A 144,179-nucleotide genomic window follows, 5' to 3' on the forward strand; every position below is an offset into this window, starting at 1 on the left:
CTTAGAACAAAGGAAAGTTCTGGCACTCGGACACACTGGCCGTTCCGTGGTTGTCCGGGCTGAGTCTCAGGATGGTCAGGAGGCGCGCTGCGAGAATGTCCTGCCCTTGGGAGCCTTCTGCTCCTGGGCCGTCCTGCCCTGGAATTCTCCTTTGAATTCCCTTTAGAAAAGTCCACAGAATTCTCCTGAATCTTACTGAATCTCTTCTGAATCTCTCAGGCTCTCTGTGTTGCCTGTTTTTACCTGGAGGAACTTCAGCTCGTTGATTGGCTGAAAGTTCCATGGGCATCAGAGTCCCACGTGGGTTACTCGGCCCTACCAGTCCCTGATTGATTGATCAAGGTGAGATATGAGTCACTTACTCCTGACACTTTGGAATGCACTCCAGATGTCCATCTGGCACTCCCTAGACAGATAGGCACCAATGGATGACCATTGATCATGATAGCCAGGCTTAGCTAAGTGCATCCCCCTTTGGGAGCTGTCCTTTATCAAAGGAACCTTAAATCAGCCTGCATGAATAGTTTCTCTGTGGCTGCAAACAGAGTGATGAGGCCTAATTTGGGAAAGCTCAGAAACACTTAATTCTTTCTTATTAATAAGCCTCGCCGCTACAGGATACCGGAGCACTACTGTCATGCTTGTTTCACTACTCTGTTCAACAGTGTGCTATAGAGTAATGTACATGGGGAGATGGCAGGAGGCCACAGGAGTAATGAGGCAGCAAGTTTTACTTGCTGTGTACCAGATTTTAACATTCACGTGCACTTATCACTCGAATTTGGGTGGTTTATCCCAGATCTATTGGGTTGGAATATTATGCATTACAAGGAATGACTATCCAGAACAGGGTATTACGTGGCTTCAACTGACTGTGATCACTCAGTATGTTGAGTATATTCTGAGTGCTTCCCCTGTCGAGGAAACCCACAAGTGTGAGTTGCTTCAGGTTTAGAGTGTCTAATAGTAAGCAGTTATGATAAGGCCCTTTTGTGTCTAGCATTGTGTAATTTTAACAGGGCCTGGGTGCAATGTTTTTATGGGATGAGCACAACTCTTAACAGATCTGCTTTAGAGGGGAGTGCAGTACAAGAACAAGATTGCCTTGGTTCCAGCAGCAAAAGCCGCCTGTAATAATTTGAAACAAGCTCTGTTACAGGTGCTGAGATTGGGGTTTCCGCAGATGGATCAACCATTTCTTTGTATGTAAGTGTGGAAAAAGGGTCCTGGGCAGCTGTGCTTACGCAGGAGCATGGAGGTAGGCACTATTATACCATTAGATGCTGTAGCCAAAAGGTGGGGGACTGTAAATGTAATACTGTTTACTGATGGGTCCTCTCTGATGCATGAGGGAGAACAGAGAACAGGCTGAGCTGTTACAACAGAATTCAAGGTGCTAACGATCGGAAAAATGCCCCTCCACTGCCTCAGCGCAGCAAGCCAGTTTAGAGCCCTGATGGAAGATTGTAAAAAGAAAGATGTTAAAGGGTTACTATATATGTATATAATGTATGTATTTGTTGCATGTAGGCCACAATTCTGGATGGCTACGGAGAAATAGGATTCTCTAACAACGGCAGGAACTCCAGTTAAGAATACTGGATTTGCCTCTGAACTGATTTGTAATTCTACAGCTGCCGACTGAAGCAGCTGAAGTAAGGTGTAAATAACACAATAAATAAATAATTCCGGTAACTCAAGGTAACAACTGAGCAGATGCAGATGTCAGATGAGCGGCACTGGGAACGCAGGAGTTTGAGACCTCTGTGAAACCTCTATTGGGGAAAAGGGAGAATTCAGGTTCAGGCCTTTAATAGATGTGGTTAGAAAATGTGAAAAGAATGTGGGGTTGTATGATGATGGGGTGTGGGGCCGTCAGCACACCAGATGCCCTGCATACTCTCACAGCCCAATGCCATTTTGTAGCCAGAAATTCATGCTGGCCGATACCCAGGTGTATGACAAAGATGATCCCGTGGTGGGAACTGCCCTGCCCCTTGGATACTGATCTAGGGGCATACTACACTGGGAAGGTGTGACAGGCTGTAATCGCCTTACTAGGGGTAAGGTGGAAGACACATTGCTCCCATCACCCACAGTCTAAAAGAGCAACAAAGGAAATATCAACTGAAGGAACACCGTGGGTAGATGCTCTACCTGCGGTCCTGTGCAGTTTGCGGGCTGGAGCAAACGGAACTGTGAGATTGAGCCCGTTTGAGATCATCACGGGCAGCCAAAGAAACTCCCTGGAGGCCAAGTTTGGCTAACGGACTGTTTAATTTACTAACTCTCTATTACAGTATTGTAGGTTTGTTAACTGAAGCAGTGCACAGTGCTCGTGAACAGGTGCTGGACGATTGGGGACCTCCAGTAGAGGGGAGACACGACCGGATACCTGGCGAGTGGGTGTAGGTGAAGAAGAGATATGCTGCCAGACGTTGCAATCCTGCTGGGAGGGAATATCAAGTGCCACTAACTACTGACTGTGCCATCTGAGTGACAGGATGAGATCGCTGGACCCACGCATTGCACTTTCACCGAGCCACGGCACCAGAGACTGAGTGAACAGAAAGAAGGATGTTACCGTTTCTGTGTCTGATGCTTCCTAAGGTGGACCAACAGTGTGCTTGTTAAGCCTGAGGAGCATTACTGGGGATATGGTATCAATACATTCCGGGTGTTGGCATATGTATCAGCCAAAAAATGATAATCAGAGTTGGGTCAATATTGCTATTCCAAGATCCTGACAATAGATCTCCACATGGCTGAGGTCTCCGTTTGGGTCCTGGGGTAAGAATTTATTTATTTGTAGGATTAGGATTGTTTCATATGTATGATTGTAACCATCACGTGCACAAAAACATGTATCACATCTTGCTATAACCGTGGAACGCACAATGTCATGACAATGCATGCCTATTCACCTAGAAAGGAAAGATCTGCCCTGACATTGTTTGTGTAAAAAATAGGCTGCACTGACGTATGCCATATTTTATAAGGGGTGAATGAAGAAAGATGTGAAGACTGGTTTAAATTAAATCCTTTTCTGTATAAGGTTTAGACTTCTAAACAACAAGCTGGAGTTTATGGCAGGAAAGGGGGTTAACTGATAAGAATTCCAGATGCGAGCTAGGAACCCCCTGGGTGCGTAATCTTAAACTGACCATTTGGCCAGGGTCTCTTAACTGGCCAAATACCATGACCCCCCTCTTTACCATAAGAACGAATGACGTCAGAGCAGCAAGGAAGGACTATATAAAGTTAAAGTTTGTACCGGCACTTTGAAGAATACTTCGGTTTTGTTGTTTCTTGCATGCAATAAACTCATCTGTTTAACTTCATCTCGGGATCCAGAACCTTATTCTTTCTGTTACAACACATGCAAATAACAATCCCAGGATCACATCACTGGAAACTGGGGCGGTGCGGTGGCTCTGTGGCTGAAAGGTTGCTGGTTCAAATCCTGAGGCTGGCAGAGAAATCCTACTCCATTGGGCTCTGGATTCTCAGAGAGCCTGCAGTGAGCTCACTGTGAGGCTCTGTCAGAGATCTTATTGATTCCTAACCTGAACTTCACTGGCTCTTTTACACACACTGGTAGCAGACTGCTGGCCTTGAACACTCGAGTATAAACAATTCACAATTAAATCAGAACAATATGCATCAATCTATAGGGTGTAAAGTAGATTTTTATAATAAAGATCAGGGTGACAATATCCATAATCAAAAAATTCTTTATACTGATGTGGCACCCTAGTGGGACGCCTTAGCAGCTGCTCATCGCAGTGCAGGTTGGGAATCGCCACCGGGAATGGCCACCCTAACCTTGTGTGCCTTTTCCCATTGCTGCTCTCGTGTATTCAACCCTTTGTTCAATAATTTTTATGGTCTGTGTTGCTCTTGCTGGTGGATGGAGGTCCGAAATAAAGTGGTACCTGTGCATCCAAATAGGAACGTAGTCCTTTATTTCCCGGAGTCACTACATTATTATTTTTATTACTATTTTTCTCTCACTAACAGCAGGTATAACAGGACTAAACATCATGCACACATGGACAGTGGGTAATGGAGAAGCTCAGTGAGATTTCTTCCTGGACTGGTTGTATGTCCCACCACAAACATACAAAAAGGTCAAGGTTGTATTTAGCCCTTACGTTCATAAGGAGCCAGCAAGTAAAAACATGAAACAACAATGCATGTCAGTGTGGAGTTTTTGAGTAAATTACTGCCTGCTGAGCTCCACTGAGTGTATGTTAATACAATGCCTGTAATGCACACTGACAGTATGTTGTGCTCCTGTGCCTTTCCTCCCCCTAGTGGTGTGTTGTTAACATAACAGGTACAATCTCCTGCAGGGGGAAATCTGTCCCTATTACAAATTTAGTACAGAGGAGTAAAGGCATCTAGATAAAATTTCAAGCATGAAGGAGTGAATGTCTCCTCCTCACATTTACTCCCTGACTGTCATTAAGGAGGAGTAAGGAGGATGGAGCTGTGCTGCTGTAATTCATATGAGGAGAAATCTTGGGAGGCTGGGTTGCATCACACTGGTTATAATAATAATAATAAAAACAATAATAATAATAATAATAATAATAACAATAATAATAATAATAATAATAATAATAATAATAATAATAATTGCTTACACTTATAAAGCGCTTTTCTGGACACTCCACTCAAAGCACTTTACAGGTAATGGGGACTCCCCTCCACCACCACCAATGTGCAGCATCCACCTGGATGATGCGACGGCAGCCATAGTGCGCCAGAACGCTCTCCTCACATCAGCTATTAGTGAGGAGGAGAGCAGAGTAATGAAGCCAATTCATAGATGGGGATTATTAGGAGGCCATGATTGGTAAGAGCCAATGGGAAATTTGGGCAGGACGCAGGGGTTACACCCCTACTCTTTTCAAGAAACACCCTGGGATTTTTAATGACCACAGAGAGTCAGGACCTCGGTTTTTACATTTCATCCGAAGGATGGCGCCTGTTTACAGTATAGTGTCTGTCACGATTATAGTCCCCCCTCCTTAAGGGTGCTCCAGCCCTTTCACTTTAGACTTATTCTGTGCACCTGATCCGTTTTCCCAGCCCACCTTAAAAGCCAGGCGCTGATGCTCATCCTGGCTCTGCATCTGGTTTCCGTACCGTGCGAGTCCGGGACCTCGAAGCGCCTGGTCCCGTTAATGTTTTAACCTCTGTTCCTGTTCCTAGTCCGCCGGTTCGTGTTTTTAATTCCCTTGTCTGGATGGATCTCCTGGCTATGGACTTACTCTTGTGTTTTTGGATTCCCTCTATGGATTACTCTTTTGGATTGTTTGCCTCAGCCACACCTCCCCCGTGCACCAGCGCACCTTGGACACGCCCCCCTGTTTTCAGCCCCGTATCCCTGCATGACGTTTTCCTAGTGTTTCCCCACTTGTTCGGATTGTGTCGTCCGCATAGGGTCTGGAAAGAACTGTTCGTTATAGTGTCCCCGTCACTATACTGGGGCATTAGGACCCACATGGACCGCAGGGTGAGCGCCCCCTGCTGGCCCCACTAACACCTCTTCCAGCAGCAACTTTAGTTTTTCCAAGGAGGTCTCCCATCCAGGTAGTGACCAGGCTCACACCTGCGTAGTTTCAGTGGGTGGCCACTTGTTGTGAGTTGCAGGGTGATATGGCTGCTGATAATTAGGTTCATAATGTTATGTTATGTTTTAAATCAACATCACCATGCTTATAAATGCACATTTCATCTGTACTTTTAACTCTTACCAGATCAAACCATTCAAACAAAGGATTAATGGGGTTTTTAAGGAACAAAGTCTGAAACAAAAAACATTCTGAATAAATGCTGGAATTTTGAATTAAGAGGTTTTCCACTATGGGAGCAGGTTCTCTCAATATGGCAGATTGACAAACTCTGAGCTTCTCTCCAGACATCCTCTGTTTGCTTCTAGCTATTCTTGTGCTTCTGACTCCCAGTGAAAGGATTGTTTTCTAAATTATTTACATTCTCCAGTCATAGATTTTTCCAAAAAACAAGACACTATTTTATTGAGTAAATCATGTTATTAAAGTTATATACACTATACTACAGTATATACTGTAGCTTTGCACAGACATTGGATCATTGTTTGGAAATGTTAATGTTTGGAAACATTAACAGATTCTTCACAGGCTTCACACAGACAGAGTCACTGTTACTCTTCTGTTGGAATATCACTGAGAAGGAAGAGCTGCACCAGATTTATTTGCATAAAAAAGCCACTTTGCATTGGCAGCAAATGCTTCAGTGCTCTGGGGGTGTTTATAGCCCTGTGAGTTTAGCACTTCTTGACTGAGAGCTGCGCTTCATGGTAACAGAATGCACAGCAACAATGACCTTCATCACCATCTTCATCTGGGCACTGACTTCACTCTGACCATCACAGGAGTCCTGGCTGAAGATGCAGCAGATTATTACTGTCAGAGTTACCACAGTGGTCCTGTGTCCACACAGTGTTACACACTCATACAAAAACCTCCCTCAGCAGGACTACACAGCGACTGCACTGCTGCAGCTGGGACCTACTGCAGGTGCACCTACAAATTGTTTTGGTGTTAGAAATGATCATTTAGGACAGTCACAGTATTCAAAGAACTTACTTCTCATTTCAATCAGTTTAAGTGTGAGAGTCACATCTGATACTGTATCTGATATTCAGTGGTTTCTCAAAGCACTTTACAGAATGACAACAACAAGAAATTACACAAGATATGAACACAATGAGAGGAAACAACGATAGGGATACTGAATACAGTAAATAACAGAACCAGTTAAGACTCTTCTAAAGAAGAAGGTTTTTAGTCTGAATTTGAAAGAGTTTAGGGAAGGTGACTCTCTGATATCCTTACAGATAGAGTTTCAGAGCTTGGGAGCATAACAGGAGATGGCCCTGTCACCCAAAGAGTGTAGAAGGACTTGGGAGACAAATAGGAGAACAGAATTATAAGACTGAACGTTGCGAGGTAGGGAGTAGCATGATAGTAACTCAAGTACTGAGCTGCCAAGCCATACAGAGCCTTTTTAGTGAGCGTGAGGATTTTGATTTTGTCACAGGGAGGGCAGGAGGGGTGCCCTAGCAAGTTCATTCAAAATAGTATGAGAACTTAAGTGTAAAAGTGGTGGTTTATTTGGACAGTGCTTCCCCCAAGCCAACAAAACAATTATACAGTATGTAGTGCAAAAAAACAACAAAATAGAACAGAAATACACAAAAAATACACAAATACTTCCCCTGAGAGCCAGGAGCCTCACCACACTCAGACCCTATCAGCTAACCCTCTCTTGGCCTATCGAAGGAGCATCCTAAATAGGTACAGTATAGCACCTGCCCCCTCGGATCCTACCATTGTCACATTAAAATTATTGAACTGCATTTCTCACAATAAACTTATAATTTCTTCTACATAAAAATCCATGCATAATCTTTTAACAATAGAATATACAGAATGTACCAAAAAAAACAAAGAAACACGAACAAAACATTTTACTCCTTTTAACTTTATCTGTAAAAATGGTACATCCTATACAGGAAGATGTGCTCATGCACCACTCAGAGTAAACACCACAAAGCCAAGCTGAGAACAGGATTTGAGTTTGGACCCATGAGGCCACCATACCCGGAAGTCAGGCTGCCCAGTATGCACAGGAACCACAACAGGGAAAAAATAAGACAGATAAACAGACAGAGCACTCTCTCCCACAGATAGGTACAAATAAACAAAAAAACTTAATGTTATCCTTGAGTGAGTGTGTGTCTGATTCTCTACAAATAACAGGAACTGATTTCGAAGTAAAATGTGGTTATGTTCTTGGATGTATGGAATGGGACACTGCTAGCAAAGCCCCGAGTGTGCACCCTTACAAGCTAGCTAACTGACAGGAAAATGGATGCATGAATGTGTGAAACTTAAGTGGGATAACGTGTTGTATACTGTACTGACCGTGGACCTCTCTGTCACAGATGTCAACACGAAACCTGACAGGAAGCCAGTGCAAGGAGTAATGTGATCCTTTGTACTAGACCTGGTCTGGATTCTGGCTGCCAAATTTTGAACATACTGGAGTTTGTTCAATGTGGATTTAGAAACCCCAGTGAGTAGAGCATTACAGTAGTCAATTAGGGAGAAGACAAATGTGTGGATCAGCTTTTCAGCAACAGTTAGCAATAACATAGGACACAGTCTAGCAATAAATATTTAAGTGAAAAAATGCTGTTTTGACATGTTTTCCACGTGTGGGCAAATGTTAAGCCTGAATCGAATATCACCCCAAGATTTTTCAATTTAGACTGAAGCTCAAGTACAGTACCATCCACAGACAGGGTTACAGGATTGACTTTACAAAGTTGATGGGAGGTGCCGATAAGCATGACTTCAGTCTTGTCACAGTTAAGATCACTGTGTCAAACTCACGGCCCGTGAGCCGCATTCGGCCTGCAATCTGTTTTAATCCAGCCCTTGTAAGACATTTCCCGTGTAGCGGCGAGGCTCTGAATCGCAGGAGATCTGAATCCCCAGAATTTGGATGAGTATTCAACTTCACTGCATTACAGCTCGAGAATTAAATTGTTATCCGAACCAGTTGATATCAATTGAATTCCTAAGAGTTATGTACTTGTTTTGAGTATCTAATGTAGAAGTTATAACCAAGTTCATTTATGAAACGGTCTTAATGAATGATATACTGAACGTATGTCCTCTTGATATGTGTAACTCTTTGTAACTGACCGAATATATCTTTTGTATTCTGATAACCCTCACGATAAGATCAGTTAGGTTTATATGCATATTCTATGTATTAATAAATGTATCCTCGTGTATTAGTACCTGTGTGTGTGCGTTGTTTGAGTTATGTCGCATGGTTGGATTCTAAAGCCATCAAAAGAATCAACTTTGTGATTTACTGCTACAATTAATAATTGTCTCAGTAAATGCCCAACCCTACAGAACTGGTGCCTTCAGAGAGCCACTATGATTACATATTTGGCGTCCCTGAGCCGGTTTTTCTTACACCCGGTATATTGTATGAATCCCGCTACAGCAGGAACTCCAATTCCCATGAGCCCTTGGCTCCAATCACATCATGCAACAACTGAGTATTAACATTCTCCCCTCCCCTCAGAAGTAAAAATAATTAGATTGGCTACGTTTACACAGATATCACCGATAATCTAGTAGTAGAAAAAATGTTATCATCTTGCTAGTAACACGTAACAGTGGTGAAGGCAAGTTTTATTGTGGCTGAAGAAATAGCTACAGTACATCAGGGAGACCATTCTTTGAGGGTGATTTTCTAAAGCGGTGCCTGTTAAAAGTCAATGAAGTAGTGTGTCCGGAGACAGGGTATGCTTTTGCAAACATCAGTCTCACTAGAAATATGATGGCTACTCGATTGCTAACGATCTACAAGAGCAGCTTTCAGAGAAAGTTACAGAATTTATTGCATATTTATTGGAAATGTATTCACTTGCTGTTCATTGCCGTTCAGGATTTTACGGCCAGATTAGATTTTCTTGCATCAAAGAAAAGAGCTCAGGTTTCCGGCTTGTCAAAGCAACAGTAGGCTAACAGCTTGTGATATAGACCTGTCCTTATTTGTTTTTATTTATTTCAATTCATTTTGTGCAATAAAGTTACAGTGCCAAAAATTACCTAAAATATTTTATCTTATTTTAATCTTGAATACATTTTCTTTTATGAAATGTTCCACCACATTCTTAAACAGAGGAATACTGAAGCAATATTTTGTTTGTATAGGCTACATTCACTTGCATATATGGAAAAATTTATAATAAAACTCTAACGAATATTTATCTGCATGTGTCCCGCGACATGATTAAATGTTTTTAGTTTGGCCCCCCTTAAAAATTAGTTTGACACCCCTGATTTAGATGAAGGAAATTTTGAGTCATCTTAGTTTCTATGTCGGAATTAGATAGATTAGAGACAGCCACATCAGTGTCAGGTTTGGTATGGATGTAGATTTGAGTATCGTCAGCACAGAAGTGATAGATTGAGGTCATGTGATCTTAAAAGCTGACCAAGTGGAAACATGTACTGTAAATGCTGAAAAGTAGGGAGCCAAGTATGGTGCCCTGAGGAACACTTGACTTAACGAGTTGAATTCGAGACCTAAATCTGCCAAGAGATACAAAGAGACAGTGATCAGTGAGGTAAGAAATTAACTATTTAAGAGCGGTGTCAGAAACTCCGAACAGTCTCAAGACAAGAAAAATAAAATAGAATTAGGATAGAAAGAGAACCAGAATCAGAAGCTATTAGAAGATCGTTAGTGACTTTGACCAGGGCAGTATCTGTGCTCGTTCGGAAGCCAGACGAGGGGTTTGAAAAAGTTATTTGGTTATGTAACTGAAATGTGACAGCATGTTCTAGATTTTTTGCAAGAAAGGGTAAGTTGGCGATGGGACGAAAAATGTTTAGACTGTCCAGAGCCATGTTTGCCTTTTTTTTTGACGGGTGTAATTGCAACAGTTTTGAGGATTGTTGGTACAACACCAGTGCTCAAGGATTCATTTATTATATAATATATAAATTAGGACAAAAGGGCAGAGAGAAGTGAAACAGGACTGAAATAAAGTGGAGGGGATGGGATCTAATATACAGATGGTGGATTTCATATGCGAAACCAGTTTACTGATGGATGCAGAGTCAAGAAGAGAGAAGTTGGAGAGAAGGGAACCGCGGTACGGTAAACTACCCACAAGCCACCGCGGGGCACCGCAGGGCACTGCGGTAAGTGATTGGCTGGGCAAAATGACCGACAGGGGCACTTGTGGTGCATTGGTTGGTAGTGAAAAGATTTAATCATTTAATGTCTTTACTGTGCACATTTTAATCCGCTTAGTTTTGAATATTTATATGGAATTTTACCACTAAAGGCAAATTTTAGTAGCTGAGCATAAAAAGAAGAGGAGCATAACGCTTCTGAAGGTCATAAACGATATTAATTTAGGAACATAAACATTACTGTATGTACGTAAACTGTACTGTGTATGGCTGGTCTTGGTAGTTTAAAGAAAAAATACACATCAGTCTTCCATTTCTCCCTAAACATTCAAAGCATGAAAGTTTTATGAAACGGTACCCAAATATGCGATTGCTGTATAGAATGAATTTTAATTTAAAAAAATTATTTAACACGAAAATTAAGCTGTTTGCATTTTCCGCCTGAGAACAGTCACCCGTTGCTACCCAACGCAGAAACACAGCCACTAACTAGCAAAGAGAGGACATTAGCTAGCCAATATGATAAAGAAATAAATGATTATTTTGTTTATTTCTTTTGCACATTTATTTGAACATTTCCATCGATTGTACAAGCACTTGGAAACTGTCCAATCCCTAGTTCATCAGGCATTTTCTTTTACGCTGCGGGCATTCTCCCGGTCTGGTGCCGGTCTGTGTCTTCTAGGATATAATGCCAGCGAACTCTTGTTTTTATGTCCACTATAACAGGCAATCTACTTTGCTTTTAACCGAGCATTTAATAATTTCCTAAAATGAAAATGATTTACTTTATTTCCCTCATGGGATCAATAAAAGTATCTATCATCTATCTAAACTATGGAACAGAATTCTGGGGTCTCCCCATACCAGAGATTATGGTAGGGCTTCAGAATGGTGATTAGCTGACACCATCTGACACCCCTCTGATTAGAGAAAAAAGACGTGCTGGTTTGCTATACATACAGTACTGTACCAGGAAGAGGATTTCTTTCTATTCGAAACGTGTATTTTAAAAGTTTAAGAAGTAAAAACCTTACAGCGTACACAGATTTCTAAACGGATCAGGATCGTTATCTATGTCTTATGCATAATAATGTTCACCGCTCTGTCCAGCAAATTAATAATAAACTTTATTTTATATAGCGTTTTAAACGAATAAGTAATTAGATTTCTCATAAACCTAATCACTTATTCTACATAAACACAGCGTAATTGCTCTCTGAAAATGCTTTTTCTTTTTATTTAGGCTCAGATTTCAACTATAGATCGTATTATTATAAACTTTCTTGGAAAAATGTCTTTTATGTAAACCATGTTTGCTATTAATTCATTTAGGGCTAGAATATGTTCATTGTCTTCCAATCGAGTCGAGTTGACATTAGAAGCTTGCCACGCCCGGACTGTTACACCAACGCATTAGCATGTTAGCATGTTTCATTGAGGAGCCTAGCTTTCTTAACTAGTAAGTACTGTATTTCCTTGGTTTTGGAGGGGGGAGGTGTCTTTCGCTGGAAATCTCGCCCCCTTACACTATTGTTGTTATTGTTTTTATCCTGTAAAGCGCTTTGAGGAGCACAGCTTTCTCACCACTTAGATTACTTTTTGATACCATCCTTACACAAAGCAGAAACTTTTTGTATTTTCCGATGACATACAAGTGGAAAGATTACAGATTTTAATCGTCTTTTTTCTGAACCAGGAAAAATCTGATCATGTTTCTCTATAACAATAATAAAAAACTTTATTTTACATATCACCTTTAAAAGTGGCATCTCAAAGCAATACAGTTGATGTAAACCACAGATTACAAAGTAAATACCCAGACAAACGCAAATGCGTTTTTTATAAAATGCTTTTATTCATTCAGCAGAGAGAGCGTAAAACCTGGGCGTAACAGCTGTTCCTTTTTCTGATCACTTGCTCTCTGGATAAACATCTCCTGTCCTGTTCTTTGTTTTCCTAATTTGCTGATTATGCCTTCTGTGATCCACTCCTGCCCTCACACCTAAAGAAGGCTATTTTAAATTTCTTTGCGCGGTCCATTGTGCAATTAACCCTTGTATGTGTGATATCACATAAAGGTGATATGTAAAATAATGTTTTTTATTATTGTTATAGAGAAACATGATCAGATTTTCCCCGGTTCAGAAAAAAAGATCTAAAGTATACTAGTTTGTCACTAGTATACTTTTAATACAGTCTTTGCTGTGCTCTTGAGGATCCTTGTGATATTTCGAGCTCTGGTTGAATGATAAGTGTCACAGTTTAAATAATTTTCGTAGTTGGAAATTATGAAACGCTCTGTTAAAAGCAAGGGAGTTTTTGTGTCCGTTAGTAGGGCTTGGAAAGATTCCAAGTGCATTTTTGCAATTTACGTTGCATTTTGCATTGTGCTGCTGTAATACAGTTTAAAATAATTCAAACTCTAAACAGTATCAGCTTTATTTATGGGTTGCAATTTAAAAAAAGTCAAAAACCGCACTCAAAATGCAATTTAGAGCTTTCTGGCAAGAGGAGACACCCAAATTAATAATGTAACATGCCACTGTTTGTGCATGAACAAGGTTATACTGCTATTTCCTTAGATACGCGATAAAAAAAAAAAATTTTTTTGGAATCCCCGGCGGAACACATTCCATAAGAATCAGCGCTTTTATATATCGCCTTTAAAGGTGGCTTCTCAAAACGCTTTACAGGATAAAAACAACAATAACAGCAACAACAACAATATTGTATTTCATTGCACTTTGACAGATTGTCCTTAAATCAATTGTTGACTTTTCTCTCTTTACTACTGTACTTGTTTGGATTGACTGAGCTCCGCTCTGTACCACACAATGATCCCCCCAGAGTCTCTGCCCCGGGTGATTTGTTTTTTTTTGACAGAGGGTAAAAAACTCTCTTTCTCGCTTAACCTCCCCCCCTCCCCCCGTGTATTGTCTGTTTTTTTTGTGCTGTCCTTTGACAAAACAAGGCTCGCCAGATAATGTGAATCGAAACCTGTTTTTCTAGCTTTTAAAGTCGTGCGATGTGTAAGCGGGAACACATCATTATATCTTACATATGAAAAATACATAATATAGCTCCCAAACAAACGCAAACGTGTTTTTAAGAAGATGCTTTTATTCACTCATAATCCGACAATTTCAGGAAGACTAAGGAAGTACTAAGGGAATTGTCATCTGTTGTTGAAGCTCTGTGAGCTCGATGACTTTGAGACCACTTGTTATCCCAGGTTGTTTGAATCGCCACAATTCAAATACAGAAAAAAGAGCTGACTGACAAGATTCAAGATGTGGCTGTCAATGTTGGATTAAAAAAAAAACACATTGCCCGACGTTTGTTGCATTGCTTGAAAAATAACTTTATTTCGAGAGACTGGATAAGTAATTCAAGTGTTTTTTTAACTTCCTGAAAAACAACTAATAATTTAACTATATGTGCAAACGTTTTATGATATGTCCCTGTTGTGAATGTCTGTGGACATGTGCTGGCTTGACAGGAGGCTCTACTGTACACAGAGAGGGGCGGGAGGGGTGGAAAAGTCAATACATACTCTTAGAGTTTGATTAATAGGAAATATTATATAAAAATATAGTACTAAAAATAAGATACACTCTACAGACATTCACAACAGCAACTGTCAGAAGATAGGACACAGCGGCTCAGACACCCGATGAATGGAAATGGGCACTTTAATGTTCTGTATGGCTAATACTAAAGCCAATACTTTAATATTCTTTTCTGTATGTTTAACAATAGTGGGTACTGGCCTAATTCGGCCCTGCTCCCATTGTTAGGTGTTAATGTGTTGTTGTTAAGTGTGAATTTGTACCTGTTTCCCTGAGGTCTGGCTTTTTTTCTGGAAAACCATAACTCTAGTCTTGTCCAGATTGACTGTCAGTGCCCAGGTCTGACAGTGTTGCTCCAGCAGTGCCAGGTTCTGCCGCAGCCTCTGTTCTGTGGGCGACAGCAGGACCAGGTCTTCTGCAAAGAGCAGGAACTCGATTTCTGTAATTAATGCAGATCAGTAAATCAAGGGACAAAACAATTATTGCGCCTGGCTCCTCAATGGGGTTTGACGTGCTAATGCGTTGGTTTAACAGTCCGGGTGTGGCAAGCCTCTAATGTCTCCCAACTTCGGCAAAAGGAACCTGCCTTTCATTGGACGGGAAAGCAAGAGCCGACCGCTACGCCGCCCCCGTGTTTCGAAATCTTGTGACTTTTGAAATTTACTGGGGGTGGACCACGTCTGTAAATTTCAATGGGTCCAGAGGCAAAAGTGCCTTGCCTTGCAATCTCCGGGAAACCATTAGCAGCATGATGAATCAGAGATTCTCAACCCTTACTTCGTGCGACTGGAAAAGAATTTGTGATCAGATCAACGAAATGCTTCGTAGAAGGAGGCTCTCTTTTCCTCTAGTCTAACAGTCTGTCCACAAACAAAACATTCCTGTTAGAAAAGAGGAATGTAAAAAACAATTACTTTTTGTCAATGAAAACTGGTGTGTGTGTCTCTCTCTGCTGGATGTCCCTCTCACTTTCTGCTGAATGAATAAAAGCATTTTATTAAAAACGCGTTTGCGTTTGTCTGGTATTTACTTTGGTCCTTTTAACTGTTTTTCCATCTACTGTATTGCTTTGAGATGCCACTTTTAAAGGTGATACGTAAATTAATGTTTTTTATTATTGTTATAGAGAAACATGATCAGATTTTCCCCAGTTAAGAAAAAAAAGATCTAAAGTATACTAGTTTGTCACTCTTCTCATCCCCTCTTTGCTAAATGGCTTTTGAATAGAGTCACATGAAGAGAGAGGTGAAACAGCCCTACACAGCCCTGTCGCAGAATATAATTATATCTTATTAATTTCTTTAGATACGCGATTCTTTTAATACAGTCTTTGCTGTGCTCTAGAGGATCCTTGTGATATTTCGAGCTCTGATTGAATGATAAGTGTCGCAGTTTAAATAATTTTCGTAGTTAGAAATTATGAAACACTCTGTTAAAAGCAAGGGAGTTTTTATGTCCGTTGCAGTAAAAGAAAATGCCTGACAAAGTAGGGCTTGGACAGATTCCAAGTGCATCTTTGCAATTTACGTTGCAACAGACAATGTACAGCGTGTACTATTCTTGTGTTGCGGTACATGAATATAATTATATCGTTATTAATTTCTTTAGATACGCGATTCCATATTATATTCCCTTTTAATCAAATTCTAAAAGTATGCTTGTTGACTCCGGTATCACGTTAGTTAAAGACTTCGATGCTTAAAATGTTTAGGGGGAAATGGAATACTGGTGTGTATGTTTTCTTTAAAGTACCGAGACCAGCCATATACTGTATGTTTAAGTTCCAAAATTAATATCATTTATGGCCTTCATTACAGTATGCTCCTATTCTTTTTATGCTCAGGTACTAAAATTTCCCTTCAGTGGTAAAATTCCATATAAATATTCAATACTTAAACGGGCACAGTTAAGACATTAAATATATATACACATACTGTATACAGTACAGTTTGCATACGGTAATATGTTTATGTTCCTAAATCAATCTCTTTTATGAGCATGTGAAAGGCATGGTGAATCGATTCTCAAAAATTACTGTACTTTGCATGATTGGAAACAAATGCGTGATTGCTAAATGCTGTGGTGTTACTTTTACAAAGACGGTCAATGAAAAAAAGAATGTGGACCAGGGCAAAACTTTGAGTTTACAGCTTGTCCAAGGTTATTCATTATTAATACTATTAGTAATAACTTCGTTAAAGACTTTGATGGTGACAGCTCAAACATGAGAGGTTGAGCTTTATTAGCTCCACCTTGCAGAAATTCCGGATACTATTATTTTAATTACGGTATTATAGGAGAATTTACGGTAACTCGCGGTATACTACGTAAAGCGCACCGCAAAAGAATGCGGTATCACCAGCGCATTTTGAATGGCTGCATCTGTATGTGTTGTGATGAGAATGTGATGCCGGATGTTGTCGATCTTGGAGCAAAATAAATCTAAAATATTGTAACGCTTACGGCCGACAGGCACTGTGTAAGAGCCGGCGTACCAAGCAGGTGACGTCACCGCCCTTCCCTGTGATAGCGGACTACAGCTACTGGGCTGTAGAGAGATCTCTCTTTAGCTCACGGGGCTGGGTCGCTGCAGAGAGACGCGGGAGTCCCGGGTTCGAGCCTCCAGTCAGGATGGGGCCGATCTGATGCGGCAAGGGCGCCCGCCTGAGCCCCCGTTGCGTTACAATATGTTGCAAAATTGCGATGAGGCAAGTAATGTGGTGGAGCAGTTTGGTTTCAGCAGTCTGTTGATGGTGGAGAAAAGGTGTCTGGGGTTGTTATGGTTATTTTCAATGATGTGAAAGTAGTAGCTGGATCTAGCAGACTCTTACGTATCCTTATGTTCAGGTAAGTAATCTTTTCAAGCCTGATAATGTATGTTTAGGCCAGAAAGACACTACCTACTGTATGTTCAAGTATCCAGGAGACTGCCTTCATCTATCGCAGATGCTCTGTGTACCAGGGGGCAGAGCGAGAAAAAAAACGTTTTTAGAAGAATGAAGGTGTCCAGGGTAGATAGGAGAGCACTATTAAGCAAATGTATTTTGTCCTAGAGGATCAGAGGTAGAGAAACAAGATAAGGAGGATAGAACAGGATTTGTGATTAACTGACCGCCAGTGGCAAAAAACGCCAGGAGTGTGAGGGGGAAATGTAAGAAACAGGTAATTCCAGTTTGAAAAGAACAGTTAGATAGGCCTAGTTTAAGGGAAGAGAAGTAAGAAATTTGAAATGATTAAATTAAGGGTGTGTCCTTTTTTCTGTGTTGGGCTAAGAACAAAGTGGGGTAGATCAAAGCATCCCAACAGAGCTAGAAAATCCTTAACTAATTTTGAAGACCATGAGTCAATGCATATATTAAATCACCAAGAATAAGTATCGTCTTAAATCTGAGATGTACAAATGTAAATCAGCAAAGTCACTTAAAAAAGCCTTCATTAGGTATGGGTGGCCTATAGATTGTGGCAATGATAGTAGAGTGGGGAACAGAGACATTTAGAACAGGACACTCAAAAGAAGAATGCAAAGTTACAGTAGCAGGCCTTACAGATCCACACAATCAGAATGTATGCCGGATATCAATTTGCAGTGCACATGCCTCAGCGCATCATAACTCACCCCGATATTTTTTAAATCTGTTTTTGAAATGTACTTCTTTGTAAAACTACCAGGTGGAGCAGTGAAAGCTTAATGTGGCATATACAGTAGAAGCATTTGGGCTGTTGTCAGAAAATGCCTGGTTTTGAGTCCCCGTTAATGCTGAGGAATAATCTTTTTCCATTTATAGAAGTTGTATAATGTTTAGACTTTTATGAATTTTAAACTGTGTATTTACATTATGCTAAATATTAAATTAATATTGTTTTTATTTAAAAAAACAAAATTACTCTTTTTGATATATGTATATAAAGTTTATTATTATACTGTGGCTTGTTGTGATTTTCCCCGGTTGTGTTTCTTTCAGGTTTACTACTGCATTTAGATAATTTATATTTTGCCTTAATGCAAATGCCTTAATAAATTTCAGCAACACGTAAATTTTGATTATAAAAATATGTGGCATAATTTATTTTCTGTAATAAAGTCATATATGAGAAGAGCCTTATTGCTCACAGTGCAGGTGTTTTGTTGTGCTGATCTGGCCAGTCTCGGGGAGCCAGGGGGCAGCTGAGTGGGGGGTTGCAGGCAGGGTAGTTGGCGCCGATGCGGGATGGTCATATAGCCTTGCACCAAGAAGCAGGGATAGAGACTCCGCAGGTAGACGAAGGAAAGAAACAGCGTCCTGTGCTGCGATGAAATTTAACGGATTGGTTGCAGGATCCCAATATTATGGCAGCAATCAAATGCATATTTTTCAAGGAAAAAATTCATTTGCAGTAGTTGCAGTGAGCAGAATTACAATGCGACAATGCGACAAAAACCAGAAAGGAAATCCTGAATCATCAGGCAGCAGCAAGTGGTAAAAGTCCTCAGTTGAACAATTCCAGTGATGTGTAGTCAGCTGTAGAAGCAGTGTATTTGTAGAGCGATTGAAGTTGAAGCGACTTAAATAAATAGAAACGAAAAAAGATAAAAGGTTAAAAAAAAGTAGATTGATAAAAAATGAAAACTGGTGAGAGAAGCAGCAACCAGAACACGCAAGTGTACCCTCTCAACGGGAACTGAAAGTCATGTTTAGCAACATGAAGAGTTACCTGGATTTACATTTTGAATAACGATATAGAGTAGCGCATCTTCCTAGTGTAGTTCAAGCCAGAGGGCAGGGTCACAGCCAGGAGCTGTGATTTCCCTGTTTCTGACAGCAACAGACTGACAGACACATACATAACTAAAAGACATCACTGTACCCTGACGGCTTATTTTTGGTTGATGATTTCTTCCATAGAAAAACAGTTTGCATTAGTGGCACGTGCTACAGTGCTCTGAGACTGTTTATACTCCTGTGAGTTTAAAACTTGATGAGTGAGAGCTGCCCTTCATGGCAACAGAACCCACAGCAACAATGACGTTTATCACCATCTTCCTCTGGACACTTCTCATCTCTGGTCAGGGTTCTAATGGGTTTGAATCAGATTTTATAGTAGTTCAGGTGGGTAGCTGCGTCAGCTTATGTAGGCTGCAAAGGAATAAGTAATAGGTTTATTCCATGCTGAAAAGAGAAGAAAGAAAACACAACATTTCGGCTGTGGAGCCTTCTTCAGGTGGCACCCGAATAAACGTAATGTTTCTGAAGTGCAGAAAAGAAGAGCAGGGTAAACAATCTAAAAATAGAGGTACACCAAATGAAATCACTGCAATAATACTCTTATATTTAATTTGGTATTGAGTCTGTCAGATCCATGTAACTAGCAAATGCTAGATACGCCACATTTTCAAGCTTGGACACATAGACACATAGATTACTTAAGGTGTTTCACTAGAAGTTAACAGATTCACGTTTCCAGCAGTTGTACACAGGCTGTGTTGGTCTCCTAGCTAAAAATCACACTGCCCAGGTTAAACAAAAGCATGAAAGCAAATGTACAGTACAAATAATTATTCAGTGATTATAAGTAATCAACATTAAAACACATTGTTTTCCTTGAGGTTTCACCTGTATTTAATTGAATGTGGGTATTGTAAACCCAACCTGTGTTTCTCTGGATTGCAGTCTCTCTCCCAGTGTTGGCAGCAGGAGCAGAGAGGGGCTTTTCAGAGCTCAAGTTTATTAAAACACACCTGAGGTCAGCCCTGGCACAAGAGTATCTCAGTGGACTGTCCATCATGTGCATCAATCACGCCGTGGGTCGACTACTCTGGAGAGAAGATGTAATTGATGATTTTGCCTCTCAAAATCTGGGCACATGTATTTTTAGACTTTCCTATCTCCTCAGCCTTACAGATCTCACCTCCCTTGTGTCACGATATTAGTTCCCCCTCCTTAAGGGTGCTCCAGCCCTATCACTCAAGACTTTATTCCATGCACCTGCTCCCTATTCCCTGCCCACCTTAAAAGCCAGGCGCTGACGCTCTTCTGGGCTCTGCATCTGATTTCCATATCGTGCGAGTCCGGGACCAGGAAGCGCCTGGTCCCGTTAAGGTTTTAACCCCTGTTCCTTGTCCCTGTCCGCCGGTTCTGACCCGGTCTTCGTGGTTTTTAATTCTTGTTCTGATGGATCTCCTAGTTTTGGACTTACTCGTGTGTTTTGGATTTTCCCTAAGGATTACTCTTGGATTGTTCGCCTCGGCCACACCTCCCCCGTGCACCAGCGCACCTTGGACACGCCCCCCTGTCTTCAGCCCCGTTTTCCTGCATGACGTTTCCCCAGTGTTCCCCCACTTCGTCGGATTGTGTCGTCCGCATAGGGTCCGGAAAGAACTGTTCGTTACACCTTGTTACTGAGAGTCCTTATTTCTTCCTTAAACATTTTTTTCTACAGAGGTTTCAATGCAGTAATTTGTCATTTCTGATTTGCTCAAATTTTGAAGATCATTATTTATTGTTTTTAATAACATACTTTATTACTTTCAATGTTGAAATACGGTATGTTAGGTTTGTAAAATATGTGCTCTTGTTTGTAACTTTTTTATCTTGCTTTCTTTAAAGCTGGTGAATAAAAGTTATATCTTATTTATTTAATTGTTGTAAATAGTAAAATATGTTTGGAATGGGAGCTGTGTATGTGCAAATGTGATCTGGAAGAACCCCTTTCAAAGATCCTGCCTAGGGCCTCCAAAAGCTAAGACCAGCCCTCCTTGACTCCTCTGCAATCCTGTAGTGGATAAAAAGGTTACAGAATGCATGGATGGATGTTAATACCCAGAGAGCTGTGTCTGTGTCTCATTGTTTCAAATGTAAACCCAGAGAGAAGTGTGTGTTTCGAATGTAGACCCTGTGGCTTCTAATGTAGCCAGCAGCCATACAACTCACAACTGGCAGCCCAGTGAAGCTAAGCAGGTGTTAGTTTGGTCAGTACCTGGAGAGGAGACCACCTGGGAAAAACTAAGGTTACTGCTGGAAGAGGTGTTAGTGGAGCCAGCAGGGGGCACTCACCCTGCAGTCCATGTGGGTCTTAATGCCCCAGTATAGTGACAGGGACACTATACTGTAAACAGGCACCATCCTTCGGATGAAATGTAAAACCGAGGTCCTGACTGTGGTCATTAAAAATCCAAGGGCGCCTATCTACGCCTATCCTGACTTCACACCTCGTGATTGGCCTCTGTCTGTCCCCTGCTCCTGCCTCTGGCTCCTCCTCTCTCCCAGCTTTTGTTCTCCCGCTACATTACCTTTGCTTACTGCCTTGTCTTTCTTACACCTGAAGAAACCTCCATGGCCAAAACATTGTGTTTTCTTTCTTCTCTTTTCAGCATGGAATAAACCTATTACTTGTATCTATGCAAACTACGCATGCTGATGCAGCTACCCACCTGAAGTTCTAGATATTATACATATCTTTATCCACTAGGGGGCAGTGCCCAACACAGTATTGTCTGACAGTGTCCTGTAAACTCTGTCTGCAAGCTCTTTTAACTTCCTGTTACTCAAGTGTCTCTCTCTGTGGGCTGGATTGCAGAAATGGAACAGTATGCTTATTCACCTTGCTGGCCTGGGCAGCTGCATTTATTGCTGTGTCTCCGCAGCTTTTAGTTAAGAAGCTCTTCTGACAGTCAGAGAGCAGAGAAGCTCGTCTACAGGTGTATCAGAACACCAGACTGCTTGATGCTAAGAGCCCCCACAGCTCTTCCACATGATCCCAGCTCAGGCCTGCTGCTTCTCCTACAGTAACTACAGTAACTCTACTCACACACACTCCTCTCCTACAGTAACTCTGCTCACTCACACACTCTCTCAAGTCCTTGTCTCTTCAGTGATTTAACACAAACCAGGACTATTTCCTATATAGGATTTATGTATTTTCACTTCTATCCACATACTTTACTTAGAACAGAGTTACACGGGAGCTGGAGTCTATATCAGCAAGCTCGGGGTGGTTTAACCTCTTCATTAGACCATGATAACCAGTAATATAGCAATCATGTAAATAATAATAAACTTCAGCCTTCAGGAATTAATAATATATTTGTACACTGAGGAGAACCTGTGTTGTGTCCATTTTCTCTGGGTGCACCACTAATCAGATTAATCTTCAAAACCGAACTGCACACTTTTTCAAACTGTCAAGCCAGCAGTACAATTGAAACTTATTTTGAGCAGAGTTCACTTCAACACTGAAACAAGTCCCTAAAACTAACAAAAGAACAAAAGACACAAAGTGGTCTTTTAGAGCTCTATTTCACATGTTCACAGTAGGAATGGGGTCTGTCTCTGAAAACTATAAAACTATATATAAACTGTTTAAATTATATGATTAACTTACGGTTAATAATCTGAGGAGCAGTCTAATTCAAGAGAACCCGAATAAGGAGGAACCTGCTTTACTGCAACATACCTGTGTGAGACTGGATTTGCGTGTTGAACTGTAATAAAACCAAATATAAACAATAAACACAAAACAAACATGCTATAACAATGCAGCTCTACAGCATAATTCCTATTATTAAGTTTTATTATTTTTTTAAAAAAAACATCACATTTTATTTATTTTTTCTTCAATCCCACAAAAGTAATCTTTTTTTTTTTAGAGACAGACCCGTGTTTTACTTGCTGCACATGTCACAGAGTGAAAAGGGTGGGTTTTGGGCATCAAGAGTTGCAGGCTGTATTACATTAAGATAATTTGATGGGTCTGTGACACCCCTGTGTTGGTTCAGTTTCATGCCTTATCCTGTGTGTTTCCTGCTGTGATCAAAGACCCTCTTGAGACAGACACCGGACAATGAGCACACATTCATGGGTAACATGGGTTGTACACAGAAAGACAAACACAGAAATGTAATTAGTACCTAAATCACTGTTATACTGGGGCTATTTGTGAACATTCAGTGCTAATATAGCTACTGTAGCTAACAACTCATAGGAGATGCTTAAAGCACAGAGCTACTAAAGTATCTAGTTAATATTTATAAGCCCTCAGTGACTCTTCGTATAAAGTGTTACTGATGCTCAGTTTAAAACAGTCTGCCAGACCCATTATCTGCTCTCTTGCTTTCCTGCTCTTGAACAGGTGCAGCTCTCTGACACCCCCACAGTGTGACACCTCCCTCCTCCAGCCCATTCTCCCTTTGCTAGGCAAATCAACCCGGCCATGCTCGGCTCAGACTGTCCCCGGGGTATTTTTGGCTACGAAATCGCAAGATGTGGCGAGAAACTGAAGCTGCTGCTGGGAGGATTTGCATAGACAGGATGAGCCCTGCAGCTGGGCCAGGGCAGGACAGCCCAGATGGAGAAGAGTCTCCAGGGGCTGCTCTCCCTCTAACACTGCTGTCTACATCATAACACAAGGGCTGGGTTTAACTCTCTTCTACCTGCCCTGAGTGTCTGTCTCTGTCTCTCTGGCACCCAGATCAGCTTACAGGTCCCTTTTAAAGACTCTAGACAATTATTGATATTCATGTGCACTAATTACTCTACTGCAGATTAACTAAACAAAGTCACATTTAGATGGAGACTGAAAGAAACACTGAATCTGTTCACTTGTTAGAAGCTACTGTTCAGGGTTTGACTGCTGACTCGCCAGCTCAGTATGTATACTCTGCAGCTGATAGTTTGTGCTCTGTCCTGTCATCTTCGAGAACATTGATAAGACTGATTGGACGGATGATCTATATTCCAGATCTTGCTCAGGCAAAACAAATACTGGGCTCTGCTGTCCATTACAATGGACAGAGTGAGTGCTTGGATTCAGATATATTTCCCAACAAATATCAATTAATCTAGTATTATTGTTATTGATAATAACCATTTTTATCATATTTCACATACAGTAGCACCTCAACTGTTTGGCATTACAAAAACATTTAAACTATACCAAGCAGGAATTAATTTTCTAAAAGGCCCCAGATTGATCTCTAGTTCTTAGTAGGAGCTTTTCTCAGGGACTGAAACGCATGTCTGCGTTTTGGAAAAGCAGGTGAAGGCAAAATAGCCATCCAGTTTTGTCCAATTCAGTGTCACAGGGGACAAAGCCAGCCTGGCACAAGGCAGGGTATACTCTGGACCAGAAGCCAGTCCATCACAAGCACACACTTATACCAGGGTAAAATCTCCTGAGAGAGAGGATTACCTGTTGATTCTGAACTTGTGGATCAGAGTCTGTCTGTTATATACTGGCATGATAAGTTTATTTTGCAATAGTGGTTATCTTGAATATTGCCAGATTCTGTCAACAGATTAGCCTGCTGCAAGATGATTTACAATTTTAATCAGCTGAAAAATGTAAAGATAGCTTGAAGAGCAATGTGCTGAAACAAGCATATCAGGAAATTCCCTTAAATATACAAAACATGAGAGTAAACTGAAGGGGACATTTATTTCAAGGTGTTTCATGAAACTGAACCCAGATGCTTGATTGTCACCCTTGTGTCCCAGGACAGGCCTGTTCCCTGTGCAGTGCACCCCTGTACCACAGCACAGGATAGACAGTGAACACACATGATCATGTAGCTCGGTAGCATCTCAGCTGAAGGCAAGAGAATCTAGGTGGAGGGTTCGGAGTGAGCAGGGAGGTGTGACACTGATAGACTAATAATAATAATAATAATAATTGCTTACACTTATATAGTGCTTTTCTGGACACTCCACTCAAAGCGCTTTACAGGTAATGGGGACTTCCCTCCACCACCACCAATGTGCAGCATCCACCTGGATGATGCGACAGCAGCCATAGTGCACCAGACCGCTCACCACACATCAGCTATCAGTGGGGAAGAGAGCAGAGTAATGTAGCCAATTCATAGATGGGGATTATTAGGAGGCCATGATTGGTAAAGGCCAATGGGGAAATTTGGCCAGGACACCGGGGTTACACCCCTACTCTTTTCGAGAAACACCCTGGGATTTTTAACGACCACGGAGAGTCAGGACCTCGGTTTTACATCTCATCCGAAGGACGGCGCCTCTTTACAGTATAGTGTCCCCGTCACTATACTGGGGCATTAGGACCCACATGGACTGCAGGGTGAGCGCCCCCTGCCGGCCCCACTAACACCTCTTCCAGCAGCAACCTTAGTTTTTCCCAGGAGGTCTCTCATCCAGGTACTGAACAGGCTCACACCTGCTTAGCTTCAGTGGGTTGCCAGTTGTGAGTTGTAGGGTGATATGGCTGCTTAATCAGCTTTAAGTCCCTGAGTCTGCAGTCTCTGCACCTGAGAAACAACCTCCATGATTCTTCCAAGGATGGATCTCCAACTCTCTTCCTGGAAGATCTGGGGTTTTCTGGGTTTGTTCCAACCTGGATTGTCAATTAAGATAATTATTTTCTGAGTTAGGCTTTTTGGGGGGGATTTTTCTTTGTGTAACACCCCTGCACTATTCTGACAAAGCAGTGGTATCAGGCAGGGAAGTGAACTCGCATGCAGGCAGACAGACAAGGAGAATGAAGAAACAGCCACAGAAGCAAAGACCACCAAAAATGAAGTCATAACAAGCATCGATATGCATCTACGGTACATGGTGTAAAAGAGTTTTATAATAAAAATCAAGACATTGATATCCATGATTCAAAAATTCTTTATTACTATTATTTTTCTTTCACTAACAGCACGTACAACAGGACTAAACAACACACACAGATGGACAGCGGCTGATGGAGAAGCTCAGTGCGTCTAAAACGTTGCTAACAAACATGTCTGAGTACTGAGTGGAGCAATATGGTCACAGTCACAGAGATAAAGCTAAAACAAAACACAGCCATCAGCAATGCGGCGCTGCCCTCTGTGTGGGCTACTCTGGGCAGTCAGATTTGTTCAGGGTCTTCTGGACAGTAGCCTGGGACCCCTGGCTGGCCTCGCAGGTCACGGAGTGCAGCGATTTCCAGTCGGCCTCGGACAGCGTCAGGGTACTGCTCCAGCTGTAGGTGCCGTCGCTCTCCAGGATGCCGGGGGTCTTGGTGACGCTGCTGCTCTTGGAGCTGCCGTCGATCTTCCACTGCAGGCTCCAGTCGGATGGGAAGCCCTTGTTGGCCAGACACAGCAGCGTGGCGCTTCTTTTGGCACTCAGCTCCACAGTGGAGGGCGGCAGGAGGGACAGAGACGGCAGCGCGTTACCTGGAGACAGAAACCGGTTGGAATGAGACTCACAGCCGCCTGTGAGAGACTCGCACAGACCCACAGGGAATAAAAGCCCGAACTGTCGCAAAATAGAGGATTAAACACTACTGACAGAGAGCTGAAAAAGGAAAAGAAAGTTTAACGTTCTACACGTTGGTACAGGGTTTGAATAGCTGTTTCAGAACATTCAGGACTAAAGTTCTTCAGTTGGAAATACATGTATATAAAATTCATTAAATACAACTCATTTTGGTAAATGTGTTTTAATCATATCTTGCTTATTGAGAACTACAAACTAAAGCTGTATCCCTGCTGCCTCCTGTACTAAAAGCCCAACGTGACACCTCTCGCCTCCCGGTGAATAAAACTGACCCGTAACGTCTGCAGGACCCATTCGCACTGAGACTTTATAAGTACAAGACGCTACAAATAACTGTGAAATTCACGAGTGTATTCACCTGGAGAAGAAAAATGTATGCCTGTTATGAAATATAAAGTACAAATAAAACACTTTTTTAATTAAGTGTTTAATAAAACACTTCTTGTTGGATTAAGCATTTTTGGAGCTTAATATGATGACTGTACAGTTACTACAAAAAGTATATTTTCTTGTCTTAATTTCCGCTGTCCCTACAGTTTATTCAAAATCTTACAAAGTGCAAATCCAAAAGCAATTATGAAGCCAAGAGCAGAGATCTTTTAGCGAGACATAAAACAATCGAAAACAATATTATTCAATTTTTAAGCCGTCAAAGCTTCGTGTAGCCCCTGAATTGTAAAATAATTATTAACGTTAACGGGAACATTGAAACGACACTAATCTACTTCAACACGTAGTGTGTGTACACATTGAATTATGCTTTTTCTGTTCTTCAAAAAAAGATTTAAAAAGATGCTTTACGTTAATATGTTGTAATTGAACATCAATAACTCGAGTGCATACTGTATATACGAATTCATATTCCTCATATTTGAGTTCGGATTCTGTCAGCCCCCAGAGTGCAGCGGTAGCGGAGAAGCGGCTCTGTCTCCACACAGCCCGCGCCTGTCAGCTCTTCTCCGCCTGAAATGGACCCGAGTCAGCGGCTACACTGCGGTATCACTGGTCTCACTTGGACTGGCAGGGTCTGAACACAACAGTCTCAATCGGGTTTCAGACCATGGGATGTGGAAACATTCCGCTGTGCGCTTTTGACACCGACTCTGTATCTCCAGTATCAGCAGGATAAATGCACATTTAACGTTGAAGCCTACTCAAAATAGAAGCATTCATACTATAAAGCAAATATAATAAATGGACACTCAGGATTTACACGAGATGAAGCCTGTAAAGTATCAAGCACTGTAGAGGAGCGCTGCAGCAGCTTAGCCGAGCTGAGGCTAACCGAGCTGACACCCCGCTACCGAATCGCTCTTCTCAACTCAACACTCTTCAACTTTATAAAGTAAGAACTCCTAACATGAGCTTCAAAGTTGAAATTTCTCTGACAAAAAATAATTTCAGAAAAACACACAGAAACAGCTCTGAAAAGACGAAGAGATCACTTACTTCCAACACTCAGTCTGGTGCCGCCGCCGAAAGTGTACCACAGTGATTGAACCTGATTCAGCGCTCGTACTAAAACCTGCTCCCGGACCAGAGGAGCATCTGCAGCGTTTCTACAGGTTTATATCTTCGTTTATCTCGCCTGGAAACCCGAGGATCCTGACGTTTAAACTATTTTATATCCAGATCGTGGAAGGTGTTAAGTACAGGACATTAATAATCTCAACATTAAATATGATCATAAAAGCGCCCGTGTTTCTCTAAGAGCCGCGCAGTCCTGCAGGGTTTGTCTGCGCGGAGAGCCCGGGAGGAAGACGGCGAGGCTGCGCTGTACTTACTGCCCACACTCAGTCTGGTCCCGCCGCCGAAAGTCCACCACAGTGACTGACTCTGATAGAGCGCCTGTACAAAAACTGCCGGCGCGCCTGGAGGTACCCGCGGCGCTCACACTGGACAAGCTACCTCCCCGAGCTCTCTGCCCGGTAAAACTGCCTTGTTGCGATTCTGGTTTTAGTGAACCGAATTATTGATACGTTTTTAAAATCTCTCACCTGTCCGTTTTTAGTGCTATTCAGTTTATCCTTAGTGAGTCGCGACGAACCCGGCAATCACAAGTCGCAAACCGAGATGTATCCCTGGACTGGACGCAGGAGTATTTTATCGCAAACATACAAAAAGGACGAGGCTGCATTTTTCCCCATGAGATTCATAAACTGTGAACAAGAAAACATAAAACAAGAATGCAAGTCGGCGTAGAGTTTTTGAGTAAATCACTGCCTGCTGAGCTCCACTGAGTGTATGCTAATACAATGCCGCGCATTGACAGTATGTTGTGCTCCTGTGTCTTTCTTCCCCCTAGTGCTATGATGTTAACATCACACGTACAATCCCCAGCAGGGGGCAATCTGTTCCTATAACCCAGTGGTTCTCAAAGTTATATGTTCTGCGGACCACTTACACCAAATCACAGATGCGGTGGACCACCTACAGTATGCCTACGTCCACTTCTTCCCCTGTAAAAATCATCACCTATTAATGTACTAAAAATAACTAATATTGAATTAAATTTGATGAAAAGTACTAATATTTTTACAAACAAAGCTGCATATTTTGCAAATATTTTTGATACTTAAAAAGTTAATGTGAAGAATGGAGCTGCTTTTGTTGAGCAATCAGAGAAGCGATATCTGGATCCAAGCTGGACAACTTTAGTCTCATGTCCGGAAGCAAGCACACCCAGTTGGCAAAAGACGTATAATATACGTCTATTAAACGCATACCTTAGACGTCTCAATGTGGTCCGCAATTCGTCTAGATTGAAATTCTAATATACGTCTATTGTTATACGTCAATTATACGTCTATGATTAGACGTTCAATATACATAAATGGTTGGAGTTCTATTATACAGATAAATTTAGAGGACTATTATACATATATGGTTGGAGTTCCGGATAACTTTAGAGATCTATTATTCGGATAACTTTAGAAGACTATTATACGTATATGGTTAGAGGTCTATTATACGGATAACTTTAGAGGTCTATTATACGTATATGGTTAGAGGTCTATTATACGGGTAACTTTAGAGGTCTATTATACGTATATGGTTAGAGGTCTATTATACGGATAACTTTAGAGGACTATTATACATACATGGTTAGAGGTCTATTATACATCAAAGATAGGTTTTATAGGTGTAGAAACAAGTAAACCAAGCCAATGATTTGGTTTAGAAATTTATTCTGAAAATACACATTCACACCTGAAAAATATATAACATACAAATTATACATTGTATACAATCAATCAACAATCAACATATGGGCAATAATCATAAAAAAAACACAACTAGTCTTAAACTTCAGCTACAAATTCTGGTAACATCAATATACAGTATAGTAATGACAAACACAAACTAATTACATTAACACACTATCTAACTCAAAACCACATTTTGATTCAAATATAAATTTTAAAATGTACAACTTCTATATTTCCAAGAAAAAAAAAATATTACAATGGAAGTTAAGACGATTTTTGTCCACCATTTGCAAACACTGTCTAATTGTCCTAACAGGACCAAAAACCTATTATTTTCAGTGTCCAGATCTCCTGGCCCCCTGCCTTGCATATGCATTCTTCAAGTAATGCATTGCGTGCTCCTTTATATCTTTTTCTGTCGATGTAGGGTGGGACTTCAGCACCGCAGCTAGAAGAAAATTATATAATATTACTACTCAAATAAATGATGGTTAATATCTTCTTGAGTATAATCTCAAAAATGAAACACTAAGGTTTACTAAGCTCAAAGCTGAAATAAACGGATAAAATTTGGCTTGCATCACAGCAATTGAGCAATTAAGTCTGTCCTAATTAAAGAGTACCCAAAGTTGGAAATAAAACATAGAATATGAGTACCTTTAATTACTCTATAAAGATCTGTGTCTCCCAGGCCCCTCTTTTGTTGTTTATCTTTTCGGTTTGTTTGAGTTTAGACATTTTTTCAAGTGAGTTTCCACTCAACATTTACTTACTCAAATATTTAGGATCAAATGTTGAACTGTAATCCTTATATTTTAAAAGACAATTTTGCCGTTTTACACCTTGCACATTCAGTGGTTAACACATAGGTATCTGTAAGCTCAATTCTGTGGATATGTTAATTTGATCAAAGTAAAAATGTAATGTCAACAGGATCTGGTAGGGTCCGTCCCACCTGGGCTGGAGAACCTGTGAAGGAAATTTCCTGATCCACACCCATTCTCCTGGGATGAGGTTGTGCCCTCCTTCAGGTGGTGGTCCCCACTCCTCCAGGACCTGCTCGCGGGCTCCTTGGGTGGCCTCTGTCAGCAACTTGCAATAATACAAAGGAATGGTTGATCCATCTGAGGAAACCCCAGTCTCAGCACCTGTAAGAGAGCTTTTTTCAAATTATTACAGGTGGCTTTTGCTGCGGGAACCAAGGCAATCTTGTCCTTGTACTGCACTCTCCCCTTAAGCAGATCTGTTAAGAGTTGTGCTCACCCCGTAAAAACATTGCACCCAGGCCCTGTTAAAATTTCACAATGCTAGACACAAAAGGGCCTTATCATAACTGCTTCTATTAGACACTCTAAAGCTGAAGCAACTCAGACTTGTGGGTTTCCTCGTCAGGGGAAGCACTCAGAATACGATCAACATACTGAGTGATCACAGTCAGTTGAAGCCACATGATACCCTGTTCTGGATAGTCATTCTTTGTAATGCATAATATTCCAACCCAATAGATCTGGGATAAAACCACCCATTAAAATCTGGTACTCGGCAAGTAAAACTTGCTGTCCCAATACTCCTGTGGCCTCCTCCGGTCTTCCCATATACATTAATCTATAGCACACTGTTGAACAGATGAGTGAAACAAGCATGACAGTAGTGCTCCAGTATCCCCTAACAGAGAAACCAACACTCCATTAACAGTACATTTTTAACCACTGGACTGGGACAGACTTAGGGAGGCTACAAGGGATTTACAGGATCTAATCGTTAGGTAAACAGATCTTCTCACAAGACGTTATTCTCCCCAGTCTCGATTCTAAACCTACAGCGTTTCAGCATGTCTGGTTTCGAGACATTCAAATAAAACCAAATTGTTTCCACTATTGCAACTAATTGTATAAAAATACAAAAACTGTTTAACTACTTTTACGTCCACCTGTACTGTACTTATACATTACAGATGCTCTTATATTTTCCAATCTCCTTGAGTTGATTTTCGTCAAGTCTCTTTAGTTACGTCTCTAGCCAGTCCCGCTGGCTAAACACACTCACACCGTCATTTAGTAGACCAAAACTCACAGCTACACACATACATGCCGGCACACAACTTCATAAAACACACATACACATCGAGAATATTTTTCTTTTCGTACTACAATGTGCTGTATTCTTGTTTTACTTCTACATTAATCCTTTTAATTCCTGAAGCGCACTCCAGATTCGCTGCATTTCTAATTTCGGGTGCGGTACTTTAGCCCACCGGTCAATATCTTCCGGTTTTGGATTTGATCGTATGGGGGAATCAGGGAAGGTAGGTGCGAGTGCAGACCCCCTCGACGGGGTGCGAGACAGTTAGAGTGACGCTGTCATCAACAGCGCCAGCCCCCGCTACATCAGGCCCTCTCCCACTTAGGTTGAGAGTACAGGTCTGCGGGCGCCCTCTGTTTAAGAAGGGAGTTCCTGTTCCGTCTCTATCACACTCGTACCAGGTGTCATCCCACTCAGACCCCCCGTCTCCATATGGTCACTGTGGGAATTGATCCCAATTATTTTCATTTCCTGCCTGTCTGTTCCCCTATGGGAGAGCAGGATATAACACATTAACTAGTGCAGTGCGACCAGGAACTAATTCTTCTTTTAGTTTCTGATTCTCCTGCACTGCCTCTTTTCGCTTTTGTTTATACTCTTTCGTAGCGAGTAAAGTATCTTTTTTTCTGGGTTTTTGTTTTCCCGTAAACACACTTTTAAGTCATATCCCAATTTATTTTTTATTTTTTCTCATGTATCTGCCACCACTGGTGCCGGCCGTGCACCAGGGTGGGAGCTACATGCTTGTGCTTTTGCCAATCAATACTCATATGCTTTCTTTACAGGGGTCTTCGCCCCAGACTCCCTCTGACAAACTCAACTTTTCGCATATTTTTCTCCTTTTTTTTCCCGTCAACTTACACTTTTCCGATATATAAACGGACCCTTCCACCACTTTCTCAAACCATCAGTTAGCACATGTTCGGTCTCTAAGATTTACTTTTGTCGTGTGTGAGGTAACAGCTCATTCAGTAGGGGGATGTTTTCACTTGGAAAAACCTGTGCATTACTGCACTCATTCAGCTAAGGGCGTCTGTTACCTCCAGATCTAAATGCCTCTCAGAGACTTTAGAGAGGACTTACACCACACTGTTCACAGGTAAGGAATGAGACCTCGAAAAACCCCTTTCCTGATCAGTAATTCACCATCCCCAGAACGCCAGCATTGCTGCTTTTGCCCCGGGGTGGACTTACGCACTGAGCTCAATCAGGGCGATTCTCGGGTCTCAACGTCCTTTAAATCCTGCTACTTAATGCTTTGCTCTTTTATTATGAAGTGTGTTTATGTTAGTGCCGTGCGTGTGTATATGTATTTCACAAACAAGGAAAACACCAAAAACATACATATATATCTCTTCTACTCCTGTTTCCTTTAAAACAAAAAACCACGCCACGCCAATCCGTGCACGATCAAGGCATAGCTAATCTCAGGACCCCGGGCACAATTAAGGCCCACACCAATCCTGGATTATACGTGCATTTAATGCACCACTCAGCTCCAGAACCCCGGGCGCAATTAAGGCCCACACCAATCCCGAGCCTCAGAACTCTGGGCGCAATTAAGGCCCACACCAGTCCTGAATTACATGCATTTAATGCACCACTTGCTCTAGAACCCCGGGCGCAATTAAGGCCCACACCGATCCTGAGCCTCAGAACTCCGGGTGCAATTAAGGCCCAAACCAGTTCTGACCTTCAGAACTCCGGGCGCAAATAAGGCCCACACCAGTCCTGAACTTCGCGGTAAGGGTCCAAAACCCGTTCAAAAACTCCACGCGCAATTAAGGTATACACCAGCTTCGAACGCCTGTACACAATACCGCGGACCGCCTGCCAGACCAAATTCTGGGCTTACAGCAAACAACCCATTACATACACCGGTGTCTTCCCCGGGCCAGAGGAATTCAGAAACTCACGTTTACTCCGTCATCACGGGCGATTCTCGCAGGGAGCAGAGACTTCCCAATCGGTCAGAGAGAGTCGGGACTTTTAAATAAAAGAGGAGTCCTTACCTCTTAGTAATGTGCGCTCTGACCGTTTCTCCTGATGATGGGAAGTTCTGCGCCTTCTGGAGCATCCGCCGACTACGCCAAATTTGTTGTAACAGAAGAAATAACGTTCTTGATCCGGAGATGAAGTAAAACAGATGAGTTTATTGCATGCAAGGAACAATAAAGCCGAAGTCTTGTTTCCCGCAAGAAACAACAAAAACGAAGAATTGTTCCCCGTACTGGTACAAACTTTTGGCTTATATAGTGTTTTCCTCTCTGTTTCTGACATCACTCGGTCTGATGGTAAAGAGGGGGGTTCATGGTATTTGGCCAGTTTACGATGTTCTGGACAAATGGTCAGTTTAAGATTACACCCAGGGGGGTTCCTAGCTTGCATCTGCAATCCTTATCAGTTAACCCCCTTTCCTGCCATAAACCCCAGCTTGTGATTTAGAAGTCTAAACCCCCTACAGAAAGGATTAAATTCAAACCCCCGTCTTCACATCTTTCTTCAATTCCAATAACCTACCTTTAAGCGTACTTGAACAGCTGAGTGAGGTCTGGGAGACACTCTTCCTAGGAGAAAACCTCAGTTTTGGGGGTGGCACTGGAAGCTTCAGTGGCTTCTTCTTTTCTAAACAGAAAAGATATGGCAGTAAAATATTTCATATCAAATAAAATTATTTAATCAACTTGATCTGTAACTTTTTACAATACATTTATTTCCTTTATTTTGGGAACTTTGAAGGCAGAGAAATGGACTTACTTGGAGTAGCAGCATCAGAATCAAAGTCTGTAATATAATAGAAAATTATCATATTTCAATATAATACTGAAAATTAGTTTAACATAGAATAAGCTAACCAAAATTCTTAGCAATTTCCATTATCAACAAATCTGATAAGATTTTTAACATTTTCATACAGAACACCTTTCAAAATGACTTATTTTAAAAGGTTGTAAAAAAAATCAATAACAAGGTACAAGCTAAATGAGGCATCAGTTGATATTAATAACTGGTTAAAAATATAACTATTGAGATTGTTACTTTTACATACCATCAACGTAATCGGAGAACACCCGCTTCTTACTTTTGCGTTTTGGATTGGGTGTCTCATCCTCGTCTTCAGCATCCGTAACAGAGGTGGTTAAATCAAAGTGATCACGCTCTGATTTCTTGTCTACAAATAATTATATTTACATTACATATGATCAAATATGAAAAAGGTATTGTTGCACTAATACATGTACATAGACAGTTACTGTAAATATTAAATCAGAATTTATAATAATTAACAGGAATTTGCTCTTATTTTCAAAGAAAGCTATACCTGATGTATGTTTAACTTTAATGAGCTTGAAGGTAACCCAAGTATCTTTATTAGGGTTGGCCTTCTCTTGTATAGTTTTGTAGCCTGCTTTGGATCATTCGGCCACCACACATACTCTCTTTGGGCATCCACCCAGTTTGAGGGCAAGACTCCCTCAACCTCCCCCTCCTGCTCTATCCAAACAGTGCGTGTCCACATCACCTGAAATAGACATACACATTTTAATTTTGAGTCTTAATTTAGATTGTGGTGCTGATTACTACACTTGTGTTCGCTTATAATGATTATACTCAATAAAAACACATAATTCAATAATAAACATTCTGCTTTATTTATACATTTGTAGATAGATGGTATTCACTACATGCAATTCCTCACAAACTTTAAAATGTAAACTTAACCATGAGAAAAGAGCAGACAGAACCAGCACCATATGGGAGACACATTACTTTTCTGTGCAACTCTTTTACAGAGAGGAATTTCTCCCTTGCATGCACCTCCAGACTATTAACATATACAATATTAAGCAGTTTTGACTCACATGGTTCAGTGAAGAAGTTACAAGTCTGAGTCTGGCGTACAACATCACATAGAAGACTTCTGTCTGCTCTTTTCTCCTTCACAAATGCAAAGTCCTCATTATCCAACAGGAAACAACAGTCTTTTTGTCTTGACGAAATATACATCCGTGAACCAGATGCTTCACAGTTGCTCTTAACTCTTTCCTTCTCCTTCATTCTCTTTACTACTTGAGCTATAGGGTTATGACTGTTCCGCACTAGTTTCTTCAAGGACTGTTAAAAGTTTTCAAATGGGAATGCAGATACATAATTTAAGGAACAATTAAATTGTACCACATCCTGATGTAGATGTCTCTGACTGTGCACATTATATACAACAAATGTTGGTCCATACAAATGCTGAGCATTGTCAACAAAGGCATCAAGCAGTTTTTGGGCATATTTGAGATAGGCATTTCTCTTTCTTTCGTCCGAGTCCAACATAATGGAAAGAGCAACTGTTAGCATCAGAAAATGGGTGTATAGTTCCTTTGATACAACATTACGAAGCACATGGGGCCTGTATGCAAAAGGAACTGGCAGAACTCTGTAGCCTTTCATCTGTCAAGCTCTGAGAGGGATCTTGGCTGTCTAGCAAATTCCCCAGGCATCTTTCTGCTAAGAATTTCCAATTTATCAGAAATTTCTTTCCTCTGCCTGACAGACAGTCGACATTTAGGTGGTCCTTGCTTTAAGAAAATAAGAATTCTTTTGCCAACACCAAGACAAGCTAGATGCATGTAGTCAAGGGAGAATTGCAGCAGCAGCTAAGGGAGAAAGTCTTTTATTGGTGTTCCTTGTACTCAAAGTTCTTGAATTGTCCATCTGTACAATCATTACATGCCTCTTCCCCTGTGAAAACAACTCTTCCCTCCCAGCTCCCTTTAATTTTGCATCTTTCGCAGCCAAAGTACGAATTGTGTCCTTTGCAGCATTTCAGATATGAGCTTGCAGGGGCATCACATATAAAAGCCTTCACAGTAACATTAAATACTCTATCTTAAAAGTGAATGCCATTATTGGTGAGTAACTTTAACTCCTCTAAAAAGTCACTCACATAATCATCAACTGATTCAGGCTTGGACCCTCCACAAAATAATGCTACAATGAAAGGCTGGAATTGGTGAAAAGAGCACAAAATAGGCCAAAATTGCACAGATGTAGATTTGAAGAGAGGAACTCCATCAACATTGATACACAGGTCTACAGAATGCCTGCCTTCTTGGAATGTTTTAGAAGAAGATATGTTTTTCAGGATTCCTTTCTTTAATCCAAAGTAAATGTACTGACCACCGCATTTATCACTGATTTGCACTTTATTAGGTGTTTGTAGGAGAGTCCTGCAATCCTTTGGAAGCTTGTGCCCCTGACGTCTCAATATCTCCAATAAATCATTGAAACACTGTCTTTTACAACCATGCTTAGCAGACCAAGCTACAAGTTCAGTAGATAGATTTTGCTGGGTCAGTCTGTGCCTCATCTACAAGGTCAGTAGATTCAGGACTGGGGTCAGTTACATCAGATTCATCAGAGTCAGAAATTTCAACCTTGTTCAAGATTTCTTCTTCAGAAGTAATAACTTCTTCAGTGTACCCATAGTCATTTGAATCCTGATGTGTAATGTCATCACTGACACAAGCACCCATATCACCAGACGATTGTTCCACATTCTCGTCCTTGGTGTCATCTATGTGAAAACTGTCATCTTGATCATCACTGCTGGATTCTGCAAGAGCATTTAGCTCTGCACGTCGCTTCCTCCATCGGGATAAATAGTGCTTTGACATAAAGTCTGATTTGGTGTGCCCCCTGCGTGCTGATGTGCACCTACAGATAATTGTAACACATGCAAATAAACAGTAAATAAACAGTAAACAGTAAATAAACAGAGACTGTTGTATGTAAGGTACTATAAGGACGATGGAATATAAAAGGAAATGGTATCAACTTTTCTTAAGAAAATAAAAATAGAAATATTGTCATTCAAAGAAATCAACATATAATTACATTTTTTTTCAGGCAGGTGGCAAGACCCCCTCGAGAAACCCCTGTATGCAAAGCTGTGTAAATAAATTACATACAGCACTGTACGTTTTAGACCGTACCGTACGCTCGGTAATTTCCCGCAATTCCTGTCATCAGTTTTATTTTTGGGATTTTAACAGAGATTTTTGATTAAAAGAACAAAATGACTGCGATAAAAATGTTGTTAACTTTAAAAGGGTGAGTAAGAAAGGTCACACTATGCAGGTATTTCCCGTATATCATTGCCTAGTTAAATTTAGAACAATAACATTATTTCAGAAATCACACAGAAAGGAGTATAACACCGCGATTATTTTTTTCCCATAAAAACATATCGTTATTCCTTAAAGATGTCTTGCTGAGGCAATTCTAATTTCTAAGAATATCCATATATTTTTAGGAGAATCAGAGAAAATTATCATCACATACTTTACAAATCCATGGGGTACTATAACATTAAGGGTTGTTTAGCATTGATGTTGTTAATGGTACATGTTACATACTTATTTTCAATGACCCGTTGAACTTCTGATTCTCAAATTAGAGAAACGGCAAAACGATTATGTGTAATCTTCCCCTTCACACTATTTTTATGTGCCATTTTTTGCTTATTAACATACTATTTTAATCAAAATAATATTAAGTAAGATCTGTATGTATTCAGATAGTATTATTATTATTATTTATACTTACTCGTCAAAAGAGGATTGCTGAGATATTTGCAGATTTCTTCTACGATTGAAAAACGTGGCCAAAATGGCGACCAACGAATACTAGCAATGTATTGTGGTATATAACCGGAAAATATGCTGGGTTAGCTATTTTCTCAACGTATGCGTTTATTAATGTTGTCGATATTATGGTTGAAATTTAACATTGATAATACATCACGGCTATGTGCCCCCTGCTATGTGCTGATGTGCAATTTTAACGCATACAGTTAGGAAGGATCGGTCACTGTTGTATGGTATTATATACCGTATAATGACATTATGGAATAGGATGGGGACAGGCCTGGCGTCACGGGGGGAGGGAGGAGTGTCGCCCCTTCAGTTTTGGGCAAAAAGATTTACTTAACTTAACTTGCGCCCTAAAAAAATAGTTGTAGTTTGTCAATGGTCAGACAACACTGATTGACGCTAACAGTCACTCGGACTGTTTGATGTGCAGGAGGGCTCTCCGTCCAGGAATGGCACATATCAGTGTCTTTATTGAGTGTCAACATTCCGATCCTGTTTGCTCAGGTGGACCGATTCCTTGCAGTAGTTTATCATTATACTTAAAATCGTTATATAACTAGGACTAGTTATAGCAGTCTGTGCTTTCTGTTGGTTTTACAACAATTTTTTCTTAACGATTCAGAACCTCCATCGATGTAGCTGCAGAGTGACGAAAAATGTGAAACTGAACTTCATCGTTAATACCAGATTGCTAGTCGTTATCTTCTATCATGAAGCACTAAACAATGGCATAGCTGCGAGATTTCATTTGGGTAGCTGCACCGTACAGCTCCGTTTGAACTGAAATATCACCCCCCCTCAGAATTTCAGACACCCCCCTACAGACTTTCCCCGGGCACCGCGCACTGATGTGGGACGGGGTGTCCAGGAAATGGTATCAACTTTTCTCAAGAAAATAAAAATAGAAACTCTATAGGCACTCAAACATTTTACTGTTTTTTTCAGGCAGGTAGCAAGACCCCCTCCGCAAAACCCTTGTATGCCAAGCTGTGGGCAGTGATTCGGCGAATATACGTATATTCACGGCAAAAATACGGCTATACGTATATATATGTCGCCGCGACATATAATCAATGTTGAATTGTGAATTATTTTCACAGTAATTTAATTATTATATTTTTTACTATATTTATTATACACGTGTAAATAAATTAATTACTGCAAAAATAATTAACTTCGTACACTGTGCAGAGTGCCGTATACTCCTAGTTGCGGCACACACGATATATACAGTAAAAAATGCCTCAGGCACTGTGTTAGATGTGTTTTTGACGTTATATATGCGTTTATTAATGTCGTCGATTTTACGGTTGCAATTCGGCATTGATTATACGTCGCGGCGACGTATATATACGTATAGCGGTATTTTCACCGTGAATATACGGATATTCGACGAATCACTGCCCACTGGGCACCTTCTGCTTCCTTGCACATCACATTTATTAAGCTGTTGGAATTAGAATTCCAGCACTGCTTGTATGGTTCACAAATTACCTCACTCACATTTTCCCTTCTATTCTGCATCTTACTCGCACTTGTGCTGTCACTATCGTTGCTATATTTGCGCTTCAGAGTCCAAGATTTGAGCCAGTGCTCCATGATAAGCCGTCTGCTTCTTTAAATTACACTCAGAACTTTCAAACTCAAAGTAAGACATTATAAAGGGAGTTTTTAATGAAAGTTCGGGAGGAATGAAGGCAGCTGCGCTCATTCGACACAGCTGCTGCAATTCTCACTAATCCTGACGTAAGCAACCAGTCTCCATATATATCAAATGTCTTCCTCGTTCGTTTTCTGCATGGTTCATTTTCGCCTAGCTTGAATCCGTGCTCCCTTCTCATGGATCTACAAATCTGCCGCTCCGATAAAGACCTTTTCTGCAGCGCAGGAGATTCTCCTACCCCTCTCGTCCAGTCCTCCCCCCACTGCTCCCCTCACCTCCGTCTAATCGCCTCCTTCAGCCGCCGTGCCACATCAGCGCCGCTCATCTCCCAGCCAGTCCTCACAAGATCCAACTCCTCGCCGAAGACTGCGTCCCGCCGTCGTAGTCCCTCTCTCATTACAAACCCAGCCTTCCCGCTCCTCCACTGCAAAGTCTCCAAATAACCCCCGCTTCTCTCGAGGATGTCCCTGCCGCCGCGCTTCACAAACATCGGCTCCCCCTTCTCCTGGATCATCTCTCGTGATTTCCAACTGGACCGTAGCAAGCCTCCAGAGGATACTTCGAAAACATGGCATCCATTTTAAAAGAAACGCTTCCAAAAAAGCTTTTTTCCGTGTACTTAACCGCAGTCTACACAAAGGAAACATCAGCTCCACAGCTTCCCCCGGCGCCCTCCGATGACATCTGCCTGTCGCGTCTTCTGTCTTGTCTTGTCCTGATATATCCGTGTCTGTGTCTCTTCCCCAAGCAATCCATACCTCTGCTGAACAACTGCACCTAGCCTCTTCCACCCAGCCTCCTTCCCTAAACTCCTTGCTGCCAAGTCTAAGGCACCAGGCTCACGCCCCTCCCCCACCCCCTTCTCTGCTTAATCTAACTTCTGCACTCTTCTGTCTCTACCTCCGGCGTCCAACACGGCTCAAGCTCCGCCAGCTTGGTGCCTTCAGCCCCGGTTCCTTCTCTTTTGCTGCTGTCTCCACGGCCCAAAGGCCAGCTAGTAAATGACCCCCAGCTCAGCCAGCAGGCGGCCCTTACCCTCCCCACCCCATGGCGTCCAAGACGACTCGGCAGCCTCCTCAGTCCTTCACGCAGCCTCCACCCCTGCTTCAATTCCTCCTCAACAGTCTTCGGCTTCCATATCCCAAGCCACCGAGCTTCAGGCCCCAGATCCGTCTAACCCCTCCTACCACAATCTGCTTTCTGCTCTTCTTCCCTCCTCATCTTCTCCCTTCCCCGGTGTCCAACACGGCATCCGTCATCCCCTGCCTTCGGCCCTGGATTCCAATCTCCCCTTTCCTAAGGACATTCCTCTCCAAACAGCCGTTCCTCTCTCGGCTCCTCCTAACACACTAAAGTTTAGTCCACCTCCCATTCCCCCTTTTCACTCCGGCAGCAAATTCTATGAGGTGCGGACGTCAATCTAGCTCATCTTCTCTCTTCCTCCACTTACAACTCAGATTCTAGAACAGTCAACTGGGCTCGATTTCCGTTACTCTCGAATCTTCTGACCCTCATTCTGCTTCAGTCCTTCAAATTTCTGACTTCTGCTTGGCTTTCAGCATTTTCCGGGACACCACGTCAGGAACTCGACGATTACATGCACAGCCTCCCTGATCTATCTGTCCTTTTCGAGGGCTCCCTGTTCTACGATTACCATAAGCAGTTCTCGGCCAAGGCCGCTGCCCGTCTACTCCAACAGAACCAGCGCACCTGCTAGGGAGCCCTCGACATCGAGCTTTACTGCCGCACTTTCACTGGCGTCAGAGTTCTTTCCTGCGACTTCTGTTCCTCTAGGACACATTCATCAAATCTTTGCCAGATACCGTCTGCAAGCTCAACCTTGACTCTGCCCCTTCTCCCCCACAGCATCTATTCTTCCCTGTCCAAAGACATTTGCGGTCGCCCCATCGTGATGATCAGAGGCCAACACATTTCCAACATCTCCAATTCCTTAATACATACCTCTCCCCTTCGTCGCTTCCTTCACATTTGCAGCTTCTGCAGCGAAGCTCATGCTCGGTCTGCCTGCCCCCGCCGGCCCTTCCATGCTCGCTCCACCTTCAGCGTTCCCAAAAGACTACTGGCTTTTCCGTCTACCCCAATCGACATCCCCGCTCTTGCTTCCGACCTGTTCTGCCACCCTGACCCCTTTTCCACCCACATCTTACTCGACGGCCTTTCCTTCGGATTCTCACCAGGCCTGTGCACACTTCCTTCTTCCTCCGTCTTTTGCAAAAATTTGCAATCTGCCACCGCTGATCCCCAGTCCATTGATTCCTTGCTAGCATCCGAAGTCGAGAATGGTTTCATGATCAGCCCACTTGACTCTTCCCAATTCCCTGCATACCGCATCAATCCCATTGGTATAGCGGTCTGTAAGTATTCCAGTAAAAAAACACCTTATAATTGACTTGTCAGCCCCTCATGACACGTGGGAGTTAAGTCTCAATAGCCTTATTCCCAGCTCAGACTTCTCCCTCCACTATGCCACAATTGACCACGCCATTTCTCTCATCAAAATTGCAGGTCTGGGTGCCTGGCTCGCTAAGGCCGAAATCTCCAGTGCCTTTAATGTTATGCCTCTTGACCCAGGCTTCTGGCACCTCTTCGGAGTTCATTGGAGGAACAAGTTCTTCGCAGTCTGCCTTACCTTCGGACGTAGGAGTAGCCCAAAAATTTTCGGTACCTTAGCCGAAGCTCTCTGCTGGATCCCCTTGAATAACTATAGGCTTCCTTTTCTCGTCCACCTTCTCGATGATTTCCTTACCATAGACTTTCCTCACACTCCACCTGCAAGAGCCTCCTCATCACTTTTATTTCTGTTTTTAGGAACTAGGGGTACCTCTTGCCACGGACAAAACAACCGGCCCCTGTCATATAATCCAATTCCTCGGGATCACCCTCAATTCCATCAATTTCTGCGACAAGATCGACAAGATCCAGATGTATATCTCTATCTATTCTTCTGCCAAATATTGCACAAAGAGTGAACTTCTCTCTCCGCTCGGCCACCTCAATTACGCCATGCATATCATTCCTCAAGGACGGTCTACCTTCTCGATCTCGCCTCTTCCGTGCCCTCTCTTTACCACCATGTAAGCCTTTCAGCCGACTGCAAATCTGAGCTCAGGCTTTGGCAGATTCTCTTGGCCAACTGGAATCACATATCTCTCTCCTACGATGACCTCCTCTCTGACACCGAGGATATCCAGCTTTTCACAGATGCAGCCCCCTCAGTCGGTTGCAGAGGCTATAACAAAGGCCAATGGTTTGCGGCCCCTTGGCCTCCTGAATTCTCTTCAATCCCTCTCGCCAACCAGTCATCGGCCTTGTCGGAAATATTTCCAATTGGCGTTGCCGTTTCTCTTTGGGGCCACAATTGGAAACAAAAATCCATCCTCATCCATTTGGCCATCTATGCAGTAGTTCATATAATTGACAAAGGAAGGTCTTCATCCCAATCTATCATAAAATTCCTCTGCCGCCTTAAATGGATTTCTCTTACACATCAATTCACCCTCGTAGCTGCTCACATTCCAGGCCACCTTAATGAGATAGCTGTCTCTCTCTCTCTCACTTTCAATGTCAGAAATTCAGGAACTTGGCACCAGATGCAAGACTGAGCCCGTGCACAATACCTCCCTATTTGGAACTCGCATTCCTCTGAATCATCCTTTCCATCACTATCTCCAGCTGGCCCAGCAAACTATCCTCTTAGGGATTGCCCCTCGAACTCTCAATTCTTACTGGACTGCCTGGAAGGGCTTCCAATCCTTCCACCTCTCTGCAAACATAAAATTCCCTTCTTTCGATATTCTCACCGTATCATCCTTCGTTTGCTATTGTAGAAACTCACTCAAGGTACAAGCATCCACCACCAAAGTTTACCTGTGCGGCATCCACTTCTTCCATAAACTCCTTTTCGGCACGATCTGTCCATCCCTTATCCACCCTCAAATTACTCTCCTTCTTAAAGGCTTTCAGCGGCTTGAAAAACCACTTCCGAACCAACGCGCACCACTTACTCCGGACATCCTTGAATCCTGCACCTACGTTCTCAGGTCGGGTTACCACTCACCCTGGGTCGACCGCACTCTTGAATCGTTATTCTTGTTAGCCTTCTTCATCTTCCTAAGGTGCTCCGAAATTACCACTGCTTCCACATCCTTCGATCCTTCTTCTCAACCCTGCTTATCCGACATCTCCATCTTAGCTTCCGATACACTGACCTTCTATCTCAAGAAAAGCAAACCGACCAACTCGGATCCACCACTCTCATCTATTATTTCAAACTCTGTTCCTACGTAAGCCCTTACGAGCCTCTATCCCATTACGCACATCTTCGCACCTCTGCCGGAGCTTTGCCTACTACCCCTCTGTTCGTAAACGAGAAGGGCCGCATCCTCTGCCGCTTGCCAAGACATCCTCGAGTATCTCATCAAGCAACTCGGCCGTTGATCCTCCAAGGCTTACCATGCATACATTAAAACTAACCCCGGTATCCTCAAGCAGGCATTTTCTCTCCTCGGCTCAATTAGTTCAATAATCTTTTGTTTTGTTTTTCTGCACTGGTGACTGGGGGTCCCGCTTGGTTCTTTTGGGGGTCCTATCCTCCCCGTCCAACGGCCGGGAGGTTGGCCCTCAGCCAAGCGGGTTACACCAAATCTCTACATCCCAATAAACCTGTAGGGAAAACCGGTTCAGGGACGCCAAATATGTAATCATAGTGGCTCTCTGAAGGCACCAGTTCTGTAGGGTTTGGGCATTTACTGAGACAATTATTAATTGTAGCAGTAAATCACAAAGTTGATTCTTTTGATGGCTTTAGAATCCAACCATGCGATATAACTCAAACAACGCACACACACAGGTACTAATACACGAGGATACATTTATTAATACATAGAATATGCATGTAAACCTAACAGATCTTATCGAGAGGGTTATCAGAATACAAAAGGTATATTCGGTCAGTTACAAAGAGTTATACATATTAAGAGGACATACGTTCAGTATATCATTCATTAAGACCGTTTCGTAAAGTGAACTTGGTTACAACTTCTACATTAGATACTCAAACAAGTACATAACTCTTAGGAATTAAATTGATATCAACTGGTTGGGATAACAATTGAATTCTCGAGCTGTAATGCATTGAAGTTGAATACTCATCCAATTTCTGGGGATTCAGATCTCCTGCAGGCACAAAGAAACAGTTGCAGGCTTGTTGCTGTCCAATCCGCGCTCTCTGGCTCCGTGCCAGGCTGTGCTGTGCGGCTTGCGACGGTGCGCTGCTGATGCTCATTGTTGGCTTTAACTAGCAAAGTTTGTGCACAGGAGAAAAGATGACTGTGGGTCCCAGCAAGTCAGAAAGAGGACCGGTTCGTTCCTGATGAAGAGCTAGTTCTGAATAGTGATTCAGCTGTCCACAGTTCTGACCTGTTCATGAGGCCTGCTGCTGTTGCTAACCTCGGATGGATCCTCTGGTTACTCTCTGGCAACCTCCGCTCTAGACTCTTAGAACAAAGGAAAGTTCTGGCACTCGGACACACTGGCCGTTCCGTGGTTGTCCGGGCTGAGTCTCAGGATGGTCAGGAGGCGCACTGCGAGAATGTCCTGCCCTTGGGAGCCTTCTGCTCCTGGGCCGTCCTGCCCTGGAATTCTCACAGAATCTTGTTGAATCTGAATCTGAATCTGAATCTGAATCTCTCAGGCTCTCTGTGCTGCCTGTTTTTACCTGGAGGAACTTCAGCTCATTGATTGGCTGAAAGTTCCATGGGCATCAGAGTCCCACGTGGGTTACTCGGCCCTACCAGTCCCTGATTGGTTGATCAAGGTGAGATATGAGTCACTTAGTCCTGACACTTAGTAATGCAGTCCAGATGTCCAACTGGCACTCCCTAAACAGATAGGCGCCAATGGATGACCATTGATCATGATAGCCAGGCTTAGCTAAGTGCATCCCCCTGTGGGAGCTGTCCTTATCAAAAGAAAACATCTTGCATGAATAGTTTCTCTGTGGCTGCACCACAGAGATGAACAGAGAAATGGGGCCTCATTTGGGAAGCTCAGAAACACTTAATTCTGCCTTATTATTAAGCTTCGCCGCTACAAACCATACTAATTTCTCCCAAGCTTTCGGCTGCTGTCATTCCTCGTGAATAATAATTAATAGATTCTTATACTTATATAGTGCTTTTCTTCACACTCCATTCAAAGTGCTTTACAGGTAATGTAATCATCTGCATCCACCTTATAAGAGAAATTCAGGCTCTTAGAGTGGAAAGTGCCCTTTATTCCCAGCACAGCAGCAAAGACACCGGCATGCAAATACAGCGTCATCGGGCTATAACACGCTCGGGACATTTGGGTTACAGATCTATAGGGTGGTTAAGTGGTTACAGGTATAAAGGGGTATAAACCTGGATAACTATTTACATGGCAGCCCAACAGCCCACTTCAATGTGCAACCACACCAGAGGGTCAACCCGCGCTGGCCAGTAGCCCTCAGCCCCAACTTTGTCTCTTCCTCCCATCCTGCACCTCTCCATGCACCTCAGCCGGGTGCTCCTCAGCTGCAACGCCAGATGAAGACGTCACAATATTCAAAAGTAAGAACGAAATGGTACGAACAATAAGAGCAACAGTCGAGCCACACCCGCATATCAAAACGTAAACAGCGTAACCACGCAGTCATGACGACTAGTGATGCGCGGGTTCACTCGGGTTCAAAAAAAAGATTTTCGATCGGGTTGGGCAGGTGACCCGTGCATCACTAACAACAATACACTGGTGCACGGCGCCAGGGACATCACTGCCAAACTGATTCATTTTCAATGTGTGAGATCATTTCATTCGTGGTGCATAAAACTAAAACACTGAAGTGATTGGCGCTGATGGGGAAAATGAAGAGGCGAGGTGGTCCGCAATAACTCAGGCTTCATTAATACACAAAGGCAACAGAAGGGTACAGCCAAGGAGAATGAATGGAAACTTTGCCCTTTCAGCAGACCCTCAAGCCAGCCAAGCCTACGACTAGGCTGGTGCTCACCGCATTACTGACACACAGTCCCCTTAATGGCTAGTGAAACTCCGATACCTAGAATCAACACACAAGTCCCACCTCCCACTTTTTACAGTTTGCAGTTCTTAACAGTGCTCCTAGGGGGAGCCCCTTAGTAGCAAACACTACAATATTCTTTCCTCTGACTTAAACAGCATAGACTTGTTTTAAGAAAGATGGTTAGGTCAGCCCGTGGACCACCTGGCGCACGCTCCTGGATAACTGGTGGTCTGCGGACCACACTTTGAGGACCACTGCTATAACTAATGCAGTAGGAAACTAGCAGGTTGTTAAAGGTGGAACATAAAGATGAATTATCTTTTGTCATCTACTGTCATCTTTTACCCCATTTTAAGAAGTTTAAAAGTCCCCTTTGCAGCAGGGATAAGATTCTGTGATTATGGCTGAGGTAAGGATGCAGCACCGACTGCTCATAGAAAACCTGTAATCCTGTCTCATGGGGATTCAGAGCTACAGGAAAGACATCTGGATGTTTAAGCTGATTCTTCAGGGTTATCAGGACAGTCTGGGGTAAAACACTGACAGACAGTGTCTGTATTCAGCACAAAGAGTGGAATTTAAACACAGAGTAAATCTTCAATGCACTAGTAATACCTGATGCAGAACAGTCCTCTGTTTTACTCAATACACCTCAAAGTGATTTTATCCTTAGAAAGAGCTGAAAGAACAATGATCCTTGGTCTCTATGGATAAACCATCAGTCAGTCGGTTGCTATAGAGACAGGTTAAAGGAACAAAATCTCTTCATTCTGGAACAAGGCAGACGTAAAGAAGGTTTGAACAATCTCAATCCTGACAGGGGCAGCTCAAAGGGCACTTCAGACTCTGAAACTCATTGAGGATGGAATATCACATTCAGAAAATAAAATGCTCCACCCAGGTGGTTCAGGTCCAAGGTCTGGTCTCTCCTTCAAGAAGCTTCTAGATACAATTTGAGATTCACTCATTTGAAATGTCACACGAGCAAGATGGACCAAATGGCCGCCTCTTGTTTACAACATATTTCCTGTTTAATGTTCATAATGTCACTGTTTAGAATGAAATTAAGAAGAGGATGTAAGAGAGAAGATTAATCCATGCCCTGGGCAGAAGAACAGGACGAGACGCTGACGAGAACAGGAGACTTCAGACAGTGCAGATAGACAAGGCCAAGCTGTGGTGAGCACGCACTCATGTGTGGTGCAGTATAGGCTGGGGACACAGGCAGAGACTGGTGCAAGTAAACAGTGCAGATCTGTGACCAGAAGCACGTGTGGCTCAAAGCCAGAGAGACACAGAGAAGGCACCGAGGAGCAAATCAAGAACCACAGTCAAGATAAGCAACCAAGGTTGAAATACACAGGACCAGATCACAAAGGACAAATCCAGGTGACTCAGAGCAAAGCAAGGGTTAAATATCCAAGACACAGCACAAGACAGGGTGCTAGAGAACTAGGAAACTGAAGATCCTGAAACAAGGAATACAAGGAGGCTCCGAACAGTCTTAATCACAGAGCACCATGTATTGTCCCAGCAGTCCTTAAATATTCTGCACCACCTGGTGAGGTTGTGGATGTAAATTGCCTGCAGGTGATACAGGTTTCCAGTCAGAAAGCCTTTCCTTGGTAACAGGCACTGATCAATAGGAGAATGGAGGGTTGGCCAGTTACCATACAAAATCCCAGCTCACTCTACAGAAGTGAGCCTGACACATTATTGACACTTTCAGAGCCAAACCAACTTTCCTTCAGTCTTTTAGTTAGAGAGACATTGGACAATCTAAAGCAGAGATCTGACACTCTACTCCTGAACAGATACACTGATATCTGGATTTCAATCTGACTGTAACTGTTGAGTTCTGACTGACTCAACAGGTACAACCAGTTCACTTCAGGAGTAGTTAAGGTAATTTCCCAAAACTTTTACTTTAAAAAGGACTGACAACCTTCAGGCAGAGTAGCTATCAGAATTAAATCTGTCTTCTGTTCTTCTATCTTCTGTTGCAAACCAATTATCATACCTCCTTACCAACAGAAACTGCTCCCAATTACACCCCAGTCTCCTCCATCACCTATTCCACCAAACATCCATAAAGACCTACTTTTAAACATAAGTAAATATCCTCATTAAACCCCCCAGATATGAAAGTTCACATTTCAAGCCATTATTCTATTACACAAGTAGTGACACCAGGTGACATTACTTCAAAAGTTTTTGAAGTCATTCCTACGGCGACACCTAGTGGCATTTCCATTGTAATTCCCTAGGAAGACAGAAGGCGGCGTCTGTCAGATCAGAACTGATCTTCCTCACATTTACTCTCTGAGTGTCATTGATATGGAGGATGTGGCTGTGCTGCTGTAATTCTTATGAGGACTGATCTTGGGAGGCTGGGTTGCATAACACTGGTTATGTTCTAAATCAACATCACCATGCTTATAAATGTACTTTTCATCTGTACTTCTCTTACCAGAACAAACCATTCAAACAAAGCACAATTAGTAAGGTGTTTTTTAAGGAAAAAAATCTTAAAAACAGAACCACAGATTACTTTTTTTCTTAAAGCACATAAGGAGGATGGAGCTGTGCTGCTGTAATTCTTATGAGGACAGAGCTCAGGAGGCTGGGTTGCATAACTGTTCTAAATAACTGTTCTAAATCAACATCACCATGATTATAAATGTACATTTCACCTCTACTTTTAACTCTTACCAGATCAAATCATTCACACAAAGGATAAATGAATAAGGTGGGTTTAAAGGCACAAAGTCTGTAATGCAAAGACACAGATTACTTATTTTCTAGAAAAACATTCTGAATAAATGCTGGAATTTTGAGTCTGTTTTTCATTATGGGAGCAGGTTCTGTCAATACAGCAGACTGACAAACTGAGCTTTGCTCCAGACCTCCTCTGTTTAATTCTAGTTCTTCTTGTACTTCTTATTCTTGTGCTTACAGACACAGGAATCACAAGAATGTTTTCTTCATTTCCAATGTCCAGACAAAGATTAAAAAAAAACATCACTATTTTTTAAGCCAGTTTATTAAATGTATTTACACTACACTATATGATTTTGTACAATCATTAGTTCACTGCAATTCCATTGAAAATGTGATGTTTGGAAATGTTAACACAGTGGTGATTCCAGAGTCACTGTTACTGTTATGTTGGAATATCACTCAGAAAAAATAATTATAACAGAATTATTTACACAGAAAAGTAATTTACAGCATATGCTTCAGTGTTTTGGGAATGTTTATAGCCCAGTGAGTTTAACACTTCATGACTGAGAGCTGCCCTTCACAGCAATACAACCCACAGCAACAATGGCTTTCATCACCATCTGGACACTCCTCATCTCTGAGGATGAGATCATGGTAGGAATGGGTTTGGAAATGTTATAGGTTTTAAAGATTTAAAGTAATTTATTAAAAGAGATCAACATTACAAAAGTAAAAATAATTTCATATCCTCTCTTTGCATATTTTATCATTAACTTGTTGTTGATTTTCAGAATCCAGTGGACAGATCACTGTGAATCAGACTCCAGGAGTGAAATCTGTTTTCCCTGGACAGACAGTCACTGTGAGCTGTAAGGCTGAATTATCAGCAGATTATTACTGTAAGAGTGAGCGCTGCCTGAGCAGTAGTACTGGGTATTTTGACAGTGTCACACAGCTGTACAAAAAAAACCCTTAGTAGGTCCTGCAGGTATTGAGGATGAAGGCAAAGACAGAGATCACAGCCTGTGGAGAAGCTTAACTGTACAGAAACACATTGAGTGACGTTAGAACATTAACATAAAGAAATCTGTTCATCAAACATGATTTTTGCTACATTGAAGAGGATACATAAGTTACAATCACTTTATTAACCATACAGTGGTGTGAAAAAGTGTGAAAGTTCCTGATTTCTTATTTTGTTGCATGTTTGTCACACTGAAATGTTTCAGATCATGAAACAAATTGAAATATTAGACAAAGATAACACAAGTAAACACAAAATGCAGTTTTTAAATGAAGGTTTTTATTATTAAGGGAAAAAAAAAATCCAAACCTACGTGGCCCTGTGTGAAAAAGTGATTGCCCCCTAAACCTAATAACTGGTTGGGCCACCCTTAGCAGCAACAACAGCAATCAAGCGTTTGCGATAACTGGCAATGAGTCTTTTACAGCGCTGTGGAGGAATTTTGGCCCACTCATCTTTGCAGAATTGTTGTAATTCAGCCACATTGGAGGGTTTTCGAGCCTTAGCCGCTTTTTTAAGGTCATGCCACAACATCTCAATGTAATGGGACACATACCTTCCAAAAAGTTCAACTTTTGTCTCGTCAGTCCACAGAGTATTTTCCCAAAAGTCTTGGGGATCATCAAGATGTTTTCTGGCAAAACTGAGACGAGCCTTTATGTTCTTTTTGCTCAGCAGTGGTTTTCGTCTTGGAACTCTGCCATGCAGGCCATTTTTGCCCAGTCTCTTTATTATGGTGAAGTCATGAACACTGACCTTAACTGAGGCAAGTGAAGCCTGCAGTTCTTTGGATGTTGTTGTGGGGCTTTTTCTGACCTCTTGGATGAGTCGTCGCTGCGCTCTTGGGGTACTTTTGGTCGTCCGGCCACTCCTGGGAAGGTTCACCACTGTTCCATGTTTTCGCCATTTGTGGATAATGGCTCTCACTGTGGTTCGCTGGAGTATCAAAGCTTTAGAAATGGCTTTATAACCTTTTCCAGACTGATAAATCTCAATTACTCTGTTTCTCATTTGTTCCTGAATTTCTTTGGATCCCAGCATGATGTCTAGCTTTTTTATACACCACTGTATACTGTATGCTTTCTTATATTGGGAATTTGTCTTTTTGCATACCCTAGCTTGCTCTCCTTGAGACACAGGCAGGGAGAGAGAAGCTTGGGCCAGAGCACAGGGTCAACCATTTATACAGCACCCCTGGAGCAGTTGGGGTTAAGGGCCTTGCTCAGGGGCCCAATAGAGTAGGATCCCTCTGCCAGCCACATGATTTAAACCGGCAATTTTCTAGCCACAGGTTCAGATCCTTAGCCACAGTGCCACCGCTCCACAGCAAATTGTCATTCAGGTTTGTAATCAACAATATATAAAAATAATTTGGTTATATATGGTTCATACTAAACATTTCTGAATTATACTGTGATACTGAAGAAAAGAGAAAAAGCAAAGACCCAGGACACAGCCTGTCACGATCAGCTGCACACCAATACTCAGAGCTTCAGTAACAAGGCTTGTGATGATCAGATCAAATTACATCTCCTTATTGGCTTTAGAAATGAAGAATCTGAACTGGAGGCATTGTTCTCTACACATTGGAAAATACAGTATTCTAATCTAGATTTAGGTTGCAGGTTTACAAAGATATTTCTATACTTAGGAAAAGAACAGGGAAATAAAATCCTAGTACAAAGTACAAACTGATAAAAACTGAACCAGTTACATTTCTGTCCTGCAAATTAATAAATCTTTACAGCTTAAAATGTGAAGGAAACAGTCCTTAGCTTTCACATCACATCTCTTTCAATAACTACTTATCCAATTCACAGGAAAGCCAGATCCTACCCCAGGAAGAAGTAGGACCAAGGCAGCATACACCCTGGACCAGACACGAGTCCATCACAGTGCACACACAGCACAACATAGACACACATACGCAGTCCTTCCCTTTCCTGGCAGTGGATCTGGGGCTGACTTCACTCTGACCATCACAGGAGTCCAGGCTGAAGACACAGCCGATTATTACTATTACCAGAGTGGTGTGTACTACACACCCGGAAACAAAAACTGCTCTAGGATCTCAATCTGACTGGTCGGAGCTGCTAATTGGAATCCTCCACACAAACGGTCTCGCCCCAAACAAGCACCAGCTGGAGGCGATCCCTTCATCCAATCAGAGCGCCTCACTTGTTAACACACCCTCCATTTCCAAACATACTTGAACCTGCTCTGTTTCACTGAACATTGCTTGATATTGTTAGCTTCCTCAGAACTCCTTGCCTCGCATTTATAACTACAGATGAAGCCATTCAAATGGCGCGTTACAGACACGTACCAGAGGTAATTGGCTACAGCGTCGCGCATTGTGACGCAAGATGACGCGCGGTACCGCGGTACGTGATTGGTTGACCGACACGGGAACTCATGGTCCGTTGGTCTGTCGTAGAAAGACTTACAGTAAACGTCTTTACTGTGCCCGTTGTAGATATTGAATTTTACCACTGAAGGGAAATCTTAGTAGCTGAGCATAAAAGGAATAGGAGCATACTGTAACGCGTGTGAAGGCCATAAACGATATTAATTTTGGAACATAAACATACAGTATATGGCTGGTCTTGGTACTTTAAAGAAAAAATACACACCAGTATTCCATTTCTCGCTAAACATTTTAAGCATCGAAGTCTTTAAATAAAGAGATACCGGAGTCAACAAGCATACTTTTAGAATTTGATTAAAAGGGAATATAATATGGAATCGCGTATCTAACGAAATTAATAACGATATAATTATATTCATGTACCGCAACACAAGAATAGTACACGCTGTACATTGTCTGTCGATAATGTTTCTGTAGTGCTTTTTCAGCACTCTGCATGTGACTGCGCCGGTGGCGCTGTGGGTAAGATTCCTGACTCCCATGTCACATGGTCTGTGATCGAATCCCACTGGAACTATGAGTTTTTTTTTAACAAACATTTCTTTGAAAAAATGAAACGTTTCCCTTGGTCAGAGATTAAATAAAACCTCACTCGCACCAAACAAATTTATATTTCTAAATATCACAACATGATCGGATTTAAGTCTTTTTAATAACAATGAATAGTCACCTATGCGTTACAAAATAAACATTTATATTGATTTGAATCGCGTTTTGATTTAAATCGTAAACGCGTGTTTAAATATATGTGTTTAAAGGCGATATATAAAAGCGCTGATTCTTATGGAATGTGTTCCGCTGGGAATTCAAAAAAAATATTTTTTTTAATCGCGTATCTAAGGAAAATAGCAGTATAACTTTGTTCATGCACATCATTATACAGTATCTCATTTTGTATTTCTATAAAAAAAAATCGTTTGCCCAGCCACTATTGTTGTAATTGTTTTTATCCTGTAAAGCGCTTTGAGGAGCACAGCTTTCTCACCACTTAGATTACTTTTTGACACCATCCTTACACAAAGCAGAAACTGATTGTATTTTCAGATGACATACTGTACAAGTGCAAAGATTACAGATTTTAATCGTCTTTTTTCTGAACCAGGGAAAATCTGATCATGTTTCTCTATAACAATAATAAAAAACTTTATTTTACATATCACCTTTAAAAGTGGCATCTCAAAACAATACAGTAGATGTAAACCACAGATTACAAGGTAAATATCCACACAAACGCAAATGCTTCCATTCATTCAACCTGGGTGTAACAGCTGTTCCTTTTTCTGATCACTCGCTCTCTGAGATACATGGGAATCCAGGCTTTTTTATCAACGCTTTCTTTTCCGTATACCAGATCTTATGGAACCACTTCAAAAGGGTGTCAGCCAGTCAGATTCCAGGAATCGGTACTTTAAAGGAAAAATACACACCGGTATTCCATTTCTCCCTAAACATTTTAAGCATCGAAGTATTTAACTAACATGTGAAATAGCGTGTGAAAAAGTGGTAGTTTTAAGCTTTTCTGCTAATATAATATGGAATCGCGTATCTAAAGAATTTAATAACGATATGATTATATTCGTGTACTGCAACAGGGCTGTGTAGGGCTGTTTCGCCTCTCTCTTCATGCGACTGTACCAGGAAGAGGATTTCTTTCTATTCGAAACGTGTATGTTAAAAGTTTAAGAAGTAAAAACCTTACAGCGTACACAGATTTCTAAACTGATCAGGATCGTTATCTTTGTCTTATGCATAATAATGTTCACCGCTCTGTCCAGCAAATTAATAATAAACTTTATTTTATATAGCGTTTTAAACGAATAAGTAATTAGATTGCTCATAAACCTAATCACTTGCTTTTTCTTTTTAGTTAGGCTCAGATTTCAACTATAGATCGTATTATTAATAACCATAATAACAACCAACCAACAAAAACAACCATATAAACATAATACCAACCAAAAACATAGATAACAACCACAATACAAAATCATATATATCAAACCATAATACTCTCGCAAAGTCCTCCAATTATCATAATCCCGCCCCTTATGCAAAACCAAACCCTCCTCCGATCCCAGTTTATCCTCTTTATCATAAACAAAATCCACCTCAATTTTCAACATAAAGCATTACACAAAATCAATACCTCAACACTCCATACTCAACAACGATAATTCACAAACAGCCAGAACATGTAACTCCACATTCCCAAACAGACCTCATTTCCATAGCCCCGCCCCTTATGCAAAACCAACATCCCTCCCCTGTTCTCTCTCCGTTTGTAATCGTTTTTATTTTCAAATAAATTTTAGCAAAGTCATGTATTTAAAAAATCTTAAGATTTTTATATTTATGTCTTTATTTAGTGGTTTCATTAGTGACAAAGGCCAGTTACCTTTGTTTCATTAGTGACAAAGGCTAAACTTTCTTGGAAAAATGTCTTATGTAAACCATGTTTGCTATTAATTCATTCAGGGCTAAAATATGTTCATTGTCTTCAAATGAAAGAAGGGTTCCTTTCGCCGTGGTCGGGTTGAAATTAGAAGCTTGCCACGCCCGGACTGTTACACCAACGTATTAGCATGTTAAAGCGATTTCATTGAGGAGCCTAGCCTTTCTTAACTAGCACTGTACTTACTGGGTTTTTGAGGGGGGGGAGGTGTCTTTCGCTGTGAAACCAGTTTAATTCGTCACAGCCAGCACTCCTGCAGAGAGGGGGGTTGTACTTGCAGTGTATACAGTAGATGGGAAAGCCAGAGCTGACCTCTACGCCGCCCACGTGTTATGGTCTTCCTTAATGTCTAAGCCGGAACACATCATTATATCTCATTTTGTATTTCTTAAAAAAAAATCGTTTGCCCAGCCTAACAGTATTGTTGTTATTGTTTTTAACCTGTAAAGCGCTTTGAGGAGCCACCTTTAAAGGCGCCATATACAATAAAGTTCATTATTATTACTATTGTTAATTTGCTGGACAGAGAGGTGAACATTATTACACAGAAGACAAAGAAAGCAATTTACGTTGCATTGTGCATTGTGCTGCTGTAATACAGTTTTAAATAATTAAAAGTCTAAACAGTATCAGCTTTGTTTATGGGTTTTATATAAAGGCGATTTAAACGCGATTTAATTCAATATAAATGTTTATATTGTTACGCCTAGGTGACTATTCATTGTTATTAAAATGACTTAAATTCGAACATGTTGTGATATTTAGAAATATAAATTTGTTTGGTGCGAGTGAGGTTTTTTTCCCCCAACAACTTTCCAGAGGAGCTATAAATATTTTAAATAAATACACACAGTATTGCTCATAAGGTCTGCTATTTGAGGTCCAGTTATTTAAATGTATACATCTTATTTTATCTCAGCTTTTCAGCTGAGATACACAGACCATACATAAACAATGCAGTAAAAAAATGTCTCATCAAGTATTTAATCATTAGGTATAACAGTTTCCCTTTAGGCCTCTGAAAACACCACCTTCTACCTTGTGAATACCAGTACCTCCTAATTGTCTAAAGGCTTTATTTAAAAAAATTAAAAAAAAAACTGATGTGCTGAAACAGTACAATTAAACACGCTCTGCAGAAAAGGGGATGGTTGTTAGGTCAGCTTCAGTTTTACACGTACAGTACACATTTGATTTCATTCAAATTATGAGGTACCCTGTATCTGCAGGACTCAAGAGGCTCTCAGTCATGTCACTTTGCAGTTGATGTCTCCTAGAGGTTCCTAGATTCTTATTGTAAATAAAAGGATCAGCATACAGTGGGACTTTTTCAAAAAAGGGGAACAAATTTCAACATCCGACTGCACCGAGCACACAAATATTGGTTCTAGGCTCCTGAATCACCTTTGGTCCCTGGATCATTGCTTTTAACCATTTACACAAGGTTTTTACTGTAAAGCACTTTCACAGCTCAACATAAATGGACCTTCTGGGGCACAGGCTTTAAAGGAGCTTTTTAAAAAAACAGACTTTGCCTATCCTGCTATAAGCTATTCTTTTAGCATATGACAAGCATGCCCTTATTATGGCGATATCCTCCTAAACATTGGAGAAATAACTCTAGAAGTTCAATTAAAACAGAAATGCTTCAAATCACTTGGGATACAACAAAAAAGTGGTGTATTATGAAGTGTGTTAAAAATGTAGCTAGTTTGTTTTCATACCTTAGATTATAATAAAACCTCACCATCTAACACCAACAGGTGTTTTCTTGAAGTCTGCTAGCTTCAAAGTTTATGGTTTGGCTTTTGTGTATAATGATAGTGAACTGCATTGGAAATGTAGGAAAGTAAGCATTAATAAGCAGGAAAATTAAACCAAGAAACACCTAAAGTACTGGACTATATTGCAGATAAACTACCGATCTACCTTTTAAGCCTGTACAACCTGCAGAACTCCAGCTTTAATTGATTGGACTCAACAGCTTAAGTTTTAAGGTTATCCTTACAAGTGTGGAAAAGCATGGGCGTAATGTTGCAGCCTTCATTGTTGTTTTAGAAGTTGTTTTTTCCAGCTGTACATGAACATTTCTGTCTTGAGTCTTTCTTAACAATATGGTGTAAACAGTGTCTGGTTTCTACTGTGATCATTATTTAATTACTGAAGTAGCCTTTTGATATTTGCACCGTATTTTTTGTTGCTATGGCTGTTTTCATATTCGTAGTTTTCTTCTGTTAAAACTTAAAATCTCTCGCATTAAATTGGCTACAAATGCAAGAATTCAACCAGATATTCTTACTTGTAAAATGTCTACTGTTGCATTGCAGTTAGTTAATGTAGTTAGTCCATAGTCAGCAATCTAAACTTTATTGTTAAGCTTTAATGATTGATGTTGTACCAGTAACCTTTAGAAATACTATAGTACTTCACAAATGCTTTGTGTGTTTGGAAATCTTTTGAGTAAAAGCCTTATAAAAATAGGTTTAGTTTTTACAGGACATCACAAAGAAATAGGATGGTATAATTCTTATAATTGCTTAGTGATTGTATTTGGAAGATTATGGACTAAACAGACTTCAGGGATGCCAGTGGATCATTGTGCTATTTGGAATTATTCCAAAAATCAAGTGACCTCTTTGCTGTAGTATTTTTAGTATTATTTATTTAGTATTAATAAAGAATAGCCCAGTGGGCAAAAGACGTATAATATACGTCTATTAAACGCATACCTTCTATGCATCTAAATGTGGTCTACAATTCGTCTAGAATGAAATTCTAATATACGTCTAAAGTTATACGTCAATTATACGTCTATGTTTAGACGTTCATTATACATAAATGGTTGGAGTTCTATTATACGGATAAATTTAGAGGACTATTATACATATATGGTTGGAGTTCCGGATAACTTTAGAGGTATATTATACGGATAACTTTAGAGGACTATTAAACGTATATGGTTAGAAGTCTATTATACGTATAACTTTAGAGGTCTATTATACGTATATGATTAGAGGTCTATTATACGTATAACTTTAGAGGTATATTATACGTATATGGTTAGAGGTCTATTATACGGATAACTTTAGAGGTCTATTATACGTATATGGGTAGAGGTCTATTATACATCAAAGATAGATTTTATAGGTGTAGAAACAAGTAAACCAAGCCAATGATTAGGTTTAGAAATTTATTCTGAAAATACACATTCACACCTGAAACATATGTATTTCAAATTATACATTGTATACAATCAATCAACAATCAACATATGGGCAATAATCATAAAAAACACAACTAGTCTTAAACTTCAGCTAATTCTGGTAACATGGCAATATACAGTATAGTAATGACAAACACAAAACTAATTACATTAACACACTAACTCAAAACCACATTTTGATTCAAATATACATTTTAAAATGTACAACTTCTATATTTCCAAGAAAAAAAATATTACAATGGAAGTTAAGACAATTTTTGTCCACTATTTGCAAACCCTGTCTAATTGTCCTAACAGTTAGAACCAAAAACCTATTATTTTCAGTGTCCAGATCTCCTGCCCCCTGCCTTGCATATGCATTCTTCAAGTAACACATTGCGTGCTCCTTTATTTCTTTTTCTGTTGATGTAGGGTGGGACTTCAGCAGCGCAGCTAGGAGAAAATTATATAATTTTACTTCCCAAATAAATGATGATTAATATCTTCTTTAGTATAATCTAAAAAATGAACGGTTTACTAAGCTCAAAGCTGAAATAAATGTATAAAATTTGGCTTGCATCATAGCAGTTGAGCAATAAAGTCTGTCCTAATTAAAGAGTACCCAAAGTTTGAAAGTACAACATAGAACATAAGAATAAGAGAAACGGCAAAACGATTTTGTGTCATGTTCCTCATTCACACTATTTTATGTGCCATTTTTTTGCTTATTCACGTACTATTTTAATCAAAATAATATTAAGAAAGATCTGTATGTATTCAGATAGTATTATTATTGTTCATACTTGCTCGTCAAAAGAGGATTGCTGAGATATTTGCGGATATACTTCTACGTTTGAAAAACGTGTCCAAAATGGTGACCAACGAATACTAGCAATGCATTGTGGTATATAACCGGAAAATATGCTGGGTTCGATATTTTCTCAACGTATGCGTTTATTAATGTTGTCGATATTATGGTTGAAATTTAACATTGATAATACATCGCGGCTATGTGCCCCCTGCTATGAGCTGATGTGCAATTTTAACGCATGCAGTTAGTAAGGATCGGTCACTGTTGTATGGTATTATATATAATGACATTATGGAATAGGATAGGGACAGGCCTGGCATCATGGGGGGAGGGGGGAATGTCGCCCCTTCAGTTTTGGGCAAAAATATTTACCTAACTTAATTTGCGCCCTAAAAAAATAGTTGTACTTTGTCAATGGTCAGACAACACTAAATGACACGAACAGTCACTCAGTCTGTTTGATGGGCAGGAGGGCTATCCGTCCAGGAACTGCACATATCAGTGTCGTTATTGAGTGTCAACATTACGATCCTGTTTGCTCAGGTGGACCGATTCCTTGCAGTAGTTTATCATTATACTTAAAATCGTTATATAACTAGGACTAGTTATAGCAGTCTGTGCTTTCTGTTGGTTTTACAACATTTTTTTCTTAACGATTCAGAACATCCATGTAGCTGCAAAAATGAATGCTTATGGTACTTTTCGCTCCAGGCAATACAAACCGTGAGAGTGACGAAAAATGTGAAACTGAACTTCATCGCAAATACCAGATTGCTAGTCGTTATCTTCTATCATGAAGCACTAATCAATGGCATAGCTGCGAGATTTCATTTGGGTAGCTGCACCGTACAGCTCCGTTTCAACCGAAATATCACCCCCCCTCAGAATTTCAGACGCCCCCCTACAGATTTTTCCCCGGGCACCGCGCACTGATGGGGGACGGGGTGTCCAGGAAATGGTATCAACTTTTGTCAAGAAAATAAAAATAGAAACTCTATAGGCACTCAAACATTTTACTGTTTTTTTTCGGGCAGGTGGCAAGACCCCCTCAGCAAAACCCTTGTATGCCAAGCTGTGGGCATTGATTCGTCGAATATACGTATATTTATGGCGAAAATACGGCTATACGTATATATATAATCGAATTGCAACCATAAAATCGACGACATGAATAAACGCATATATAATGTCGAAAACACATCTAATACAGTGCCTAAATTATTAAATAATTAAATAAATAATTAAGTTAATTATTTTCGCAGTAATTAATTTATTATATTTACTATATTTATTATACATGTGTAAATTATTTTCGCAGTAATTAATTTACACGTGTATAATAAATATAGTAAATATAATAAATGAATTACTGCGAAAATAATTTACTTCGTACACTGTGCAGAGTGCCGTATACTCTACTCCTAGTTGCGGCACACACGATACATACAGTAAAAAGCCTCAGGCACTGTGTTAGATGTGTTTTCAACGTTATATATGCGTTTATTCATGTCGTAGAATTTACGGTGCAATTCGACATTGATTATACGTCGAGGCGACGTATATATACGTATAGCCGTATTTTCGCCGTAAATATACGTATATTCGACGAATCAATGCCCACTGGGAGATTTAATAAAGCCGTGCGATGTGTAAGCGGGATATGTAAAATAATGTAAAATAAAGTTTTTTATTATTGTTATAGAGAAACATGATCAGATTTTCCCTGGTTCAGAAAAAAGACGATTAAAATCTGTAATCTTTCCACTTGTATGTCATCGGACATTAACGAGTACAACCCCCCTCTCTGCCGGAGTGCTGGCTGTGACGAATTAAACCAGTTTCACAGGTATTTTCAAAGTAGGAAGTACAGTGTTAACTAGTAGCTAGGCTCCTCAATGAAATCGCTTTAACATGCTAATGCACTGGTGTAACATTGGCAAGCTTCCAATGTCAACTCGACTCGATTGGAAAACAATGAACGTATTTTAGCCCTAAATGAATTAATAGCAAACATGGTTTACATAAAAGACATTTTTCCAAGAAAGTTTATAATAATACGATCTATAGTTGAAATCTGAGCCTAAATATAAAGGAAAAGCATTTTCAGAGAGCAATCACGCTGTGTTTATGTAGAAAAAGCGATTAGGTTTATGAGCAATCTAATTACCTATTCGCTTAAAACGCTATATAAAATAAAGTTTATTTAAAGATGAATGATAAGTGTCGCAGTTTAAATAATTTTCGTAGTAGGGCTTGGACAGATTCCAAGTGCATTTTTGCAATTTACGTTGCATTGTCCAATGTGCTGTTGTAATACAGTTTAGAATACAGTAAGTCTAAACTGTTTCAGCTATATTTATGGGTTGCAATTTAGAAAAAGTCAAAAACCGCACTCAAAATGCAATTTAGAGCTTTCTGGCAAGAGGAGACACCCAAATTATAATGTAACATGCCACTGTTTGTGCATGAACAAAGTTATACTGCAATTTCCCTTAGATACGCGATTAAAAAAAATAAATTTTTTGAATCCCCGGCGGAACACATTCCATTAGAATCAGCGCTTTTATACAGTATATCGCCTTTAAACACATATATTTAAACACGCGTTTACGATTTAAATCAAAACGCGATTCAAATCAATATAAATGTTTATTTTGTAACGCATAGGTGACTATTCATTGTTATTAAAAAGACTTAAATTCGATCATGTTGTGATATTTAGAAATATAAATTTGTTTGGTGCGAGTGAGGTTTTATTTAATCTCTGACCAAGGGAAACGTTTCATTTTTTCAAAGAAATGTTTGTTAAAAAATAAAGTCATAGTTCCATGGGATTCAATCACAGACCGTGTGACATGGGAGTCAGGAAACTAACCCACAACGCCACCAGCGCGGTCACATGCTGAGGGCTGAAAAAGCACTACAGAAACATTATCGACAGACAATGTACAGATTTGATAAAGCTATAAAATAATGTAATTAGGCACAGAACAAGTTTACAGCACAGTACAATAATAAATGCTGATCATGACTTTAGAAGCATAAATTGCCTTACACTCAATTTAAACACAAGCTGTCTTTAGCTCTCTAAGCTGGTTCATACAGAAATGTAGAGAACCAGGCTCAGAACACACAGCTTCATTAGTGAATACATATGCAGGACAACTAGAGAAGACGTTTTACAGAGGATGGAGTTTTAGAAACATCCCATCAGTGACATCACTGAAGTCAACTCCTAGGTACTGTAACTGTCGCGTGGATAGTTTCACAAGAATCAGACAAAGGTTTAAGCATCGCTTGTTCTAGATAAAACTGCAAAAAAAACAACAACCCATAATGTACTTCTTTGCGGCTCTGCTTGCCCAAATCATATATTCACAACGTGAAATTAGAAAATAATATTACGTAACCAAAATCCGCAATATGGAAACAGAACCTGTGTAATTGTTGACAGATGATGTACTCGTAACATTTTTACAAGACGAACTACAACATTTAAAAAATGACTTGTATGTACTTGATATCTCTAATCAATCCACTGCACTGCATTAAAACAAAACGAAAACTAGAACGCCCTGGGCATACCGTTTCGCGCTTCTTATCAGTTGCTCAAAAGTAATTTGACCGTATGAAATGCATAATATAAAACTAGAAACATATACGTGAGCAGTATTTACGTAGTATCGGTGTCAAGACATACCTCTCAAATACTGTAAATCAAGTTAAAAATATCTCAAGACCGATTCTGGTCATAATGAAACCATGTTTCGTGTATGTTTTCTTTAAAGTACTGAGACCAGCCATATACTGTATGTTTATGTTCCAAAATTAATATCGTTTATGGCCTTCTCACGCGTTGCAGTATGCTCCTATTCTTTTTATGCTCAGGCACTAAGATTTCCCTTCAGCCGTAAAATTCCATATAAATATTCAATACTTAAACGGGCACAGTTAAGACATTAAATATACATATACATACTGTATACAGTACAGTTTGCATACGGTAATATGTTTATGTTCCTAAATCAATCTCTTTTATGAGCATGTGAAAGGCATGGTGAATCGATTCTCAAAAAATACTGTACTTTGCATGATTGGAAAAAAATGCGTGATTGCGAAATGCTGTGGTGTTACTTTTACAATGAAAAAAATAATGTGGACCAGGGCAATACTTTGAGTTTACAGCTTGTCCAAGGTAATTTATTATTAATACTATTAGTAATATCTTCGTTAAAGACTTTGATGGCTACAGCTCAAACATGAGAGGTTGAGCTTTATTAGCTCCACCTTGCGGAAATTCCGGATACTATTATTTTGCTAGCGGTATTTACCGGTAACTCGTGGTAGACTGCGTACAGGAGTCCAGCTTTCTATTGGTAACAGTGGATGTAATTATTATTATACTCTGCAGGTTTGGTCTGAGAAGGACACAGAAGACAGTTCATTAGAGAGAGAGATGAGAATATCTGATCATAGACAAGCACACACTCAGTCAGGCCCTCTGAAGCCCTGTTTATTCCAGCGGACTGAAGCAGAGCCCAGTGAAGGAGAGATGTCTGTAGTACAGGGAGAAATAGTAACACCTCAGAGAAAGAGTGAGGCAGGGAGAGAGAGATCAGGTGTAAAGCACCTTCTATTACACAGCTCATTCACACACAGTGAGATGTGATCTGAGCTTCAGACAGTAGTGCCGCTGGATTTGTACATTTATAAAGACTTAAACCTCTTATAATCTTTATCCTGTAAAGTCTTATTGATTTGCAGGACAGTAAAGTCATCGTTACTTTTAAAGATTGAGTGTCCAGTAATTTTTTCCCCAGTAAGGAATGTCTTGTGGTCACTTTTTTCAGCAAGTGTGAGAGAGGTACTGGGTCCCAGCTCTGATCCTTGAGGAAAGTGGTTTGTTTATGTCAGGTTGTACCTCAGCATCAGAAAAGAAATGTATTTCCCTTTGTCTTTTCCTGAGCAAAGAAATATCTCTGTCAACATACAGCCTAAATATTGATTAATAATAGGATATTTTCATTTCCAAATTGTGGAGAACAGCACTTAATGCCACCATTTAACTCATGATTATGACTTCCGGTTCCAGCTGAGAGGGAACGCTGCTGCTCCTCTCACCAGTTTTCATTTCTTTTTATTTTCTTTTTTCTTTCTCTGCCACCCTGGTTTCTAATTACTTTTATCCGCTCCACATTGCAATTTACTAACATGACTTCCACTTCCATTGTGACTGCTGCTTCTACTGCCAACTACTCCCCGATGGAATTGTTAAACTGAGGACTTTTAGCTACCTACTACTGCCTTGATTCAGGATTTCTGTTCCCTTTGTTTTGTCACATCATCACGGATTCCACAAATATGCTTCTAAGGTACACCTCACTGCAACTACTGAAACTAAAACAGAATTATTTCCTCGTAAAAACCACATTTGATTATTGCCATAATATTGGGATCTTTCTTACATTCATTGCAGCACAGGACACGGTTTCTTTCATTCATCTACCTGCCAAGTCTATCCCTGCCTCTTGGCGCAAGACTGTAAGACCATCCCATACCAACCTCAAAAATTTACTCTCACTACCACGCTTGGAACCCACCCTGCTTCCCCTTGGATCCCCAAGACTAGCCTTTATTACAGATAAAATATGGACTTTCTGTGCTTAACCAAAACCTGGCACAGAAAAAACGATGGTCTCCTGCTTAACCAACTAGTCCCTCCTGGGTACGGGTTGTTTGACCTACTGTGTCTTTCAGGCAGAGGTGGGGCCATCATTGTTATTTACAATCTTCTTTACAATTTAAGTCCTGTACTGCACCTCTTCTCTCTTCTTTTTAGTGTCTTGTTTTAAATTTCTCTGTTCCCCACTTTACCATCATTGCCACAGTTTATAGACCAACCAATCTAACAAAGCCGTTTTAGGTGAGTTTGCTGATTTACCTTCATTCTTATGCCTCAGATTTAACAGGATCCTTATTCTCGGGGACTTTAATATAACTTTTTATGGATAGGGATATAGGCTCCCATTTATTTTATAGCATCCAGGGTTAGAGAGAGAGAGATTTAACTGCAGGTTGTATTGTATTTAGTTAGAAGGCAGCTCATCTCTTATTTGGCCTCTGTAGGCATTAAGAGTTTAATGCTTAGTAATAGGTTTTCTGGGTGACCAGAATGTTAGGTCTCTGAAACACCTTGTTAATACTGTACATACAGTAAAATAACATGTGCGTTGTATGTTTGTCATTGTAATAAATATTTGTTTAACCAAGATTATTACTCCTCTCAACAAAGCTGTGAATTAAAAATAAAGAATTCATGTGGCTCTTGGGTATACTCTGGAAAAACCACTTACAAGTAGGAGGTGATTAATAATTATTTCACTGATAGACTAAACCGTTCAGTCTTTTCCTGATTTCCACCTTTTTTGTAACCCCCCATTTGTAACAATATAAAAGATATATACTGTATATATGTGTAGATATTACATAAAAAATAGCCATTTAAAAAGAAACTCATTCCTACCCTGAGCAGGGATGAGGAGTGCCCAGATGAAGATGGTGATGAAAGTCATTGTTGCTGTGGGTTCTGTTGCCATGAAGGGCAGCTCTCAGTCATGAAGTGTTAAACTCACAGGGCTATAAACACTCCCAGAGCACTGAAGCATGTGCTGCCAATGCAAAGTGTCTCTTCTATGCAAATTGTCTTCCTGGGTTCAGGAGCACTTGTAGACAGTCGGTGCTAGAAACACAGGCTTGGTGCTGTGTGTTGTGACAGAGCAAAATGAGTTTAGCATTAAAACTCCCTGGACAGCAGGACTAGACAGAATAGATTTATAAGGAGCAGAGGATGAGACATAATCAGCTGAGCCCTTATTCCATTCAACAGAGCTGAGAGTCTGTTTAAATCAACCCTTGTATTTGGTCAGGGTAGGATAACTATGCAGGTATTGACAAGCTTAGAACAGCAGAGTGCAAGTATTACATATAGAATTAGAAAAACCCTATAGATATATTGTTATAAACATGTTATTGATAGATAGATAATACTTTATTAATCCCATAGGGAAATTGATGTGTTACAGCAGTCCAGCCCAAGACAAGCAAAACAGACATCAGAATAGTTATAAAACAAAAGACAAACAAGATAAATAAAAATAAATAAATACATAGGTGTGTGCAAAATGTGCTGATCATAGTCACTGTAAAAACAATAAAATATGTGCAAAATGTGCATAGGTTTATACAGACTGATTGTCCAAAAAGTACAATGGAGTAAACATGCTGTCCATAGAGGAGCAAATGAAGGGCTAAAAGTCCTAGCCTAGGGCAGCGTTATACACCCTGACAACTGCAGGGAGGGAAGACCTGCGGAAACGTTCCCTTGAACACCGTAGCTGGAGCAGTCTATTGCTAAATGTGCTCCGCTGCCCAGTAACAGTCCCATGAAGCGGATGAGAGGTGTTGTTCATGATGGCTGTGAGCTTGGTCAGTATTCTCCTCTCAGCCACCACCTCCATGTGGTCAAGGCTCATCCCCAGCACAGTGCCAGCCTTCTTGATGAGTTTATTGAGCTTATTTGCATCTTTTGTCATGATGCTGCTGTCCCAGCACACCACAGTATAGAAGATGGCCGCCGCCACCACTGATTCATAAAAAATGTGGAGCAGTGTTCCACACACACCAAAGGACCTGAGTCTCCTAAGAAAATAGAGTTGGCTCTGACCCTTCTTGTACAGGGCATCAGTGTTACCTGACCACTCCAGCTTATCATCCAGGTGTACCCCTAAGTACTTGTAGGAATGTACGCCCTCTATGTCCTCACCCTGGATGGAAACAGGGTTCAGCGGAGACTTATTCCTTCGAAAGTCAAAGATCATTTCTTTGGTCTTGCTGGTGTTAAGCTGGAGATGGTTAAGATGACACCACTCCACAAAATTGGTAATCAAGCTCCTATATTCCTCCTCCCTCCCCTCTCTAATACACCCCACAATTGCAGAGTCATCTGAAAACGTCTGCAGATGACATGTCTCAGAGTTGTACCTGAAGTCAGAGGTGTAAAAGGTGAACAGGAATGGAGCAAGGACAGTCCCCTGTGGAGCCCCAGTACTGCTAACAACCTGTTCGGACACACAGCTCTGTAGCTGTACATACTGTGGCCTGCAGGTCAGATAGTCTATAATCCAGGACAGCAGGGGAGTGTCCACCTGCGCCGCCCTTAGCTTATCTCTCAGTAAAGGTGGATGGATGGTGTTAAAGGCACTGGAGAAGTCAAAGAACCTAACTCTCACAATGCTCCCTGTCTTCTCCAGGTGAGAGTTAGCTCTGTGTAGCAGATAGATGACTGCATCCTCCACTCCCAGGTGTGACCGGTAGGCAAACTGCAGGGGGTCCAGTGCTGTACTCACCAGGGTTCTGAGGTGGTCCAGTACAAGCCTTTCCAGAGTTTTCATTAGGTGTGATGTAAGTGCCACTGGTCTGTAGTCATTCAAGACTTTAGGGTGCCCCTTTTTGGGTACTGGCACCAGGCAAGATGTCTTCCAGAGCATCGGAACCTTTTCTAATCTCAGGCTGAGGTTGAAGATGTACTGCAGCACTGAACCCAGTTGGTCCGCACAGATCTTTAGCACCCTGGAGCTGACACCGTCAGGGCCCGCTGCCTTCCCTGCATGGAGTCTCCTCAACTCCCTTCTGACCTGGTCAGCTGTGATGGATAGGCCGAGGAGGGCAGGGGAAGATGGAGTAGGAGTAGGAGTAGGAGGGATCACATGATGGGGTGACTGAGGACATGAAGAGGGTGTCTGGGGTGAAGGCCTGTGAGGTGAATGGATAGTGGACCCTATATCGAATCTGTTGAAGAAAAGATTCATCTCATTGGCCCTCTCCAGGCCTCCCTCACTCTGTTGGCCGCCGGACAACTTGTATCCGGAGATCTTCCTCATGCCATTCCACACTTCTCTCACATTGCTCTCCCTCAGCCTGTCCTCCATTTTCCTCCCATAAGCCACCTTGCTCTCCCTAACTCTCACCTTCAGCTCTTTCTGTGTTCGCTTCAGCTCCTCCTTGTCACCTGCCTGGAAAGCCCTCTTTTTCCTATTTAGGATGGCCTTCAGATCACTGGTGACCCAGGGTTTATTATTGGTGAAGCAGCACACTTTCCTGGTGGGCACTACACTGTCAACACAGAAGTTTATGTAGTCAGTGATGCAGTGGGTAAGACCATCAATGTCATCTCCATAAGGCTCACAGAGTATCTCCCAGTCCGTTGTTTCAAATCAGTCCATCAGTGCATCATTAGCCGCAGCTGACCATCTCTTCACTGTCCTGGTGGTTACTGGTTGCTGTAGTACAAGAGGCTTGTACAGAGATAGGAGGTGAACAAGGTTGTGGTCAGATCTGCCAAGGGGGGGTGAGTGATGTGGAGCTGTAGGCATTCTTGACATTAGCATACAACAAGTCCAAAGTCCTGTTGTCTCTAGTAGGGCATTTAACAAACTGACTAAAAGTAGGCAGGGTAGTGGAGAGCGAAACATGATTAAAATCGCCAGTTATCAAGAACATGGCTTGTGGGTGACGAGTCTGTAGTCCGGCTGTAACAGTGGGTATGACGTCACACGCTGAGGCTGCGTCGGCAGAGGGCGGGACATATACCAGCACAACACAAATATGGCCGCAGGCTAACTGCTAGTAGCTCAATGTCCGGGGTGCAGAGCTGTTGTTTTACAGTTATATGATTACAGTTACACCATCTGTTACTCACAAACACTGCTAGCCCTCCTCCTCTCTTTTTACCGCTCTCCTTGATTTTCACACACCATCTGAAAACCCTCTATTGTAGCGTTAGCGTCGGGAACCAGTTCATTCAACCAAGTCTCTGGGAAGCACATAATAGAGGACTCACAATATTCCCACTGGCTCCTCGTCAGCGCCGCTAGCACCTCCATCTTGTTGGCAAGAGATCGTACATTCCCCTTTATGCTGGAAGGTAAAGAAGGTTAGTACCTCCTTTTTTTAGCCCGATACGTTGCTCCGGATCTACAGCCTCTACTCCGTTGAATTAGTTCTCTGGGGATCTCCAATCGCTCACCCGAGAACACTGCCGGCTTATTTAACATGAAGAGTTGGTCTCTGGTGTAAACAAAGTAGCCCGGTTTGCCCATAGTACACGCCGATTTAAAAAGTTGCTCAGAGACCGTCATGACTCCGAGAGAAAAAAAAAACACAGAAACAAAAATGAAAGTAAACGATATCCCAACCTAAAACTAATGTAACTACCGGTAGTAACAACAAAAAGGACACACAAATCACAAACTAACTGGAGCTGCTGCAACAGGCTGCCGCACTCACTGCGCCATATTGAATAAATTATAAACGTGTTAATCCGGCAGCTGCCTCACTAACTCCTGTTACGGTATATAGAGAGATTTCCAGTCCTGTTTGGTCCTGAGTTGAGCAGCTATAGTTCTGTAGATCCTTCATTCATGATCTCCAGCTGTGAGTAATGCTATCTTTAACACTGCCTGTCACACTGCTCTGTGTTAAAAGGGTCAGAATGGCAGGAGAAATGCTATAACACTGATATTGCCATCAGTCTAGTGATTCTATAATAATAATAGTTTTTTCATATTGTGTTTCAAACATCAGTGGGTCTCTATCTCTTGCTCTTAGACTGTAGAGATTGAAATATTTTTAGGAGTTTTTATGTCTGGGACTAGTAAATCTCACTCTGTGTGTTGAGTTTTCCCTTCTGAGTGCTAACAGCTACAGTACAGTATTTTTTTTCTTATAAAATAGACTTTATTCCGAAAAAAAACACATCTCAAAAAAGAAACATCTCACACATTATCACTCCACATAATTAAACCAACGGCGGAACGGCGGTGATTGTCCGTTATCAGTCCTTGCAAGGGTGGGCGGATTTGCGCTATTATGAGAGTCCTTCCAAACCCTACCGCTTGCTGTAAACCATTAATCCCTGTACAGGGTCCATAGGCCTTTCCAGCGCTCCTTTGCCGTGGGGAAACCCCATTTAGCAACTTCGCGCTTCATCCTCCTCCTGAGGTCTGCCAGGATCCTCTCCTCCAGCTCTCTCGCTCCCCACTCGATGTTGTGCCGGATGAGATTGTTCCTCGCGTCCCACAGGCCTTTCTTTGTGAGGGACAGCAGCAGCCACATCAGGAACTGCGTCCCCCTGTCCAGTCCGGTAGGTGCCAGCCCCAGCAGAACGTACTGGTAACTGAGCACCGCCCCCGTCCCCAGGAGTTGCATGGTGTTGTCCATTCTGCCCCACACCGCCTTGGCAAAGGGGCAGCTCCAGAACACGTGCTCCTGAGTCTCCTCGACGAAACACGTGTCCCGGGGGCAATGCGGGTTCCTGGTAAGCGAGTGTCTGTAGAGGACCTCTCTGGTAGCCAGTCTCTTGTGTACGGCCATCCAGTTGAGGTCCTTCAGTTCGTTGTCCAGTTCTTTAGGCTGCGTCCTTTCCCAGACTTGTCTGGGAACTCGCAGCCTTTCGTCGGCGACCAGATGCCCCCTCACCTCTTTGTACAGAGCTCTGTGGTTGGTGCAGAGCTCTGGCTGTCTCGTGGCCTCGTACCTCCGGCTCCACTTGACAGCGTGGGTGTAGAACTTTGGTCGCCTCTCTGCCTTGGGCCCAGTGTTTGACCACTGGACCAAGTGCCTCATCGGGATGGAGAGCCACAGCCTGACAAAGTACTGGTACTTGTGGGTGATGGGCTCCCGCAGCGCCCGACAGAGGTTGCAGTAAAAAATGCAGTCGAGTTTCAGGTGGAAATGTGGGACATCTCGACCCCCTTCCTCGACCGGCTGACACATCCGGTTTCTCGTGATGTACTCGTACCTGCCGCCCCAGATGAAGCCGAAGACCATCCCTTGCAGCGCTCGTCTGAGTCTGGCCGGCAGCGGGTACACCACCGCCAGGTACACCAAAGCCGGCAGGACGTCTGCTTTCAACACCATCACTTTCCCCGTGTAGGACAGCGACCGCGTTTTCCACAGACCCAGCTTGGCGTTCACCCTGGCGATCCTCTCAGTCCAGTTGTTGGTCTCGTTGTCCTGGCTCTGGAAGGAAACCCCCAGTATTCTGAGGGGCTCCGTGCAGAGTTCGAGACCCTCCGGCGCCGTCGTCCTGTGCTTCCAGGGCCCGAAGAACTTCAGTTTGCTCTTTCGGCGGTTGAGCTTTGACCCCGAGGCTCTGGAGTATTGCTCCATGACCTGCAGGGCCCTCCTCAACCCCCTGTCCGACCTCAGGAACAGCGTCGTGTCGTCGGCGTACTGGGAGATCTTCAGGGTTTCCCCCGCACCTCCCGGTATCTCCAGGCCGTCGATGACGGGGTCCTGTCTCACCGCCTCTGCTAAGGGCTCTGTGAAGAGAACATAGAGAAGGGGTGAAAGGGGGCAGCCCTGTCGTACTCCGGATTCCTGAGGAATGAAATCCCCCAGGTTTCCGTTCACGTTCACTCTGCTGCCCACGTCAGAGTACAGAATCTGAATCCAGCGGCTGAAACTCTCTCCAAAACCGAAGCGTTCCAGCACCCTGAACAGATAGCTGTGGTTCACTCTGTCGAAGGCTTTCTCCTGGTCCAGGCTGACCACCATCATGGGCACGTTCCGGTCCTCGGCCCAGGCGATGGCGTCTCTGGTCAGCTGGAGGTTCCAGCTGACGGATCGCCCCTCCACCCCACACGTCTGGTCGCTGTGGATGATGTGGGGGAGGGCGGTTCTCAGTCTGCCGGTCAGGAGCTTGGACAGGATGTTTACATCCACGCAGAGCATCGTGATCGGCCTCCAGTTTTTGAGGTCGGCGGCGTCTCCTCCCTTGAAGAGCAGGGAGATGACGCCCTCCCTCATGGTGTCTCCGAGTTTCCCCCGGCGGAAGATCTCCTGCGCCACTTCCACCAGATCTGCCGCCAGGGTGTCCCAGAAGCAGGTGTAGAATTCCTTGGGGAGTCCGTCCGGCCCCGGCACCTTGCCATTCTCCATGGACAAGAGCGCCGCCTTCAGCTCCTCGGCCGTGATCGGACCCTCCAAGTCCTCCCTCACCTCCTCCGGTACTCGTGCCGTCAGCCCCTCCAGAAAAGCATCGCCTGCCTCCACCTCCGTCTGCTTTTCTGAAAAGAGCTCCGTGTAGAAAGCGGTGGCCGCCTCTACTTTGTCGCTCTCGTCCAGCACTTCCTCTCCATCTCCCCGTCTCAGGCTGTGGATCACCCTCTTTTTCTGGGCTCCCCGGACCTGGTTGAAGAAATAGGAGGAACAGGTTTCATTATTTTCATAATGCTCCCTCTGTGCCTTGACCAGGAAAGCCTTGGCTTTCTCCGTGTGCAGTCTGCGGAGCCTCTCCTTCAGGTCCTGTGCCCGGGCTGAATTGAAGGCTCCTCCCCCGTTAGCCGAGCTGTACTCCTCCTCGAGTTGCCTCTGGAGTCGTGCAGCTTCCTTCCTCTCCCTGGCCGCCTTCCGTCTGCAGTACGTCTGCACCAGGGTTCGGGTCCTGTCCTTCACCGACTCCCACCATTCCACCACGGAGCTGTAGATGTCTCTGAGGTCTCCCCAGCTCGCGTAGTCTTTCCGGAACAGTGCCCTGAAGTCGTCTTCCTCCAGTATCTCCCGGTTCAGCTTCCAGTACCCACGACCGAATGCCGGCAGGCTGGTGTTAGCCACCACCGTCAAGCGCTCGTGGTCGGAATACCACGCCGTCGCCGACTCCAGGGAGCAGGTCGTGTGCAGGAAGATGTAGTCCAGGCGGCTACAGTACAGTATATGACACCCTATGTGTTGCCCCAGGTGTTGTAAGTCTGTTGTGCTGAGGACACCCTGACTGACCCCTGCACAATCCCTGTACACTCCTGTCCTGGTGTGACCAGTAATCCTCCAGGGCATGACCATGGGCAGGAACCTTACTGAAACTCACAGATTCTTAATTCAGTACTCTGAGCTCGCAGCAGAGTGTAGAGAAGTTTAGGTACCCTTAATCTATCCTTTGGAAGTGGAATGCAGAGGCTTTTTAAGGACATTAATGTTACCCTTCCTTAGGAATGTGGGAGTGGCTAGTAAGACTCTGAAGAAGGCAATCATAGAAATGTGGGAGTGGCTATCGAGCCTGAAGAGGGCAATAGTAGGAATGCGGGAGTGGCTAGCGAGACTGAAGAGGGCAATAATAGGAAAGTGGGAGTGGCTATCGAGACTGAAGAGGACAACAATAGGAACATGGGAGTGGCTATCAACACTGAAGAGGCTGAGGAGAATAAAGGATCTAGCGGAAGAGGTGAGAGAAGGAAGCTAGCTATGGCTGAAAAAGAAGAAGAGATGGGAGTTGGGGGCCAAAAACCCCTATGTAAGAAAGGCCAGCTGCAGGGGGTGGCAGGGAGAAACCCCTGTTACTGCCCCGCCACTAGGAGATGCAGCAGGTTAAAGGGGTACAACATTGATGAATTGTGATCTCCTGGCTGAAACCTTGTAGCTTGTCTCTTGGCACAGTAAAAGGTGTGTCAGGCGAAAGCTGTGCAGGTTAACATACACCCGTATGAAAGATGACATCACATCACAATCTCGTGTTATGTGCTCTGCTGTGTTTGATACTTGTTCCAAGAATTCTAGCAACTTACACATGACTGTCCTTTTTTACGTCTGTGGTAGATTCTCTGAAAATGCCTTTATTTTGTAAGTATTCTTCTGTTTTAGCAACGACTTCACCTGTAACAACCGAGACAGATTGGGCTGTAGTTTACTGGTTTATTTCTATCCCTCTTTCCATGAACTGTTTTTAGATTTACAATTCCTGTTTGTGAATCTGTGTGTTCTATTTCCAGCTGATAGTCGTTCGGTGAATAATATCCCTAATTTTCTTAAATCTCTGAGATCTGTTTTTTAGCTTTCTGCTCACTGTAGTACTTCAGTGCCAGTTCTGCTATCATGACCGAGTACTGAAGGAGCTCCTCCTGTCACAGGGTCACGATCATGTGGTTCCTTCTGCTGTCTGTGAAAGATGTGCACCTGAGCTTCAGACTGTAGTAGTGGAGTCTCCTCAAAGACATTGTACTTCCTGTCTTTATTTCTCCTGATCACATGCACTGAGTGCCCAAACATAGATCAGAAGTCTGCACTGGTAAGGAAGACCTAAATAGGTTCAACTGTGTATTGATTTAATTCAAATGCAGATTACTAAAATTAAAATCAACAGCTCTCTCACTAATCAGGCTAGTTTTTCACTACTGCAATGTCATCATTTATTAACTGAACTAGATGATGTAATGTCACAACACTATTTTTATGCTCTTCTGTCTGTATCTGGAGGAAGAAGCTGTTGTCACTGAACATTATACTGGCACTCAGTTGTCAAGTTACCTGCATTTACATAATTACTGCCAACATACAATAGCGCCACCTTCTGGTGCAGTTCTAGGGTCTAACAGTCATCCACTACTCTTGCGAATGTCAGAATTTTTTATTGTTCCAGCAAATTAAAATCCTCAATACCCCCAGTATTTGTGTGATGAACAGAACATTATTGCTTTAATGCCATTAAATGTTTAGTTCAGTTCAGTTCAGCTTTATTGTCCCCTGGGGGAACAGTCCAACACAACGCAATGACAAACAAACATCAGTATCAATATCAATACAGTCGAGTTACAGTAGGTAAGAGACAAAAGACAAGGTAGTTACTTTGCATTGTTTAAGAGTGTGATTGCAGTGGTGATGAAAGATTTCCTGAGTCTGTTGGTTTTCTACCTGGGGGCACAGAGGCGTCTCCCAGATGGGAGAAGTGTGAATTCACAATGGAGGGGATGAGACACGCACTCCCTGATGCTTTTGGCTTTCTTAGTCACCCTCTGTTTGTAAAGGATACTTAAGTTGATTTGATTATCTATGATTATTTTGCCACTTATATTCACTAATTTACCCAGCCTATTACAATTACCGGTACTTATGTTGCCAAACCAGGAAGTGAAGCAGTATGTTAAGACACTTTCGATGAATGCTTTGTAGAAAAGTGTAAGAATAGTTTTATCTACCTTAAAGAAGCTGAGTTTTCTAAGAAAGAAGAGTCTTTGTCGTCCTTTGTTATAGATAGTGTCACCCATTTGTCTCATAGCAAGCTCTGTCATTGCATCTGACCTGGACCCACTGGAGGTAGTGGCTGAGAGGAGAATGGTGTCCAAACTAGAGGCCATCATGGACAATGTCTCCCATCCCCTCTATGACATGCTTGAGAGAATAAAGAGCACGTTCAGCAATTGGCTGTTCCAACCATGGTGCAACAGGGAGCACAACAGAAGGTCATTCTTGCCTTCTGTTATAAGACTGTACAATGCAGGGCAACATTGACATTGAGCTGTTTGTGGACTAAACAGTAAACTCTCTGCTATATCTGGCTTTTCCCGTTTACAACTGTTTTTTTTGTGCAATATATGCCAGGGACTTTCTCACGGGATCAATAAAGCTGGCTAGCTAGCTATCTATCATCTATCATCTATCATCTATCTATCTAATCTATCTCAGGTAGTTGTCAATGACCAGTCCCAAGTATCTGTTGTCATCCACAATTTCAACAGGATGACAATCAATTATAGTGGGTTGGAAGGGGTGTTGTGTTTTTCCTAAAATCAGTAACCAGTTCCTTTGGTTTTGAAACATTTAACTTTAGGGAGAACCTGTTGCACCAGTTAGTAAAATTGTTTACAATGGACCCATGATGGTATTCTGTGTCCTTTAATAAACTAACCAGGTCTGTGTCATCAGCAAACTTAATGAGATGTCTATCTGTGTGTTTGCTTATCCAATCATTAGTGTACAAAATGTACAGCAGAGGGGACAAGACACAGTCCTGTCCCCGAGTCAGGATCTTGGTTAGGTCTCATCTGAAGGACAGCGACTTTTTAAAGTGACCCACCCACACCACAGAGTTAGCTCCCCCTACTGGTTCAATTATCACTCCTTCCAACAGCAATCTTCTTCTCCCTCAGGAGTTACAGGATGATATAGCTGATATACTGTACCTCAGACTGTGTCTAAGTGTACATAAGGTAAACCCAGAGAGCATCATATGTAAGTGTGAGTGTTTCTAACATAATAAGCTTAGAGCTGACAATGCTAATGATGGTGCCCACTACTTTCAAAACTGGTCCATTAGCTCCAATAACTAATTAAGTATAAGAGGAATGATGGTTTATGACACAGAGCCCCTAGTTGGCAATAGAAAACAGTGGAGAGGCTATAATTACAGTGGTTAAACCACTAGGGGTTGCAGGGATACTCATTGAAGGGCTGACAGAGGCAAGATGTTCTTTCAGCTGGGTGAATCAGCAAGGCCAGACTAATCTTTCTCATCTGAAAAAATCTGAGGCACAACCCTTGATAAACAAGCTCATTTCAGGACTATTGTTTTTCAATCCTGCTGTATTGAGTGGAATAAGGGCTCAGCTGATCGTGTCTCATCCTTTGCTCATTATAAAACTGCTCCTTGTCTACTCCTGCTGTCCTGGGAGTGTTAATGCTAAACTGCTCATCTTGCTCTTCTATAACAAACAGCACCAAACCTGTTTCCATCACTGACAGGCTACAAGTGCTGCTGAACCCAGGAAGACAATTTGCATAGAAGAGACACTTCGCATTGGCAGCACATGCTTCAGTGCTTTGGGAGTGTTTATAGCCCTGTGAGTTTAACACTTGAAGTAAGACACAAGATGTAAAAAGAGTTAACTTAATTCAGTTCTGCTTGAAAATTAGACTTCTAAGCAACAGGGGTTTATGGCAGGAAAGGGGGTTAACTGATAAGGATTCCAGATGCGAGCTAGGAACCCCCTGGGGGCATAATCTTAAACTGACCATTTGGCCAGGGTCTCTTAACTGGCCAGATACCATGACCCCCCTCTTTACCATAACACCGAATGACGTCCGAAGCAGCAAGGAAGGACTATATAACCTAAAAGTTGTACCGGCACGTTGAACAATACTTTGGTTTTGTTGTTTCTTATGGGAAACAAGACTTCGGCTTTATTGTTCCTTGCATGCAATAAACTCATCTGTTTTACTTCGCCTCGAGATCCAGAACCTTATTCTTTCTGTTACAACAATTTTGGCGTAGTCGGCAGATGCTCCAGAAGGCGCAGAACTTCCCATTGGCAGTGAGACGGTCAGCACGCACATTACTAAGAGATAAGGACTCCTCTTTTATTTAAAAGTCCCAACTCTTTCTGACCGATTGGGAAGTCTCTGCTCCCTGCGAGAATCGCCCGAGATGACGGAGTAAACGTGAGTTCCTGGATACCTCTGGCCCGGGGAAGACACCGGTGTATGTAATGGGTGGTTTGCTGTAAGCCCAGAAGTTGGTCTGGCAGGCGGTGATTCGCGGTATTGTGTACAGGTGTTCGAAACTGGTGTCGGGTGTATGCCTTAATTGCACGTATGAAACTGGTGTCGGGTGTATGCGTTAATTGCACGTACAGTATGAAACTGGGTGTCGGGTGAATGCCTTAATTGCATGTACAGTATGAAACTGGGTGTTGGGTGTATGCCTTAATTGCACGTATGAATCTGGTGTCGGGTGTATACCTTAATTGCACGGGGTTTTTGAACAGGTTTGGACCTTTACTGTGAGGCTCAGGATCGGTGTGGGCCTTAATTGTGTCCGGTGTTCTGAAGCTGAGTGGTGCCTTAAGGTAGGCACGTAATCCAGGACTGGTGTGGGCCTTAATTGCGCCCGGAGTTCTGAGGCTTGAGTGGTGCTTTGAATGCACGTATAATTCAGGATTGGGTCCTGAGAGTAGCTACGCCTTGATCGTGCACGGATAGGCGTGGCGTGGTTTTTTGTTTTGTTTTAAAGGGAACAGGAAAGACGTAGATGATACATGGATGTTTTTTGTGTTTTCCTCCGTTTTAAGGGAGCAGCAGAGATGTAGATATAGATTTATGTTTCTGGTGTATTTCTTGTTTGTGAACATACAGATGCAGCCATTCAAAGTGCGCGGCACAGACACGTACCGGAGGTAATTGGCTACGGCCTCACGCATCGTGACGCGTGTTGACGCAAAATACCGCGGTACGTGATTTGTTGACCGACAGGGGCACTCGTGGTGCGTTGGTCGGTCGTAGAAAGATTTAAATGTCTTTACTGTGCCCGTTTTAGTATTGAATATTTATATGGAATTTTACTACTGAAGGGAAATCTTAGTAGCTGAGCATAAAAAGAATAGGAGCATACTGTAACGCATGTGAAGGCCATAAACGATATTAATTTTGGAACATAAACATACAGTATATGGCTGATCTCGGTACTTTAAAGAAAACATACACACCAGTATTCCATTTCTCCCTAAACATTTTAAGCATCGAAGTCTTTAACTAACGTGATACCGGAGTCAACAAGCATACTTTTAGAATTTGATTAAAAGGGAATATAATATGGAATTGTGTATCTAAAGAAATTAATAATGATATAATTATATTCATGTACCGCAACACAAGAATTGTACACGCTTTACGATGTCTGTTGATAATGTTTTGTAGGGCTTTTTCAACACTCCTCATGTGACCTCGCTGGTGGTGCTGTGGGTTAGATTCCTGACTCCCATGTCACATGCTGGGTGTTCGAATCCTGCTGGAGCCATGACTTTTTTTTAACAAACATTTCTTTAAAAAAATAAAACGTTTCCCTGGCTCAGAGATTAAATAAAACTTCACTCGCACCAAACAAATGTATATTTCTAAATATCACAACATGATCGAATTTAAGTCATTTTAATAACAATGAATAGTCATCTATGCATTACAATATAAACATTTATATTGATTTAAATCGCGTTTTGATTTAAATCGCAAACGCGGGTTTAAATATATGTGTTTTTTGATTCACAGTCAGACAAATGCAACATAAATTGATATCTTTGTCTTCTAAGTATCTTAATAAACTTTCAGCATAGCTTTCTCCCCGTTTAGATTTATTTTTCTTGGGATCTTGGGATCAAACGTGAAAAGATTAGATTGTAATCGTTTTTATTTTTTAAATACATTTTAGAAAAGTGTACACCACCTGCTATAAAGATACATATTGTAATACTTTCGGGTTCGGATAGGACGGACACAAGAACTCAGACTTGCGGAGTTAAAGCAAGTTAAAGTTAAAGCACCTTGAATTGAATTAAATTGAGAAAGAGAGCACAGCCAGGACAGACATGCAAATAACATACACACCACAGACATTTACAACAGCGACATATCATAAAATGTTTGCACATATTGTTAAATTATTACTTGATTTTCAGGAAGTTAAAAAACACTTGAATTACTTATCCAGTCTCTCGAAATAAAATTATTTTTCAAGCAATGCAACTAACGTCGGGTAACGTGTTTTCTTTAATCCAACATTGACAGCCACATCTTAAATCTTGTCAGTCAGCTCTTTTTTCTGTGTTTGAATTGTGGCGATTCAAACAACTTGGGATAACAAACGATATTAGTTTTGGAACATAAACATACAGTATGTAAACTGTATATGGCTGGTCTCGGTACTTTAAAGAAAAAATACACACCAGTATTCCATTTCTCCCTAAACATTTTAAGCATCACAGTCTTTAACTAACGTGAAATAACATGTATAAAAAGTGGTAGTTTTAAGCTTTTCTGCGAATACGCTCGATACAGGAGTCAACAAGCATACTTTTAGAATTTGATTAATAAGGAATATAATGTGGAATCGCGTATCTAAAGAAATTAATAACGATATAATTTGGTTTCTGTCAAAACCTATAACTTGATTCTTATGGACGCCCGGTCCTGCCAGGGATTAAAGAAGAACATGGAATCGCATATCTAAAGAAATAACAGTATACAGTAACTATGTTCATGCACAAACAGTAGCATGTTACATTATTAATTTGGGGGTCTCCTCTTGCCAGAAAGCACTAAATTGCATTTTGAGTGCGGTTTTTGACTTTTTTAAAATTACAACCCATACATAAGCTGATACTGTTTAGACTTTTAATTATTTTAAACTGTATTACAGCAGCACAATGTGCTTTTTCACGAAACCTAGAGTAACGAAATGTCTTGCAATGTACAGCTTTTCATCTAAATATACTTATCGCTTCCACCTGACACTTGAGGTGCCGGACAAAAACCGGTTGAACAGCTCTGTTGGAGGTTTGCAGATCAGATCAGATTCCCTTCCCCCCACAGAAAGACAGACTTATTAGTCGCTATTCACTGCGACTCCAATTTCAGGCGTAAGCGATAGATCCCAGTTAAGCCGATCTTGTTACAGCATGTTACAGTTTACTCTTATTAACCATATTAATTTTAAGTGCTTAATGCCATTTTTTGACCACGCACGAATATTCTTATGCCCATATCTTCGCAAGGGAATCAGTGCGAATTGTAATACTAATTAAATGACCGCGGGCACTTTCCACCCCCTCTGACAGCAGGAACATAACCCATTCTCAGCTCAGCAGCTCATTACAATATAGGGTGTTCAAATCTTTTGCTGCCTTTTGCTGCCTCACAAAGCTTTAGAGAACTTAACATTTCTATTATCAACAAATTGTAAATACGACGTTTACATTGGCATTACTAATTTTTCACTTGAGTGTATGGAGGATTGTCAGCTGTCACTGAGAGCAGTTAATTAAATGTATTTTTCGATTCACAATCAGACAAATGCAACATAAATTGTTATCTTTGTCTTCTAAGTATATTAATAAACTTTCAGCATAGCTTTCTCCCTGTTTAGATTTATTTTTCTTGGGATCTTGGGATCAAACGTGAAAAGATTAGATTGTAATCGTTTTTATTTTTTAAATATATTTTAGAAAAGTGTAATCTATACTAAAAAGCTGTATTTATTTAATACCACTCGATACTTATATTAATGGAGTTTAGTTGATACTGTTTAAACTTTTAATTATTTTAAATTGTATTACAGCATTGTACACATGCTTAAAAGAGGAGAAAACGCAAGCCTTCTTCAGGTGTGAGGGTCTTCTGCTCAGAATGAAACGCTAAAATGTAATGTAGGCTCTGAATGGGTTCAATTATGATTTGGGCTTAATTAAGGTCGCTGCCTTTCATCCGAAATCCTTCTAAACTAAAAATTATACACAAATTATACATGGCTCTGGTGAAATTTCTCTTATTTTAATTTCTCTTTTTTTATTGGAAAAATATCTTACCTGCTGCAATCCAGGCACAGAAGGATTAAAAGAAGCCAGACAGGCAGGGGGAAGAGTGAGTTCTAAATAAAGAGGTAACAGTGAAGGTAACAGCCGCAGACGTGGCCTACTTAGCCCTCCAGGGTTACCCTACTCTCCCGGAGGAGGCCCACCGGGAGATAGCACTCCAGACGTTACTCTGGGCCCTGGCGCCGACTGAGGTGCAGTGCCACGTGATGCTGGCCGCGCCGGTCCTCTTGGAGCAGGCCCTGGCTCTGGCTGAGCAGGCTGATGCCGTATTCGAGGAGACCGGTGGGCACCAATGGAGGGGCTCACGGGGAATCAGATGGGGAGGAGGAGACGCCCAGCGCGGCGATGCTGGGGGAGCAATGAAGGCTGGTCATCTGCCACCGCTGTGGGGAGAGGGGACACATCGCATGGGAGTACCGGGTGCTGGAGCCCCGGGGACTCCGGAGGCTGTCTGGAAACAGGAGCGGGGTGGCCTAAAGGAGGGAAGGCTGCCCTTGAGCGACTCTACCCCCACTCCGGAAAGCCAGAAGGAGCGCTTCACCCCACCTGCTGCCGTGGGAAGGGTTGGCCACAGCCGGGGCTTATTTCTTCCCTGCCTCATCGAGGGCAGACCCTGCCAGGCCCTCGTCGACACCGGTACGACCATCACCCTGCTGCGGCCTGGTATCCTGCCAGGCACCAAGGGAGCCGGACCCCCAGGGCGCTCACCGTGCACTTTGGGGCTGCGAGGGTGAAACACCCTTTCTACAGTAACTTGCCCCAGTCCGTGAGGACTGCATCCTGGGGTTGGACTGGTTGCAGCAGGTGGGTGGTTGCCTTGACTTGGGCCGGCGAGAGTTGGTGGGGCAGGGGGAACGAATCAGTTTTGTGGAGGGCGGTGCGGGAGGTGTCCGGGGTGTGTGGGATGATCGGAGCGGGAAGCGGAGGTGGCAGCGGCGTGCGTTGCCTGGGCCTGCCGGAGCCGCAGGTGTCGGGGCGAGCGTGCCAGAGCTGACTCCCAGTACGGTGAGACCTACAGTTGATACCCTGTCTGTAAGGCACTCTGTGCACTGTGGGAGGCTTTGGAGATGAGGGACGGGGTGCTGCGCCGGGGGTGGCAGGTGCCCTCCAGTGGCGAGGTCACTGCTTGGCAGCCTCCGGCTGGCCATGCACCGCTTGGAGAACTGCCCCACAGGGCGACCGCAACACCACAAACTGCCACCTGACCTCGCAGCTGGAGGGTACCCGCCACCCCCGGCGCAGCACCCCGTCCCTCACGCCCAAGTCAAGGCAACCATCCACCTGCTGCAACCAGTCCAATCCCAGGATACAGTCCACACGGACTGGGGCAAGGTAGAAGGGGTGTTTCACCCTCGCAGCCAGGCCGCAGGACACCAGGCCGCAGCAGGGTGATGGTCGAACTGGTGTCGATGAGGGCCTGGCAGGGTCTGCCCTCGGTAAAGCAGGGAAGGAATAAGCCAACTCTTCCCACAGCAGGCAGGGTGAAGCGCTCCTTGCTTAGAATAGCAATATTATGGACAATCAATTGACAATAAATATAGAAAAGCACATTTTAAATTTGGGAAATTTGGTTTCAAAAGTCCTCATATCAACGATGCCTATACGGTGTTCCTCTACAGTATGCTAATCTATTGTAGTGCATTCGCCCCCCTCTTAGGCTGCGCAAATGATCTTTTAGATTTTTATAGAGAAATAGAGGCTGTACATTATGCGTTACAATATAAACATTTACTGTCAACCTTTAAATCAACAATTGATTTAAAGACGATCTGTCAAAGCGCAATGAAACTTATTACTCGATTCTTATGGACTCCCGGTCCCGCCAGGGATTAAAAAATAACATGGAATCGCGTATCTAAAGAAATAACAGTATACAGTAACTATGTTCATGTACAAACAATAGCATGTTACATTAATAATTTGGGGGTCTCCTCTTGCCAGAAAGTGCTAAATTGCATTTTGAGAGCGGTTTTTGACTTTTTTTTAAATTACAACTCATAAATAAGCTTACTGTTTAGACTTTTTTTAAACTATTACAGCAGCACAATTTGTTTTTTCACTAAACCTCCTAGAGTGACGAAATGTCTTGCGTTGTACAGCTTTTCAGCTAAATACTGTATATTTATCACTTACGCCTGACATAAGAGGTGCCCGATAAAAACTGGATGAACAGCTCTGTTGGAAGTTTCGTGAAAAAGGAGGTTTCGTGAAAAAGCTACAGGAATCCCAATCGTAATCGTTTTTATTTTTAATCGTTCAATGCAGATGGCTGGTGGCATGTTCCATAAGAGTACGGTAATTAAAAACCATTAATACTTTCGTCGGAGTTTAAATAAAGTTGATGTTTTATCTAGGGGCTGCTCGCTCGCCTGCGTCTGAAAAGCGGCTTCTAAACTGTGAAAACATGTGTCTGTCTTTCCGTAGGGGGAGGGGAATCTGATCTGTAAGGCCTTTTGGCTACAAAAGTAAAAAGAAGGCGCTCGCTCTCTCTCTCTTTTGATTATTACATCCAATAATCAAAAATGACACAATAAACATAATAACCATAATAACGACCAACCAACAAAAACAACCATATAAACATAATGCCATCAAAAACATAGATAACAACCACAACACAAAATCAAATATATCAAACCATTAAAGCAAAACCGTCCTCCGATTATCAACAAATCTCAATATCTTGTACGAATAATTCGTAATACAAACCAAAAATAGCCCGAAAACTCTCTCAAATTCCTCCAATTATCATAATCCCGCCCCTTATGCAAAACCAAACCCTCCTCCCATCCCAGTTTATCCTCTTTATCATAAACAAAATCCACCTCAATTTTCAACATAAAGCATTACACAAAATACCTCAACACTCCATAGTCAACAACGATAATTCACAAACAGCCAGAACATGTAACTCCACATTCCCAAATAGACCTCATTTCCATAGCCCCGCACGCAAAACCAACATCCCTCCCCTGTTCTCTCTCGCCGCTGGCGTTTGTTATTGTTTATATTTTTAAATAAATTTTAGCAAAGTCATGTATTTTAAAAATCTTAAGATTTCTACATTTCTGTCTTTATTTAGTGGTTTCATTAGTGACAAAGGCTAAACTTTCTTGGAAAAATGTCTTTTATGTAAACCATGTTTGCTATTAATTCATTTAGGGCTAGAATATGTTCATTGTCTTCCAATGAAAGACGGGTTCCTTTCGCCGTAGTCGGGTTGACATTAGAAGCTTGCCACGCCCGGACTGTTACACCAACACATTAGCATGTTAAAGCGATTTCATTGAGGAGCCTAGCTTTCTTAACTAGTAAGTACTGTACTTACTGGGTTTTGGAGGGGGGGAGGTGTCTTTCGCTGGAAATCTCGCCCCCTTCTACTTTGAAAATACCTGTGAAACCGGTTTAATTCGTCACAGCCAGCACTCCTGCAGAGAGGGGGGTTGTACTTGCAGTGCATTGGTATAGATGGGAAAGCCAAAGCCGACCGCTACGCCGCCCACGTCTTATGCTCTTCGTTAATGTCTAAGCCAGAACACATCATTATATCTCATTTTGTATTTCTTTAAAAAAAAATCGTTTGCCAAGCCTAACAGTATTGTTGTTATTGTCTTTATCCTGTAAAGCGCTTTGAGGAGCCACCTTTAAAGGTGGCATATACAATAAAGTTCATTATTATTACTATTGTTAATTTGCTGGACAGAGAGGTGAACATTATTACGCAGAAGACAAAGATAGCGATTTACGTTGCATTGTGCAATGTGCTGCTGTAATACAGTTTTAAATAATTAAAAGTCTAAACAGTATCAGCTTTATTTATGGGTTTTAAATAAAGGTGATTTATACGCGATTTAAATCAATATAAATGTTTATATTGTAATGCATAGGTGACTATTCATTGTTATTAAAATGACTTAAATTCGATCATGTTGTGATATTTAGAAATATACATTTGTTTGTTGCGAGTGAAGTTTTATTTAATCTCTGAGCCAGGGAAACGTTTTATTTTTTTAAAGAAATGTTTGTTTAAAAAAAAGTCATGGCTCCAGCAGGATTTGAACACCCAGACTGTGACATGGGAGTCAGGAACCTAACCCACAGCGCCACCGGCAAGGTCACATGAGGAGTGTTGAAAAAGCCCTACAAAACATTATCAACAGACATCGTACAGTGTTTACAGTTCTTGTGTTGCGGTACATGAATATAATTATATCGTTATTAATTTCTTTAGATACGCGATTCCATATTATATTCCCTTTTAATCAAATTCTAAAAGTATGCTTGTTGATTCCGGTATCATGTTAGTTAAAGACTTCGATGCTTAAAAAGTTTAGGGAGAAATGGAATACTGGTGTGTATGTTTTCTTTAAAGTACCGAGACCAGCCATATACTGTATGTTTATGTTCCAAAATTAATATCGTTTATGGCCTTCACACATGTTGCAGTATGCTCCTATTCTTTTTATGCTCAGCTACTAAGATTTCCCTTCAGTGGTAAAATTCCATATAAATATTCAATACTTAAAAGAGCACAGTAAAGACATTAAATATACATATACATACTGTATACAGTACAGTTTGCATACAGTAATATGTTTATGTTCCTAAATCAATCTCTTTTATGAGCATGTGAAAGGCATGGTGAATCGGAGATTCTCAAAAATTACTGTACTTTGCTTGATTGGAAACAAATGCATGATTGCGAAATGCTGTGGTGTTACTTTTACAAAGACGGTCAATGAAAAAAAGAATGTGGACCAGGGCAATACTTTGAGTTTACAGCTTGTCCAAGGTCATTCATTACTAATACTATTAGTAATATCTTCGTTAAAGACTCTGATGGCGACAGCTCAAACATGAGAGGTTGAGCTTTACTAGCTCCACCTTGCGGAAATTCCGGATACTATTATTTTACTTGCGGTACTATAGGAGAATTTACGGTAACTCGCGGTAGACTGCGTAAAGCGCACCGCAAAATAATGCGGTATCGAATGAATGGTTTGAATGGCTACATCTGTATACACACGCACGATACACAAACCATAAACACCTCATAATAAAAAAGCAAAGCACTAAGTAGCAGGATTTAAAGGATGTTGAGACCCGGGAATCGCCCTGATTGAGCTCAGTGTGTAAGTCCACCCCGGGGCAAAAGCAGCGATGCTGGCGTTCTGGGGATGGTGAATTACTGATCAAGGAAGGGGGTTTTCGAGGTCTCTCTAAAGGCTCTGAGAGGCATTTAGATCTGGAGGTAACAGACGCCCTTAGCTGAATGAGTGCAGTAATGCACAGGATTTTCAAGTAAAAGTATCCCCCTACTGTATGAGCTGTTACCTCACACACGACAAAGTAACTCTTAAAGAGACCGAACATGTGTGCTAACTGGTGGTTTGAGAAAGTGGTGGAAGCATTGGGTCCGTTTATATATGGGAAAAGAGTTTGTCAGAGGGAGTTTGGGGCAGAAACGCCTGTAAAGAAAGCATATGCGTATTGATTGGCAAAAGCACAAGGATGTAGCTGCCACCCTGGTGTACGGCCGACACCAGTGGTGGCAGATACATGAGAAAAAAAAAGAGAAATTTGGATGTGACTACTTAAAAGTGTGTTTACGGGAAAAACAAAAACCCGAAGAAAAGATACTTTACTCGCTACGAAAGAGTATGAACAAAAGCGAAAAGGAAAATCAAAAACTAAAGGAAGAATTAGTTCCTGGTCGCACTGCACTAGTTAATGTGTTACAACCATCAACTAAATTATATCCTGCTCTTCCATAGGGGAACAAACAGGCAGGAAACTAAAATAACTGGGATCAATTCCCACAGTGACCATATGGAGACGGGGGGTCTGAGTGGGATGACACCTGGTGCGAGTGTGATAGAGACGGAACAGGGACTCCCCTCTTAAAGGGAGGGCACCCGCAGATCTGTACTCTCACCCGAACTGGGAAAGGACTTGATGTAGCGGGGGCTGGCACTGTTTATGACAGCGTCACTCTAACTGTCTCGCACATCCGTCAAGGGGGTCCGCACTCGCACCTACCTTCCCTGATTCCCCCATAAGATCAATTCCAAAACTGGAAGCTATTGACCGCTGGGCTAAAGTACCGCATCCGAAATTAGGAATGCAGCGAACCTGGAGTGCGCTTGAAGAATTAAAAGGATTCATGTAGAAGTGAAACAAAATACAGCGCATTGTAGTACGGAGAGAAAAATATATTCTTGATGTGTATGTGTGTTTTATGAATTTGTGTGCTGGCATGTATGTGTGTAACTGTGAGTTTTGGTATACTAAATGACGGTGCGAGTGTGTTTAGCCAGCGGGACTGGCAAGAGACATAACTAAAGAGACTTGACGAAAATCAACTTAAAGAGATTGGAAAATAGAGAGTCTGAAATGTATAAGTACAGTACAGGTGGACTTAAAAAGGAGTTAGATAAAGTGTTTGTATTTATATACAATTAGTTTTAATAGGTGAACCAAAAGTTGAATTTATTTGAATGGTTTGAAACCAGATACTGCAGAAGGATGCAGGATGAAGGAAGCAGGGACCTGCCCTGTGCTTCAACTGACAGGGAAGAACGGTGAAAAATGTATCATACTGCTAAGAGCTCTGTCTGGGGAGAATAAACAGTCATGTGAGAGATCTGTTTACCTAAAGATTAGATCCTGTAAATCCCTTGTAGCCTCCCTATGTCTGTCCCAGTCCAGTGTGTAAAAGGAGTTAAACCTAAAATGTACTGTTAATGGTGTGTTGGTTTCTCTGTTATGGGACACTGGAGCATTACTGTCAAGCTTGTCTCACTTCACAGTGTGCTATAGAGTAATGTATATGGGGAAACGGCAGGAGGCCACAGGAGTATTGGGGCAGCAAGTTTTACTTGCTGAGTACCAGATTTTAACATTCACGTGCACGTATCACGCGAATGTGGGTGGTTTTATCCCAGATCTATTGGGTTGGAATATTATGCATTACAAAGAATGACTATCCAGAACAGGGTATCACGTGGGTTCAACTGACTGTGATCACTCGATATGTTGAGGGTATTCTGAATGCTTCCCCTGACGAGGAAACCCACAAGTCTGAGTTGCTTCAGGTTTAGACTGTCTAATATTAAGCAGTTATGATAAGGCCCTTTTGTGTCTAGCATTGTCTAATTTTAACAGGACCTGCGTACAATGTTTTTGCGGGGTGAGCACAACTTTTAACAGATCTGCTTAAGGGGGGAGTGCAGTACAAGGACAAGATTGCCTTGGTTCCAGCAGCAAAAGCCGCCTGTAATAATTTGAAACAAGCTCTCTTATAGGTGCTGTGACTGGGGTTTCCTAAGATGGATCAACCATTCCTTTGTATGTAAGTGTGGAAAATGGGTTCTGGGCAGCTGTGCTGACACAGGAGCATGGAGGTAGGCACTATTATACCATTAGATGCTGTAGCCAAAAGGTGGGGAACCGTGAAAATTTTAAGAAAATGTAATACTGTTTACTCATGGGTCCTCTCTGATGCATGAGGGAAAAGAGAGAACAGGCTGAGCTGTTACAACAGAATTCGAGGTGCTAACGATGGGAAAAATGCCCCTCCACTGCCTCAGTGCAGCAAGCCAGTTTAGAGCCCTGATGGAAGATTGTAAAAAGAAAGATGTTAAAGGGTTACTGTATATGTATATAATGTATGCATTTGTTGCATGTAGGCCACAATTCTGGATGGCTATGGAGAAATAGGATTATCTCACAACGGCAGGGACTCCAGTTAATAATACTGGATATGTCTCTGAACTGATTTGTATTTTTACAGCTGCCGACGGAAGTAGCTGTAGTAAGGTGTAAATAACACAATAAATAAATAATTCCAGTAACTCAAGGGAACAACCGTGCAGATGCAGATGCCAGGCAAGTGGCACTGGGAGAGCAGGAGTCTGAGACCCCTGTGAAACCTCTATTGGGGAAAAGGGAGAATTCAGATTGAGGCCTTTAGTTAGAAAATGTGTAAAGAATGTGGGGTTGTATGATGATGGGGTGTGGGCTGGCAGATACCCAGGTGTATGACAAAGATGATCCCGTGGTGCGGACTGCCCTGCCAATGGATACTGATCTAGGGGCATACTACACTGGGAAGGTGTGCCAGGTTGTAATCGCCTCATTGGGGTGAGGTGGAAGTTACATTGCCCCCATCACCCACAGTCTAAAAGACCAACAAAGGAAATATCAACCGAAGGGACACCGTGAGTAGATGCTCTACTTGCGGTCCTGTGCAGTTTGCGGACTGGATTAAACGGAACTGTGAGACTGAGCCCATTTGAGATCATCACGGACAACCAAAGAAACTCCCTGGAGGCCAAGTTTGGCTAACGGACTGTTGAATTTACTAACTCTCTATTACAGTATTGTAGGTTTGTTAACTGAAGCAGTGCACAGGGCTTGTGAACAGGTGCTGGACGCTTGGGGACCTCCAGTACAGGGGAGACACGACCGGATACCTGGCGAGTGGGTGTAGGTGAAGAATGATGCCCGCCAGACGTTGCAATCCTGCTGGGAGGGAATATCAAGTGCCACTGACTACTGACTGTGCCATCTGAGTGACAGGATGAGATCACTGGACCCACGCATCGCACTTTCACCGAGTTACGGCGCCAGAGACTGAGTGAATAGAAAGAAGGATGTTGTTACCGTTTCTGTGTCTGATGCTTCTGTAGCGGCAATGCTTGTTAATAAGACAGAATTAAGTGTTGCTGTGCTTTCCCAAATGAGGCCCCATCTCTATCTTCATCTCTGTGGTGGAGCCACAGAGAAGCTCTTCATGCAGGCTGATTTAAAGATGTTTTCTTTTGATAAGGGACAGCTCCTAAATGGGGATGCACTTAGCTAAGCCTGGCTATCATGATCAATGGTCATCCATTGGCGCCTATCTGTCTAGGGAGTGCCAGATGGACATCTGGACTGCATTCCTAAGTGTCAGGAGTAAGTGACTCATATCTCACCTTGATCAACCAATCAGGGACTGGTAGGGCTGAGTAACTCACGTGGGTCTCTGATGCCCATGAAACTTTCAGCCAATGAACGAGCTGAAGTTTCTCCAGGTAAAAACAGGCAACAAAGAGAATTCTAAAGAGACTATTCAAAGGAGAATTCCAGGGGTGCAAGACAATTCCAGGGCAGGACGGCCCAGGAGCAGAAAGGCTCCCAAGGGCAGGACATTCTCGCAGCGCGCCTCCTGACCATCCTGAGACTCAGCCCGGACAACCACGTAACGGGCCAGCGTGTCCGAGTGCCAGAACTTTGCTTTGTTCAAAGAGTCGAGAGCGGAGGTCGCCACGAGTAACCAAAGGATCCACTCGAGGTTAGCATCAGCAGCAAACCTCGTGAACAGGTCGGAACTGTGGACAGCTGAATCAGTATTCAGAACTAGCACTTCATCAGGAACGAACCGGTCTTCTTCCTAACCTGCTGGGACCCACAGTATCTTTTCTCCTGTGCACAAACTTTGCTAGTTAAAGCCTACACTTACGAGCCGGTCTTCAGAGAGCATCAGCAGTGCACTGTCGCAAGCCGCACAACACAGCTTGGCACCGAGCCAGATAGCGCGGATTGGACAGCAACAAGCCTGCAACTGTTTCTTTGCTTGTGTCTGCAGGAGATCTGAATCCCCAGAGATTGGATGAGTATTCAACTTCACTGCATTACTGCTCGAGAATTCAATTGTTATCCCAACCAGCTGATAACAATTTAATTCCTAAGAGTTATGTACTTGTTTTGAGTATCTAATGTAGAAGTTGTAACCAAGTTCATTCAAGAAACGGTCTAAATGAATGATATACCGAACGTATGTCCTCTTGATATATGTAACTCTTCGTAACTGAATGAATATATACTTTTGTATTCTGATAACCCTCACGATAAGATCTGTTAGGTTTACATGCATATTTTATGTATTAATAAATGTATCCTCGTGTATTAGTACAGTACCTGTGTGTGTGCGTTGTTTGAGTTATATCGCATGGTTGGATTCTAAGGCCATTAAAAGAATCAATTCCGTGATTTACTGCTACATATAATAATTGTCCCAGAAAATGCCCAAACCCCTACAGAACTGGTGCCTCGTGAGAGAACACTACACTTCCTAAGACCAACAGTGTGCTTGTTAGGCCTGAGGAGCATTACTGGGGATATGGTATCAATACATTCCGGGTGTTGGCATATCTATCAGCCAAAAAATGATAATCGGAGTTGGGTCAATATTGCTATTCCTGATGATAGATCTCCACATGGTTGAGGTCTGCGTTTGGGTCCTGCGGTAGGACTTTATGTATTTGTAGGATTAGGATTGTTTTATATGTATAATTGTAACTATCACTTGTACAAAAACATCAATCACATCTTGTTGTAACCGTGGAACGCACAATATCATGGTAATGCATGCCTGTACATCTAAAAAGGAAAGATCTGCCCTGACATTGTATGTGTAAAAAATAGGCAGTCCTGACGTAGGCCATATTTTATAAGGGGGGAATGAAGTAAGACACAAGATGTAAAAGGGGTTAACTTAAGTCAGTTCTGCCTGAAAATTAGACTTCTAAGCAACAGGGGTTTATGGCAGGAAAGGGGGTTAACTGATAAGGATTCCAGATGCGAGCTAGGAACCCCCTGGGGGCGTAATCTTAAACTGACCATTTGGCCAGGGTCTCTTAACTGGCCAGATACCATGACCCCCCTCTTTACCATAACACCGAATGACGTCCAAAGCAGCAAGGAAGGACTATATAACCTAAAAGTTTGTACCGGCACATTGAAAAATACTTCGGTTTTATTGTTTCTTGCGGGAAACAAGACTTCGGCTTTATTGTTCCTTGCATGCAATAAAATCATCTGTTTTACTTCATCTCGGGATCCAAAACCTTATTCTTTCTGTTACAACACACTTCATGACCGAGAGCTGCCCTTCATGGCAACAGAACCCACAGCAACAATGACCTTCATCACTATCTTCATCTGGACACTCCTCATCTCTGCTCAGGGTAGGAATGGGTTTGGATATTTGATAGATTTTATAATATTTTTATATTAAGTGAAAATGAAAAATGAAAATGTTAATTTCTTTGAAGACCAGAAACTTACAAAATCAGAAATACTTAATATTGTAATATTGTTTCTTGTATGTCTATCATATTGTGTTTTCTTGATTTTCAGAATGCAATGGACAGATTTCTGTGACTCAGCCTCCAGTAATATCTACTGCTCCAGTACAGACAGTCACAGTGAGCTGTAGAACCGGTTCTACAGTATACAGGAATAATCACCTAGCCTGGTACCAAGAGAAAGCTGGAGAAACTCCTAAACCCCTGATCAATTATGCAACTACCCATCAGACTGGGATCCCAGAGCATTTCAGTGGCAGTGGATCTGGGACTGACTTCACTCTGACCATCACAGGAGTCCAGGCTGAAGATGTGGCAGATTATTACTGTCAGAATGTACATAACATTAACTGTTCATGCACACAGTGTTAAGTAGTGCTGTGACTTTAACACTTCATGACTTAGAGCTGCCCTTCATGGCAACAGAACCCACAGCAACAATGACTTTCATCACTATCTTCATCTGGGCACTCCTCATCACTGTTAAGGGTATGATTTAATACGTATTTAATACTTATATTGTAACAATATAGATTCTTGTAAATTAGGTGAACCAGGTGTACAGAAATGTGTACAATTACTCAATGTCTTCAAACATTTTAATTATCAAATACCTGCATTTACTGTGCTTTGTCTTGTTTCCAGAATCCAGTGGACAGGTTACTGTGACTCAGACTCCAGCAGTGAAATCTGTTCTCCCTGGACAGACAGTCACTGTGAGCTGTAAGACCAGTCCAGCAGTGTACATATATGACTCTAAGCACAGACTAGCCTGGTATCAACAGAAAGCTGGAGAAGCTCCTAAACTGATCTATGATGCAACTACCCATCAGACTGGAATCCCAGTACGTTTCAGTGGCAGTGAATCTGGGACTGACTTCAGTCTGACCATCACAAGAGTCCAGGCTGAAGATGCAGCAGATTATTACTACCTGAGTCACTACTACCTCAGCAATACCCATGTGTTCACACAGTGTTACACACCCGTACAAAAACCTCCCTCACCAGGACTGCACAGCGACTGTAGTGCTGAGGCTGGGAACTACTGCAGGTGCACTTAGAAATTTATTTTGCTATTATATTAGATCGTTTTAGACAATCATGTGAATAAAAAACTTCTCTTTTGAATCATTTTAAGTGCAAAATTCTGACATCTCTGATATTTAAAATGTTTTGTTTTCCTGCTTGTGAGAAATTGTTACCTAGACTAAAAGTCTGCCAGTCCATCAATCCAACTAAATGTTTTATCCATCCATCTGTGTATTTTCTTGCTGTTTTATTCAGCACGAGGACGCAAAGGGCTCAAGGCAGGATACACCCTGGACACAAAACCAGTCCATCGCAGGGCAAACACACTCAAACACTCACAGCAGGACCAGTTTTACCAACAGATGATTATTCAAGCATCATGTGGGAGGAAACTTGAGCACCCATAAGAAAGCCATGCAACAGTGGGAGAATGTGCAAACTCCACATACAGTAGATAGCAGCCGAGGAATTGAACCCAGGTCCCCAGCAATGCTTTAGCCTAAGAAATAATCATATTTGTAGGTTAATAATAATAACAACACAAACTACTTTTAGATTGACTCATGAGTATGGAGCTCTTCTCAGTTCCAAAATGAACTTGAACTTGAACTTTATTGCCATATGTAACCGATACATGTACTGGTACAATGGAATTCTAACTTACAGAAAGTCTCTCTATCATTAATAAAGCGTAAAAAAAAGGCAAAGTGCAGACAGTGTCTCAAGACAATACACAAACGGACAGTAGACAATGTACAAGTAAACAAATAAATAGTTTGAATGTAAACAATGCGGACATGTAAAAAATGATTGCAGAAGTGCAATAAATAAGAAATTATAATGAGGTTGATGGTATAGGTGTGGTCCGAGGGGCAGGGACAAATGTGTTCACCAATCGCACTGCTTCTGGGTAGAAGCTATTGAAGAACCTGGTGGTAAGTGTCCTTATGCTCTTGTATCTCTTGCCTGAGGGCAGTGGGATGAAGAGCTCATGACCGAGGTGGTGACTGTCCTCTGTGATGGCCAGAATTCTACCACAGCAGCAGTCCTCATAGAGTTGTTTAATCTCTGTGAAACCACAGCTGATGATCTTCTGGGCCACATTCACTGCTCTCTGCAGTGCCTATCTCTCTTGAGAAGAGGTGTTGCCATACCACACAGTGATCCCGTTGGTGAGGACCCTCTAGATGGCGCAGTGGTAGAAGTTTACCAACACAGATACTGGCATCCCCCATCGTTTGAGGCACCTCAGAAAATAGAGGCGCTGCTGACACTTCTTCAAGATAGAGTCCATGCTCACAGTCCAGGTTAGATCATTAGAAATGAAGCTGGTGACTGGTTCCACTTCTGTTCCATCAATACTGAGTAGGCTGTGAGTGTACAGCCTGTGTCTCCGAAAGTCCACCATTAGCTTTTTTGTTTTACACATGTTCAAGTCCAGGTTATTAATATGACACCACCTCAGCAGCTGTACGACTTCATCCCTGTAAGTGGACTCATCATCATCGCTGATCAGGCCTACTATACTGGTGTCATCCGCAAATTTAATGATGTGGTTGCTGTTGTGTCTTGCTGTGTGAGTGAATAGGGAGTACAACCTTGGACTCAGACAGCAGCGTTGTGGGGTGCCAGTGCGCAGGGTGAGTGGTGTTGATGTTTTAATACCTATCTGCACCACCTGTGGTCTCTCGATTAGGAAGTCCAGCAGCCAGTTGCAGACAGAGTTGCACAGTCCTAGTTCCCTGAGCTTTGTCACCAGTTGGCTGGGTATGACGGAATTGAATGCTGATTTGTAGTCCACAAACAGCATTCTCACATATGAGTTCTTAGTGTCAAGGTGGTCCAAGACTGTATGTAGAGCTAGGGAGACAGCATCATCCACTGATCTGTTGTTCTGGTAGGTCAGTGGTTCTCAAACTTTTTGGACCAAGTACCACCCCTGATCAAACCAAAGCATCCAAGTACCACCTTCAACTCATCTTCTCATAGGAACCCCAGAAATTCTCAATGACCAACATGAGCGTGCGTGAGCGCACACATCACATATACATATAATAAATATTATAATAATAAACTTTATTTGATATAGCGCCTTTAAAGGTGGCTACTCAAAGCGCTTTACAGACAAAAACAGGAACAATAAACAATAAAAAAGCACCATTTCAGTGAGAAGGGTGAGGCTGTTTAGTCGAGCAAAGCAGATGTGAATTCATTTTTCGAGCCTTGATACAATTCACAACAGAGTCTAACAGATTTAAAATTGTCAGGCATTTTCTTGACGGAAAAGGTATCGCGGTGGATGTTGCAATGCGTCCATTAATTTCTGGAGCAACCTCTCTAATTCATGCAACTACACAGCTGTCGGCTTGTCATTGCTCTAGCACCGTCTGTACAAACTCCGTCGCATTTTATCCAGTCGATGCCATTCTCTTCTATAAATTCATTCAGAAGCTGAAATATGTGCTCTCTTGTAGTTCCTGTTGGTAGCGGCTTACAGAACAGAAAGTCCTCATGGGACTCATATCTAGCGTAAACGAGCAAATTGGCCAAATCGACTACAGACTCAGCAAATTGCAGTGAAAAACATCTGCTCATCTTAATGCGCTCTATCAGCGTACTTTTGATATCATCCGCTAATAATTTTATGAGTAATTGTGTCTTTCAGAGGGGGCAGCAGGTCGAGCTGTTTAGCAGCTTTTTCTCCAAACATAATACGTGTCAGCTTTTTTGCCAATGGTAAATAAGGTTCTTCAAAAATAGTGTGGGGCTTACCTTCTTTAGCAATCTGCAAGCTTGTATTTTTCCCCATTTCCGTTTCAGGACTCTGTCTTAGAAGATAAAATAAGTTTTTATTTCATGCGCAGGGTAGCGAAACGCAGAGACGCTTGGTGTATTTTTCTCAAATAGACTTAGAACAGTTCTTAAATATTTTTCTGTTATCTATCACGCTTTCCTGTGCTCACAAGATTACCAGCATTCGTAACACGCATTTCTATGCATTCCTGTGTTTACAACAGTGGCATTGTTCCAAAATAACGCACATTCTCCTACCTTGTAGCACGCATTCCTATAGAGTGGTATAGAATTACATAATATCTCTTGTGTCCACTCAAGTATTAGCATGCACTGTATCGTAGTACGTAGGCTGCGTATTTGACATGTATTAAAATAGAAAATATGAAAACCCGATTTTTCAGCGCACACAACAAAGTTCCAGGGTCATATGGCGTACCAGCTGGTGGCGCTCTGCGTACCACTCCTGGTAGGCGTACCACAGTTTGAGAACCACCGTGGTAGGTGAATTGCAAAGGGTCAAGGGACTCTGAGATGGAGGAGTTGATGTGTGAAAACACCAGCTTCTCCAGGCATTTCATCACCATAGATGTTAATGCTACTGGGCGGCAATCATTCAGGCATGTAATTTTTGCTGAGTGGAACAATAGTGTTTTTTTTAAGCAGGTGGGGACAATGGACTGCGGCAAGAAAGAGTTAAAGATGTCCGTAAACACTGTGGTCAGCTGGGCTGCACATGTACTAAGGACGCGGGGTGGTATCCCATCAGTCCCTGTAGTCTTATGAATTTTCACCCTACCCATTGTCTTCTGCACGTCCTGCTCTGAGAGTTTCAGAACAAACTCGCCCTGTACACTTGGGGTCTTCTCAGCAGTGTCTGTGTTCAAAGCATCAAATAGGGCATAGAAATGATTCAGTTCGTCAGGCAGGGATGTGTTGTTTGTGTCAATCTCCTGGCTGCAGCCCTTGTAGCCTGTGATTGACTGTAATCCCTGCCACAGCCTCCGGGTGTCAGTGCACTGCGTTTCAAGCAGCACTCTGTAGCTCCGTTTAGCGCGTTTTATGGCTTTCTCTAATCTGTACTGTGATTTCCTGTACAGGTCTTTGTCCCCCGATTTGAATGTGGTGGATCAATCTTTTATTTTATTGCGAATATCGTTGTTGAACCACGGTTTCTGATTTGGTCTTTTCTGGTACACAAATGTCAGTGCAATATTTAATATAGCTGGTGACCGCATCCGAATACTCATGTGTCAGGAGCTCTGAATGCGTCCCAGTCTGTACAATCAAAGCAGTCTATTAACCTGCTTTCCCCTCCTTAGACCAACAGTGCACTGACCTGTTCGCAATGGGGGAGGTCTTCAGCTTCTGTTTGCAGTCCGGAAGCAACAGGAGAGTGATGTGGTCCGACTTTGGTTTTTGAATTTGGTTTTGGAAGTGCTATGTACTGTATGCTCCAGGACACTGTGTCCTGTGTCTTTGCCTTCACCCTCAGCACCTGCAGGAGGTCCCAGCTGCAAAAGAGCAGTCGCTGTGCAGTCTTGCTGAGGGAGGTTTTTGTACGAGTGTGTAACACTGTGTGAACACCCATTTACTGTTTGGGTAGTGTAAACTCTGACAATAATAATCTGCTGCATCCTCAGCCTGGACTCCTGTGATGGTCAGAGTGAAGTCAGTCCCAGATCCACTGCCACTGAAATGCTCTGGGATCCCAGTCTGACGGTTAGTTGCTCCATAGATCAGGTGCTTAGGAGCTTCTCCAGCTTTCTGTTGATACCAGTTTAACCAATTGTTACCATACACCACAGGACTGGTCTTACACCTCACTGTGACTGTCTGTCCTGGAGCAGTAGATATTACTGGAGGCTGAGTCACAGAAATCAGTCCATTGCATTTTGTAAATCAATAAAAGACAATATGATAGACATAAAAGAAACAATATATTCATAAGATATTCACAATTCTTGATTTTGTAATTTTGTTGTCTTCAACTAAATTAACTTAACACCCTATTTTTCCACATGAAATAAAAATATTGTAAAATCTTTAAAATATCCAAGCCCAATCCTACCCTGAGCAGTGATGAAGAGTGCCCAGATGAAGACAGTGATAAAAGTCATTGTTGCTGTGGGTTCTGTTGCCATGAAGGGCAGCTCTCAATCATGAAGTGTTAAACTCACAGGGCTATAAACACTCCCAGAGCACTGAAGCATGTGCTGCCAATGCAAAGTGTCATTTCTATGCAAATTGTCTTCCTGGGTTCAACAACACTTGTAGCCAGTCAGTGCTGGAAACAGAAGCTTGGTGCTATGTGTTGTGACAGAGCAGGATGAGCAGTTTAGCATTAACACACTGAAGACAAAAAAAAACATCTATGTAAAATGTGAAATACACACCTTGTGAATAGAGCTTTCACTCTGTTTTACAGACCCGGGTGTGCCATCATCCGAAGAATGAAGAATTTCGAATGTATACGTCTGAATTCTTACAAAGAGTGCTTTACACACTTCTTTCTACAAAGCTTGATATGAAAAACAAAGAGTCGAATGCTAATGTGTTTAAATTTGTTAAAGACATAGATGTGTATGTCAAGAACATGAGTGACATATTTCAGTTAGCTCCTACCCAAACAAACATCGAGAAAAGCTTTTACATAGAAGTTCCAACCCTCACGGCCCTAACAGAAAACGCACCTCTGGAGTTCTACATCACAGGCAACGGAGAAGATTATTTAGATTTAAACAACACGCTGCTCTATTTGACCTGTAAAATAACGGAAGCAGACGGTTGGGACATTGATGCGGCAGCCCGTGTGAGTCTGATGAATTACCCCATTGCTGCCATCTTCAGCCAGGTTGACATCACCGTAGGAGATCAGCCAGAGCAACAACTGTTATCCTTACAGAGCCTTTATAGAGTCTGTCCTGAACTACAGTGAAGAGACGTTGAAGATGCAGTATTCAACAGGGCTCTTTTACAAAGACACAGCCGGGCAACACGAGTCCACAATTTTGGATGGACCCAATCAGGGGTTCCGAAAAAGAGCATCATACACGACAGAAAGCCGAAAACTGGAGCTCCTGGGTCACATTCACGTAGACCTGTTTGTTCAGGACAAACTACTACTGAATGGCTTGGACCTGAAAATAAAACTCATGCGCAACAGAGATCCTTTCTGCTTAAAGAACAAAGTCGGAGAACACAAACTGAGTGTACTCTCTGCATCTTTGTTTGTGAAAAGAGTGTCACCAGGGGTCGGACTGGGACACGCCGAAGCACTCCTGACGGCCAACGCTAAATACCCCATAGACCGCGTACAGATGAAAGTCTTCAGTCTGCTTGCAGGGAGCTGTGTGTGTAACCAAGAAAACCTCTTTCTCGGGCAGTTACCCAAAGTGGTAATTTTGGGGTTTGTGGACAACGCAGCATTCAGCCGCAGTTTTACACAAAACCCCTTCAATTTTAAACACTACAACGTTAACTTTCTGGCTCTCTACGCTGACGGTGAACAAATCCCCACTAAACCGCTTCAGCCAGACTTCCAGAATGGACATTGCGTCCGTGAATATTTTAATCTGGTGGAAACATCAAGCGTCTGAAAGACAAACAACTTCTGGTGGACTGCGAGGAGTACGCGCGTGGTTACACATTGTTCGCTTTCAATCTCAGCCCCAACGACGAGTGCACAGGTCATTATTCACTTATCAAAACGGGTAATCTGAGAGCTGAAATACGCTTCACACTACCGCTACCCACTACAGTTAACACAGTTGTGTACAGTTGTGTACGCGCTGTTCGACAACGTGATAGAGCTTGATATGAGACTTCAAGTCATTTACGACTTCAGCTAAAAAGCATGGGAGGCCACACAACCTACACATAAAGATGAACACCAAACAGCTGGAAGACATTCTAACCCGAGACCCCCACACCCGAGACAGTTTTCTAGGTGTGTTCCCCAGTGATGCCCTACCGAGTTTAATAGTTAATATTCACCCACACGACCGCCCCGGTGAACACTGGCTTGCTATTTACTTACCCGATGACGAGAGAGCAGAATTTTTCGACTCCTACGGATTTTCACCCGAAGCCTTTTTCTTTCCCAAGAACATTATTGATTTCTTAAACAGAAATGCTAATTCCATATTTTACAACAACAGACAATTGCAAGATTCTTTTGCGGTGACCTGCGGACTACATTGCGTCTTTTTTCTATACTATAGATGTAAAGGCTTATCTTTTAGAAACATTTTAAAACTTTATTCTATGAATGCAATCCAGAATGACCGCATGGTTGAAATGTTTCTGAAAAACCGACGACATGTGAGACGGAGACCCCTGTACCCTTTCAAGCCATTTGAAAATACGAATGTTCAATTATGCGGGTGTTTACGCCAATTTAAAACATGTCATAAATGTTAATTGACCGTCTAAAATAAAAATGAAATTGAACCATTTCATTGTCTGTGTAGTTATTATTTAAAAAAGAACACAAAATATGAATTAAAATCAATACAATATTTTTATTATACATTCACGGTTATATAAGGTTATATTGCTCAAGCTTTTTTTAATACATGTTACATCCAAGCCATTTTATTACAAACATTTTTAACTATATTGCGCATGCTTTTTAATATACATTTCAAGTCATTTATCACAAACACACATACCCACAGATGAGAGAAAAAATGTTACAAAGACAACCATGTGGCTCTAGGTATTAATGATCGTCTCCTTTCTACAGTTATATAAGAGACCGGGTCGGGCGTCGACATCTCTACCGGTGCTTTTAAAGTTTTGACAGACGATGCACACCCCAGCGGGGCAGCCTTGAGTTTTTCAAGTAGCTCTCGGTTACCAGCGTTGGCTAGCAAAGTGCCCAGCACGTTGATTTCGGCCATAGCCTCCATGAACACATCCCAACCTTTTGGTTTCTTACCGACCGCAACTGCTTGCTGCTGCGTGAGAGCCCTGAGAAGATCAATCATGTGAGAACCCTTGTACACAAATTCTCCTTTTTCATTCCAGGCTGTTATCGGTTCATTGCGGGCCATAGTCTTTAACAATATCTTGGCATTTCTCTGGAACCGCTGAGACACGTTGTCCAAAATATACCCAAAGTCAGCGTCGCTCGATGACGGCTATTGTGCTAATGTGCATGATAGCTCAGCGGGTGCATTTTCCGGTAGTACAACAGTTAAAGTCCCCTTTTTGGAAGTCTCCTGGCGTACTAATGTCAAATACCATTGTAACACCTGACTGTACAATTTCACTTTTTCATATTCGGCCAGATGTGAGTTCTGAAGAATGTCTTTCATTTCATCATCCAACCGGCAGGTTGATTTCATCTGTGAAGGTCTGTTCATATCCCTTCTCAAACACTCCCTTTATTTTGAACACCCGCACACGATCACCCACATTAAATGAAAACTTTGACGGTTTTCTCTTAAAGTGTTCGTCATAGACCGTTCTCCACACCTCAAGGGAGTTGTCGGACGTAACAGAAGCCAGGGTTCATTTAATAGTCGTGTGGTAACTATGGTTATAAGAGTAAATAAGATCTGATAGGACGTCGATATATCGAAAGGTGTTTTTGTGTGTCAGGTACCTCCACATTTTTGTTTTAATAGTTCTGTTAAACCTCTCGACCACGCTAGCCTTCACATCGCTGGCCGTAACGAAATGTTCAATATTCTCAGTTTTGAGAAAATTTTGGAAGGTCCTGTTAAGAAATTCTTTACCCTCATCTGTTTGTAGCTTTTTAGGAGCACACCCCTCTTGCAGTATATTTCGGAAGGCGCCTGTCACGGCACCTCCAGACTTGGTTTTCAGCGGCACAGCCCAAACGTATTTAGACAACCTGTCTATACATGATAAGATGTAACAGAAACCGTCGTTGAACTCGTGGTGTTCTCTCATGTCCACCAAGTCAGCCTGCCACTGCCAGTCCATTTCAGACACCAACGTCCCGTTTCTCTTAAAACGTACGCGCGCCGGCTTGTGCAGTGTATAAGCAGCCTGGCCGGACAACCACTCGGCCACCCGGCCACGGCTAGCGCCGCTCACACCCCGGGATCTCGCGGCCCTCACCAGACTCCCCACGCTGCCGTAACTCCCCGATTCCCTAGGTTTATAATAGAGCGCACTCAATCCCGCGGAAGACATGGTCCCCTTCCAAACCAATACACGCTTTCACACACATAAATCGAGGGATGCGGCGGCTGGGGCATTTGGACCCTGAGGCTCCGGCCCGACCGGCAGGGGGAAGGCGGGAATTCAGACCCTTAACGACACACCATTGGCTCCTGAGGGGGCGGGACATGCACCCATTACAACCCACCATTGGCTGGCAAGGGGGAGGGACATCTACCCACCGCGGACTCCCATTGGCAAAAAAAAAGTTTGACAAAAGGTGTCGCTTTATACTACTTAGGAAATAAGATTAACTGAGAATTACTTATTAAGGACAAAAGGGTGTTTTTTCTCTTCTTTCTTGGAAGACTCCAGTGGAGGCCTCACAGTTGCACTTCTACCTTCTAGCCTGATCTAATCAGTTTTCAGAAATTCAGCAAGTTTAGACTGTCAATAATGTGATTAGAGATCTCCAATCCAAACCAGTTTGCTGCTGTGAGAGGTGTTGGTGGACCAACAGGTGGAACAGGATTCTTGGACCAGATTTCCAGGAATTTGCAGTAATCCTGCTCAGTACGAGAGGAACTGCAGTTTCAGACGTCTTTTCTGGTCTTGGCTGAGGAGCCAGTGGTGTGAAGCTGTGTTCTGTAGGATTACGACTGAATGCCTCCGAGTCAGAATCCCCTATAAAAGGTGACAGAAGACACTGTACTGTGGGAGATACTGTCCACTGGATGAGCTTTCACACTGAGGACCTGACTACCTGGTCATTAAAGATGCCATCATGGTGTTTGAATGAACAGAAGTGATAACCCTGGTGACCTGGATTACCTTTAATTCATTATACAGTATGTTCTCTGGTCTCAGAAGCAAAAAACTACAACTTCTGTTGCCATGACAGATATTCACAATAAAAATGAGAATGAATAGAGATGTGTTTATTTTTGAATCTATGGCTCTATATAGAATATAAAATTCTTGTAAAATTATTCACCCCCTTCCAATGACATCCCATTGTGTTGAAACGATCTCTTCCCATCAGTCCAGTGAATTTTTTAATCACAATTTCAATACTCAATCTGTACTTTTCTATAGTGGTTTTGGGTGAAGACCTATTGACAAATTTCAGTATGAGATTTGTTTTTGCAGTTTTTGCAAACAATGTATTTTACCCATTAAATTGTTCAATTTTTCAAGTTTTGTTGTAACACTTGTAATGGTGTAACTACCCCACTCTCCTGAAATTGCTAATATAACAATGCTAAAGTCATCTACAGGTGAATGTTAACCTGCATAGCTTTTGCCTGCTGTATCTCCTACTGGCCTCTCTCTTGATAGGGTTTGTGGGCCTCCAGCTCTTCTCCTCAGCCACAGCTTGAACCTTCCTTTTTCCTCCTTTTCCCACTTCCACGGGGTAGACAAAGGGTCTCCAGCCACATTCTCTACATTCCAGCAGCCTCTTCCTCTCAAATGAGCTTCCGTCTCCTCCTCTCATGGGACTGTCAATTAATGAGCACTACAGCCTTGGTCTCTACTGCCCACACCACTTTATCAGGACACAATGCCGTGCTGCATATTTCCCTAGTGGGATTGGAGCTGCCTGACAAGGTCCACCTGCATTTATTCTTATTATTTAATTTATTTGGTGCTTTGCTGGACACTCAAAGCACTTTACAGGGAATGGGGACTCCACCAGAGTGTAGCCCCACCTGGATGATGCAACAGGAGGAGGACATGTTGGGTAAGGGCCAATGGGAAAATTGGCCAGGACGACGGGATGACACTCCTACTCTTTTCAAAAAACATGCTGGGATTTTTAATGACTATATAGAGTCAGCACCTAGTTTGGGTCTCATCCGAAGGACTGCAACTTTTTACAGTATAGTGTCCCCATCACTATACTGGGGCATGAGGACCTACACAGAGTGCAGAGTTAGAGCCTCCTACTGGTCCCACAAAACCTTTTTGAGCAGCAACCTTCTCTTTCCCAGGAGTTACAAGATGATATAGCTGTCAGAGTGTATATCGCAGATTGTGTCTAACTGTACATAGTGTAAACCCAGAAAGAAGCGTGTTTAAGTGTTAGTGTTTCTAATGTAATGAGGTTAGAGCGGATAATGCTAATCTTGGTGCTCAAATTGTTCAATTAACTTCAATAGCTAATTAACTATAGTATAAGTGGAACGATGGCTTGAGATATAGAATCCCTAGCTGGCAATAGGAAACTGTGGAGAATCTGTTCTGTGAAATCAGTTCTCCCTGGACAGACAGTCACTGTGAGCTGTAAGGCCAGTCCTGCAGTGCAGAGCAGCATGGAGCCTCACTGTCCTGTCACTGATGCAGGCGTAGATTAAACCGGTTCAGGGACACCAAATATGTAAGAAAAGTGGCTCTCTGAAGGCACCAGTTCTGTAGGGTTTGGGCATTTACCGAGACAATTATTAATTGTAGCAGTAAATCACAAAGTTGATTCTTTTGATGGCTTTAGAATCCAACCATGCGACATAACTCAAACAACGCGCACACACAGGTACTAATACACGAGGATACATTTATTAATACATAGAATATGCATATAAACCTAACAGATCTTATCGAGAGGGTTATCAGAATACAAAAGATATATATTCAATCAGTTACAAAGAGTTACACATATCAAGAGGACATACGTTCAGTATATCATTCATTTAGACCGTTTCGTAAAGTGAACTTGGTTACAACTTCTTCATTAGATACTCAAACAAGTACATAACTCTTAGGAATTAAATTGATATCAACTGGTTTGGATAACAATTGAATTCTCGAGCTGTAATGCATTGAAGTTGAATACTCATCCAATCTCTGGGGATTCAGATCTCCTGCGGGCACAAAGAAACAGTTGCAGGCTGTTGCTGTCCAATCCGCGCTCTCTGGCTACGTGCCAGGCTGTGCTGTGCGGCTTGCGACGGTGCGCTGCTGATGCTCACTGTTGGCTTTAACTAGCAAAGTTTGTGCACAGGAGAAAAGATGACTGTGGGTCCCAGCAAGTCAGGAAGAGGACTGGTTCGTTCCTGATGAAGAGTTAGTTCTGAATAGTAATTCAGCTGTCCACAGTTCCGACCTGTTCACGAGGCCTGCTGCTGGTTACTCTCTGGCAACCTCCACTCTAGACTCTTAGAACAAAGGAAAGTTCTGGCACTCGGACACACTGGCCGTTCCGTGGTTGTCCGGGCTGAGTCTCAGGATGGTCAGGAGGCGCGCTGCGAGAATGTCCTGCCCTTGGGAGCCTTCTGCTCCTGGGCCGTCCTGCCCTGGAATTCTCCTTTGAATTCCCTTTAGAATTGTTGAATCTGAATCTGAATCTGAATCTGAATCTCTCAGGCTCTCTGTGTTGCCTGTTTTTACCTGGAGGAACTTCAGCTCATTGATTGGCTGAAAGTTCCATGGGCATCAGAGTCCCACGTGGGTTACTCGGCCCTACCGGTCCCTGATTGGTTGATCAAGGTGAGATATGAGTCACTTACTCCTGACACTTAGTAATGCAGTCCAGATGTCCAACTGGCACTCCCTAAACAGATAGGCACCAATGGATGACCATTGATCATGATAGCCAGGCTTAGCTAAGTGCATCCCCCTGTGGGAGCTGTCCTTATCAAAAGAAAACATCTTGCATGAATAGTTTCTCTGTGGCTGCACCACAGAGATGAACAGAGAAATGGGGCCTCATTTGGGAAGCTCAGAAACACTTAATTCTGCCTTATTATTAAGCCTCGCCGCTACACAGGCATTGTGTCTGCTGGGAGTTTCAGCAGCAGTACAGGTGGAAGATCTGAAATGAGACTGAGAATGTCTTTGTCTGAGGCTAATTAATAGGGCAAGCTAAGAACCACAATTTGGAAGTTTGGTCTAGGACGACAGGAAGTTAGGACCAGGGACGAAAAGACACAAGAAAGCCAGTAGGCCACTGAGAAGAAGTACCAAACAGCTCAACTGGACCAGGGAAGCAAAGTCTGATATGCTGATCCACCCTCTCCAGCCAGCAGCCCATCCACAGCAACACCGGATCAGCTCCTGAGCACGGTCACAGCACTCGCCATGTTAACAAATCCGTTAACAAAATGAGGAGATTATTTAAATTATTAAGCTGTTTATTTATTTGCTGTTACAGATGGTATCTTTGCAACTTTCACTTTTCTAATTCTGTACTTTCCAACCATTTCCTCATCTCTTTCCTTTCTGTTTGTACATAGTTTTTGATTCCAAATAAACTCGTCTACAGTATTTTAATAAAATGATGCAGTCCTCATCTGAATACTGTCATGCTCATTACACCTAGAGGGCGCTCTACGTTCCTTCTGTTCCTAGTTCCCTGTGATTATTCATGTCTTTCTGGTGTGTCTTGTTGCGTAGCCTATTTATTTCCTGCTTCTGCTCTGCTACTCGCTCAGCATTGTTGTTCAGTTGCCCTGAGACCTGCCTAGCACCAGGTCACTCCTGTCCTTGGCCTGAGGGCATTGGTTTCTATACGGCTTCTCCTGAACAGCTGAGCCCGGGCTAACCCCTGTCTCGCCGCTACGCATAGGGTCTTTATCGCTCTTCTGCCATTCCATGGTTGGTCCTGTTGGACTTACGTGACAGAATGCTGAGCCTACTTTTTTGTTTCCTGGCTTTTGGAATTTTTTTTTCTTTATGCCTGGTTCTAGGCTTCCATGCTCCCTGCTCTTCTGTATCTGTTGTGGGTTATTTCTTTTACGTGTTGTTTGTTTTCCCTGTTCCATCAGGGTTTATACTCGTTGCGTATTTTGCCTTTGTCCCGGGCTTCCACACCCTCTCCTACTCTCACTGTCCCGGGCTCCCACTCCCTTTGCTGCTGTCACTGTCCCGGGCTCCCATGCCCCCTGCTGCTTCCGTGTTCCGGACTCCCACGCCCTCTGATCTCCCTGGCTCCGGGCTCCCACCCCCTTATGTGTTTATTGTTCCCCTGTTCCGTCAGGGTTTAATTTTGTTTGTGATTTTTGTTTGTTTGTTTGGTCTGGTTGTTTGTTTTGGTTGGGGTCGCAAGGGGCTCAAGGTAGGATACACCCTGGACAGGACACCAGTCCATCACAGGGCAAACACACTCACACAATCACACCAGGTCCAGTTTTACCAACAGATGATTATTCTAGCAATATGTGGGAGGAAACCAGAGCACTCATGAAAAAGCCATGCAAATACTGGGAGAATGTGCAAGCTACACATACTGTAGGTGGCACACCAGGAATTGAACCCTGGTTCCCTGCAACGTGAGACATAATGCTTCAGCCTTTGGTCTGTGTCTTTGCCTTCACCCTCAGCAGCTGAAGTAGGTCTCAGCTGCAGCAGTGCAGTCGCTGTGCAGTCCTGCTGAGAGAGGTTTTTGTACGGAGTGTAACAGTGTGTGAACACCCATTTACTGTTTGGGTAGTGTTGACCCTGACAGTAATAATCTGCTGCATGTTCAGCCTGGACTCCTGTGATGGTCAGAGTAAAGTCAGTCCCAGATCCACTACCACTGAAATGCTCTGGGATCACAGTCTGACGGTTAGTTGCTCCATAGATCAGGAGCTTAGGAGCTTCTCCAGCTGTCTGTTGGTACCAGTTTAACCAATTGTTACCGTACACCGCAGGACTGGTCTTACAGCTCACTGTGACTGTCTGTCCTGGAGCAGTAGATATTACTGGAGGCTGAGTCACAGAAATCTGTCCATTGCATTCTGTAAATCAATAAAACACAATATGATAGGCATACAAAATATATTCATATGATATTCAGAATTTTTTATTTTGTAATATTGTTGTCTTCAACTAAATTAACTTAACTCAATATTTTTCCACATGAAACAAAAATATTGTAAAATGTTTAAAATATCCAAGCCCAGGCTTTGTGCTATTTGTTGTGACAAGATGAGCTGTTTAGCATTAATACTCCCAGGACAGCAGGGCTAGATAGAGAGCAGTCTTATAAGGGGCAGAAGATGAGACATCAGCTGAGCCCTTATCCCACTCAAGACAGCAGAGTGTTTAGAGTCTGGTTAAAGTAGCACTTATCTCTGTGTCTTCATATACAAAACAAAAATGTCTTAACTTACTCAATGATCATGTAAGCCATGTAATCATGTATACTATCTCTCATCGGGGTTTATGTTATCATTTCTTTCTAATAAGTCTGCAAGCATTCATCTTTGAATAATGGGACATTTGTTATTCCTTGTGGGTCCTCAAAGGCCAGAAGTACTGTGAACCTGTCTCTCAAGGAGAAATAAGAATTGCACAGACACAGCCATAAAACCTTTTGGCCATGAACAAAGTAGGCCTTTTGATTCTCACATCATGAAAAAAGACCCTCTACTCCAGAGACAAGGAATGCAAGACAAATACCTGTGTTAAGGTTGAATTTTAAGAAACAGGGCAAAAGTACCTTAATATAATTCATATAGACACCAAAGTTTCCCATTCTGTAAATGTAAAAATTCTGTAAAAATCACATTTTTATACTGAAAAGAAACACAATCAACTGCATTAATCCTCAAACCACATGGAATATAAAAGAAAATGCCAATAGATATCACTTGTTTGATCTGGAATTACAAGTTGATTTATAATAGAAACAGATGACACAGTCAGAATTCTGATCACAAGAAACATTATTGAGAATATTTAGACTTTAATCAACAAATTGTGATTATTCTGATCCAACTTCATTGATTGAGGACCTAAGGCTGGAAAGAGTCCTATCTCTAGTGGCTAAATGAGGTACAACCCCCTCCCATTGCCAAGAATGGATGAAGCACTGGATGAGTTGCCACATCACATACTCCATTCCCTTAGAAAAACGGTCAACTCAAAATAGTCCATTAAAAATAAAATTCAGGGTCGTAAATATTCAAGGAGACATGGGCTGTGATTGTTTGCTATAAAATGAATGGGCAAAACATGGGAAGTCTGATGTGTCGGTCCTTCTCTGGTGTGGTCACTTAACGGCGACCAGACCTTGGACCAAACCTTCTCTGCATCCGGGACACAATGGTGCAGCTTGCTCCATAGTGTCTGGCAACACTGACACATGACATGCCTGCCTGCAGCATGCCAATGGCCCTCTCCCTTGCTTTTGGTGACATTCTAGGCATTATGTAATGCACAGAAAACTGAAACAGTGTGGCCCTTTCTTGCAGTGACCTAAGCTTTGAATTAATGCCTTTTTAGAGGTGACCTGACTAGGCATTGTTCCACCTGGACCTCGTTGGATAAAAGTGCAGCTAACAAGCTTTCCTGTGATTGGCAAGTTGCAATGTCTCACTGCACAAGCTATATTGCTGGTCATAGGGCTTGACAACTTTTGACAACTTTTTGTGAAGTACATAAGCTATAGCTATAACTATAACTATAGTATTCTACAAATATATTCTATAAAGCTATATATATTATATAAACCACTACCTCCGTTCTCGACTCTTAGAACAAAGGAAAGTCCTGCACTCAGACACACTGGCCGTAACGTGGTGGTCCGAGCTGAGTCTGAGGATTTTCAGGAGGCGCTGAGTCTGAGAAATGTCCACGAGGCGCTGAGTCGAGAGAAGTCCAGGAGGTGCACTGAGGCAGAATGCGCTGCCTGTTTTACCTGGAGGAACTGCGGTCGTTCATTGGTTGAAAGTTTCATGGGCATCCGAGAACCACGTGGGGTTAACCTGCCCTACCAGTTCCTGATTGGCTGAGGATGAGTAACAATGCACTCTGACCTTAGAGTTGTAATCAACTTTGAATAAGATTCTCCCAGAATCTCACAGTCTTTGAGGCGCCAGATATGACCGTTTGTTAGGGTGGTTGATGTGTCTCAGCCTTGGGAGTTGTTCCTGATCAGGACACTCTATCAGATATAAAAACACCTAAATTGTGAACCAAATGGAATGGCCTCCCTGTATCAATCACCACTGAGATGAAGGAGAGAGGGACTGGCAAGGGAGCAGAAAACGTAATTCCTGTATTTTAATAAGCCTTGCCGCTACATATATATAGTTATATATATATGTAACAATGCATAGGTCAGGACACTATGCAGACGGTATAATCCGGAAGTAAGTGGAAACGGACATGGGGAGGCTACGATGAGGAATGGGGCAGGTTGACAAACAGGGGGGGCGTGACGACTGTGCACTGGTGCTCGGGGGGGCGTGGCCATGGCGAACTAGTCCAAGGGAGTCCAAAGGGTAAATCCAGGGCAAAGTCCAAAAGTCCAGAACCGGGTGATCCATCCAAGACAAAACAAGACAAGGTTTAAAAACCGGAACGGGATCCGGTGCAGGGACAGGGAATAAAAACGGGTTAACGAGACCAGGCTCTCTGAGCCTTGGACCCAAATGGTCAGGACACAGTGGTGAAGCCGTCAGGTCACTCTAGGTCCTGCTGGTAGGTAGGCTTCCGGGCGTCCATCTTCCAATGCTGTGCCCAGAATAGTAAGCATCTAGCTTAAATAAGGAGGGGCAGGATAGCAGGCAGGAACACATAATGAACTAAAATGTGAAAGAGCCGGGATTACAATCATGTCATATAACTATATTCTATAACTACAGTATTCTCATTCCAGAAAATGTTGTGTTTCTTTTTCTGTCAGTTTAACAATCCTATGTGTATTACAAAGAAGAAGATATAAGTTTTCACATTTTATCCTGTCTCTCCTGATAGAAGCAATATAAATTCCTAAAGGAATCACAGATTCGAAATGGCCAACTAGAACCCTAGCAGATGAGACTTTGAAATGTCTTTGTCTGAGGCTAATTAACAAGGCAAGCTAAGAACCACAATTTGGATGTTTGGTCTAGGAGGAAAGGAAGTTAGGACCAGGGACGACAAGACACAAGCCTGTACGCCAAGGAGAAGAAGTACCAAACAGCTTAACTGGACCAGGGTTTCAAATTCTGATATGCTGCTCCACCCTCTCCAGCCAGCAGCCCAACCACAGCAACACCAGATCAGCTCCTGAGCTGTGTCACACAGCTCCTTTCCATCACAAATCCACACAGTTTGCAAACCTCCCAAAGGAATAGTTCACACTATATAGGTTCAATGTTTGATAGGGATAGTGTAAAATCTTTATCTTGATAGGAATCTAATGTAACTTTTTGCCTTAAATTAGAATTTGAGATTATTAAACTGTTCATTTATTAGCTGTTAAATATTGTATCTTTGCAACTTTCACTTTCTAATTCTGTACTTTCCAACCATTTCCTCATCTCCTTCCATTAGCCTTTTTGTTTGTACTATTTTTATTACTAATAAATTAATCTATTTTAACAAAATTATGTAGTCATGATCGGATTACACGCAGATCAGCCTCACCGTTATTTGAATTTGGGTTGTTAAGAATTGTGCTACAGTAATAACCACATTAATGTGTTTTCAAAGGACACAGTCTCTAAAGGGTTGGTGCGCTGATCACCTCTTAACCAAAAGTCCAGTCTTATACCTTCCCTTGGTGTTTCAGTAACGTCTCAGACATGGTTTCAGTCTTGCAATCGAAAGAGCTTATAACAGAGTTTAAGGTTTAGTCACAGTCAAGGAACCAATAGGTAGAATGGGAGGATCGTTATTCGTAGCCGTGAATCCTGCAGAATGTAGAGTAGCACAGGATAATATCCGAAACACGTAATCCAGAGGCGTGGTCGACAGGAGAAGCAATGATTCCGGTAACCAGGGAAATCCGAAAAATGATATCCAAAGAGCATGTTCGAAATATGCAGGAGCAAAGATTAGGAACCGGAAGATCAGTCAAGAAGGTTTAAACGAGCACAAGAGAATACTACGGGAGGCTTCTCAATAGTTAGCATGGGTTGGTGCATGAGGGAACTTTGAATACTGAAGGGAAAGGAACATGGTTGGGCAATTGGTCAGGGAGTGAGAATCTGTGGAATCTGGTGCATGTGAGAATGCGATGGTTCAGTTAGGAATGAGGTCGAGAAACAGGTTTAAGAATGTAGCAGCGATTGCGAGGGAGAGTGGGGGATGTGACAGTTCCTCCCCTTTAAAGTCGGCTCCTGATGACCCCATGAAGTATTCATGGAAGAAGTCATCAATGAGGCTGTGATCCAAAATATCACCCTTGGAGACCCAGGAACGTTTCTCAGGGCCATAGCCCTCCCAGTTGACTAGAAACCAGATTTCAAGGATTCTTGAATATAGTCCTCCATAGCCTGAGTTTCTTCATGGGAAAGTGAATAGATATGGCCCTTAGGGGAAGAACCCTGGAATCAGTTCTATGGGGCAATCAGTCGATGAGAAGGGAGGGATAGAGCCTTCTGTTTAATGAATGCTAGGTGTAGATCTGAGTAGTGAAAAGGGATTTCCGAGAGGTTATCTTGAGAAATACAGAAAATGGAAACTTTCCGAGGGAGCTGACAACAATGCGAAAGGCAGTGGGATCCCCAGGCTGTGAGTTCCCATTGTGACCAGGAAATGTGTGGGTTGTGCATCTGTAACCAAGGGAAACCAAGAGCCAGTGGGTGAGAAGGGGATTGGATGTTAAGGAAGTGAATGACTTCCTGTTGGGTGGTGCTGATGTGGAGAGTGAGGGGAGGGGTCTGCCACTTCACCAGACCAGGGGAGAGAGGGAAACCATCAAGAGTGAGTAGCCCAATGGAAGGGGTGACAGGCAATCAGAGAATGTTCCAGGACAAAGCGAGTCCAGAGTCTAGGATGTTTTCTTTGGAGCCTGAATCGACGAAAGCAGAAAGAGTCTGTCCTTTATTCCATGAAAGGATAGCTGGGAGAAAAAGCCGGACCCAGAAGAGGAAGAAGTTACACTGCCTGTAGCTATGGGTGGATAGGAACGTAGAGGGCGACTGGGGCAGGAGGCTCGGAGGTGATCAGGGGAACCTCAGATACCCTCTTCATGTCCTCAGTCAACCAATCATGAGATTCCTCCTACTGCTACTCCATCTTCCCCTGCCCTCCTCGGCATATCCATCACAGCTGACCAGGTCAAAAGAGAGTTGAGGAGACTTCATGCAGGGAAGGCAGCGGGTCCTGACAGTGTCAGCTCTAGGGTGCTAAAGATCTGAGTGGACCAACTGGGTAAAATGCTGCAGTACATCTTCAACCTGAGCCTGAGATTAGAAAGGGTTCCGGTGCTCTGGAAGACATCTTGCCTGGTGCCAGTACCCAAAAAGAGGCACACCAAAGTCTTGAATGACTACAGACCAGTGGCATTGACATCACACCTGATGAAAACTCTAGAAAGGCTTGTACTAGACCACCTCAAAACCCTGGTGAGTACAACACTGGACTCCCTAACGGTCTCACTTGGGAGTGGAGGACAATGTCATCTATCTGCTATACAGAGCTAACTCTCACCTGGGGAAGATGGGGAGCATTGTGAGAGTTATGTTCTTTGATTTCTCCAGTGCCTTTAACACCATCCATCCCCCATTACTGAGAGATAAGCTAAGGGCGGCTCAGGTGGACACTCCCCTGGTGTCCTGGATTATAGACTATCTGACCTGCAGGCCACAGTACAGTATGTTAGCAGTACTGGGGCTCCACAGGGGATCGTCCTTGCTCCATTCCTGTTCACGTTTTACACCTCTGACTTCAAGTACAACTCTGAGGTATGTCGTCTGTAGACGTTTTTGGATGACTCTGCAATTGTGGGGTGTATTAGTGAGGGGAGGGAGGAGGAATATAGGAGCTTGATTACCAGCTTTGTGGAGTGGTGTCATCTTAAACATCTCCAGCTAAACACCAGCAAGACTAAAGAAATTGTCATGGACTTTCGAAGGAATAAGTCTCCGCTGAACCCTGTTTCCATGCAGGGTGAGGACAATACAGGTGGTGCAGTCCTACAAGTATTTAGGGGTACACCTGGATGATAAGCTGGTCTGTACAAGAAAGGTCAGAGCCGACTTTATTTTCTTAGGAGGCTCAGGTCCTTTGGTGTATGTGGAACACTGCTACACATTTTTGCTACACATTTTTTATGAATCAGTGGCCATGACATAACAGTCATGACAAAAGATGTAAATAGGCTCAATAAACTCATCAAGAAGGCTGGCTCTGTGTTGGGGCTGAGCCTTGACCCCCTGGAGGTTTTGGCTGAGAGGAGAATGCTGACCAAGCTCACAGCCATCATGAACAACGCCTCTCATCCGCTACATGGGACTGTTATTAGGCAGAGGAGCACTTTTAGCAACAGAGTGCTCCAGCTACGGTGTTCAAGAGAACGTTTCCACAGGTCCTTCCTCCCAGCGGCTGTCAGGGTGTATAATACTGCCCTAGACTAGGACTGTTAGCCTTCATCTGCTCGTCTGTGGACAGCATGTTGCACTATTGTACTCTTTGGACTGTAATGTTTCATAGCCGTTCAGGGACGCCAAATATGTAATCATAGCCATAGCCAAAATGTAATGTAGTGGCTCTCTGAAGGCACCAGTTCTGTAGGGTTTGGGCATTTACTGAGACAATTATTAATTGTAGCAGTAAATCACAAAGTTGATTCTTGCGATGGCTTTAGAATCCAACCATGCGACATAACTCAGACAACGCACACACACAGGTACTAATACACGAGGATACATTTATTAATACATAGAATATGCATATAAACCTAACAGATCTTATTGAGAGGGTTATCAGAATACAAAAGATATATATTCAATCAGTTACGAAGTGTTACACATATCAAGAGGACATACGTTCAGTATATCATTCATTAAGACCGTTTCGTAAATGAACTTGGTTATAACTTCTACATTAGATACTCAAAAACAAGTACATAACTCTTAGGAATTAAATTGATATCAACTGGTTGGGATAACAATTGAATTCTCGAGCTGTAATGCATTGAAGTTGAATACTCATCCAATTTCTGGGGATTCAGATCTCCTGCGGGCACAAAGAAACAGTTGCAGGCTGTTGCTGTCCAATCTGCGCTCTCTGGCTCTGTGCCAGGCTGTGCTGTGCGGCTTGCGACGGTGCGCTGCTGATGCTCACTGACGGGCTAGTTAGTGTTGGCTTTAACTGGCAAAGTTTGTGCACAGGAGAAAAGATGACTGTGGATCCCAGCAAGTCAGGAAGAGGACCGGTTCGTTCCTGATGAAGAGCTAGTTCTGAATAGTGATTCAGCTGTCCACAGTTCTGACCTGTTCACGAGGCCTGCTGCTGTTGCTAACCTCGGGTGGATCCTCTGGTTATTCTCTGGCAACCTCCACTCTAGACTCTTAGAACAAAGCAAAGTTCTGGCACTCGGACACACTGGCCGTTCCGTGGTTGTCCGGGCTGAGTCTCAGGATGGACAGGAGGCGCTCTGCGAGAATGTCCTGCCCTGGAATTCTCCTTTGAATTCCCTTTAGAAAAGTCCACTGAATCTTCTGAATCTCTCAGGCCCTCTGTGTTGCCTGTTTTTACCTGGAGGAACTTCAGCTCGTTGATTGGCTGAAAGTTCCATGGGCATCAGAGTCCCACGTGGGTTACTAGGCCCTACCAGTCCCTGATTGGTTGATCAAGGTGAGATATGACTCACTTACTCCTGACACCTAGGAATGCAGTCCAGATGTCCATCTGGCACTCCCTAGACAGATAGGCGCTAATGGATGACCATTGATCATGATAGCCAGGCTTAGCTAAGTGCACCCCCCTTTGGGAGCTGTCTTTTATCAAAGGAACCCTAAATCAGCCTGCATGGTTTCTCTGTGGCTGCACCACAGAGCTGAACAGAGAAATGAGGCATAATTTGGGAAAGCTCAGAAACACTTAATTCTGCCTTATTAATAAGCCTCGCCGCTACAGGACACTCAATCTGTATATACCTATGCACATTTTGCACATATTTTATTGTTTTTACAGCGACTGTGAGCATATTTTGCACACACCTAACTATGTATTTATTTTATATTTATTTTGTATTACTGTATGTACTGTATTTTAATTTGTCGTCTATTCTGATGTCTGTTTTTGCTTGTCTTGGGCTGGGCTGCTGTAACACCTCAACAGTCTTGCTTCAAGAATCCAGTGGACAGGTGACTGAGACTCAGACTCCAGCAGTGAAATCTATTCTCCCTGGACAGACACTCACCAGTCCTGCAGTGAACATACTGTATGTGACTCTTAACACAGACTAGCCTGGTATCAACAGAAAGCTGGAGAAGCTCCTAAACTCCTGATCTATGATGCAACTACCCATCAGACTGGGATCCCAGAGTGTTTCAGTGGCAGTGGATCTGGGACTGACTTCAGTCTGACCATCACAGGAGTCCAGGTTGAAGATGCAGCAGATTATTACTGCCTGAGTCAACACTACCTCGATAATACCCATATGTTTGCACAGTGTTACACACCCATACAAAAATCTCCCTCATCAGGACTCCACAGAGACTGAAGACCTACAGTACTGCAGGTGCACTTAGAAATGTATTTTGTAATTAAATTGGATCATTTTAGACAATCATGTGAATAAAAAACTTCTCTTTTGAATCATTTTAGGTACAACATTGAAGAGAGAGTTACTGATCACATATGACATCTCTGATATTTAAAATGTTCTGTTTTCCTGCTTGTGAGAAATGTTTACCTAGACTAAAAAGTCTGTCAGTCCATCAATCCAACTAAATGTTTTATCCATCCATCTGTGTCTTTTCTTGCTATTTTATTCAGCACGGGATCGCAAGGGGCTCAAGGCAGGATACACCCTGGACAGGACACCAGTCAATCGCAGGGCAAACACACACACACACACACACACTCACACCAGGGCCAGTTTTACCATTTTACCAGCAGATATTTATTCTAACATCATGTGGGATCAAACTGGAGCCCCCATAGGAAAGCCATACAAATTGTGGGAGAACGTGCAAACTCCACATAGATAGCACCCCAGGAATGGAACTCAGGTCCCCAGCACTGTGAGGCACAATGCTTTAGCCTAAGAAATAATAATATTTGTTTGTAGGTTAATAATAATGACATGAATGTCGTTGTTGAACCACAGTTCCTGATTGGGAAATGTCCTTATTTTATTTTCTGGTAAACAAATGTCGGTGCAATATTTAATATAGCTGGTGACCGCGTCCTAATACTCATTTAAAACTGTGTTCGGAGCTCTGAATGCGTCCCAGTCTGTACAATCAAAGCATTTTTAACCTGCTTTCCCCTCCTTAGACCAACAGCGCAATGACCTGTTCACAATGGGGGAGGTCTCAGCTTCTGTTTTTAGTTCGGAAGCAACAGGAGAGTGATGTGGTCCAGCTTGCCGAAACTCGGTTTGGGAAGCTGTCACGATTGTAGTCCCTCCTCCTTAAGGGCGCTCCAGCTCTTTCCACTTTGGACCTAATTCTGTGCACCTGCCCATTGTTACAGCCTCCTTCCCGTTCCCCTTAAAAGCCAGACACTCAGTCAGTTCTGGGCTCTGCATCTGATTCCCATTTCATGCGAGCTCGGGTCCTGATGCGTCTGGCTCCATCATGTTTTTAAGTCTCTGTTCCTGTTCCCCTTGCCGGTTCCGACCCGGTTCCTGTTTTTAATCCTTCATCATGGATGGATCACCTGGCCATAGACTTTTGTCTGTTTCTTGGATTCGCCTATGGATTTATTCTTTGGATTGTTTGCATCGGCCACACCTTCCCCATACACCTGCGCACCATGGACACGCCCCCTGTCTCCAATCCCGTCTCCTGCATTACTTTTTCCCCAGTGTTTCCTCACTACTTCGGATTGTGTTGTCCGCATAGTGTCCGGAAAGAACTGTGCCTTTACAGAAGCGCTTTGTATGCTCCTTTTACTGTTGTGTAGCAGTGGTCCAAAATATTGCCTCCCTTTCTCAGTACAGTGACATGCTGAATGTATTTTTGCATATTTATTGAACTAATATCAGTGTATGTGTGCAGTTGATTTGCTCCACAGGCTGTGTCCTGTATCTTTGCCTTCACCCTCAGCAGCTGAAGTAGGTCCCAGCTGCACCAGAGCAGTCACTGTGCAGTCTTGCTGAGGGAGGTTTTTGTACGAGTGTGTAACACTGTGTGAACACCCATTTACTGTTTGGGTAATGTAAACTCTGACAATAATAATCTGCTGCATCTTCAGCCTGGACTCCTGTGATGGTCAGAGTGAAGTCAGTCCCAGATCCACTGCCACTGAAACGCTCTGGGATCCCAGTCTGACGGTTAGTTGCTCCATAGATCAGGAGTTTAGGAGCTTCTCCAGCTTTCTGTTGGTACCAGTTTAGGTGATTATTGTTGTACACTGCAGGACTGGTCCTACAGCTCACAGTAACTGTCTGCCCTGGAGCAGTAGATATTACTGGAGGCTGAGTCACAGAAATCTGTCCATTGCATTCTGTAAATCAATAAAACACAATATGATAGACATACAAGAAACAATATATTCAAAAGATATTCACATTTTTTTATTTTGTAATTTTCAACTAAATTAACTTAACTCCTTATTTTTCCACATGAAATAAAAATATTGTAAAATCTTTAAAATATCCAAACGCAATCCTACCCTGAGCAGTGACGAAGAGTGCCCAGATGAAGACAGGTATTTGATAATTAGAATGTTTGAAGACTTTTAGCAATTTCACACCTTTCTGTACACCTTGTTCACCTAATTTGCAAGAATCTATATTGTTAAAAAATAAGTATTAAATAAGTATTAAATCGTACCCTGAACAGTGAAGAGGAGTGTCCAGAGGAAGATGGTGATGAAGGCCATTGTTGCTGTGGGTTCTGTTGAAGTAAAAAAATGTTAAACTAACAAGGCTATAAACACTCCCAGAGCACTGAAGCATTTGCTGCCAATGCAAAGTGTCTCTTCTATGCAAATTGTCTTCCTGAGTTCAGAAGCACTTGTAGCCAGTCAGTGCTGGAAACACAGGCTTGGTGCTGTGTGTTGTGACAGAGCAAGATGAGCAGTTTAGCATGAACACTCCCAGGACAGCAGGACTAGATAGAGAACAGTTTTATAAGGGGCAGAAGATGAGACATCAGCTGAGCCCTTATTCCACTGAAGACAGCAGTGTTGAGAGTCTGGTTAAAGTAGCACTTATCTCTGTGTCTTCATATACAACAACAAAACTGTCTTAACTTACTCTATGATCATGTAAGCCATACTATCTGTCACCAGGGTGTGTGTGCTCATTTCTTGCTAATAAGTAAGTCTACATGCCTGCATCTTTGAATAATGAGGCATTTGTTATCAATTGTAGCTCCCCAAAGGCCAGAAGAACTGTGAACCTCTCTCTCAAGGAGAAATAAGAGATGCACAGACACAGCCATAAAAGCTTTTGGCCATGAACAAATTAGACCTGGTGATTCTCAAATCATGAAAAGAGACCCCCTACTCCAGAGACAAGGAATGCAAGATAAATAACTTTGTTAAGCTTCAGTTTTAATAAACTTGGCAGACATACTGTAAATGTAAAAATTTGATAAAAATCACATTTTTATTTTGAAAAGAAAAACAACCACCTGCATTAAACCTCAAGACGCAAGGGATATCAAAGAAAATGCCTATTGATATCACTTGTTTGATATTGAATTACACGTTTATTTATAATAGAAACAGATGGCACAGTCAGAATTCTGATTACAAGAAGCATTACTGTAAGAATTTAGTGAATAGATTATTCTGATCCAACTACATTCTGTTCACACTTTACACAAATGATTGTACAATCAGTAGTCAAAGCAACTTCATTTTCAAATTCTCAGCTGTTCTTGGCTTAATGCATAGAGGTAGCTGCTCATCTGTATACTTGTCAGAAATCCAAAGGTTTGTGCAATTGTGTGATAACAATCGCTTTATTCTGAATGTTTTCTCCAAAATTCAGCAGTGCTTATATTTCCTGCGAAGACTAAGAGTGTTTGGGGTTAGACAGGAAGGAATGCTACTCTTTTACCGTGCTGTAATCCAGAGCATTATCAGATATGGTATTACAGTGTGGTTTGGTAATCTATCAGTTCATTTAAAATCACAAATTACCTGCCTCATCCAGACAGCTTTGAAGGTCATGGGAGTGAAACAGCATCCTTCCCTGCAGACAATCTTTGAAAAATCCATAATCAAACAGGCAGGAAAAATTATTTCAGATCCTTCCCACATCCTCAACTCTGAATATCAACTTCTTCCTTTTTGCAAACACTTTAGGGTTCCCAAATGTACAGCAAGTCAAACAGATGCAAACATTTCTTTGTTCCACTATCCATTAAAGGCCAACGCCAATGTCAAGGATAAACACAATTTTGACTCTGACAACCCACTTGAGGGCAATATGTGATATGATGTGTTATAAATGTTACATGTTGTTATGTGTTATACAGTACTGTACATGTGCAATAAGGTGATGTGCAACGTTTGTCTTATTTTTTGTAATAGAATAATATGCAATGTTTTTCTTTTCTTCTTTTTTTGTTTTTGTTTTTGCATTCTTTTTAAATGTACAGGAGTGCTGGGTGTCCATAAAAAAACTCCCTCAGGGGACAATAAAATCTTATCTTAACTTACATTGATTGAGGACACAAGGCTGGAAAACCAAGTCATCCCTCTAGTGGCTAAATGAGGTACAACACTATCTCATTGCTGAGAATGGATGAAGCACTGGATGGGTTGCCACATCACATACTCCATTCCCTTAGAAAAAAAGATCAACTCAAAATAGTCCATTAAAATTAAAATTCAGGACCATAAGTATTCAAGGAGACATCTACTGTTGTTGTTTGGTATAAAATGAATGGGCAAAACATGGGCAGTCTGATGTGTCGGTCCTGCTCTGGTTTGGTCACTTAATGGCTACCAGACCTTGGACGGTCATCTGTCCTGCCAGTCTGCTGAAACCAGCATGCCAATGGACCTCTTCCTTGCTTCTGGTGGCATTCTAGGCATTATGGAATGCACAGAAAACTGAATAAGTGTGGCCCTTTCTTGCAGTGACCTATGCTTTGAATAATGCCTTTTTAGAGGTGACCTGATCAGGCATTGTTCCACCTGGACCTTGTTGGATAAAAGTGCACCCAACGAGCTTTCGTGTGATTGGCAAGTTGCAATGTCTCACTGCACAAGCTGTATTGCTGGTCACAGGGCTTGACAACTTTTGACAACTTTTAGTGAAGTACATAAGCTATAGCTATAACTAAAACTATAGTATAATATAGTGTCTTTCCTACTCTGGTGTGGTCTTTCGACGGCGACCGGATCTTGGACGGTCATCTGTCCTGATGATCTGCTGAAACCTACTTTGCAGTTGGGACACAGTCTTGTTAGATCAGGAGGACAGCTGGTGTGCTGATTAAGTTCTAGGGCACATCTGATTCAGTGGTGGAAATGCAAAACGTGTTATACCACAAGGCCATCTGGCCCAGTTTCTTGAAAGACGTGGAATACTCATGGAAAATATATAATGTATACTGATGGAAAAAAGAAAAAGTCCTCCACACTTTGGCCCTCCCACCTCCGTGGAACAGGCTGAAAAGTGACTCATCCGTGAAGTGACCTGATGCCTCTGCTGGCGAGTACATCACAGCCTCTATCTGGCCCACGCCAGTCAGGTGTGACGTCTAGGAGGTGTGAGCAGAGGGTCTCTGACAGCAGAGACCAGCAGAATGGGGTCTCACTGTCCTTTCACTGATGTGGGCATTGTGTCTGCCAGCAGTTTCAGCAGCAGTACAGGTGGCAGATCTGAAGTGATTTCTCAGATGGACCAGTCTGATGTGTCGGTCCTGCTCTGGTGTGGTCACTCGACGGCGACCGGATCTTAACATCACTTTATTAACCCTTTACAATTTCTTGCATTAGGAATGATCTTTTCGCATACCCCAGCTTGCTCTCCATGAGACACATAGATAGGGAGAGAGCCTGGGGTCAGAGCGCAGGGTCTGCCATTGTACAGCGCCCCTGGAGCAGTTAGGGTTAAGGGCCTTGCTCAGGGGCCCAACGGAGTAGGACTCCTCTGCCAACTGCGGGATTTGAACCAGTAACCTTCTAGCCACAGGCGCAGATCCTTAGCCACAGAGCCACCGCTCCGCACCATCTTGGACAGTCATCTGTCCTGCCGGTCTGCTGAAACCTTCTCTGAAGTCGGGACACAGTGGAGCAGTTTACTCCATAGTGTCTGGCAACACTGGCACATGACATGCGTGCCTGCAGCATGCCAATGGCCCTATGCCTTGCTACTGGTGACATTCTAGGCATTATGGAATGCACAGCAAACTAACTAAGTGTGGCCCTTTTCTTGCAGTGACCTAAGCTTTATTAAGGCCTTTTTAAAGATGACCTGATCAGGCATTGTTTGACCTGGACCTTGTATAGAGAAGTGCAAATCTCAGATTCAAATTGGCCAACTAGAACACTGGCAGATGAGACTTAAATGTTTCAGGACAAAATAAAAACATTTGGCCATGAACAAAGTAGACATGGCAATTCTCCCGTGGTGACACGATCAGATTGGGTCCATTACTGAGCAAGGAATACAAGACAAAAGGCTTTGTCAAGTATCAGTTTTAATAAACTGGATAAACATATTGTAGCGCCCTCGCCCAGTGGTGAGGAGGAGATGCACCTTGGCGCTCAGGGGGTGTATGAGGGTCTGTAAGCAGCTGACCTTGCTCATGTAGATAGATTTATGTTAGTTTAAGTGTCCTGTGCAGCTTAGCAAAGTGTGTAGAGTCTATTAACGAGTTACCACCCTAAGCCTGTATACGTGTTCCGTCGGTCCCCTAATGTGTGTGTGTAAATCCTGTGGTTGGTGTTGTTATAAAGGAGAATAAAAGTTGTTGTTTGTTTTCCTATCACGTCTCCACTTGCCCTTTGTCCTGTACGAACCTGTAAGCGCTACATTGGTGTCAAAAGCTGGCAAGATGGACAACCTCTAGTAGATGCAAGCACTGGCTGACCCTGCAAGAGACCAAACCAGGGGGAAGCGAATACCAGGAGCCTGAGCAACTCCTGGGTCCAACAGGTGGCCACAGCCCTTACAAGGGCTACCAAGTAGTGGTCCCGCCGGTGCAACTACCCGCTACTCAAGTCCTGCAGATGCCATAGAGAGGAGATGCCCTTCCCACCAGAGCTGACCAGCTGTTCCCACACCTGCCGGTCACTACAACAGGGAAGCGCCGTGGGAGACATACGAGGCGCAGTTCCAGCTCGCGGCCCGGACGAATGGCTGGAGCCGGGCAGAGATGGCCGGCCACCTGGCGGCAGCGGTGGAAGGAGGGGCCTGCCAGGTGCTCCTGGATGTCTCGGAGGAGGACCGAGGCAACTACGCGGCTCTGGCAGCAGCTCTCCAGCTACGCTTCAGCTTGGAGGAGGCACCGGACCAGATGCGGGAGAGGCTGGCCCTGCGCTGCTGATGTCATGTTCTTCGCCCACCGGGGATACCCAGCCTTCCCCCAGGAGGCACAGCGGGAGATAGCTCTCCAGGCATTTCTTAAGGCCCTCTCACCCGAGGAGCTGCGGCGCCACGTACAGCTGGCCACACCGGCCTCTCTGGAGCAGGTCTTGGCCCTTGCTACGTGGGTCGAGGCCATGTTCGGGGTGGCTGGAGGCACCAGCAGACGGATTGCGCCCTGCCGGCTGACCAAGGCAGCGACAGAGGAGTCCAGTGAAGGGGAAGAGGAGCCAACTCACGCAGTGACCCTTGCGGAACAGCCCCACAAGCTGTTTTACTGACACTGTGAGAAGAGGGGACACCGAGCCCAGGACTGCCAGGCCCCGGAGCCTCGGACTCCGAGGTCGGCATTGGGAAACAGGAGCGAGAAGGCTCAGCGTGGGGACGGCCACCCCTGGAACACCTCAACCCCTGCTCCGGAGAGCGCCGTGAAGACCGGCACCCTGCACGCCTCCATGGGGCGAGTCGGCTGTAGCCGGGGCCTGTACCTCCACTGCCGATCAAGGACCAACCCTGCCTGGCCCTGCTCGACACCGGTCCATCGGTAACCCTCCTCCAGCCCGACATCCTCCCCGACTCCTAGGGCTCCAACCCCCCAGGATGGGAAGCCTCAGGCCTGTGGCTGAGGACCTTGACGGGACAGCTTGCTGTGGTCCGTGGGAAACAGATGCTTGCCATCCGTGTGGGTACAGCAACGGTGCGCCACCCCTGCTACCTCACACCCATTCAGGAGGACTGCATCCTGGGGCTGGACCTGCTGCAGCGAGTGGGGGCCAGTTTGGACTTGGGCCGGCAGGAGTTGGTGTTGCAGGGGGAGTAACTTCACCTGGTGGAGGGCAGGCCTGGTGAAGGCCAAGGGACAAAGGGGAAAAAAAGGCAGTGGCGGCAGTCGCCGGGGCGGACCGGGCCTGGGATCCGGGGACCGAGCATGCTGGATCCTGCCCCTGAGTCGCCCGGGGGCCAGACAAGATGGCGTTGGCGGGGGACGAGCATTGTGTGGAAGCGAGACACGCCGTTGAGGACCTGTACTGGCGCAGCTGCGAGGGCCTCGATCAGGACCAGCAGCAGCAGCTGCAGGTGCTACTCGCCGAGAACGAGGACCTCTTTGTGGCAAGAGATGACGACTACACCTGCACTACCCTTGTTCAGCACGACATTAACACCGGCGACGCTCGGCCCATCCGCATCCCACCGGGACACATGGCTCACGCCAAGCAGACCACTGCCGAGGAAAAGAGCCAGGAGATGGCCACAGCGGGGGTGATTGAGCCCTCCGCGAGCCCGTGGTCAGTGCCAGCTGTACGGGTCTGAAAAAAAGACAGCTCGTGGAGGTTCTATGTTGTTGTAACAGAAGAAATAAGGTTCTTGATCCCGAGATGAAGTAAAACAGATGAGTTTATTGCATGCAAGGAACAATAAAGCCGAAGTCTTGTTTCCCGCAAGAAACAACAAAACCGAAGTATTGTTCAACGTACTGTTACAAACTTTTGGGTTATATAGTGTTTTCTTCTCCGTTTCTGACGTCACCCGGTCTGATGGTAAAGAGGGGGGTTTAGGGTATTTGGCCAGTTTACGATGTTCTGGGCAAATGGTCAGTTTAACATTACACCCAGGGGGGTTCCTAGCTGGCATCTGCAATCCTTATCAGTTAACCCCCTTTCCTGCCATAAACCCCTGCTTGTGACTTGGAAGTCTAAACCCCCTACAGAAAAGATTAAATTCAAACCCCCGTCTTCACATCTTTCTTCATTCCCCCCTTATAAAATATGGCATACGTCAGTGTAGCCTATTTTTACACATACAATGTCAGGGCAGATCTTTCCTTTCTTGGTGAACAGGTATGTATTGCCATGACATTGTACGTTCCACGGTTATGGCAAGATGTGATACATGTTTTTGTGCACGTGATGATTACAATTATACATATAAACAATACTATTCCTACAAATAAACATTATAAAAAGGTTCCACCCCAGGCCCCAAAAACAGACTTTACCCAAGACCCAATTCCCCAATTTTCAGTATAATAGTCCTGATATTTCTGTCCCTCATTGTAAATGTGTTGGGCCAGATCTGAGATGTGCTCAGAATTATCAGGAATATATGTGCAGCATTCAGTGCCAATTACTGCACAAGTTCCTCCTTGGGCCGCCAGTACATAATCTAAAGCTAGTCGGTTCTGCATGGCCACTGTTCTGAGGGCTACCATCTCATCATTAACAGCCTTCAGACTAGATGAGGTAGACTTTGCTAATTCTTCTAAAGTCGAGGCCATTTGAATTAACTCTCGACTCAGAAAGTTCATGCCGGCTTGTGGAAATATTATACCTAAATAATATTCCCAATCAGCCAATTTTCTTTGTGGTCTGTGGTTAGGTCCGAAGGGGCTGTGGATTTGAACACGGATATGAGGAACCACATATCCTAAATAACATGAGCCAGACCACTGGGCTGGCAACCATGGGTAGGCTCGTTTTCCACAAATGAAAGATGTTCCGTTTGGTGCTCCCCATGCCTCTGAAAATAAGAAACTTATACCGAATTGTGGGGTGTGCCGATCCCATCCTGGAATTTGGAAGGTAGAGGTGGATATATTTGCAGCGATGGTAAGGTTGCAACGACTCCATCCAACCAAGTGCAGACCATTAGTGTGCTGAAAACATATGTTTCCCTCACGTTCCTTATTTAGAGTCAGGTATGGTGGTGTATGGCTTCTGTTATATTTAGGAGCGTAAGAGCCTGTGAAACTCGTGGGCTCTAAGCCTCGCTCCTCTAAATATTGTAATGTTGTGCAGGTTAAAGTCGTGTTATGGCAACCCCCATAGTTTGTCATATTAAAATCTCCTAAATTATCCCTCCAAATGATCATGCCTATGACTTCCTCGAGACGCCAAGGAATGGCCCCCATAGGAAGTCCTCCCTGTACATATTTGGGTAATGCGGCACACACCCAGCAGGCACTTTGGTTGGTTTTCTTAGCTGTCAGATAGGAGAGGCCTAAAAAGGAATTAATTCCATGTTCTCCTTTGTGGGAGAGATGATCATTAATCCCTGCGGAACATAGTTCTACAGCAACAATTATTGTTATAAACAGAAATGATTTCATTCTGAGTCTGTAAATGGGGATGAGGCTCGTCGGCAGTGTGGCGCGTGGATCCAGCGATCTTTTCCTTCCACTCGAACCGCAGACTCGGTTGTCAACAGGATCTGGTAGGGTCCGTCCCACCTGGGCTGGAGAACCTGTGAAGGAAATTTCCTGATCCACACCCACTCTCCTGGGATGAGGTCGTGCCCTCCTTCAGGTGGTGGTCCCCACACCTCCAGGACCTGCTCGCGGGCTCCTTGGGTGGCCTCTGTCAGCAACTTGCAATAATACAAAGGAATGGTTGATCCATCTGAGGAAACCCCAGTCTCAGCACCTGTAAGAGAACTTGTTTCAAATTATTAAAGGCGGCTTTTGCTGCGGGAACCAAGGCAATCTTGTCCTTGTACTGCACTCCCCCCTTAAGCAGATCTGTTAAGAGTTGTGCTCACCCTGTAAAAAACATTGCACCCAGGCCCTGTTAAAATTTCACAATGCTAGACACAAAAGGGCCTTATCATAACTGCTTCTATTAGACACTCTAAAGCTGAAGCAACTCAGACTTGTGGGTTTCCTCGTCAGGGGAAGCACTCAGAATACCATCAACATACTGAGTGATCACAGCCAGTTGAAGCCACGTGATACCCTGTTCTGGATAGTCATTCTTTGTAATGCATAATATTCCAACCCAATAGATCTGGGATAAAACCACCCATTAAAATCTGGTAATCTGTGATAAAACCACCCACATTCGCGTGATAAGTGCACATGAATGTTAAAATTAATGTTAAAATCTGGTACTCTGCAAGTAAAACTTGCTGCCCCAATACTCCTGTGGCCTCCTGCCGTCTCCCCATATACATTACTCTATAGCACATTGTGAAGTGAGACAAGCATGACAGTAGTGCTCCAGTATCCCATAACAGAGAAAACAACACAGCATTAACAGTACATTTTAGGTTTAACTCCTTTTACACACTGGACTGGGACAGACTTAGGGAGGCTACAAGGGATTTACAGGATCTAATCTTTATGTAAACAGATCTCTCACAAGACTGTTTATTTTCTCCAGACAGAGCTATTAGCAGGGTGTTAAATTTTTCACTGTTCTTCCCTGTCAGTTGAACCACAGGGCAGGTCCCTGCTTCCTTCATCCTGCATGTGCTTTCTGCAGTATCTGGTTTCAAGCCATTCAAATAAATTCAACTTTTGGTTCACCTATTAATAATTGTATATAAATACAAAAAATTGTTTATCTAACTCCTTTTTAAGTCCATCTGTACTGTACTTATTTACGCTCTCATATTTTCCAGTCTCTTTTTTAAGTTGAGTTTAAGTTTCTCTAGTTACGTCTCTAGCCAGTCTGGCTGGCTAAACACACTCGCACCGTCATTCAGTATACCAAAACTTACAGTTACGCACTGTGGTCTCTTACACACACATACATACGTACATGCCGGCACACAAATTCATACAGATCAAGAATATATTTTTCTCTTCATACTACAATGCACTGTATTTGGTTTCACTTCTACATGTATCTTTTAATTCCTGAACCACACTCCAGGATCGCTGCATTCCTAATTTTGGATGCGGTACTTCTTTAGCCCACCGGTCAATATCTTCCGGTTTTAGATTTTATCTTATGGGGGATCAGGGAAGGTAGGTGCAAGTGCGGACCCCCTCAACAGGGTGTGAGACGGAGTTAGAGTAGCTACATCAAGTCACCCACTTCGGGTGAGAGTACAGATCTGCGGGCGCCCTCCCTTATTAGGGAAGTCCCTGATCTGTCTTTATCCCACTCGCACCAAGTGTCATCCCAATCAGATTCCCCATCTCCATATGGCCACTGAGGGAATTGATCCCAATTATTTTCATTTCCTGCCTGTCTGTTCCCCTATGGGAGAGCAGGATATAATTTAGTTGACGGTTGTAACACATTAACTAGTGCAGTGCGACCAGGAACTAATCCTTCATTTAGTTTCTGATTCTCCTGCACTGCCTCTTTTCGCTTTTGTTCATACTCTTTCGTAACGAGTAAAAGTATCTTTTCTTTCATTTATTTCTTTTGGGGTTTTTTTTCTCCTGTAAACACACTTTTTAGTAATGGCATTCCAATTTCTTTCTTTTTTTCTCATGTATCTGCCCCCACTGGTGCCATCCTTGTGCTTTTGCCAATACTCATTTGCTTTCTTTACAGACGTCTTCGCCCCAAACTCACTCTGACAAACTCAGCTTTTCCCATATTTTTCCTTCTTTTCCGTCAACTTTCACTTTTCCGATATATAAACGGACCCTTACACTACTTTCTCAGACCATCAGTTAGCACACATGTTCGGTCTCTTTAAGAGTTACTTTGTCGTGTGTGAGGTAACAGCTCATACAGTTGGGGGATGCTTTCACTTGAAAAACCTGTGCATTCCTGCACTTATTCAACTATGGGCGTCTGTTACCTCCAAATCTAAATGCCTCTCAGAGTCTTTAGAGAGGACTTACACAGCACTGTTCACAGGCAAGGAACGAGACCTCGAGAACTCCCTTCCTTGATCAGTTATTCACCATCCCCAGAACGCCAGCATCGGTGCTTTTGCCCCGGGGTGGACTTAAGCACTGAGCTCAATCAGGGCTATTCTCGGATCTCAGTGTCCTTTAAATCCTGCTACTTAGTGCTTTGCTCTTTTATTATGAGGTGTGTCTATGTAAGTATTGTGCGTGTGTATATGTTCACAAACAAGAAATACACCAGAAACATACATCTATATCTACGTCTCTGTTGCTCCCTTTAAACGGAGGAAAACACGAAAAACATACATGTATCATCTACGTCTTTCTTGTTCCCTTTAAAACAGAACAAAACCACGCCATGCCTATCCGTGCACGATCAAGGCGTAGCTGAACTCAGGACCCAATCCTGGATTATACGTGCATTCAAAGCACCACTCAAGCTTCAGAACCCCATGCACAATTAAGCACACAATTAAGGCCCACACAATCCTAAGCCTCAGAACTCTGGGCCCAATTAAGGCCCACACCGATCCTGAGCCTCACGGTAAAGGTCCAAACCCATTCAAAAACCACGTGCAATTAAGGCATACACCCAACACCAGTTTCATGCTGTACATGCAATTAAGGCATACATCCAACACCAGTTTCATACGTGCAATTAAGGCATACACCCAACACCAGTTTCGAACGCCTGTACACAATACCGCGGATCACCGCCTGCCAGACCAAATTCTGGACTTACAGCCAACTACCCATTACATACACAGTGTCTTCCCCGGGCCAGAGGTATCTAGGAACTCACGTTTACTCCGTCATCTCGGGCGATTCCCGCAGGGAGCAGAGATTTCCCAATCGGTCAGAGAGAGTCGGGACTTTTAAATAAAAGAGGAGTCCTTACCTCTTAGTAATGTGCGCGCTGACCGTCTCTCCTGCCGATGGGAAGTCCTGCGCCCTCTGGAGCATCTGCCGACTGTGCCAAAATTGTTGTAAGAGAAAGAATAAGGTTCTGGATCCCGAGACGAAGTTAAATAGATGAGTTTATTGTATGCAAGGAACAATAAAGCCAAAGTCCTGTTTCCCGCAAGAAACAACAAAACGTAAGTATTGTTCAATGTTCCGGTACAAACTTTTAGTTTATATAGTATTTTCTTTCCGCTTCTGACGTCACTCGGTATTATGGTAAAGAGCGGGGGTCATGGTATTTGGCCAGTTAAGAGACAATGGCCAAATGGTCAGTTTAAGTTTACATCCCCAGGGGGTTCCTAGCTTGCATCTGAAATTCTTATCAGTTAACCCCCTTTCCTGCCATAAATTCCAGCTTGTTGTTTAGAAGTCTAAACCTCATACAGAAAAGGATTTAATTTAAACCCATTTTCACATCTTTCTTCAGCACGTTTTATGGCTTTCTCTAATGCATAACGTGATTCCCTGTATAGTTCTTTGTCCCACTATTTGAACGCAGTGGATCTATCTTTTATTTTATTACGAATGTCATTGTTGAACCATGGTTTCTGATTGGGAAATGTTCTAATTTTCTTTTCTGGTACACAAATATCGGTGCAATATTTAATATAGAAAGATAGATAAGACTTTATTGATCCTGAAGGGAAATCAATCTGTTATATAGGTGGTTACCGCTTCCAAAATACTCATTTAAATCTGTGTTGGGAGCTCTGAGTGCGTCGCAGTCTGTACCATCACATCAGTTTATTAACCTGCTTTGTGCCACCTTAGACCAACAGCACGCTGACCTGTTCCCAATGTTTGAAGCAACAGGAGAGCGATATGGTCTGACTTGCCGAAACTCGGTTTGGGAAGCGCTTTGTATGCTCCTTTTACCGTTGTGTAGTAGTGGTCCAAAAGATAGCCTCTGTTACACCACGCCCCCAGAGGACTCGTCATTCCACTTCGCATTATAGCACAGTTCCCAATTAGCCCTTTTCCCTGGCCTATTTAATGCTGCTTCACACTCTCCCCTCTGCTCAGTATTAGGGTTTTCCTGGCTAGAGCTACTCCCATTCTCATTCATACTTACTACTTGGTTTTTGGCTTCCTGACCCTGGTTTGTTCTTCATGTACGTCTCCTGGTTTTGGTTTTGGTTTTTAGCTGTTGTTCTGGTTTTGGCTCTCGGCTTCCTCACGGCTAACGGCTCTGCTTCTGGTTATTTGTACTTTTGCACCAGTTTGTTTACCTTCGGCTTTGGACCTTGGATTGTTCTTTCGACTACGCCTTTGGAGATTGCCCTGGTTTCTGCATAGGGTCCTCACTACTTTTTGCTAACATCCTCCTCTTGTCGGTACAGTGACATGCTGAATGTATTTTTGCATATTAATTGAACTAATATCAGTGTTTGTGTGCGTCTGATCTCCTCCACAGGCTGTGTCCTCTGTCTTTGCCTTCACCCTCAGCAGCTGCAGGAGGTTCCAGCTGCAGCAGTACAGTCGCTGTGCAGTCCTGCTGAGGGAGGTTTTTGTACGAGTGTGTAACACTGTGTGAACACCCATTTACTGTTGGGGTAGTGTACACTCAGACAGTAATAATCTGCTGCATCTTCAGCCTGGACTCCTGTGATGGTCAGAGTGAAGTCAGTCCCAGAACCACTGCCACTGAAACGCTCTGGGATCCCAGTCTGGAAGGTAGTTGCAAGATAGATCAGGAGTTTAGGAGCTTTTCCAGTTTTCTTTTGGTACCAGCTTAGGTGATTATTGTTGTGCACTGCAGGACTGGTCCTACAGCTCGCAGTAACTGTCTGTACTGGAGCAGTAGATATTACTGGAGGCTGAGTCACAGTAATCTGTCCATTGCATTCTGTAAATCAATAAAACACAATATGATAGAAATACAAACAACAATGTATTCATAAGATATTCACAATTTTCGATTGTGTAATTTTGTTGTCTTCAACTAAATTAACTTAACTCCCTATTTTTCCTCATGAAATAAAAATATTGTAAAATGTTTAAAATAACCAAGCCCAATCCTACCCTGAGCAGAGATGAAGAGTGCCCAGATGAAGAAGGTAATAAAAGTCATTGTTGCTGTAGGTTCTGTTTTCATGAAGGGCAGCTGTCAGTCATGAAATATTAAACTCACAGGGCTATAAACACTCCCAGAGCACTGAAGCATGTGCTGCAAATGCAAAGTGTCTCATCTATGCAAATTATTAGTTGCTATTATTAGCATGAACACTCCCAGGACAGCACGACTAGATATAGAGCAGATTTATAAGGGGCAGAAATGAGACATCAGCTGAGCCCTTATTCCACTCAAGACAGCAGAATGTGGAGAGTCTTGTTAAAGCAGCACTTATCTCTGTGTCTTCATATACAACAATTAAAATGTCTTAATTTACTCTGTGATCATGTAAGCCATACTATCTTTCATCAGGGTGTAGCGGCAAGGCTTATTAAAATACAGGAATTAAGTTTTCTGCTCCCTTGCCAGTGAGGCCCCATCTCTCTCTTCATCTCTGTGGTGCAGCCACAGAGAAGCTATTCATGCAGGCTGATTTAAAGATGTTTTCTTTTGATAAGGGACAGCTCCCAAATGGGGATGCACTTAGCTAAGCCTGGCTATCATGATCAATGGTCATCCATTGGCGCCTATCTGTCTAGGGAGTTCCATATGGACATCTGGACTGCATTCCTAAGTGTCAGGAGTAAGTGACTCATATCTCACCTTGATTAACCAATCAGGGACTGGTAGGGCTGAGTAACCCATGTGGGTCTCTGATGCCAATGAAACTTTCAGCCAATGAACGACCTGAAGTTCCTCCAGGTAAAAACAGGCAACACAGAGGCTATTCAAAAGCCTATTTCCGAAAAGGAGAATTCCAGGGGTGCGAGACAATTCCAGACCAGGACGGCCCAGGAGCAGAAAGGCTCCCAAGGGCAGGACATTCTCGCAGCGCGCCTCCTGACCATCCTGAGACACAGCCCGGACAACCATGTGTCCGAGTGCCAGAACTTTGCTTTGTTCTTAGAGTCGAGAGCGGAGGTTGCCAGAGAGTAACCAGCAGCAGGCCTCGTGAACAGGTCGGAACTGTGGACAGCTGAATTACTATTCAGAACTAGCTCTTCATCAGGAACGAACCGGTCCTCTTCCTGACTTGCTGGGACCCACAGTCATCTTTTCTCCTGTGCAAAAACTTTGCTAGTTAAAGCCAACACTAACTAGCCCGTCAGTGAGCATCAGCAGCGCACCGTCGCAAGCCGCACAGCACAGCCTGGCACCGAGCCAGAGAGCGCGGATTGGACAGCAACAGCCTGCAACTGTTTCTTTGTGCCCGCAGGAGATCTGAATCCCCAGAGATTGGATGAGTATTCAACTTCAATGCATTACAGCTCGAGAATTCAATTGTTATCACAACCAGTTGATATCAATTTAAATCCTAAGAGTTATGTACTTGTTGTGAGTATCGAATGTAGAAGTTATAACCAAGTTCATTTATGAAACGGTCAAAATGAATGATATACTGAACGTATGTCCTCTTGATATGTGTAACACTTTGTAACTGACTGAATATATACCTTTTGTATTCTGATAACCCTCTCGATAAGATCTGTTAGTTTTATATGCATATTCTATGTATTAATAAATGTATCCTCGTGTATTAGTACCTGTGTGTGCGCGTTGTTTGAGTTATGTCGCATGGTTGGACTCTAAAGCCATCAAAAGAATCAACTTTGTGATTTACTGCTACAATAAATAATTGTCTCAGTAAATGCCCAAACCCTACACAACTGGTGCCTTCAGAGAGCCACTATGATTACATATTTGGCGTCCCTGAGCCGGTTTTCCCTACACATGCACTAAACTCATCTGTTTTACTTCATCTCGGGATCCAGAACCTTATTCTTTCTGTTATAACAACACATTAATGTGTTTTCATAGGACACAGTCCTTTAAGGGTTGGTGTGTTGATCACCTCTTAATCAAAAGACCTGTCTTATACTTTCCCTTGGTGTTTCAGTAACGTATCAGACAAGTGGTTTCAGTCTTGCAATCAAAAGAGCTTATAACAAGGTCTAAGGTTTAGTCACTGTCAAGGAACCAATAGTTAGAATGGGAGGATCGCTATTAGTAGCCGTGAATCCTGCAGAATGTAGAGTAGCACAGGGACAATATCCGAAACACGTAATCCAGAGGCGTGGTCGATAGGAGAAGAAATGAGTCCGTTAACCAGGGAAATCTGAAAAACAATATCCAAAGACCGTGGTCGAAATAGGCAGGAGCAAAGATTAGGAACCGGAAGATCAGTCAAGACAGTTTAAACACACACAAGAGAATACTATGGGAGGCTGCTCATTAGTGAGCATGGGTTGGTGCGTGAGGGAACTTTGAATACTGAAGGGAAAGGAACATGGTTGGATAATTGTTCAGGGAGTGAGAATCTGTGGAATCTAGTGCATGTGAGAATGTGACGGGTTCAGTTAGGAATCAGATCATGAAACAGTGGGTTCGGGAATGTAACGTCAATTGCAAGGGAGAGTGCGGGGTGTGACAGTACCACCCCCCCCCCTTTAGGGTCGGCTCCTGATGACCCCATGAAGAGTTCACTGAAGAAGTCATCCATGAGGCTGTGACCCAAAATATCACCCTCGGAGACCCAGGAACGTTTCTCAGGGCCATAGCCCACCCAGTCGACTAGAAACCAGATTACAAGGATTCTTGAATATAGTTCTCCATAGCCTGAGTTTCTTCATGGGAAAGTGAATAGATATGGCCCTTAGGGGGAACAACACCTGGAATTAGGTCGATGGGGCAATCAGATGAGTGATGAGAAGGGAGGGATAGAGCCTTCTGTTTACTGAATGCTAGGTGTAGATTTGAGTAGTGAAAAGGAATTTCCAAGAGGTTATCTGAGAAATACAGAAAATGGAAACTTGGGAGTTGACAGCAATGCGAAAGACAGTGGGATCCCCAGGCTGTGAGTTCCCTTTGCAACCAAGCAATGTGTGGGTTGTGCGTCTGTAACCAAGGGAAACAAAGAACCAATGGGTGAGAAAGGGATTGGATGTTAAGGAAGTGAATGAATTCCTGTTGGGTGGCGCCGATGCGGAGAGTGAGGGGAGGGGTCTGCCACTTCACCAGACCAGGGGAGAAAGGGAAACCATCAAGAGTGAGTAGCCCAATGGGAGGGGTGACGGACAACCAGGGAATGTTCCAGGACAAAGTGAGTCCAGAGTCTAGAATGTTCTCTTCGGAGCCTGAATCGACAAAAGCAGAAAGCGAGATCTGTCCTTTATTCCATGAAAGGGTAGCTGGGAGAAAAAAAACGGACCCAGAAGAGGAAGATGTGACACTGACTGTAGCTATGGGTGGATAGGAGCGGAGAGGGCGACTGGGGCAGGAGGCTCAGAGGTGATCAGGGGAACCACAGTAAAGACAGCGCCCCTCCTTAAGTTGGCAATCTCTCTTCTCAGAGTTCAGTCTATGGAAAGAAGGCACTTGGAAGGGTGTGGGAGGGGTTCGATTGTTGGATCTCCACTGTTGAAGCCTGATTTTTAGTTCAAATACTCGCGAGATGGAGGCTTCAAGTGATGGGAAGTCCAGGGGCAGATGCATAATGTGATCTTTTAGTTCATCTGATAATCCAAGGCGGAACTGGTGAATAAGGGCATTGTGAAGAGAGCTCAGCAGTTTAGCAGTGCTACTTTAACCAGACTCTCCACATTGTTGTTTTGAGTGTAATAAGGGCTCAGCTGATGTCTCATCTTCTGCACCTTATAAAACTGCTCTCTATCCAGTCCTGCTGTCCTAGGAGTGTTAATGCTAAACTGGTCATCTTGTCACAACAAAGAGCACAAAGCCTGTGTTTCCAGCACTAACTGGCTACAAGTACTGCTGAACCCAGGACGACAATTTGCATAGAAGAGACACTTTGCATTGGCAGCACACGCTTCAGTGCTCTGGGAGTGTTTAGAGCCTTGTGAGTTTAACACTTCATAACTGAGAGCTACCCGTCATGGCAACAGAACCCACAGCAACAATGAATTTCATCACCATCTTCATCTGGACACTCCTCATCACAGTTCAGGGTATGATTTAATACTTATTTTTAGCAACTAAGATTCTTGCAAATTACATAAACCAGGTGAACAGAAAGCTGTGAAATTACAAAAAGTCTTCAAACATGTGTTTTGTCTTGTTTTCAGAATCCTGTGGACAGGTTACTTTGGCTTAGTCTCCAGCAGTGAAATCTGTTCTCCCTGGACAGTCACTGTGAGCTGAAAGACCAGTACTGCAGTGCAGATATATGACTCTAAGCACAGACTACCCTGGTATCAACAGAAGCTGAGAAGCTCCTAAACTCCTGATCTATGATGCAACTACCCATCAGACTGGGATCCTAGAGCGTTTCAGTGGCAGTGGATCTGGGAATGACTTCAGTCTGACCATCACAGGAGTCCAGACTGAAGATGCTGCAGATTATTATTGTCAGAGTTGACACTACCCAGACAGTAAATGGGTGTTCACACAGTGTTACACACTCGTACAAAAACCTCCCTCAGCAGGACTGCACAGCGACTGCACTGCTGTAGCTGGGACCTCCTGCAGCTGCTAAAGGTGAAGGCAAAGACAGGAGGAGATCAGCTGCACACAAACACTGATATTAGTTCAATGAATATGCAAAAATACATTCATCATGTCACTGTACTGACAAGAGGAGGATTTAGTAAAAAGTAGTGAGGACCCTATGCAGAAAACCAGGGCAATCTCCAAAGGCATAGTCGAAAGAACAATCCGAGGTCCAAAGCCGAAGGCAAACAAGCCGGTGCAAAAGTACAATTAACTAGAAGCAGAGCCAATTGCCGTGAAGAAGCCGAGAGTCAAAACCAGAACAAGAGCTAAAGTACCAAAACCAAAACCAGGAGACGTACACGGAGAACAAACCAGGGTCAAGAGGCCAAAAACCAAGTATTAAGTATGAATGAGAATGGGAGTAGCTCTAGCCAGGAAAACCCTGAGCACAGTATGTGTAAAGCAGCATTAAATAGGCCGGGGAAAAGGGCTAATTGGGAACTGTGCTATAATGCGAAGTGGAATGACGAGTCCTCTGGGGGCGTGGTGTAACAGAGGCTATCTTTTGGACCACTACTACACAACAGTAAAAGGAGCATACAAAGGGCTTCCCAAACTAAGTTTCGGCAAGTCGGACCATATCGCTCTCCTGTTGCTTCAAACATTGGGAACAGGTCAGCGTGCTGTTGGTCTAAGGTGGCACAAAGCAGGTTAATAGACTGCTGTGATGGTACAGACTGCGACGCACTTCAGGATCATAAGTATTCAAGGAGAAATGGGCTGTGGTTGTTTGGTATAAAATGATTGGGGCGAAACATGGGTAATTAAAAAATCTAAATATACTAATGGAAAAAAGAAATGCAACACCTCCTCCTATCCACTTTGGCCCTCCCGTCTGTGTGGAATAGGCTGAAGAGGACATGATGCCACTGCTGACGAGTCCATTGCAGCCTATGTCTGGCCCTAGCCAGTCGGGTGTGAAGCCAAGGAGGTATGAGCAGAGGGATCCTGACAAGTCACCTTGCTCTAAGTCCAGCAGCATGGAGTCTCTCCTGCTCTGGTGTGGTCACTCAACAGCGATCAGATCTTGGACGGTCATCTGTCCAGCTGGTCTGCTGAAACCTCCTATGCAGTCGGGACACAGTGGAGCAGTTTACTCCATAGTGTCAGGGACCGTTTGTCTAAGGTTTAGTCACATGTGCTGTTCCCCTAGAACATGATTAACAGGTTCACGGAATCCTCCTAAACCACCTGACCCATAATGAGATAGTTTCCTCCCAAAACTCAGAGGAGACAGAAATCGTTGTTGTCTCTGTGTCAAGGGGAGGGAAAAAACATGTATTTTAACATCCCTGTATACTGAGTCAGTACACTGAGCCCAGTCAGAGCCCTTGACATAATTAGATAATAAGATTAACTCATTATTATTTACGGGAAAATTTAAGGAAAAGGATATTGACCATTTCCATTCCATCTAAGAATTTTTTAGAGATTTGAGATTCTTTTCAGTGAATCAGGGTAGTTTTTCTCTTTTCTCTTGGAAGACTTCACTGGAAGCCTCACAGCAGCACTTTGCAGCCTGATCTCGTCAGTTTTCAGAAATTCAGTAAGTTAAGATAGTGTCAATACTGAGATCAGAGATCTCCAATTCCAAACCAGCTTGCTGCTGTGAGAGGTGGTGGACCAGCAGGTGGAACCGAATACTTGGACCAGATTTCCAGGAACTCAAAGTAATCCTGCTCAGTATGAAAGGAACTGCAGTTTCAGACATGTGGTGTCTGATCTTGGCTGAGGAGCCAGTGGTGAAGCTGTGTTCTGTAGGATTATGATTGAATGCCTCTGAGTCAGAATCCCCCATGAAAGGTGACAGAAGACACTGTACCATGGGAGATACTGTCCACTGGATGAGCTGTCACACTGAGGACCTGACTACCTGGTCATTAAAGATCCCATTATGCTGTTTGAATGAACAGAAATGATAACCCTGGTGGCCTGGAATTCCCTTAATTCAATATATGGTCTCAGAAGCAGAAAACTACAACTTCTGTTGTCATGACAGATATTCACAATAAAAATGAGAATAAATCAAGATGTGTTTATTGTTGGATCTATGGCTTTATACAGAAACCGCATCATCAATTCACTTGAATAATATACACTGACTTGCAAAATTATTCACCCCCTTCCAATGACATTCCATTGTGTTGAAATACAAATGATCTCTTCCCATCAGTACAGTGATTTTTTTCATCATAATTATAATACTCAGCCTGCACTTTCTATAGTGGTTATGGGTGAAGACCTATTGACAGATTTCAATATGAGATTATTTTTTGCAGTTTTTGCAAACAATGTCTTTTACCCATTAAAGTGTTCAATTTTTCAACTTTTGTTTTAACACCTGTAATGGTGTAACTACTCCACTCATCTGAAATTGCTAATATAATAATACTAAAGTCATCTATTCAGGTGGATGTTAACCTGCATGGTTTCTGCCTACTACATCTCCTACTGGCCTCTCTCTTGTTAGGGTTTGTGGGCCTCAAGCTCTTCTCCTCAGCCACAGCTAGAACTTTCCTTTTTCCTCCTTTTCCCACTTCCACGGGGTAGACAAAGGGTCTCCAGCCACCTTTTTTATATTCTGATATCCTCTTCCTCTCATATGAGCTTCCATCTCCTCCTCCCATGGGACTGTCAATTCCAATTCCAAGTATAGTCTTGGTCTCTTCTGCCCACACCACTATATCAGGACACAATGCTGTGCTGCAGATTTGCCTAGGAAGATTTGGAGCTGCCTGACAAGGTCCACTTCCATTTATTCATATGTAATTTTTATGGCTCTTCTGTGATCACTCAAAGCTTCACAGGGAATAGGGACTCCCCTCTACCACCACTGGAGTGTAATCCCACCTGGATGATGATAGCAGCCAATGTGCCCCAGGAGGAGGCCATGATGGGTAAAGGACAGGGAGAATTTAGCTAGGACGCCTGGGGTAACAGCCCTACTCTTTTCAAGAAACTCGCTTGCAATATGGGATATTTAATGACCATATAGAGTCAGCACCTAGTTTAGGTCTCATCTGATGGACAGCACCTTTTCATAGTATGGTGTCGCCATCACTATACTGGGGCATGAGGCTCGGAGAGACTGCAGAGTTAGCGCCTCCTATTGGTCCCACTAACACCTCTTCCAGCAGCAACCTTCTTCTCTCCCAGAAGTTACAGGGTGATATAGCTGATATACTGTATCTCAGATTGTGTCTAAGTGTACATAATGTAAACCCAGAGAGAAGTGTGTGTCTAAATGTTTCTAATGTAACCCCAGAGATCAGCATGTTTTAGAGCTTAGAGCTTAGAGCTGACAATGGTAGTGGTGGTGCCCACTATTTTCAAAACTGGTTAATTAACTTCAATAACTAGTTAACTGTAAGAGGAATGATGGTTTGTGACATAGAGTCCCTAGCTGGTAATAGGAAACTATGGAGAGGCTATAGTTATAGAACTAAACCACTTGGGGTCACAAGTGAAGGGTTGAAAGGGGATGATGAGGTTCTCTCAGCTGAGTGTGGTCAGCAGAGTAAGACTGATGAATCTCCTAAGAGGTCTGAGGCATTACCCTTTATAAACATCCTCTTTTCAGGACCATGATAGACAGTCTGGACATGAGGATTGCTGATAGCTTCTGTGTTGAAAGAACTATAAAGATCAATGATGCAATCTCACCTGTTAGTGAATCCAGCCATTAGCCAGCCAAGGGAAGACAGATTGAAACTCTGTCTGAGACATAAACTATGGAGCTCTAAATAAACAAGAAGCCAGTATTTCAGTGTTTAGCTTAAGTAAAATGTGATTTTAAGTGATAGCTGATTGTTGATTATGAAATATAACTGTGTATTTACATTTTTTAGTCTCTGTTAAACATGGTATCACCTCAACCAGTAATGTGTCTGAACATACAGAACCAAGTGTTGCTTTAACCAGACTCTCCAGACTCTTCTCCATTCATGCTGTGTCAAGTGGAGTAAGGCCTCTGCTGATTGTGTCTCATCCTCTCCTCCTTATAAAGCTGCTCTCTGTCTAGTCCTGCTGTTCTGGGAGTGTTCGTGCTAAACTGCTCATCTTACTCTGTCACAACACACAACACCAAGCCTGTGTTTCCAGCACTGACTGGCTACAAGTGCTGCTGAACCCAGGAAGACAATTTGCATAGAAGAGACACTTTGCATTGGCAGCACATGCTTCAGTGCTCTGGGAGTGTTTATAGCCCTGTGAGTTTAACACTTCATGACTGAGAGCTGCCCTTCATGGCAACAGAACCCACAGCAACAATGACTTTTATCGCCATCTTCCTCTGGACACTCCTTATCACTGTTCGGGGTATGATTTAATACTTATTTTTTAATAATATAGACTCTTGCAAATTAGGTGAACCAGGTGAACAGAAAGGTGTGAAATTACTAAAAGTCTTCAAACATTCTAATGATCAATTATCTGTATTTACTGTGTTTTGTCTTGTTTTCAGAATCCAGTGGACAGGTTACTGTGACTCAGACTCCAGCAGTGAAATCTGTTCTCCCTGGACAGACAGTCACTGTGAGCTGTAAGACCAGTCCTGCAGTGCACATATATGACTCTAAGCACAGATTAGCCTGGTATCAACAGAAACCTGCAGAAATTCCTAAACTCCTGATCTATGATGCAACTACCCATCAGACTGGGATCCCAGAGCGTTTCAGTGGCAGTGGATCTGGGACTGACTTCACTCTGACCATCACAGGAGTCCAGGCTGAAGATGCAGCAGATTATTACTGTCAGAGTTTCCACTACCCCAGCAGTAACCGTGTGTTCACACAATGTTACACACCCGTACAAAAACCTCCCTCAGCAGGACTGCACAGCGACAACACTGGTGCAGCTGGGACCTCATGCAGGTGCACTTAGAAATTTATTTTGTTAATTTGTTAGATCATTTTTGACAATCATGTGAATACAAAAATGTATTTTTAATAATTTTAGGTGTGAAATTGAAGACAGAGACACTGATCACATCTGACATCTCTGATATTTTAAATGTTTTCCTTTTCTGCTTGAGAGAAATTTTTACTTCTGGTCTGTCAATCCATCACTCCAGCTAAATGTCTTATCCATCCATCTATTTTCTTGATTTCTTATTCAACATGGGGTCGCAAGGGGCTCAAGGCAGGATACACCCTGGACAAGATACCAGTCCATCACAGGATACACACACTCACACCAGGGGCAGTTTGACTAACAGATGATTATTCTAGCACCATGTGGGAAGAAACTGGAGCACCCATAAGAAAGCCATGCAAATAGTGGGAGAACATGCAAACTCCACATAGATAGCATCCCATTAATTGAACCCAGGTCCCCAGCACTGTGAGGCACCTAAGAAATAATAATTGTTTGTAGGTCAAAAATAATAACAACGCAAACTACTCTCAAATTGTCTCATGAGTATGGAGCTCTTGTCAGCTCCATAATATTCATTGCATTAACATCAGTGTTTGTGTGCAGCTGAGTTCCTCCACAGGCTTTGTCCTGTGTCTTTGTCTTCGTCCTCAGCACCTGCTGTAGGTCTCAGCTGCAGCAGTGCAGTCACTGTGCAGTCCTGCTGAGGGAAGTTTTTGTATGGGTGTGTAACACTGTGTGAACAGACGGTTACTGCTGGGGTAGTAGAAACTCTGACAGTAATAATCTGCTGCATCTTCAGCTTGGACTCCTGTGATGGTCAGAGTGAAGTCAGTTTCAGATCCACTGCCACTGAAACGCTCTGGGATCCCAGTCTGACAGGTAGTTGCTGCATAGATCAGGAGTTTAGGAGCTTCTCCAGCTTTCTGTTGGTACCAGCCTAGGTGATTATTGTTGTAAACTGCAGGACTGGTCTTACAGCTCACAGTAACTGTCTGTCCTGGAACAGTAGATATTACTGCAGGCTGAGTCACAGAAATCTGTCCATTGCATTCTGTAAATCAATAAAACACAATGTGAAAGACATACAAAAAACAACATGTTCATAAGATATTCACAATTTTTGATTTTGTAATTTTGTTGTCTTCAACTAATTTAACTTAACTCCTTATTTTTTCCATATAAAATAAAAATATTGTAAAAATCTTTAAAGTATCCAAGCCCAATCCTAACCTGAGCACTGATGAAGAGTGCCCAGATGAAGATGGTGATGAAAGTCATTGTTGCTGTGGATTCTGTTGCCATGAAGGGCAGCTCTCAGTCATGAAGTGTTAAACTCACAGGGCTATAAACACTCCCAGTGCACTGAAGCATGTGCTGCCAATGCAAAGTGTCATTTCTATGCAAATTGTCTTCCTGAGTTCAGCAGCACTTGTAGCCAGTCAGTGCTGGAAACACAGGCTTGGTGCTGTGTGTTGTGACAGAGCAAGATGAGCAGTTTAGCATGAACACTCCCAGGACAGCAGGACTAGACAGAGAGCAGCTTTATAGGGAGCAGGGGATGAGACACAATCTGCTGTCCAAATCACATT

General features: G+C 42.8%; 1 long non-coding RNA gene and 1 gene segment (V, D, J or C); both read right to left on the minus strand.

Moving 5' to 3' along the window:
* Positions 1-25,947: 25,947 nt before the first annotated feature.
* LOC107075900 (Ig kappa chain V-III region MOPC 63-like) lies at positions 25,948-119,924 on the minus strand. The segment is given in 4 exon segments: positions 25,948-26,501; positions 28,389-28,424; positions 119,185-119,496; positions 119,826-119,924. Coding segments are annotated over 4 exon segments (720 nt in total).
* On the minus strand, positions 30,710-35,411 carry LOC107079223 (uncharacterized). Its single transcript, XR_011182481.1, has 5 exons — positions 35,218-35,411; positions 34,945-35,067; positions 34,653-34,679; positions 34,416-34,520; positions 30,710-30,905 (listed from the first exon to the last, which is right to left on the minus strand). It is a non-coding gene; the product is annotated as an uncharacterized lncRNA (long non-coding RNA).
* Positions 119,925-144,179: the final 24,255 nt, after the last annotated feature.

This window comes from Lepisosteus oculatus, chromosome 18, assembly GCF_040954835.1.
Source record: "Lepisosteus oculatus isolate fLepOcu1 chromosome 18, fLepOcu1.hap2, whole genome shotgun sequence".
In the NCBI taxonomy this organism is placed as follows: Eukaryota; Metazoa; Chordata; class Actinopteri; order Semionotiformes; family Lepisosteidae; genus Lepisosteus; species Lepisosteus oculatus.